General features: G+C 35.9%; 1 protein-coding gene and 1 pseudogene across 5 annotated transcripts; both read right to left on the bottom strand.

Moving 5' to 3' along the window:
• Positions 1 to 12,730: 12,730 nt before the first annotated feature.
• Positions 12,731 to 119,379, bottom strand: ARHGAP12 (Rho GTPase activating protein 12). 5 transcript variants are annotated; one of them, XM_037510481.2, is made up of 20 exons: positions 119,320 to 119,379; positions 100,954 to 100,992; positions 98,814 to 99,560; positions 60,946 to 61,206; positions 55,419 to 55,559; positions 54,208 to 54,288; positions 45,222 to 45,347; positions 42,655 to 42,729; positions 42,305 to 42,319; positions 35,381 to 35,442; positions 29,514 to 29,595; positions 23,359 to 23,460; positions 22,472 to 22,570; positions 21,486 to 21,588; positions 19,686 to 19,802; positions 17,023 to 17,121; positions 15,698 to 15,775; positions 15,465 to 15,599; positions 15,115 to 15,217; positions 12,731 to 14,294 (listed from the first exon to the last, which is right to left on the bottom strand). In XM_037510481.2, exons 3-20 carry the CDS (start codon positions 99,489 to 99,491, stop codon positions 14,120 to 14,122), a joined length of 2,532 nt encoding a protein of 843 aa, XP_037366378.1. In that variant the 5' UTR covers positions 99,492 to 99,560; positions 100,954 to 100,992; positions 119,320 to 119,379; the 3' UTR covers positions 12,731 to 14,119. The 5 variants fall into 5 exon arrangements, with proteins under 5 accessions (XP_037366378.1, XP_054551005.1, XP_037366380.1 ...); XM_054695030.1 differs by lacking the exon at positions 119,320 to 119,379 and adding an exon at positions 118,402 to 118,813; XM_037510483.2 differs by lacking the exon at positions 42,305 to 42,319 and having other exon boundaries at positions 119,320 to 119,378.
• On the bottom strand, positions 72,508 to 76,987 carry LOC119245107 (cytochrome c oxidase subunit 6A1, mitochondrial-like; annotated as a pseudogene).
• Positions 119,380 to 125,750: the final 6,371 nt, after the last annotated feature.

The following is a 125,750-nucleotide window of genomic DNA, read 5'->3' as shown; positions in this document are numbered from 1 at the left end:
CAAGGAAATTAAACATACCCTCACCACACACACATACACACACACACACAATCCCATCTCAGCTGTATTTCCAACAAAGATAATGAACAGAGGAGACAAATCAATCTGACAGGTAATTTACCATTAACAGTTTGATTTCATCAGTCTAGACACAATGCATTATGAACCAAGAAAATTAGACAAGTCAAGAGGATGATAGTATCAGTGTTTAATGTTTATTTTCCATTACCTGGCAGCACAATTATTCTCAATAAAATATAACCATTCTTTAAGAGAAAAACTTTAAGCAGTTCAGCTAATAAAATAGTACTATATAAGTTTCAAGCAGACTCAGCTACTTGGAGAAAGAGACCAGGTACCTTTTATTGATGACTGCTGTGACAACTAGAAAACCACGTAGATTTATCACTCCATTTAGGTGAAATGAAGGGAAAAAAGGCATTCTCTGGACAAATTACTTTTATATTCTCTAAATGAAAGATGTTTTTCTCCTTCCCTTTCAAGTTTCATGCAAAGTGTTGTCATTTTTTAAAAGGAGCTGGCAGTTCCTATGTCAAAGTGACATAGGACAAAGTTGTTAAAAATCTTATGTTAATATGGAATATATCGATAAATGTCTCACATATTCTGATGCCCTAAGCCTAGGTATATCTTCAACCAAAAGTGACTGAGACAGGAGTAGTGATGGCCCACACTGCCTATCTGAGTTTTCAAATACAGGCAATTGTTTGAGAATAGTCTCAGGCACAAATATTTCTGTCATGTAGGGAAATTTTTCCTCCTAATAATAATCTGTCTTGGAAAAAATAGTGCAATACAACTTGGGAAAAATATTAGATTCCTTACACTTCAAAAGTAATTTAAATGTTCCTAATTTTGTCTTTTGTCTCCTTTAATCATCTACCAAGCAAATCAGCTGTGAATCCAAGAAATGCTTCAGTTTTAAGTTAGTGTTTTCCTAAAAGTAAAAAAGATAATAATTATAAAAACCTCAAATGCCAAAAAGGGATAAAATGCAGTTCCTCAGACTTAATACAGTCAATCCCAGCACTTTCCACCACAGAGAAGAATAAATTGAGGTCTGATATAAAAAAAAAAGTAGTAGTAGAAGTAGTAGTTGTAGTAGTAGTAATAATAAAAGCTATAGTAAGTAAAACAGTATGGAATTAAAATTTTTTAAGTGTACAGATCAGTGGAATAGAATTGAGAGCCCAGAAATAAGCCTACGTTTATGGGCAACTAATTTATGACAAAGAAACTAAGGGTATGCAACGAAGAAAGGCTCCAAAACAAATGGTATTGGAAAAAGTGGACAGTCACATGCAAAAGAATGGAACTAGATGACTCTCTCACATCAAACACAAAAATTAACTCAAAATATATTAAACACTTGAATGTTGACCTGAACTCACAAAATACATTGAAGAAGACATAAACAAAGCACTCCAATACATTGGATTCAGAAATGTATTTGGGGGCTCAATTACAACTATGAAGGAAATAAAAGCAAAAAAATAAACAGTTGGGGGCCTCCCTGGTGGCGCAGCGGTTGAGCGCTGGGTTGAGAAGCTGCCCGCAGCCTCTGCAGCGCCGGTTCGATCCCCCGCTGCTCCCCGGACACCGGAGGAGGGTCCCACATGGCGCGCAGACCTCTCCTGCCGCCCGCTGCTCCCCTCAGCAGTGTACTTCGGTCCTTCTGCCTGCTCTGCTCCCCGCTCTGGCTCTGGTGAATCCCCTCACCCTCCCGCGCTTCTGACTGTATCCAGTGCTTGTATAAATAAATAAATAAATCTTTTTTTAAAAAAAATAAATAAATGAACAGCTAGGACTACATCAAACTAAAAAGCTTTTGTACAGCAAAAGAAACTGTCATTGAAAAAGATACTTTACAGAATGGTAGACATATTTACAAGTCATACATCTGACAAAGGGCTAATATCTAAGATCTACAAAGAACACATACACAATTCAACAAAAAGAAAAAAAATATACAACCCAGTGAAAAAATGGGACAAAGATCCAAATAGATACTTCTCCAAACAAGGCATATAGATAGCCAACAAGCATATGGAAAATTCTTGTCATCATTTATCATCAGAGAAATGGAAATCAAACTGCAATGAGATACAACCTCATACCCCACCCTTGAGAAAGATCCATATCAAAAAGACCAGAAGGAAAGCATTGACAAATACGTAAAGAAAAAAGAAATCTCATATATTCTTGATGGGAATGTAAACTGATCCAGCCCTATGGAATACAGTACAGTGATGTCTCAAAATAATAAAAATAGATTTACCATATGATCCAGCAATCCCATTCCTTGGTATCTTTCCAAAGAATGCAAAAACACTAACTTGAATTGACATATACACACCTATGCCTGTTGCAGCACAATTTACAATAGCCAAGTTAGGAAACAACCTAAACTTCCAATGGCAAATGAGTGGATTAAGATGTAGCATATTTACACAGTGGACTATTACTTACTATTAAAAAAAAAAAAGATGAAATCTTGCCATTCGCAACAAGGATAAAATTGGAAGGTATTATGCTATGTGAAGTCAGTCAGAAGAACAAATATCAGATGATTTCTCTTGTGGAATACAGAGAAACAAAACAAAGGAAATGAAAAAAGCAAATCCTAGAAATTTGACTGCAGAATTGAGGCTACCAGAAAGGCAGTGTGGGGATAGGGAGCTGGTACAGTGGAGATGGAAATTTATAGGTGCTTTGGTGTTATTTTTATACACAGCAGAAATGGTGTAAACCTAAGCCCCTAAGTCATATATACAGTTTTATAAACCAACCTTATCTCAATTTAAAGAAAAATGCAACTAAAAAAATAGTTGCAGTCTATTTTTATACTGTGAAGTTTTTATCATGTACTATCTTTAATTATATTAAATATTATTTTCTGAATCAATTAAGTTAATCATGATTTCTCTAATTATGTCATTATGACCAATTATACTGTTTGGTTTTTTTTAAAGACTTATTTATTTATGCATACATAAGCTGGGGTGTAAGCCAGAAGTATGGGGTGGGGACAGGGGGTGAGAGGATTCATCAGAAACAAAATGGGGAGCCGAACAGGTGGATCTACTGAAATACACTGCTGAGGGGAGTAGCAGGTGATACAGGTCTGCTGTGCCATGTGGGTTAGCTCCCTGGCCAGGGATTGAACTCATGCTCAGCAATGGCTGCTGGTAGCTTCATAGTGCTGAGACTTAACCCTTTGTACTAGCAGGGAGGACCGATACTATCTGGTTTTTAAATGTTAAACCAAATCCATATTTCTAAATATATCTAGTTTGGTATAGTATCTCATACTTCTTATTAATAATGATATTCAATTTGATAATATTTTGCTTAGGATTGCACCTAAGTCTATGAAGCAGATTAGATAATAATTTTCCCTTTTTGTAACATTTTTGCTATCAGTTTTGCTGGCCTCAAAAAATAAACTGGAAGTATCCCTTTTTCAACTCTCTGCAAGTTTTTATACCATTGGTGTTACTCCTTAAATATTTAGAAGAATTGACCATTGAGGCCAGCTGGTCTGGAATCTCCTTTGTGGAAAGGTGTTTATTTATGATACCAAATTCTGTAATAGCTATTATTCATATTTTCTTTTCTTTACAATGCTATTTGTTGAAGAATTCAGGCTCCTTAACCTGTATTTTTCTCATTGTCTGGATTTTCTTCATTTCTCATCATGTAACTTCTGTGTCCTCTTTAATTCTTACAAATTGGGATCTAGATTTAGATTCTAATTCAGAGGCAAGATTCAATTCCTTTGACAAGACTATATAAGAGACCTTGTTTTCTTTCACCAGGAGCCATGCACTGTCTAGTTTCTCTTGTTATGACTTTGATGCTTAATACCTGTATTAACTCAGCGAGGGGGTGATGGTGCATAAAGTGGTTACAATGTATCTTTTTCTTTTTCAATTATTAGTTGGAATGCTTTTTTACAGAGACTTTCCCTCAATTGCCATCCGGTTACCTAGTGGTCAAGTACAAAAAAGAAGTCCCTCCTCTTTTTGTTTTTTACCAGTTTTCAAGAAGATATTAATTAGCTGTCATCACACTAAAGTGGTTATCTTTTTAATATCATTATGAGGGCCTCCCCTGGTGGTGCAGTGGTTGAGCGCTGGGTTGCGAAGTTGCCCCAGCCTCAGCAGCGCCAGTTCGATCTCCGGCCACCGGTGAGGGTCCCACATGGTGCGCAGACCTCTCCTGCCGCTTGCTGCTCCCCTCAGCAGTGTATTTTGTCAGTCTACCTGTTCTGTTTCCCGCTCTGGTGAATTCTCTCACCCTCCCGCGCTTCTGACTGTACCCGGTGCTTGTATAAATAAATAAATTTAAAAAAAAAAAGATCTTCTATTTGTCAAAATCGCTATCTTTAAAAAAAAATCATTATGAATCCATCACTATGAATTCATGAAATCATTCATCATGAATATCACTGTCCATTAAAGCATATACTGGACCCTATTCACTGCATGTATTCTCATTATTGAAGCACATACTTTCCTATCTTTGACCAGTGGGACACTCTAAGTTGCCCCGAGAGTCTGTTGACAAAATCCCAGTTGTATCTGACAGCTTCCTTGCTATCCTTTATGACAAGATCTTTCAGGGTCATCTTGTATTTGTCTTGTCCTAGACCTGGAATCAGCTATTTCATTAAAAAGCCTTGGTTTCAAGAGCTTCTGCACAGCAAAAGAGACAATAACAAAAACAAAGAGAAACCGCACCGACTGGGAGAAAATTTTTGCACACAACACTAATGATAAAGGACTGATCACAAAAATATACAAAGAGCTGATGAGACTCAACAAAAACAAAGAAAATAATCCAGTCAAAAAATGGGCAGAAGAGATAAAAAGAAACATCTCTGAAGAAGAAATGCAAATGAAAAAAAAAAAAAAGAAATGCAAATGGCCAACAGGCATATGAAAAAATGTTCAACATCACTTGTCATCAGGGAAGTGCAAATCAAAACTACCATGAGATACCATCTTACACCAGTGAGAATGGCACATATTAAAAAAACTAGCAACAACAAATGTTGGCGAGGGTGTGGAGAAAAAGGAACTCTTCTGCACTGTTGGTGGGAGTGCAAACTGGTCCAACCACTGTGGAGAGCTATGTGGAGATTTCTGGACCTACTAAACATAGAGCTTCCATATGATCCAGCAATTCCACTCATAGGTATTTACCCAGAGGACACAGAAACATCAATTCCAAAGAGCACCTGCACCCCTATGTTTATAGCAGCACTGTTTATAATAGCTAAGCTTTGGAAACAACCCAAATGCCCAAAACTAGATGACTGGATCAAGAAGATGTGGTACATATACACCATGGAATATTACTCAGCATTCAAAAAAGATAAACACATGCAATTTGCAGCAACATGGATGGAGCTGGAAGGGATCATGCTCAGCGAAATAAGCCAGAAAGAAAAAGAAAAATACCGGATGGTCTCACTCATAGCAGGAATCTAGAAAACTTAAATAAGGGACCAGGAAAAAGAATAACTAAAAGAAAATATCAAAATCAACAAAAAACTATGAACCAGAGACACTCTATGGGGTGTGGGGGGCAGGGAAAGGAGGGATTGTGGTCAAAATAAGGGGGTTGTAATTGTATGGGGACTATAAAAATAAAATTTAAATTAAAAAAAAAAGCCTTGGTTTCTCATTAATTCAAAAGGGCACCTGCACCCCTGTGTTTATAGCAGCACTATTTACAATAGCTAAGCTATGGAAACAACACAAATGCCCAAAAATAGATGACTGGGTCAAGATGTGGTACATACACACAGTGGAATATTACTCCACAATCAAAAAAGACAAACTCATGCAATTTGCAGCAAATATGGATGGAGCTGGAAGGAATTATGCTCAGAGAAATAAGCCAGAAAGAAAAAGAAAAATACCAGATGTCTCACTCATAGCAGGGATTTAGAAAACCTAAATAAGGGACCAGGAAAAAGACTAATTATAATGAAGTAAAAATCAAAATAAACAAGCAACTATAAACCAGAGACACACTACAGGGGTGGGGGAAGGAGAGATTAAGGTCAAAATAAGGGGGGTGGGAATTGTATGGGGACAATAACCAAGATGAAAATGCATACATTGTGCAAAAATGAAAAATGATGTAAAAAATAGATAAAATTTAAAAAATTAAAAAAATAAAGCCTTGGTTTCTTCTAATGAGAAATATGTCCAGGACAAATTTTAGAAGTTAGGTATTTTTTAATTTCTTCTTTGATGCCCTCATTTATCAATAATTGTTCAGATGTTGTTCGGTGTTCATACATTAGTTTTTCCTGCTTTGTTTTTGTGGGTTTTTTTCTAGTTTAATACATTTATGGCCAGAGAAGATGCCTGGTATGATTTGAATCTTCATGAATTTACTGATATTTATTTTGTGACTCAGCATTTAGTCAGAACGAATGTTCCATGTGCACTTTGGAAGAAGCTGCTTTTGGGGTGCAGTGTTCTATAAATGCCCACTAAACTCTTGTAGTCTAATTCCCCATTTAAGGCTACTATTGCATTGTTTATTTTCTGTCTGGTTGATCTGTCCGTTGGTGAAATGTGAATATGAAGTTCCCAATTATTATATTGCTGCCAAAATCTAATTTCAGATTTGCCAGCAGTTGTCTTTTGTATTTTGATGCTCCTTTGGTCCATATATGAGAGTTGTGTCTTCTTGAGATATTGACTCCTTAATCATTATATAGTATAAATCTCTCATTATCTTTTTTACCTGTGAATCTATTTTATCTAACTAAATCTTCATTTGTAAGTTATATTCATAGTCATTAAGGACTTTATATTCTCCCTGCTGGCCCTCATTTAATTTCTATATGTAATTAAATATGTAATATTTAATCACCAGTCCTTATGCTAATGTCTCTAAGACATTTGGCTGTCTGAAACTCATTCTGTAATAAATGTTTTAATAATTCTTAAAAGCTGGTAACAATTTGTGATCTTATACTTGAAAGTCAGTTTTGTTGGATAGAAAATCCTTGGCTGACTTTAAGAATCTTAATATATTGCCGGGATTTTCATTTAGAATAAAGTGTAGCTGTTGAAAATTCTAATAAAGACTTCCCTTCACATGCCGTTTGTAAGCAGGTGCTTTTTTCTTTCCAGTGCTGTAATTTCATTAGATTGTCTTGACATTAGTTATTTTAGTCTTTTAGGGGTATTCTCTCAATACATACTTTCAGTTTATTTTCTAACTTCAGGGAAGTATTCTTGAAATGTTTTGAGTCATTTGCTTGCTTTGATTTTCTTCCTTACTAATCCCTAATTTTCTTTTTTCCTGTCTCAAATGTTATTTTTAAATCTCTTACTTTTTGTAAAAATATTTTACTTCTTTCGAGGCATTTTTTATGTACTCTCATGTTTCTACTAATAATTTTGAAATACTTTTTAATTTTCCTGAATTTTGCATCTTCTTAATTCTTGTAATTGATTTATGTTGTTCATGTCATGACTTCTGAAAAACTTTTGAGTTCATTTTGCAATAGGTTAGAGTTTTCTTTTGTGGGCCTGGGTTCTGGCATGGTTCCATTTTCTGTAGAGGTTATTCTGCTCCTTAGTCCTTTTTCTTACAAATTTATAAGTGATATGGTCCAAATACTATTACTTCACACATATTTGTCAAATTAATTTTCCGTAACTTTTGGAATGAGATTGGATTCAAGAAAGCTTTGTTTACAGATGCATTCTTATGTTTTTATATTTTTTTTAAAATGGAAACTTGGATTCCTCCCATGTTACACTTTCATCTAGAAAACTTTTTGGTCTATTGTCCCTATTTGTCCAATTTTCTTTTTTTAAAGATTTATTTATTTATATAAGCTCTGGGTACAGTCAGAAGCGCAGGAGGGTAAGAGAATTCACCAGAGCCAGAGTGGGGAACAGGACAGACCGACAAAACACACTGCTAAGGGGGCAGCGGGCATGGCAGTGGGGTCTGCGCGCCACGTGGGACCCTCCCTGGCAGCCAGGGATCGAAATGGCACTGCAGAGGCTGCAGGCAGCTTCGCAGCCCAGCACTCAACCACTGCGCCACCAGGGGAGGCCCCCTATTTGTCCAATTTTGATTCCACTCTCAGCAACTTCTCTTCAAGGTGAGGTCTTGTTCTGGACAGGATCTCTAGCAAGTTGGTTTTGAGAGTTCCTAGTGAGTAGTGGGTTTCAGCCTCTATGGTCTTGACGGTTACATTGAGGTTCTCCTTTACTTGGGTCTCTCAGGTGTTACCCCATTGCTTTTCTTGCTCCTCTCACAGAGATACCAGTATCATTGCAGACTTGAAGCTAATGGCGCTTTGTCCACATCTGCCCATATTTTGGGGATTGTGAGAATACCTTGTCGCCTCGTTTTGTGGTTGGTGCTATTATGCTAGGATTTTAGTGTGGGAACTGGAAATCGATGCTATTGCCACACCATCTTCCCCAAATCCTATAGTTAACAGATATACGAAGTATGATGTGGGTTATTTGTGTGCCCACTACTGTTAAATCCATGCTTTTTCTGAAACTTGTGTTCCATTTCATGTTTGATTGTTTCATGAGAGGATGATCGTCTGCTACTTTAAACCTAGTCTCATTGATTGAAACAATGCTCCATAAAAGCCTTCAACATTTCTTGTATTTTTTGACAAACTTGCCTTATTTCAACTCAACAAGTATTCAAGAATTATGTCATTTTCAACATAGTCTAGCCATATATGTAACAATAACTATTAGCTCAGTCTCAGTAGACAGGCATTTCCAGAACACTAGTATCTGACTTGAAAGGCACATTAATAAAACTACTGAGATTGTCCACTTGGAGTTCACCTGTTCAATATGGATATATGTCAGAAATATATAACAGCTGCATGTTACCAACTTTGACTGTAAACATGAGAGTAGGGATCTATGTGCTTTGTTCACCATTACATTCCAAGATTTAACTGTACCTGAACATCTAAAACAAAATCACTCAATTTTTTTTAGTAAATCAGATCTTAGTAGATTGTTTATATGAAGCTCTTTCCCCCGCCTCTTATTCACTGGGAGATGTTTCAACACCACCCATCACTTAAAATAACAATTTCATACAGCCTGATGCTGACTTTATGTAACCATTAATGTCAACTGAGAATATTACAGGCATATACAAGAATGATAAGATGGATAAGAAGGTTTGGACATTGTTACTGGCAATGCTCAGGCTATTCTATTTTTGACTTCTGTAATAACCTAATACTTAAGTCACAGACAGGAACATGGTCAGCAAGAGCAGTCAAAAGATGTCAACAGTTGTCAGAAATTTTCCTCAGACCCATTTCCCAAACTTAAGGGGCTGAATTCAGGGAACCTCCCCGTCAGAACTATGCCATCCAAACATAGGGAGATTCCTCCTTATGGAAGGCTGTTTCCTTCTCAACACAGAAGTGTTGGCTTCCCCAAGGCCTTTATTCTTTTTCAAGTTCACCTTCTCCAGGAAATCTGGACACTTTGGGCAAAAGAACTTCCATAAATCCCACTGAAGCTTCCCTGAGTAGTCATTCATCTGACTATCTAAGGCAAACAGCAATACTGAGACAGAGGAGGCGAGTGGAGATGAAGGAAACTGAGAAAAAGGCTGAGAAGGGAACATTTCCTATCTAAATGTTCATCATAATGAGAAGTTGGGACAATTTTGTGACAATTTTATTAGGTGGCAAAGTTTTTTTCACCCCATGATTAAAATCTTGAAGCATTTATGAGTGGTTTGCATTAGAATAACTAAGAAATTATATACTCCATATCTAGAAATTTTAAGATACATATTAATAGAAAGCCTTTACAAACAGAGTTGAAAATATATCAGGAGCATTTTCAACTACAGAATGTGTCAATTATGGATGTAGTTTCCAGCTCTGAAAAGACTTTGGCTTGGGAACCGTAAATAATTACTTAAAACCAGTAATTACCATCTCCTCTATGAGATTTCATCTATTTTAGGCATTAACAATTCTCCGTTTCCATAAAGTAAGACTAAATGTGAGGGTTCCTCTGTGAACCTGCTCTGCTTTGTCAATTGATGAGACTCAGTTTTACCTGAATGTTTAAGGTTCTCATTTCTAATGCCTAAATATGAACAATCTCCTGAAATGTACAGGGGAAAGGAGGCCTTGAATGTTGTACTGAATCGTCACCAGTGATCTCATAGTGGTTCTGATTCCTACTCTGCAAGGGCCCTATTGATGGGAACTTCTACAGCATCATTTATCTTTCTGATGTCACTATAAATTTCATCAACATTACAAGGTTCAATGCTACTTGCAGAACTATGCTACAATGCAACTATCAGAACTAGGGGAAATATTTCGCTACCAGAATTAATAAATAAAAATCTTTATCAAAGATGATTTTTTGGAAAATTCTGTAAGAGGAAGTAAAATAAGGGAGGGGTGGGTTGCTGAGAAAAATAACCAGTCTTTTCTAAATACGTATTGTGGTTTGTTAAACAGTTACCTTGTTCTACAAGTGCTCTTGTTTATAAGAGTACCATGAAAGTACTTTTTTCTTTTTTTTCCTGTGGGAGAAGGGAAGCAATGAAGGAAATGAAAGAGTTCATTTAAGTGCCATATTCACATAAGGCTAATTTGTAAAAGCTCAATCCAGCTGAATACATTTACAGTCACCATTGGTCCACAAAACTTCAGTTGAGAGGACTAATTGAGATTCTCCAGGAGAGCTCCCTTGTCTGTAGTAGTTACAGAATGTCTCATTAGGCATTCAGTGCCTCCCGCTTCTCTAGAATACTAAGTCTAACTGCTTGGCCTGAGTTTACAGTTTGTGAATTTCCAATAGATTCTAATACACCGCTACTGTGAGACTGATTTTGTTTTGGGGCCCCTTGCCTTTTTGGGGAGAGGGAACTTCAAACTAAAATTGCTATTAACAGAATTATTATCAATTATAACAGGAATACTGTTTAAAAAAACAAAAACCAAAATCTGTGCCCGAATTCCAAGACTATAATATACAGGGGAAAGTCCTATTAAACACCTATAGTTGCACTAGAGAAGTGCTTTCCATAAAAGAGGATCATTAGGGCTGATGTCTGGAGTTCAGAGAGATTAGTAAACTCCATAAAATCTCATTTTATATTCATTTGCAATTCACTGTATTGATGTAATCGATGAACATTTGACTTATTTTGATCAGTGAGAGCAGGACACCCATCTACTTTTATTTTATTCTTTACTGAAATATGTTGTAGTTCCTTTTTTTTTTTCCCCTAAAGTTGTCAGATAGATTAGTGTCATGGGCAACTTCATGCTTATTTTAAATATTTAATTAGAAGCCTCTCCCATGAGCTGAAAACAAAAAATCTCTTGGCACAATTATAGAGTAACTTTTCCCCTCTTAATGCTATTTTAATATCTTACAAAGAAGCATGGGATGAAACTAAAATGCTAAAAGATTTCTAGATATCTGCCATTATAACTGTTGATGAGCTTTCATTTGTATGTAAACAATGATACACACATTTACATATATACACATATACACATACACACATATATTCTTGTGTGTGTATGTTCATGTATAACATTTGCCTGAATCTAAAGTTTGACTGTATTATTCCAGTTATGCTTTTCAGGAAAGAAAAAAAACTATAGATGTGCTTCTGTCTAAAAGGTGACTTTTTTCATATATTTCATAATTAACTTTTTCCAAAGTAAAATGTAAAATTTTGTACTGCTGTAAAATTTAAATATTTTTCTTCTAATTGAACATAGTAATATAATCAAATATAATTTTCCTTTTAATTTCCAACTACTTTTTAAATGACATTCTGAAGGAAGGCCTATAAGCAAATGAACTTCCACAGACAATTTATTTTAGCCTTTAATGCATTTTCTACTAAAAATCAAGCTTTCAAGACAGGAAAATATTACTGGTTTTGTTATTACAAAAAAAAACAAGTGAGAATTTTAATTCACAAATGATGAAAACACAAGACATTGATCTCAGCATACATACACAATAATATTACAATAAACTGATTATCTGTAGACTAACAAAACATTTAAGACTTCACAGACACTCATGTGTACTTTGAAATAAGAAATACATGACAAATTTAATCTTTTGACATGTCTATAATTACCAAAAGAAAGAATATCACTGATTTTAGTTGTTATCCTGGCATACATTATAAGCCAGTCCTAAAGCATACTGTATTATTAAGGACATCTTTAGGCAAATATAAACATTCTGTAAGCATTATTTGGGGACTTTTTCTCTCTGCCCAAAACTATCAAGTAGCTTGGTTTGTATCAATTTAACAAGATCACAACAACAAACAATACTTCACCACAAAACTCAGGTGAGAGTTATTCAGATAAATCATACAAAAAATACTTGTTCCCGTGGAAGGCAATCTGTAAATTATAAATAAAATTCTACGAAAAAGAGTCTTGGTTACAATCATTCATTTTCAAATACGTATTAAGAAATTAAAAGTGGGGGCAATGGGGGAGACTGTTGGCATGGCATTAGGAGAAACAGTATGAAATAAGGAAAATATACTTGCCACAGGAAATACTGGATTCAGATGACTTTTTTTAAATGATGTCTAAGAGTATGATGGTAGCAAAAACAAAAAGCAAAACCAACCAAAAAAAATTAAGAACCAAAATGCGCATTTTCAATGGAAAAAAATCTCTAAACCTCTTATAGTTTTCTTTATTAAGATTAGACATTTCATATACAGCAGTTAATCTAGAAAAATACATTAAAAAAAATTTTCAACAGACCATGCTCTCTGTAACAAAATCTTCCAAACCCTGTTTTATTATACAAATCAATCTACATTAGTAACGTAAAAAGAACTCCTCAAATTTAGCAATGTCATTTCCACCTGACATCCATCTAATTTACATATGGGTTTCCACTATTCATACTGCAGTTAGAATTCTGTAATAATTTTTTTCTAATGTATTCTGTACATATTAAATAACCTAAAAGGTTTCTCTTGTAGTGCATTTACCATTTAGCAAGTCTAGTCAGTATTTTTCCAGTACCATTTGTATTACAGTGATTTGCCTGTAAATGTAATTAAAATCTAAAAGTGCACACAGTTAACTTTCTCAAATAACAGCATAATTCTGGAGGAAACCTAATATTCACAGAAAAGAGTACCAATATAAAGATTAGAAATGTAAGGTTAGAATGTACTCTGAGACTATACAACACAATTATATACATAAGCTAAGACATTAAGTCTTTAGCTTATATTTACACATCAAACAATGTTTCCACAGGGTCATACCAAGAACTCAGTATGGCACTAGATATAATTAGGGTTGCTAGCTACAAATCAGTGTAGCACAGACAACCCAAAAATACCCTGAACTGACTTATGCTAAATTAAACTCCAATATATCACAGTGTTTTAAGTAACATTAGTGTGCTGCCCAAACAAGCAACTAAGATATCTGATAAGGATGCTGCACAACACAGAAAAAGACAGCAAGCCTTCATTAGGGGATATTTGAGTTATAATGAATCTTAGCACTTAGACTGCCATTGCATGCAGACACCCTGAAAAAGAAATACACAGGTTTTCAAAATGGATATACTTTCTTTGTTTAAAATGCCCAAGAGAGTTTTCAATTTAACTGACACTAAGTACTGTCTATCAAGTGATGACCATAATGAATCATGAGAAGATGCTCTGCAATTATCCAGTTTGAGAGGAAAAAAAAAAATCACAACTGTAGTCTTCTTACCAAATTATCCAGTGTATATGACTGGTAATAATCACAAGTTTTAATCTTTACTGAAATTCAGAGTATGAAATGTAAGCATTCAGAATAAAATTAATTCAAATCACACATAGTTATATCAACTTGCAACAAAGCAGCAAATATGAGGGCCTAATAGATATCTTGCTTGACTCTCTCACTCCCTTCTGATCCCTCAAAAAAGTGCAAAATCAAAGTCACTGCTTGGTCCAAAAATAAAAAACATCATGAATAAGAATTTCAAATCTGATGGAATCCAGCTTCTATTACACAGGTTGTCTTCAGTAAGAGTCAACGTCCAAAAATGGAACTTAATTCCAGAAGAATTAATTCTACAATCTGATTTTGGTAGACAGTATGAACTGCTATATTACCAGTCTCTTTCTCTGGCTTTAACAGAGTAGGGCCAAAAACAATTGCTATACTCTGATAGGTCATTCGGTTCTTTTCTCCATTTTCTATGACTCTAAAGGGGAAAAAAGAAATCATTAAAAGAGGAAATAAAAATTAGAGAAGGAAATTTCAAATTTTACAAACAAGAACAGTTTTCATTTAAAAAAGAGAAATAATGCTCATTTTCCTAAGGTACATAAAAACTACTTAACCAAATAGAAATCAGTTCCAATGCCCTTTGAAGCTTTCTTTTGGATAAACACAGCTGACAGATATAACTATATATATATATATTCTAACCAATTTAAATGTTTCATATTTTTGCTCAGTGTTTAAACTGAAACATGGACTTAAATATGAATTACAATTCCAGATATCAATGATTACTCCATTAGGTTGATGAGGGAAAATATTACATCATAGAGATTAAACTTTCAACTTATTTTATGTTTTTTTAAAAGCTCTCTCTCACTAGGATCATTTATCCTATCAGAAGAAAAAAAATCAGTTGTTTAAGTAGCAATCTAGTAACTTAGAGCCACGGTGGCTTTCTTTTAAGGTAATTTAATATCCCCCCTTTAGTAACTAATATCATCTTCACATTAATTTTAGCAACAATTTTGAATACCAATTACATGCTATGCATTATATACATATAATATCTACATTAATGTATTCTTCATACCAAACCACTTTACCTATAAGGGACTTAAGGCTTCCAGGAATTGAGTTACCTTTTTCAACTTAAAGACAGCAAGTAGCATAGTTGGCATCTGAATCTTTGATTTACCCTGACCCCATGGAAATTACACCATATAGTAATAGAGAACTATATAGTTCTCTTACTTTTTACTCCCCTATATTACTTCTTTATTGTAGTGAGACACTCTTACCTTTTTAGATGTCTAAAAAGAATCTGCATTGTATCTTGATTTGGCTTTGGCAACTGTTTGATTAAGTCCTTAACAGCAGCCACTCGTTGTCTTGGTTCTTGTTCTGGGAGGGAAGAAAAAGACAGTAACTAGAGATTTTGCATGAAACTGAAAGCTGTGACATATTTTAGAACATGGTATTTAGTAACACACAGTGACATCTGGTGGTCACATTTAAATTTTCTGGAGTAAAACAAATACTCTGGAAAAATGCTTGTTTAAAATAAGATTGAACGGGATGTAATGTAAGCTTACTCTGTACAGAAGATTTTCAATATTTAGGAAAAAACTGAGTGGAATGACATACTTACTAATTGCATTAACAAAATCATTAAAATGATTAAATGTAAAAAGGGGTTCTGGTAATTCTCGAAAAAACATTTTGAGTGCTCCAGTAATGACATGAATATCTTCCCATTTACTATCATTCAAATCCAATTTCTCATCTGAAAAACAACAGGAATAGGAAATTTAAAAAAAATCACGTTAATTCCAATAGTATAGGTGATGACTCTGGCTATAACAAAAAGGAATATGATCTTACCATGATTGACTGCAAATCTCAACTTCTGGATCACTGCAAGGTTGCCACTTACTCTGTATATCCCATCAACATCCAAACCTAAGGTAATAACATAAAAAACAAAAAAAAATTTTTTTGTTTAAAGTATTTGTTTGCTGCTTCTAAAGATGCCTGCATGTTTTAGAATTCTTGTTAACATTATCCTAAAAATCATATGGGCAAACACTCTTTTTCTCTAAATTGCTTTTCATACAGACTAGAGAGGGGTAAAGATTCAATCTGAACTCTTAAATAAATAGCAACAATTCTATTTTGTTTATCCTGTAAACTGTGGAGCACCTCAAGGAAATCATCTCATAAAACTTGAAACACTAACAATTTTAAGATAAACTTCTGCAACTACCTGGGGATCACTCAAAAGGTAAAGGAAGCCAATAGAGAAAATCATTCCAACCATTTTTTCATAACCTTTTGATAATGTAAATTCACATGTTAAAGAACCCCTTTACAAGTGCTTGTCATACTAATCAATCATAATAAATAAACGTAACCTAAGCTAATAGTTTGATAGTTTAATCATTTCTTTTATAAGTAGAACAGAATCACTTGAAACGCACACAAAGCCTAAAAAAATTCAAATATTCATTAAATGATAATGCTGTACACATTTAACAAAGCACATTATCTAATGTGTATTCATTTATCTTCAAATAAAGGCAAGTAGCATGGTGTCTCTTGTCATGTTGACAAGAAAAGTAAAACACAAGAGTACAGTAGATCTCAACTGTAGAAATTAAATTAAAAATTATGCAAATGTTTTAACTGTGAAAGATGTGTTTGCTACTATACAGATATATAAGTTAATGTGATGGCAGTCATATTACTTTATATAAAATTAGTATATCATAAACATGTTAAAATCAATGAAAATAGCATTTTAAGACTTACATTAAAGGAAATGACAAAAAGGATTTGTTTTTATATACTTTATAGTTAAGTATATTTTATTATAATATTTTAATTATAAGATGAAAGAAATATAATCTCGTATGTTCCATACTGTCAAATCATTCCTTAATAAACTCAGTTCACAATCACCACTTTTATTTTAAGCAAACGCTAATTCCAAATGGGCTCAAAGAAGGCAAAATGTCTAATAAACCATAATTACTGAATATTCAGTTGATACCTACAAAAATTTTCATTTCAAACAGGCACAAATATAACTTTTTGCAAACAAGATGCTCTTCTTAACATCTGAGTTTTGCATTTCTTAAAATTATAAAAATCCCAGGGTAAAATGATGTATTGATGTACTTATTAACATTAAAATAAAATTTTCTTACCAAATTCTTCAACATGTTCGATGCATAACTTCACAAATTTTGGCACTGTGCCACTCTCCTTCTGACACAGACTCGCAAGATTGGCTCCGAATACCTGATCTGAAAGATTCATTTCAAGAAATTAACCACCTTGCTAAAATCTAGTTCTCAAAATGTCTAAACCTATTGTAGTACAATAAAAAATATTCAGTGTATTCATATCCAGACACTTACACCTTTTATGATCTACAGTCTGCCTACCTCTTCCAATTTCATTTCCATATACCTTCTTTACTAAATTGCATGAATACTACAATTCATTCTTGCCCAAAAGATTTTATTACTTTCTACTACTAAATCTTAACCCAAATTGAGTTCCTTCCCATCACTTCTGGTCTCAGCTAAAAAGTCAGCTTCTTAGAAAAACATTCTGACCATCCTAAGATAACCCCAATTCGATCACTCTCTATTTTATTACCATGTTAGATTCTTCAAAGTAGTTATAACTATTTTAAATTATCTTGTCCGTCTGTCATTTTTAGACAAGCTTCACGATGGCAGGGACCTTCCACAAGGAGATATACGAAGCACCTAGGTTCGTGTCTAGCACTTAGTAAACACTAAAAAATTTTTTTTCTTTAAGATTTATTTATTTATACAAGAACCGGGGTACAGGTCAAAGACACAGGAGGGTGAGAGAATTCACCAGAGACAGAGTGGGGAGCAGAACACGCAGATGGACTGAAGACACTGCTAAGGAGAGCACTGGGCGAGGCTGGAGAGGTCTACCACGCCATGTGGGTTTCTCCCTGGCCACCGGGAATTTGAACTGGTGCTGCAGAGGCTGCGGACAGCTTCGCTGCACTCAACCCGCTGCGCCACCAGGGAGGCCCACATTAAAAAAAATTTAACTATTAAATCAAGCAAGTACATGGCCATCATGTTATAAACCTGATTATACAAAATATATTTTCAAACCTGTTCTATTATTAATCCTGCAATCCAACAATTTTGAAATGCCTCATTAGTGTTTAAATGCTCAGGTATCCAACCACTATGGAGAGCTGTGTGGAGATTTCTTGACTTACTAAACATAGAGCTTCCATATGATCCAGCAATTCCACTCCTAGGTATTTACCCAAAGGACACAGAAACATCAATTCCAAAGAACACCTGCACCCCTATGTTTATAGCAGCACTATTTACAATAGCTAAGCTTTGGAAACAACCCAAATGCCCAAAACTAGATGACTGGATCAAGAAGATGTGGTACATATACACCATGGAGCATTACTCAGCATTCAAAAAAGATAAACACATGCAATTTGCAGCAACATGGATGGAGCTGGAAGGGATCATACTCAGCGAAATAAGCGAGAAAGAAAAAGAAAAATATCGGATGGTCTCACTTATAGCAGGAATCTAGAAAACTTAAATAAGGGACCAGGAAAAAGAATAACTATAAGAAAGAAAATATCAAAATCAACAAACAACTATGAACCAGAGACACTCTATGGGGGGTGAGGGGGTGGGGAAAGGAGGGATTGGGATCAAAATAAGGGGGTTGTAATTGTATGGGAATATAAAAATAAAATTTAAATTAAAAAAAAGAAAATAAATAAATAAAATATAAAAATTGTAAATTAAAAAAATAAAAAAAAACATGCTCAGGTAAATAAACATATGAAATGATAAACAATATGGCAAAGTAGCAATGGTTAATATTTCTCAATGAAAAAGCCTAGTGAAAAAAATTAGCATCAATTTCTATTCATTTATCAGGCAGGTTTTTTTTCCTTACGGTCCTAAACTCAGTATGTTAAAATCATACATATTATCTGGAAATAAATGTTTATCCATAATTTATAAGATTGCTAATTTGACTCAATTAGTTTAACTTTTTCCTAGCAACTTAAAATATCTTTTAAATAAAACCTATTTGTGTATTTTACACTTTACAGATATTCCAGTAATGAGCTTTGTTAGGAACTTTATAATCAGAGACATAGATGTATGCCATTTATTACATTACCTTTACCCACATCTTATTTATGAGTACATGTCAATATTGTGAGTCATGTGAAAGAAAATTTTATTCTGGAATTAAAGGTGCTTATAAGAACTAAAGGTATATCAAGTATATGTGAATTTACAGTATATTATTAAGGAAAAGATCTTCTTGGGTCATTATAGTACTTACAGGTTAAATAATAAATGTATAAGTAACTGGAGGGGAGAGAACACCTTGTACTAATGTTAAAATTACCTGAACTGAGAACTGAAAGCAAACAAAAATGAGACTGTCCAATATTTTTCTCCTTTATTTCTACCATCTTAGTGATCATTTATTCAAAATTTCTTCCAAGCTATTTATTTTAAAACTAAGAATTGTTATTGTCATGTCTCCTAAAATCTGCCACCCATTACATGTATGTAGTTCCTCTGGTACAGGTTTCTAAAAACTCGTTTGGTTTATATCCACACCATTCAATGCTAAAACAGACTTTATGAACATTGAAAAAAGATTTTAATCATTTATTTTAATCACTGAACCTGGTAACTTTACTAAACAAAGAATGAATGAGAACATTTTTACTGTTTGGAATTTTTCAGATTTTAATTTTAAAATGTCTTTCTTCTGAATATGACCAAAGTTCACAATCATAAATATCACTTCTACCAACCTTTAATGTAACCTTTTTCACGAACAGCTTGCAAAGTGGGTCGTCGAGTAAGAAACTTCTTTAAGTTTTTCTTGGTTTTTTTCTGTTCTGAAGAATCTATGCTAGACATCTTCATGGCTTAAGAAAGAAAATAAGCATTTCATAAAACACTTAGCACTCAAAAAAGATTAATCCCATATGTAAAAACTACATGTAAAATTCAGTTATTCTAACTTTAATATGGTTTAAATATAACATGAAGAATCAAATTAGCACAAACCAAGTTTCAAAGTGATAAACCAACACTGTACCCTTCCTTTGTGCCAACACATTCCTAAATTATTCTAGTTTATACTGACTCACCACTGATTTTAGAAGGTTAAAAGGGGCCAGCAAAAAAATCCATAAAATATAAAAATCTCTATCCTTACTGAACTAGGACTCTAGAAATATGTATATCCACACACATACACATATATATGGGATATATACATCCATCATAACTATTTGTACTTTAGTTATACTTTGTGTAACTGTGTCTCATCATAATTATCTGTACTCTGAGCTAAGAATGGGACCACCTGGAAAATGTTCTGTGTTGCCTTTAGTCCTGGTTTCTTTTTTTTGATTACAGTAATAAAAATTCAAAAAGTAAATTTTTTGAGAATAACTATATATGGGAAAAGTTGAGAGCACAGACAATAAAGTTGTAAAAAAAAAATGAGGTTTTTATGTGTTTACATTGTTATATAGTGACATCAGTAATACTCTTACACGTCATTAAAACGTGGGAGAAGAAAAATAGGGCTGATTTTCTAGCCATTCAGTTAATTTGAGGCCAGCAAACACTCAGTTAAATGTGGATTTGTTAAAATAGATTTAACAAAGTTCAGAGTCACAGCTAATGGCCTATTTAAAATGTGATTCACAAGGGACCCGCATTAGAAAATGCTATTCTTAAAATTGCTGATGCAGTGTCCTGTCCTTTAGGTATATGTGATCTGGAGATAACAATGTGTGCATCTGCACTTGCTAAGCAAGTGGCCTGGTAGCAAGAAAAGAACTAGATGCACACATACACATGGCTTTTGACTTTTAAAGTTTAAAATTCTACCGAGGGCCTCCCCGGTGGCGCAGCGGTTGAGCGCTGGGTTGCGAAGCTGCCCGCGGCCTCTGCGGCGCCGGTTCAATCCCCGGCTGCTCCCCGGCCACCGGAGGAGGATCCTACATGGCGCGCAGACCTCTCCTGCCGCCCGCTGCTCCCCTCAGCAGTGTACTTTGGTCCTTCTGCCTGCTCTGCTCCCTGCTCTGCTCCCTGCTCTGGTTCTGGTGAATTCTCTCACCCTCCTGCACTTCTGACTATACCCAGTGCATGTGTGAACAAAACAAACAAACAAAAAACAAACAAATAAATAAAAAAACATGCCTCTATTAAAAAAATAATAATAAAATAAAATAAAATTCTACCGAGTAATTACATTTTTTACAACAATCAAGTTCAGCTTTGTAGAGGCCTCAACAAAAATGCATAATATTTTTCTCCTGAAGTTTCATAACGTCTTAAAATTCTTACCATGCCATATGGATGCATACAATGAAGTTGAAAAATAATAATGAGTTAACAAGGAAAGAAGTACTCAACACTGAAGTTGCCAATATTAAATAAATATACTGAATCTTATAACTTTCTTGTAACAATAAAGATCTCATTCAGCCTTCACTTATTTATTTATTTAAAATCTGAAAAGCGAAGAGAATAAGCTAGCTCAAACTATTAGCAATGATGGGAAAGAAGAATAGCAACACGGTGAAAGAACTTACAACGAAGTTTTTTAGGATCCTTATGGTCCTTTTCTTTATCATGCTTTTCTATTCCAGGTGAATCTGGTGTCTCCTCTTCAATTGCTTCATCACTTTCTGTGGTCTATTGGTCAGAGATTTCCCAAACACCTATTACTTTTTATATTACTTTAGATGTACTAGCAAAATTCTCAGAATGATCAATGATTGCCTTCTAGATGATTTTGGGAACCAATTAGTATATATAATATGTATAGTTTACATATACTTGATTAATATTAATAAAATATTATTTCCCCCCAGAAAGCACAAATTCTGATATTTAAAAAAATACTGATAACTCACAGGATAATGGGTTTACAGTGATAATAGTTTTATCTTGTCTCATTCTGATCAACAGTATATAAGTAATAGTAACAACAGTTAAAAGGTCAGGGTGTAGTCTATGAAGACAGAACAAGATGAAGCTACATTCTGTAACAATATTAAAACATGAAGCTAACTGGCCAATGGCACATTTATTTGCACAACAAATCTTTTTAAATGGCACTTTGTATTAATCACTATTCAGAGAGTGATGGATGTCTAGAAATCCTAGAACTCATCTACAGCATAAGCAATGTCACCTTTACAAGTTAAAAAACTGGAGTCTGGGAACCGTGTCCACCAAAAAGTACTACTTTCAACTCATTTAGTCATTGAATAAAAATTCTGTACTAGGGGAAGTTTGACTGTTCCTTCCTCTGAACTATTTTTTAGATCAATGCCTCATGTGAAAATTATTTAAAACCCATGGTAGTGAACATCCTATAAATGAGAATGTTAAATCATTTGTTATCTCCTGCAAATTGTTAAATTGACTGTTGTATTTCCCACCTCTGTCAAAATACATATATTAAAAAAATTCTTTCACATCTAAATAGGAAACTACATAGGCTATAAACAAATAGAAAGTCAAAAATAGTAACAACTTTGAAGTTAAAGAATTACCCTAGTCAAATACTTACCTGATTATTGATAGTGCTACTAAGAACTTTAAACCAATCATTAATAACCGTGTCATTGTCAGACTGAATTAGCAATTCCGTCCCTTGCCGAGTTTTCAGCTTTAGGGAAAAAAGGAGAAAAAAACTATTTGTAGTTGGTTGGTCCTTTCAAAATAAATAAATGAACATATTTAGCTCAAGGTTTACAAAACTCATTGTGAAATCATTAAGTAACTACAGTAAGAAGACTAGCAACCAATTTATGCATCATCTCTTCAGTTCAGAGTTTCTTACACTTGACTGAGGCAGTTAGAGGATGCACTTCTATTTTCTAGTTAGTGATTTTTTTTTCCCCCTATGAACATATGGCACTGTTTCCTAAACAACATTCTAAAACATATACCTCAAACATAGTTCCCAAAATAATATCTTTTTTTTAAAGATATTCCTCAAAAACTACATTTAAGAAATTATGTGACATTAACTTGAGTAATAGATGAAAGCTAAACAAAATTCACTCCTTCGAGAGTTCTCAGGGCTTTGCAGTGGTCTGTTAAACAGCAAAAAATACCTGATATAGGGTCATATATTACTGCAGAGGACAATAAGCAAAGTAGAATAGTTTTAATTTATTCTTTAATATTAGATTAAGTAGAAAAAGGAAACCATACATTTTATTATTGCTGAGGGAAAGGGAAGATTTGTAGAACAAAGTTTTCTAATATATAGAGTTCCAAAAATTTATACAAATGAAGTCTAGATCTTTACATCAGTGCTTTTTGCCCCTTATGACACAAACTGACTCAATGACCAATGGTGCCTTAACTAGTCACACTGAAAAACTGTTTCAAAAAAATAATCAAATTATGGTTAAGAACATAATCACACTTAGAAAAGAAATTTGTTACCTCAAATACATTCTTTTTGCTGGATTTCTCCTTTGAAGCCATTTCAATCGTTGCTCCCTTGAGGTCCACTGTGAACTCTGGTTTGGACTGATTGCTCCCAAACTTCATTTTTGAAAAAAAGAAAAATATTTATGTAAGATTCATGTTTCTGCTTGTATTCAAAAAGAGTTAAGACTAATTTTATATTATTAATAAATTAAATAGATGGTTGCCTCAAATCCTTCATGTCTTTCCATGTTACAAAATAGCAACTGCTATATTAGAAAACAGAAAAATGTCTATATGAATATATATAGTTCATAAAAAGGAAGCAAAATGGCTCAACTTCCATCAGAATAAGAAAATACAAAACAAAATCACATTAAAATCTTTTTCACCTAACTGTACAGGAAAAAAATCCAAAAATTTGATCAAAAACTATGTTGGTGAGGTCATAGAGTACTAGGCTCTCATATGCATGTAGGGGATAAAATGGAACAACTTCTGGAGAGGGAAAATTGGTAAATATGATATTTGCAAATTTATAAACACACCTATCCTTTGGTTTAGCAATTCTGTTTTTCTTTTTTAATTTAGCCCAGAGTATACATGGCATTCAATGATGTGTCCAAAGAGGTAAAACAATATTCTTTCATGTGTACAAATATCTGGCAGTTACTTTCCTACCCAATAGGCATTTCTCTAAGCCTGATATTGTGCTTCCTTGAGTTATTCTGTTATCAACTATTTATATTATCAACTAACAATAATTTGTAAGGACAGAAAACTCTAAGTCCCATGTTCTTTTATTCACCAATTATTAGAAATTATGACTAGAGCCAGATGCCATAAAGTCTCAGCAATTTAACAAGGAAATTTTTTATTAAAATAGGAAGATAGTTGACATGGGTGGTCCGAGAATAGATAGTACTTAACTATTACATTTTGTTAACTAGATAAGGAAAAACTAACAAATAGCAGAAAATATGTTAAACACTTTTTCTGTATCCTGTCATCAGCTTAAATTTTTGTTTAGTTTGTTAAGAGTAGAATATACCATTCCCATGTTATAAAAGATTTGCAGATTTTGAAGGGTTTTTGTTTGTTTTTTTAAACATTTATTTTTGTGTATTTATGCATACAAGAATTGGGGTGTAGCCTAGAGGTGCAGGGGTGGGGGGTTGGTGTGAGAGGTCCCTGTCTTCACCAGAGACATGGCATGGAGTGCTAGTAAAAATGCATTTAACATGGTTGGCAAAAATTTGTGTTGTTATTCATTTTAAAAATCTATTACCCCTTCCCATACTATAATCATCCCTCCAATGTATTCATGGCAAAGAAAATAAAATTTTCCTGGCAACAGGCATGCAGCAAGAACACATACATTGATAGTTAAATAAGGATTAGATTTTACATATGCAACTGCAGGTGGACAACTGAAAGAATTTTTCCAAGGTGAAAGCAAAAGTCTGAGTCCTGCAGGCAGAATGACTTGATGGAAAAGGGAAGAGAAAGACAGTGTCATAATGCACAATGCCACAGAATAGAAAAGCACAATGGCACCAGAAGGACAAAAATACAATTCTACAAGCAGACACACACAATGCAAAGCTCAACTTTGAAATTATTTTCAAAGGTCCTAGAATTTATCTCAGAATATTCTGAATTCATTACATAAATTCATTTTTATTTTTAAGATGAATGCTTTATACAACATACATTCCACAACTTGGTTGGCTTAGTCTCTACTCACAACAAAAGACAAGGAACAATGGAAAGGCATCACACCCAGCCCTCTGCCGTCTTACTCAGTTCCCTGTGACCTGCTGGGCAATGTACTCTGGTATCCTTTTCTAAGTCCTCTCTGGAGGACTGGCTGGCTCTTGCCTTCCCCTCTTCTAGGATAGTGATTCTCAATCAGAAACAACTTTGTTCCCAGGTGACATATGGCAATGTCTGGAGACATTTTAAGATGTCATAATTGCAGGTAAAGGTACTACTAACTACCATAGAACACATAGGACAGTCTCTACAACAAAGAATTATCTGGTAAAAAAAAAAGGGGGGGGGGTGGATTATTAGAAAATTCAAAGCACATATAAATGAATTTGAATACTTGTGGGGTGGTTTTACTCAAGGAATATGATGAATGAATCTCAGAGGGAACAAAATGTCTTTGTATTGTAACTGTGCATTTGTTGGTCTTCCCTACTACAATGTGAGCTATGGAGACAGGGACCATGTCATTTACTTCTAAACCCCCAAGCTTAACACACTGCCCAGAACACAGCAGGCTTGTGTGTGTGTTGAACAAATGAGGTGAAACAAGTAAGGAAAAAACAAGTATAAATGATGTTACTGATGTAACAACAATTCAGTGAATAACTAGTATTTTCCAGAAAGCAACTGGACTGTATCTACCATAAAGGAGAAGGAAAGACTCACTGGATTTTTAGATGATAAAGCATCCATGTAAAATTTACCTTACACAGAGGATTTGCAAGTAGCATATGAACATTTTCATTTATTCAACTTTATCCAAGGAACCAAAAATAAATACAAAGCATGAATGATCTCTAAAAACACAGAACTTCAGGGCCTCCCCGGTGGCGCAGCGGTTGAGCGCTGGGTTGCGAAACTGCCCACGACCTCTGTGGCACCAGTTCGATCCCCGGCTGCTCCCCGGCCACCGAAGGAGGGTCCCACATGGCGCGCAGACCTCTCCTGCCGCCCGCTGCTCCCCTCAGCAGTGTACTTCGGTCCTTCTGCCTGTTCTGCTCCCTGCTCTGACTCTGGTGAATTCTCTCACCCTCTTGCACTTCTGACTGTACCCAGTGATTGTATAAATAAATAAATAAAAATAAATAAATCTTTAAAAAAAAAAAAAAAACAACACAGAACTTCAAATAGTATGACTGGTTTTTCTCAGCAATCTATCAGTGAGTATAAGGAGTATATAAACCCAGGAAATGAGTATAAAATCTGAACTATTTCTTTAAGTGGTTCTTATTACAGATTTTTATACTAATTGTAAATCAAATTTTGAAAGAACCATATCTCTATAATGTGGACCATCCAAACTCAACTGAAAGAAAAGCAATTTCTTCTAATATTAAATAAGAAAGTTGGCTTTGCTAAAGAGTGACTTCTAACTAGCATCTTCCTAAATGGCACAGGTAATTTTCATGATAGGTGATTGTCTTTTTGGCTTATATTCTAACCTTAGAATCTCATCTTCAGGTAATGAGTGATTTCAGTGTAAAAACAGGATACATTTTACTTACAATAGACCTAGTTGGTGAATGTGTAGAGAAACAAAGCGAGATTTCTTTAAAATTCTTTGGAATAATCCTAACTATAAAGTTAATTAAGAAGTAATTGCAATATTTCATTAATTTTTATTATTTATGAATGCTTTATATGCCAAAAGATATGCTACATACACTTTTCCCCCCTTACTTTTACTTATTAGTTTTCATTCCCTTAATTTGTGTTACATGTGGGAAGTAAAAAGCAAGGTTGTCCAAGATTTTAAAATCTGCCTTAAAATAAAAATTGAGGATTGAATACCAAGCATCTTATCATATCCTGTGTATGATATGTTTAAGGCTAAAAACAGTGTGACTAAATTATTTAATTATATCAACCTGAAATGATGGTGATAATACATATTGTATTATCAGTATTAATAAAATTTCATTTAAAGGCAAAAATTCAAAAGAATGAATACCTAAAATTAAAAATGCATTAAGAATTCTATGATTTCTTTCAGGAATTTAGAAAACCTAAATAACGGACCAGGAAAAAGACTAATTATAATAAAGTAAAAATCAAAATCAACAAGCAACTACAAAACAGAGACACACTATGAGGGGGGAGGGAGGGAATAGGATCAAAACAAGGGTGATGGGAATTGTATGGGGACTATAACCAAGATGGAAATGCATACATTGTGCAAAAATGAAAAATGATGTAAAAAATATATAAAATTAAAAAATAATAATTCTATGATTTCAAAATTGGCTCGCTCAGTGAATTTTATGTTTCCATTGTTATAACATGGTAATACATAACACAACTTTAGCTAATGAATAGATATACTTCACTCTCAAAAAAAAAAAAAAGAATTACCTTCCTCTGTTTGCAACGGGTTAGTTTTAATTATGAATTCTGAACTGTGTAAAAACTTGGAGAGTGAAAAGTTTAAATAAAATGCAAGAAGTGTATTAATGATTATGTGTCACAGTATTCATATAACATCTTTTAAGTTTTAAAAATGCTTTCATTTTCTTCAAAACACAAACAATTCGCTTACCTAAATTATATATCACTTACCACACAATTCTCTCTACTTGTTTTAGCTGTACATACAACAGCTTCCAATCTTTAAGTATCAATAACTACGAAATAACCATTATCCAGTTTTCTTCAGATACTTTTTTTATCATTTATTAACTTTGTTTCTCCATTCCTTTTCTATAATTTTCTTCAAATTTTTTTAAGGACTTATTTTACTTATTTATGCATACCAGAACTGGGATATAGGCCTGAGAAGTGAGGGGGGCGGGGTGAGAGGATTCACCAGAGACAGAGTGGGGAGCAGAGCAGGTGGATCTACTGATATACACTGTTAAGGGGAGCAGCAGGAGAGACAGGAGAGGTCTGCTGTGCCACATGGGTTAGCTCCCTGGCCTGGGACTGAACTCATGCCACAGTGGCTACGGATAGCTTGATAGTGCTGAGACTTAACCCCTTGCACCAGCAAGAAGGCCCTCTTCATTCAATTTTATTTTTTTTGTTTTTTTTTGTTTTTTTTTTTTTTTTTTTTTGTTTTTTAAATAGAGGCATGTTTTATTTATTTGTTTGTTTGTTTGTTCGTTTATACATGCACTGGGTACAGTCAGAAGCATGGGAGGGTGAGAGAATTCACCAGAGCCAGAGGAGGAAGCAGAGCAGGCAGAAGGACCGAAGTACACTGCTGAGGGGAGCAGAGGGCGGCAGGAGAGGTCTGCACGCCATGTGGGACCCTCCTCCGGTGGCTGGGGAGCAGCCGGGGATCGAACCGTCGCGGCAGAGGCCGCGGGCAGCCTCGCAACCCAGCGCTCAACCTCTGCGCCACCGGGGAAGCCCTCTTCATTCAATTTTAAATAAAAATTGAAGCACAAGTAGGAAGGAAAAATAAAACCATCACAGAAATGCATTAACACAAACAAAAAAATACCACATGCTTTACCTCAGGAGAAAAGGGATAAAGATTGACTTTATGGTAATACAAACCAAAGCCTCAATTTTTACTATGGAAAATATAGGTCAGTTCTACTGTTCTAGTTGAACAGAGAGTAAATCAAAGAATAAGTGAAGCAAACAGAAGAATCCTTCTAAAATGTTCATATTTAGGTTCAATCCAGGCCATTATCATAGTATTGAGGAATAACATGTTCTGTGATGCTCCTCATTCAGAACAATGTTACATGGCTGCATTATAAATATAGAGGACTAAAACATGTTTGAATTTTATAAGTGAACTTCTTTTTCATCAAGCATAAGTCCCACAAGTTTAAAGAAACTAAGTCATTATAAGAAAATATTAAGTTAGACTATAAAACTGGTCTGAAGACATCAGATTAATTTTATTTAAACACTGATATAAAATTCTTTGGGAATATCTGGAAAATGGATTCTGAAGCTAAAATGCTATACAGATCTGCCACTTACTAGAAACAGACTTGAGCAAGTTAAGTGTTTGCTACCTCATTTTATCATCTAAAACAGGAGAAGGGATGATAAACATCAGGTATTCAAGAGTTAGGGAAACAGTATCTGACACATATTAAAAATTCAAAAAGTGTTAGGTATTATGTCACAAATTATCATTTTTAGTGCTTAAGGAGTAATGATAATAAACACACAAAAATACGAAAATACCACAAGTTACAGATAAAACAGAATTTGTTGATTTTTAGTAATTAATGAGGCTTTCCTAATTTTAAGCCTCTTCTTTCTTTTATGACTCAAAATGTACCTTTACTAATCTTCAACCTTCAGCTACTTTTATGTGAATACTAGCCATAGCTATGGCTAGTATTCAAGGACTATGGAAAACTTTGTGAAATGAAGGTACAATACCATCCATAGAATTCAAATGTATAAAGTCTCCAAAGAAAAGAAATACTTACCCAACTTGTGCTACTTCCTTGAGTTTTGGTAAAGAGTAAAGATGAACCCTGTAACACGGCCCAAGAAGACAACCAGTTCTTTCTGAAATTATAAAGACAACCAATTAAAGCTCAACGATCCAATTTTTCTAACCAAACTTTTAAAGTTTAAACTTACTTTTTTTTCTTAAGGACTTTATAACTATTAATTCTTATCCCTTTTTTAAAGATTTATTTATTTATGCATGGCAGAACTCGGTGTAGGCCAGAGGTACGGGGGGTGAGAGGATTCACCAGAGAGAGTGGGGAGCAGAACAGGCAGACTGACTGAAATACACTGCGAAGCAGAGCAGTGGGTGAGACAGGAAAGGTCTACCGCGCCATATGTGGGTTAGCTCCCTGGCCAGGATCGAACTTGGGCAGTAGCAATAACAGTGCTGAGACTTAACCCCTATGCCACCAAGGAGGCCCCAAAAGTTAAAACTTACTTTGTTAGCTTTAATAACCTGACCAATATAATAACTAAATATAACCAATACTTGTTGGTTCTCTCCCTTCCCCTAATAAGGTTGTGCTAGGTAAGTGGTAGATATCAGATAATTACAAGTACACAATGTATTATATTCTGTTTGACCACTGAGATTATTACCACCAACATGAGATTTAAAAATTCTGATTCTAAATAACCATAACATATATATATATATATATATATATATATATATATCAAAACTCTGAATGCAGAAATTTATAAAGTTAAAGGCACCTATTTCTTCTCCTTCAATCCACCTCCAGAGGTAACCAGTGTTAGGTGTTTGCTGTATTATGGGGCTCTAAAAGAAACTGTCCACTCTATATCCCTATCTCCAGATGTACAGGCAAGACCTACGGTCAGTATGCACTTAGCAATGATCCCACAGAGAACTCTAAAATTGGTCAATATTACACCTTGGCCAGAGTGCATTTGACTTATTATTTTCTCTATTAGAAACTTTGTTTTAAATGTTCCTTTCTCACTGATGTTGTAAATTACTTGAAGGAAGAAACAGTGTTTTATTTTTGTACCTACCACAGACCTAGCAAAGTACTTTTCAAATAGCAGGTAGAGATCAGTATTTGCAAATAGGAAAATATATTAATTATCTTTAAAGGAAATTCAACTGCTAAAAGGCTAAAATGAATGTCAAATCTGCCCCTTATAAGAATTTATTAAGGCTTCCTTATCCAAAAGTAGATTTGCTCTCCATTTTACCAATGTAGAATATCAATTAAGAACTACTTAATAATTTACCCAAAGGACACAGAAACATTAATTCCAAAGAGCACCTGCACCCCTATGTTTATAGCAGCACAATTTACAATAGCTACACTTTGGAAACAATCCAAATGCCCAAAAATAGATGACTGGATCAAGAAGATGTGGTACATATACACCATGGAATATTACTCAGCATTCAAAAAAGATAAACACATGCAATTTGCAGCAACATGGATGGCGCTGGAAGGGATCATGCTCAGTGAAATAAGCCAGAAAGAAAAAGAAAAATACCGGATGGTCTCACTCATAGCAGTAATCTAGAAAACTTAAATAAGGGACCAGGAAAATGAATAACTATAAGAAAGTGAAAATCAAAATCAACAAACAACTATGAACCAGAGACACACTTTGGGGGGAGGGCGGGAAAAGGAGGGTTGGGGTCAAAATCAGGGGGTTGCAAGTGTATGGGGAATATAAAAATAAAAAAAAAAGGAAGGAAATTCTAACACATGATGTACCTTCTAACATGAACTTTAGGCATCAGTGTAAGTTAGTCATAAGGCACAAATATTAAAATAGATCCCTCATTTATGAGTTACTTAGAGTTGTCAAATTCATGAAACCAAAAAGTAGGATGATGGTTGCCAGGGGCTGAGGGGAGGAAGGAATGAATTATTGCTTAATGAGTATGGAGTTTCAGTTTTTTGAGAAGAGAAGAGAAAACTCTGGAGATGGATGGTGGCCGTTATGGTTTTACAGAAATGCATATGTAATTACTGCCACTGGGCTGTAAACTCTAAATTGGTTAAAGTAGTAAATTACATGTTACATATCTGTTGCACAATAAAAAACAAGTATGTTTGTCACAAAAAAAAAAAAAAGAACTACTTAAAAGACCTAATTATCTATTTAGACCTATTTATTATTTTATGTCTACTTCAACTTCATGGATTCAGAGATGTGAAATAAAGTTTACTGAGATTCTATTTTTCTTTTTTTGACTTTGCTTATGGTTAGGTGAATGGCTAGTCCTAATGAGAATATCTTCATTGCAGCTTTATTTATAGCAGTTTATCATTTTAAAGTATCCATTTTTGTAATGCTTAATGGTTTGTGCATGAATAAATTGGGTTTGCTATTAAGATCATTATTCTTACTTTACTTTTTATACCTTTGAACATGCTTCTTTGTTTGCTTGGTTTTTTAAATTTTTCTGAATCATTTTTTAGATGTCTCCTATTTAACTGGGTTTTATTTTATGCCTCAGTTTGAGCATGTTTTTTTTCTTTCAATTGCATTTAACATTTATTGATATTGATAAGTAGATATGTTTGGTGTTTGTTCTGCTTGTCAGTTTGTTATTTTTTTTGGTTTTGATCTCAAAGTATTTTTGAAGGACATTTTCATTTGTGAGTTTATTTGATACTCTTAATCTTTTATTTCTTTAGATACTATCTATTATACTTTCCTCTGAAAGAAGCTAAGATTTGTACATTTCTACCTTCAATAAACTTGAGTTTAATTTTCAAAATCGGAAAAATTGCAAACTAAATGTGTATCCTCAGATACACACTGACTATTGAAGAACGAATGTTTGAAAACTAAATTAATGATAGTTGTCTGAATGTCTGAGGCATGTGAGTCATTTGTGTGACTTAGTCACAAGCAGAGAAGTCACTTTTTTCATGGAACCCAATGTTTTTCCCCCAAAAATGACTGACACGCTATGGTTATTTTGATTTGACTGTTTAACAGGTAGACATTATCTCAAAAATAAAAGTGAGTTTGACACTTCACTGAAATGATAGTATTTATTGACAAAATTTAAAGCTTTCAAATGGAAAACAGAATTTTGAAAAACTTGTTTTGTCTGCTACATAATGAGGCAAATAATTTTCTAATAATGGTCTTTCTGATATTACTGGTTTGTGATTCTTTGATATTATAAAATGTATCAACATGTAAAAAGTTAACAAATTCATTGAACCAGTATTTTCCCAAAAACCTACATGATGCTACAAAATTATGCCTGGGTACAGTTATTCAAAATACAACATAAACACATGCATTTTAATGTAACTGAGTATGAAAGTTTATTGACAATTTTTCAGAGCCTTCATTGCAACCTCTGCAATTTGTAGAGGTTGGTATAGCAGAAAAATGTGCACAATTATTTGAAAGGTTATTAAAATAGCCCTCCTTCTTTTCCAACTTTATCTATGTAAGGGAAGATATTCTTCATAAGCTAACCAAAAAAAAAGGTCACAACAGAGATGAGAATCCAGCTTTCTTCCATTAAGCTAAATTTTAAAAATTTATAACATTTTTAAAAGTCACACTTTTCATGAATTGCTTTTATATTAGAAAATATGGGGGGTTCATCATAAAAATATTATTTATATTAACCAGTTAAATACTATTTATATTAACCAGTTAATTTAATTTTAAAAAAAAAATTTTTTAAGATTTATTTGTTTGTTTGTTTATTTATTTATACAAGCACTGGGTAGTCAGAAGCAAAGGAGGGTGAGGGAATTTACCAGAGCCAGAGGGGAGAGCAGAGAAGGCAGACTGATGAAGTACATTGCTAAGGGGAGCAGCAGGCGGCAGGAGAGGTCTGCGCGCCATGTGGGACCCTTGCCCGGCGGCCGGGGATCGAAACAGCGCTGCAGAAGCTGCCGGCAGCTTCGCAACCCAGCGCTCAACCGCTGTGCCACCGGGGAGGCTCATAACCAGTTAATTTTAAAACAATAAATATTCTTAAGCTTTCTGTTTTAATTTCTTACAGTAAATATCTATAAACTGTATATAGACAAAAATTCTTTGGAGTAATCACTAACTTAAGAGTTTAAATATTCTTAGATAAAAATATTTGAAATATACTAATATACAGTGTATTAAAGACTTTTGGACCTGTTCTGCATAATAAAGTTGAGGATGATGAAATGGAGGGCATTTTTAGGAAAACAAATCACCAAAAACATTACAAAAGATGTAGTAAATCCAAGACTAATTACCAAAGCAAAAACAACAACAAAAATAGAAAAAAGCAGCCAAAGAAATATCTGAATCTATACCCAAAAGGGAACAAGAAATAGACCCCATTCACATGTAACATCTACCACCTGTCAAAGGCAGTTTAATTCAAGCAAATCTAAGAATCTGACAAAAACAGTTCAATTAAAGTAAATTTAAAAATCTGACAAAAACAATTCAATAAAATAAAATCAAAGAGACTAAATGTAAATTTTTAACTCAAACAGATTGATCTCATTTTGACTATAAAATCATGTATTTTTAATAATTTTTTAAAATGCAGGAAAATGCAGCTTTTTTAGAGTTAATTTTTTTAATTCATTATGCAATACTACACATTATCCAAAAAAGTCAATAACCCAATAGTAGGAGAGTACAAACTGACAATTCAACAAGAAATACAAACAGCTTTTAATACTCTGACTAAACAGAAATTCAAATAAAAGTACCATTTTCTCCCTAATCTCTATTAGCAATGATCAAAGAATTTGACGACATATTGTATTGGCAATGCTGTAGAAAAATCCACAACTAATTGAGATATGAAATGATTTGATTCCTTAAGAGCACAATTTAGAATATTCTATCAAAATGCCCATTATATATGGCCTAGAAATTCTATTTTGTAAACTTTATTCTACAGGCATATTTACATACTTGCAAAATGAACTATGCAAGATAATAAATATTGTTTGTAAAAGCAAACAAATATAAACACTGAAGCATCTACCAATGGACAGGCTTGCTACAAATGAACATTGATTAAATAAACTATGATCTAGCCACATAATATGTAACTATGTAACAGTTAAAAAAGGGGGACCTCCCGGGTGGTGCAGGGGTTAAAGTCTCAGCGCTATCAAGCTATCTTCAACCACTTCAACATGAGTTCGATCCCTGGCCAGCGAGCTAACCCATATGGTGCGCAGACCTCTCCTATCTTGCCCACTGCTCCCCTTAGCAGTGAATTTCAGTAGATCTACCTATTCTGCTCCCCACTTTGTCTCTGGTGAATCCTCTCACCCCCTGCACCTCTGGCCTACACCCCAGTTCTTGTATGCATAAATATAATTTTTTTAAAAATGACATAGCATCTTTAATACAATAAAACAGAACCACCTCTAAGATAAACTGTTAAAATACTGTGTTTAAAAAAAATTAACTATGTACACAGAAACACACACAAATATATTTTATCTCTAGAGGAAATCATTAGATCTCACTAGACTTTATTGGTTGCCTCTTGGGAAGGAGAAATAATGGCTGGGTGATTACTGATATATGACAAAAAATTTGTGCACCTTTGTTTTTTACTATGTGCATTTACTACTTATTTTTAAAAGTTTTTTTTTAATAAAGTTGATTCTTGCTCAGCCTCCTCTGCCTTACAACCTCTAAGTTTTATACTGCCTTAAGAAATATGCCAAGACACAGAAAAATATTTATGACAATCCTACATATATTTTATTAGAAAATACATTATCTAAAATGGCTATGAATCTTTTAATCTTCTCTACTAGATTATAGTAACAGTTTTTTACTTATTTCAATCACAGATAACACATATCAAAACCTTAAAAATGTATGTACTTACCGAACCTTTTTCCCATTTTCAGTTATTTTTGTTACATTTAATAATCCGTATTTCTCTTGACCCTATGGAATAGAGTAATACTATTTATGCACCATTCATACAGACAATGAGATCCAAGTCCTTACATCTGATTCCATCAAAATGATACGGTACTCTAAAAATCAGCTTAAAAGATTAATGTGTAAGTAATCTGTTTGGTTCTAGACTACTTTAAAATTACAATTTTCTAATACCCTTGTAAAGTTATTTTCAGTAATTTTATAATCAGACATTTCTTCTCAAGTCACGGCAGCTATTCATTAGATACTTTGCTACCCAATTAATTTCCACATAAATGCTGCAAGTTAGCACAAGAAACACCACCACCACCAAAAAAAAAAAAAGAAGAATTGTTTACTTTGATGTTGTTGTATAATAATAATAGTCTCAAAATTATTTAAGAATTATTTAAGAATGTACATTCTACTTTGTCAGAATGTAAAAATAACTAGGCAGAACAAATGCAGTGACTACATTTAATAAATTACTATGTGTAGAAATGGCCTTAATGTGGCATAAAAAATTCAGTATGTGCTTCATTAAAGATATCAGATGGTAAATTTGGCTCTGGACAAACTAGATCTATTAGCCAGCTGATGTCAAAAATAATGACAAATCGGGCCTCCCTGGTGGCACAAGGGGTTAAGACTCAACCTACGAAGCTGACCGCAGCCACTGCAAAACGAGTTCAATCCCCAGCCAGGGAGCTACCCACATGGTGCAGCAGACCTCTCCTGTCTCGCGCACTGCTTCCCTCAGCAGTATATTTCAGTCAGTCTGCCTATTCTGGTCCCCACTCTGTCACTGGTGAATCATCTCACCCTCCACACCTCTGGCCTGTACCCCAGTTCTTGTATGCATAAATAAATAAATCTTTAAAAAAAAATAGTGACACATCTTTACCATCAAACCAACGAAAGCAAAAGCTACCATGCTACAGTTAAATGTTATCTTAAAATTCTTCCAGGTGGAACTAACAACTCATTTTCTGTTTTAGTTTCCTATATTCAAGTGAATTTAATCAAAATGAGTTGATGCCTAGAATAATAATCAACATTAGTAAACCCTTTATCTATGACAGAGCAGTCAATTTTACTTCAATTGAAACACACACAACACAGACACACACAAATTTCCAATTCAGAATTTGCTACTGATTATTTAACTTCTACCTCAACTATTTTCTCAACATACTTTAATTAGAAAAAGTTAACTTTTCCTGTGTCAGAGAAAAATATTGAATATTTTCTTGATGATGTCTAAAAGATAATATCTGAAGGTTCTGCCTGGGCTGATAGAAATTCACATTATAGACAAAGATGAATTTTTTGTGTGTACCCAGAACTCTGGGAATACCCATATGAAGTGTTACCAAAATTTTTCCATAAAGTGTAAGTTAGATCTCCTAAGATATGCACATTTTGATACTTTTCATAAAGGCTCTTGGCTGCCTCTCAACAAAATTATGGACACTTACATGCACAGAATGTTAAATAAGAACATTTCCAGTTAATTTGCAGAAGCACAGGAGAGGAAAATCTTTCAGTGATATAGGAACTAAGTAACAACATTAAGAGGATGGGTACTGACTATGTGAACTAGGGAACACAGAAATTAGAATAGAGGTAGAAATTTTAAAAATGCCAAGTGAGAGCTAAACAGGGTCAAAAAGTAGCGGTAGCAAGGAAATAAATACAGGTAGAGAAAGAAGAAAACAAGAAAATCAAAGGGATAGATAGCAACAGAGACAGAGCCTATGCCTAAGAATGAGAAACACTCTAAACGAAGGTTTATCCTAGTCAGTGGATGGAGTGAAACTAATACCAAACAGTGCATCATTAAAGTAAAGGGTCCTGAACTTTCAGGAAACTCTCACAGTGATTATAAGCCAAGCACTGATGTTCTAAACACTAAGCACACTAACTCGAACATAATAAAACTGCCCACATTCAAAATGTATACATACAAAACAGTTACCATACAAAGTGATAAGTGCTATCAGAAAGCTATATATCTAACTCAACCTGGGAGAAAGAAGAGAGTCAGAGAAAGTTTTAAGGAGACTGACATTTGAGTGGAATCAGAGTGAGGAAGATGGAAAGAATAGACTGTGTAATAGCACAGAAGCTAAAGACGGCACATCGTATTTGAGGACCTTTAAGTTTCCTCAAAGTATTGAATGGGATGGGGTGGTTCAAGAAAATGGCAATGTTGCCATAATTCTAATAATTGCCATAAGAGATATTGAATGCCTAAAGTATTGCAGGGAGAAAGCTAAGAGGGATCACATTTGAAAGAGATTCAGATGACATAATTGGCAAGAACTGGATGGATGGGTAAGAGGGAAGATGTGAGGAAAACTCCTAGGCTTGAACAACTATAAACAGTGGTTATCTTAGCTTTAATGACACCTTTCTAGAGAAGCTTTCCCTGACCACTCTTAATTAGCAGATTCTCTGTCCCTCCCATTATTTACTATTTCCCCCAGTTTGTTTCCTTCATTACACTTAATGCTGCCTCGCCATTGGAAAGTACAATGGCATATTTACTATTCACTGTTTACTCCACTTGGCTGTAAATCAGGACCACATCTGTTGTATTCATCAATGTATTATAATCGGTGCCTATACATCTAGCATGTAGTTGGCATTCAGTACACATTTGCTGAAGTAATTAACCAACAAATTCACAGTGCTACTAGAAGAATATAAGAAAAAAGCAGTGAAGGAGAAAATGAAGATTTAAATTTCAAACACCAAAGTTTCTGAATTCATCATGAAAGCTGAATTATAAAGGTTTGGATATATTGGTGAGAGATTTGGCTGGGGGGGAATTCAGATAGAGTTTTATTTCATACTGATGTACTTACTCTCATTAATATGATTCAAAATTATCTGATGTTTTTGTGTTGTGTTGTATTCATTTAGTAAAATAGGCATTTTCTAATTTTGATTAACAATTACTGTAATACCAAAATCAACAGCCTATCAAAAATCCTTATTGTCAGTTAATCATGTTATAGTCATGTAATATTTCTTCTTTATAGTATAAATAAAACATGCACAATGGTTCTGTGTGGAGAAAGAACCAGTGTGCTGAAAGTTGCAGAACAGGTAAGCCCAGTGACACAAGGCAAACTAGCTGTTGCCAGGAGACAAGGAAAGGGAGGTGAAGAAATGTGAAGTTATTGTTTAATAGATACGGATTTCTTTTTGAGATGATGAAAACACTCTGAAACTAGGTAAATGTGAGTTACACACACTGTAAACATAGTAAATGTTGTATTGGTCAACAGTTAATATTATGTGAAGTTCACCTTAACTGAAATTAAAAGAATTGGAGTTATTAAAAAATTAGATATTCAAATTGTTTTTTACAAAAAGGTTTTAGAATATTAATATGAAATGAAAAAACCTAGCAAATTTGTCTACCAATGTTATTTTTAAAGAAAGTGCTGAGAAAAAGTATTGAAAAGTAACTTTCTCCAAAATGGGTAATACATTTTAATACTATAATTGGAAATACAGGGTCAAAAGCTCAAACTTCCAAATTATGTATTCTAAAACCTTATTCAGTATTCAGTAATTTTATTTATTTATTTATTTATTTTTAGAGGCTTTTTTTGTTTGTTTGTTTTGTTTTGTTTTATACATGCACTGGGTACAGTCAGAAGCGCGGGAGGGTGAGAGAATTCACCAGAGCCAGAGCGGGGAGCAGAGCAGGCAGAAGGACTGAAGTACACTGCTGAGTGGAGAAGCGGGCGGCAGGAGAGGTCTGTGCGCCATGTGGGACCCTTCTCCGGTGGCCGGGGAGCAGCCAGGGATTGAACCGGAGCCGCAGAGGCTGCGGGCAGCTTTGCAACCCAGCGCTCTACCGCTGCGCCACTGGGGAGGCCCAGTATTCAGTAATTTTAAAATGCATGTTCTCACAGGCATACTGGACAGAGTAGGTTCTTAGATGAGTCCACAAAAATCCTATTTAATACATGCGGTAGTTCTATCATAGTAAAATATACTGATTTAAGGCAGATCTTGTCCGAAGACTCTTCACCTGCATCTATGCAGGAGTCTCTTTTGTTCTTAATAAATTTGTCTGTTTCAAATGCAGAGCTTGTCTGCCTGTGTCGATGCAGGTGTCTCTTTTTCTTAATAAATCTGCCCCTTTCAAAATGTAGCTCTTTGTGGCCACCAGTATCTATGCAGGTGACTATTTCCTAATAAACCCACCCATTTAAAATGCCAAAAAAAAAAAAAATTTATATACACCATTTCAAAAAAGGATTTGAAGGGACTATAAAAAATAATGCATTTAGAAATTGAAAGTGAGAAAAAATGTCTAAAATTTACATTGAAAGATGGAATTTTAAATCTAGTTTGATTAGAAGAAATTGAATGAAAACCATGTTATATAAAAAACTACGTATTATTTTATTAACTGTCCAGAATAGGAAATCTTGTAAGATAGAAGCTGGTTGCTTCTTAGGAGTTGGTGTGATGTGGAGGTAGAGAACTGATAGCAAAGATGATTAAAATTAGGCCTCCCTGGTGGTGCAGCGGGTTGAGCACTACGCTATGAAGCTGTTCGCAGCCTCTGCAGTGCGGGTTCGATCCTGGCCAGGCACGAGGATCCCACATGGCACAGCAGACCTCTCCTGTCGTGCCCACTGCTCCCCTCAGCAGTGTATTTCGGTCCTTCTGCCTGTTCTGCTCCCTACTCTTCCTCTGGTGGGTCCTCTCACCCTCCCACGCCTCTGGCCTGTACTCCAGCTCTTGTATAAAAATAAAATCTTTAAAAAAAAAAAAAAGGTAATTAAAATTTACTATGATGACTGCACATGTCTAAATATACTAAAAACCCTTGAACTGTGTATCCTTTAAATGGGTGAATTCTATGGCATGTGAGTTAAACTGCAATAAAGCTTCTATAAAAAATCGAAACAAAAAAGAATAAAGAGATGGACAATTTGCAAAGATTTTAAGATGATATTAGGTATAATTTTCATTTGAAAATTTGTAGCTTTCTTTTTACTATCACCAAGGCTTTATACTAACCAGATTTTGGTTAGTATAAAAAGAATGAGGGGAAAAAATATCTCCTTGTATTAACTGCATACAAGCGGAAAAGACAAGCAAGACTTAGTAGAAACAGAAAATGGAGACAAGAAAGCAAAGAGTAGAGTGAGGGAAGTCAAGAAGGGCAAAAGCCTCCGTGGCAAGAGGTAGGACAGCCTTCAGGTAGGGAGGCATTCAGGGGAAGGGAAGAGGAGCATTCAGGAGGGAAAGGAACTCTGTATGTTCATGTAAAAACAAATGTTCTCAGGTAAAAACAGAGCTCTTCATTTTTTTCACCTGAAGATAAACAAAGAATGAAACAGAAGAAATATTGGTGAGGCAGTTCCTTGTAATGGCCATCAGAGGGTTCTGTGAGTCCAGGATGGTCTAGTTGTGTCAACCTACTCAGAAAATGGTTAAGTGCACAAGGAAATAATATTTTGCAAATAGTCCTTTGTAACTCCATGTGGAACATTTTCAAATTAATCTTCCTAGGTCTACTTAAATATTCCCTTCTACTGAAATGTAAACAACATACAAAAAATATTAATTTATAGAAGTTCTATATTACCTATATTTAAAATAAGTTTAAAAGGGGTTCTGCCTTTTTCTAATAAACTGATAGACAGTAGTAGTATATTAACAGTACATTAGTCATAGAGTAATTCTTGACAAAACCTTTAAAAATATGTTTACATTTATAGCTAATGTTTATGTACTCAGAACTGTGTTAAAAATGCAGAACATAAAAAGTAGAAACATAGTCTCGCCATCTATCCTAGGAATTCAAAACCTTACTAGAGAGGCAAGGAGTACATGAGGTTAATTTGGTATCATTTGATACAATAAGTAACTTGGGAGTTCAGATAAAAAAGAAATGTTATTACCCCGAGGTTAGTCTGGCAAGGTCTCCTAAAGAGTTAAGTCTTAAAAGTCAGTATAGGATTTCACCATAAATGTAGAAAAAGTCAAGGACCATTCTGGGCAAAGAGGTTGCCTACAATGGCAGATGGAAATGTGAACCATAAAGATCTGAGTAGACTGGGGATGAAGAAAGAGAAAAATGGCATCTGGAAAGCTTTGCCTCCTAAAGAAATCAGAAGTATCATAATAAGCAAGTCTACTACAGTCTCATAAAATAATGAAGTAATAATAAAAGTTTGTCTTTTAAGAAGCCTTAAAAATTTCATTTATTCATTTAACAAATACTGAACAGCAACTATACGGCACTACAATAGGTATTGGGGTTACTCCATTCCTGCTCCAATGTCTAGTGGGAAGGACAGACACTCATATAGGGTTAAAGGTTCCTGTAAGAAATAAGAAATGGAAAGAATTACTCTATTTAAAACTGGGTAAAGACAGGACTGAAATGTTTTAGTGGGCGGGGAAATGACACATGTAAGGTCTAACACATCAGGCTCCTTTAAGGAACAGAAAGAAGAGCAGTGTAGCCGAAAAAATCAAGTCAGGAAAGAAGAGGAGAACACAAGAAGTAAAAGGAAAGACTGCAGAAGCAGTCAAGAGTCACAGCGTATGTAGTCTTGCAGTCCTCATTAAAACTTTTAGTCTTCATTTTATAAGGGAAGCCATTAAAAGGAAAGAATATCAGCAAGTTACAAGACAGACTGGAGGGACGATAAATACAGAGAGGTCCAGTAAAATGCCTTTAACATTAAGACAAGAGTCAGACGAGAGCTCGTTCAGAGGTTTTTCAGTTTAGAGGAAACTTAGTTGAATTACATACGTCCAATATTCCTCTGGCATAGATGGGGCAATGTGCTTTACAGCACAGGAATAAAAAGGCATCTATAAGAAGGTGGGTATTTCTTACCTTTGGACTGTTGGTCTGAGGAAAAAAAGGGTAAAGTATATTTTGATAGTATTCATTGGATATTTTACATTTATTTTTTAAAAAATAAACAAATTATAAATTAATCATTTACAAATATAGTATGTAAATCAGTTCATCATGAAGATACCTATTTTGTACAGAGGGACTTTTAAATTCAATAAAGCCTGAGTCTTAATTTAAACCTATTTTAATTTTGAGTATGTCTCTTAAGAAACAATGAAATTTAATAAAAGCCCAAGAATTATTTAAACATTACACTTAGAGAAAATTTATTGAAGCTGATTAAAATAACTGGACTATATAATACTATATGCTGTTATCATACTAACTGTATCTTGGTGCTTTGGTGAAGAGGGAGAAGACTCATTTTCAGGAAAGCAGGGTTTTGAGGCAGTTGGAGATTCCTATAAAAAATAAGTAATGAAAAATGTTACTCTATTTCATGTAATTATATTTCTCCCTCTACTCACAGTGGGAGAGCTTAATAAGGAGGCTAAGAAGAATTTTTTCCTAGTTATTTTCCTTCTATTTTCCGTTTTGAACTAATATTGTAATGATTTTAAAATTACAGATGCCAGAGGGTTTATTAAATATGGCATGTTTTAAACTGATTAGTTAAAAATTTAAATACCTCATACAGAATTATTCAAAAGAAATGATGCATGTTGCCTTAAAATCACAATGCTGCATCAGCTTGATTTAACCATATTGAGAATAGGTAAAAGCCACACACTTGTAAATAAAAATGTAATAACTTGTTTTTGAGATGGTAGGTAGGAGGACCCAGAATTAGGCAAGGAACAGTCACAGAAATTACTTGGCAACTGCTAGAATAAGAAATTTACTTTAATGACTATGTAAGAAATTTAATTGACTTGCTATTAATATTTAAAGTAATTTAGTTAATTATTAAAAATAAGCAATTTTTTTAAAAGAAAGAAGCCCAAATTTAAAGATTAATAACTTGAAATTTTTTTAAAGTTTTCATGTCTAAATCTAAAATAGGAGCAATTCAATAACATGCATTTTTAAAGTGCATTAAAACTGTGTAATTTCTACCATAAATGCTTATGTAAGACTATTATTCATAGAGCAAAAGACTGAAAAAGATTGTTTTAGTACCAACAGCCAAGTTCCGTTCAATTTTTTTCCATTTCCCCAGATGCTTTGAATAGTTTTTTTAAAAAAAAGAGAATTAGAAAAATCATGTTTCAATACCTATTATTAACTTTCTTATATATCCAAATAATTTATTTGAACAATCATCTCCACATCTGTTTATTGGTCTACTTTCCTATAGTTATAGAACTGGATAAGGTACTGTCTATAAAACCAGGAATTGTCAAACAGCACAGTAACCCATTAATTCAACATTCACTGACTTGGGAAAGTTCTCTGATACAATTTGTAACCACAGAAACTTGGTAGCAGTGACTGTTCACAAGGAAAAACCTTGAAGGGGGCAACCTTACAAGTGAAACACCCTAGGCCTACAATGTTAAAAGACAAAATAATAAAATTCTATCAAATATATTTTTACAAAAATAATTACACTTAGTGTCCAAATCTCAAATTTAACCTCATTTAAGTTTCACCCTACAAACTCTTCACTCTAAAAGAATAACTAATATTAAAACAGTCTGGGAAAAATTTTATGAAAATAAATTATGATTTTTCATAGTATTATCAGCCCTACAGAAATAAAAACCTTATCAAATGAAGTGATTATGTATAATGGTTATATTACAAACAATAATTTTTCAATTATACATTTATTTACATCTATTTATAAATGTATGTGCACAGATATGTTAAATTTATCTATAAACAGCAGGTTTTAGTAAAAACTGTACATAGGCACAAACAAATGCCAACACATACACACACATACACACACCTAATCTTCTCCAAGATTACCTGAACATTGAATTAGGACTTATGTCACCCTATCAACATTTATTACATAATATTAACTTTCTTTGACTACATCTCAAGTTACACACACTGTGCCCCTTATCATACATTAGTCAGCTAGACTCCTCTGGTGTACTCCCTCTTACATAACTTCGAAGACTTATTTTAAAAGGGACCACATCAGGTGATAATAGAAACTTACTCAAGAAGGAAATCATCTGTAAATTCATTTTTAAAGGATAAAGTGTGAGGGAAAGACGTTTCTACCAAAAATAAATAAATCTGTCAAGAAAGTCAGATTCTTATACTCTGGAACAATTCACTGAAAAGGAAATGTATTAAGAACTTTATGCAAGTTATTGTAATATAAAATGAAAATGAATCTCAAAAAAAAGTAAAAAAGAGTACATTTTAACTCTCCATCACCAAAACAATCACCCTTAGTTGTTCCAGTGTGAAAAGTTGATTCAACAATGGTTTTTACATTTAGAGAATATTACATGCTGTTTAGGGACTTCCTAGGTAAAATGAATTGTAATCCACTTCTTTGAGCTAAATGAATTTCTCCATTAAAATCTCTAAGCAGTCCTACTTACTCAGATTTATCTCAGTGCTAATATTTTTCAGGCATTCTTCAATATCACTAACTCCAGAATCTTATTTCTTTAATATACCCTAAATATTCAACTGCATGATATCCTCACAATATATAAATTAGAAATTGTGCTACTAGTTTCATTGTGTTCTATCAGTCCATCTTATAAACATAAAATAGGTTTATCAAAATTATATGTCATCTATTAGTTTCAAATGTATAAAGGTATGCCACAGATAAGTCTACTGTGCAACAATCTTCAAAACCAAAATCCATTACAGGACATTCAATAAAATAGTATTCACCAAGATATGAGATTCAGCTGAGTAGAAATTAAGAATAAACAACTTACAAAAATCCTCAACAAAGATTCTCAAAAAGGCCTACCTTGTCATTTGTGTCCAACACAATGGTGCTATGTCTCCATTTTGTTAATACTATTGGTTCTTGTAGCCGCCTGTCCAGGCTCCTACTCTTAATTACGTCTTTCTGCTGCTGGGATGAAGCATTATACTAAAAGAAAACAAAATATACTTCACTAATAATGGAAACAAAAGTGCACTGCTGACTCTAAATGACATGTGATGTTATTAGCAAAGTCATATGGCACTAACATGGATTTTTCTGGTCTTTATTGTTTTATCTTTGACCAACATTGTGGCACAATTGAGATCACAGATTTTGATATAGAAGAGAGTCTAAGTTTCATCAACTCTAAAACAGATATAACAGAAATATCTCAGAGTTGTCATAAGGATTAAACAAAGTATAAAAAGTGACAATGCTGTAACAGTAGGTTATCAATGAATATTAGGTATAATTTATAAAATAATGGCAAACAAATTTATTTTCAAGGTTTCTTCTACTTCTGAAATCCATGAGTTCAATTTTTGGTTTAGGTTTTTTAAAAAATGCTTATACACACAATGGTACTCTCACATTTAAAGGATTTTGTTTGTTTCTCTTTATTTTTGCTTTCTCTTACAGGCCAAACATTACCAATATTTGTCTAAAATGATAAAATATTAGCAGGTCAAATGCGGAGATAGTACTAGTTCTAAAGACAGTACTAGTTCAATACCTGCTGTGTATAAAGGATAGGTAATAACTGCCAAAAGGACATATAAAATTAGAAACTTATTAAATCATGTGTTTGAACGGTCAAGTAGATCACCAAACAAAAGTATTTGAAAATTGTGAGGTTTTTAAGAGTTATAATATTTGATACTGGCAATTTTAATAAATTATAAATTATTACAGTAAAAACAAAAGAAAATTAATCTACTTTTTAAAATTTACACTCATCTCCAGAAAACAAATAACTAATTTCTACTCCCACCCCCCCATCTAAAAAATCCAGTAAATCTTACATTTTAATGATTCATTATAATGTCAATAAAATTCTATTGAGGATTTTTTTTTAAGATTTATTTATTTATTTGTTTGTTTGTTTGTTTGTTTATTTATTTGTATAAGCACTGGGTACAGTCAGAAGCGCGGGAGTGTGAGAGAATTCACCAGAGCCAGAGTGGGTTGCAGAGCAGGCAGACAGACGAAGTACAATGCTGAGGGGAGCAGCGGGCGGCAGGAGAGGTCTGTGCACTATGTGGGACCCTCCTCCGGTGGCCGGGAAGCAGCCGGGGATCGAACCGGCGCTGCAGAGGCTGCAGGCAGCTTCGCAACCCAGTGCTCAACTGCTGCACCACCGGGGAGGCCCCTATTTGGAGGATATTTTTAATATTAAAAAATCTTCTAACATCTTTTTCCACGATATGCCATTTCTTTACTTTCCAAAATGAGGCCACACTCAACCATCAAACTTCCTCCCAAAGCTGTTACTTCATTCCTCACATTAAAATTTGTTAAAGCCAGGCAATCACATATGGCCAGTTGTTTTTAACTCACTGTTGTTTAACAACAACATTCTTAAAATCTGTCACAGAAGTTCGCACAGGGATCATTTTTAGCATGAACACAGATAAAGCTTAAAGGTTACCAATAACGATGATGATGATGATGATAATAATAATACCAGAAATCTCTACATGAAAAGAAACACAACTATTGAACAGGGCTGTATTTTCCTTACAATTCAATCATCATTAGCAGTAACTAAAATGTATAGTTGTATGTAAGCTTGTGTATAAATTTTTATGGATACCTACTCTAGATTTTGAGTTTTAGAACTACTATAGTTGCTTAATAGAAAAATAAACGCAAAACAAAGGAATAGGTAAAATTAAACCAAAACAAACACTAAAAATCTGACTGCAGAAATGAGGATACCAGAGGGGATGGGAGAAAAGGAGACAAGAACAAGGGGACGCAAGGGACTATGGTGGAGGATCAAGTGTGCCTTAGCAGTAGGCGTGGCGTGGTGACATATATCTGAAGAGATGTGAACCTATACCTCTGAATCATAGAGTGTTGTAAAGCAATGTGGCCTCAATTGAAAAAAAAGAAAAAAGAAAAAAACGAAATGTCTTTTCATGTATTTATTTCAAGTACTTCCTCCCCTGTGTAGAGCTTAGTCACTTATTTTGCCTTTTTTTAAAACTGGGTTATCTTTCTTCTAATACAGAAAGAACTAAAAAGTTCCTTATACATTTTTAGATTCTAAACCTCCACAAGCTATGTAAGTGGACTATATCTTTCTCTAGTCTGCGGCTCATTGTCTCTCCTTTGTATATGGCATCTTTTATATTACAAGGTGTTTTATTTAATTTTGATATAGTCACATCTGTCAATTTTTCCTTTTACAGTTTTTCCTTATAGTTGTGTTTTTAAAAACCTACCACTGACTCAAAGGTATTTTGTGATACATCCTTCACAACAGTATTTAAAATCTTGTTTATTACATTTATACCTCTAATCTACCTAGATTAATTATTAAGTATGACCTGAGGTCAAGATCTACATAATTTCATTTTTTTTCATGGACAGAACCAATCATCTTGGCAATGTATCTGTATAGCCCCCACTTATTAAACCATCGATTTGGAATGCTACACCTGAGCTTTCTGTTTCACTGGTCTGTTCCTCTATACCTTTGCCCTTTCTATTTCATCTTAAATACCTGGGCAGGAAACCCATCCTTCATAGCTCCCCACCCCCTCTGGAATATTTTGGTTCTTCATAGATCATTTTCTGCAAATAAAATTTAGCATCAGTTCCAAAAAAAATGGAGGTGCAGTGAATTTATTTTTTATATTAATAAAGTTAAGCCTCCCAATTCAATAACATAAAGGTAATGCACCACTTATCCAATTCTGCTATGACATTTTCCTAAAATCCAATGGACCTTTAATATGTATATTCTTAGTTATAACCCTCTTGTTGCTGTTGCTCCTAATGGAAAGAGGATCTTTATTCCTATCACATTTTCAAACTATCACATTTTTACCAGAGAAATGGGTTGTTTTTATGTTGATCTTATATCTAGATTAATTATTACTTATTTATTTATTGCATAGAAGAACTGGCATGTAGGCCAGAGGTGGGGGGAGGAGGGATTCACCAGCAACAGAGAGCAATATCAAAAACTATATTTTTTTTTGTTTTTAATTCTTATTTCTTTTATTATTTCATTTTTTAATAGAGGCAGTAACAGAAAAGCTATAATCAAGTTCCTAACTCTAATGTGAAGGCTTCTGCAGTATCACCATGAAGTATGATACTACAATTATTTGATAAATAATCTTTAGCATGATGTAATATAGCATTACATTTAGTATGATTTTCTTGTGAAGCATACAGCTAGGTCATGGCTTTTTATCCATTCTCAGAATCTTTTAACAGGCATGTTAGTATTTAAGACTACAATCTTATTGTTTTCTGTTAACCATTTCCCCTTCCTATGGGATGTATGAGCAACTTTTAAACATATTCTATTTTATCTAGTTTCTTGAATCTATTTGTAAGAAGCTCTTTTAGTATTTGTCCTAGGGGTTACCATTTATATACTTAATTTATCACTATCTATATACAACAGGTCATACAATTTCACGGTGACATTGAAAAAGGAAAAAAATATCCCAGTCAACTTTGAACAGGATGTTATACAAGGAGCTGTTTCTGTGATGTCATTTTGCTTTAAATTAAAATTTGCAAGAATCTATCGAAGCTGTTAAGTGAGCACTTACTGTACTAATATGAACACTCTACTACTACAAATGCAGAAATCTTACCAACAATTTCATCTCTTTACTCTTCCCTCTTTTGGAATAGAGTTGTCATCTCCACATATGAGTACTTAAGTCTTCAGCAATGTTTTAATTTTTGTTTTGAATCTCAAACATCATTTTTAAAACTAAGGACAAAAGTTTCCTCAGATATTCACCTTTCTGTTGTACTTCTTCAATCCTGATGTGTCAATTTTTCTTAAGCTATCATTTCTCTTCAGTTTGAAGGACTTCCTCTAGCAATTCTCTGATAACAACATTACTAGTGATAAATCTTAGCGTACTTTCATCTGAAAAATACCTTTATTATATTTACATTCTTGAAGGATGATTTTGTTGGATGTACAATTAAAGGATGACAGTTGGTACTTTTCTCACCATTTGAAAATATTATTATACCACACCCAGCTTCATGGTTTCTGATAAAACACTCACTGCCATTCAAATCATTATTACCCTATAGATAATAGGCTAAAAAATATATTATTGAGCTGCTTTGAAGATTCTGGATGTGGATGGGGGAATCTTTAGTTTTCAGAAATAGCATTACGATATGTCTGGAGGTGAACTTCTTTGGGTCTATCTTGTTTACTCAAATTCTTGAATTTGGTTTTATTTAAAAAAATTACCAAATTTGGACGTTTTCAAATGTTACTTCCTCAAATATTTTTCAGTCTCATTCGCTCCTCTCTTTCTGGAACTTGAATAAAATAACTGCTAGCATTTTTGTATTTTCCCACAGATCTTTCAGTTTCTGGTCATTTTGTCACATGAATGGACTCAGGGCAGAACAATACACCCTCATACACAGTGGGAGTCCACTATGAAGGCATAAAGCAAAAAGCACTAATAAAGGAGTGGGCAAAGAATGGATCCAATGATGCAAGCTACCTTACTAGATGATCTAATCTTTTACTGTTTGATGGCTTTTAAGACTCTCCCTAAATTGAATTTTGGAAAAACCAGCAAAACTTCGGCATCATGTGATTTTATCTATACCAGGTGGTATTCAAAGCGTATTTTCCAGTTAAACATTCACGTCTTCCTTCAGTTTTAGAAATTGTATTTTTAAAATAGAATTTCCCTACTATTTCTCTTCTGGAATTTCTAGTATATGAATTTAAGAAGCTTTCCATCAATCTTCCATGTCTTCTATGTTATAATACTTGTTATCTTCCTATCCTGTCTATAGTCTGTTATCCACAACACTTCATATTTTAATGACTGTATTTTTCATGTCCAATATTTCTAATTATATTGATGTACTTTGTATATTGTTACATGTATATTGTTATATTTCATAATTTCTTGTTCTTTTTAAATGAAATCCTTCATTAAACTCTCTGAACTTCGTCAATGTATTTAAAATCCTTACAAAGTTATTAAGAAAATTAATTTCATTTGGAGAACACCCTCCTGATTTTCTCACGTGTGTAATAGCATTAGAGTTTTACTTGCTTGTTAGGAATTTTGAATAACAAGCTCATTTTGAGTGGGGGATATTTTGTTTTCTCTTCATTCATACTTCTTTATTTTTCCCTCCCAAATCTTCCTTCTATCTAGCATTTTTGTAGTTCCATTCACCTACACCCAATCTAGAACCAGGTATGTGTGTACAAATCTGTGTACAGATTTTATATGAACATATTTCTCCTTTCCAAATTTATAATAAACTCTGTGAGAGTAAAGACCATACTTCATGCATTTGTGTTCATCATACCACCTCAGCAGCAAAGATGTATTCAGGAAATAGTGAAATTAAAGTTTCCACTATCTGTATTGAGGGTTACAAACCTATCTAACAAAACTTATTCTGGACTTTAAGTAATAAATTGTTTGGGACACAGAATTTGACCTGCAATTTTCCTTATAATACAGCAACAACCCATTCAATAGTGGTTCTAGAACATTTTTCATTATTTCCTCATTTCCACTGTACCCAACTCAAATCTCCTCTCCATATCCAACTTAATTGCAAGTTCAAGAAAATTCTGAGACATTCTGATACTTTATCCTAACTGGTAAATGGCAGCAGAAAATGAGATAATATCATGTAACTTATGATTCAGCATTAGTCACAACCAATACCCATTTCCAATCCCACAGAATTATCCCTTAAGGTTCTGTCCCAAGCGCTGCTCTTTTTTTTTTTCACCTACAGCATATCAGAGATATGTAGGTTTCCTAAGAGTAAACCACTAAGTCCCCAATGGAGACTTGACTCCTTTGTCTCCTAAACACAGCTAGAAATAAAGAAATGGAACTACATGAAACTAAAAAGCTTCTGCACAGACAATGAAAATATCAATAAAATGAAAACACATCCTACCAAATGGAAGAATATATTTGCACATCATTTATCAATAACGAATTCAGACAACTCAACAAAGAAACAAATTACCCAGTCAAAAATTAGAAGAGTTAAACAGGCACTTCTCCAAAGATTACATGTAGATGGATGATAGCAATATGATAAAATGTTCAAATTCACTATCCTCAGGGATAGTGAAAATTTTTAATGAAAATTAAAACTATGAGATATGACCTCACTCCTATTAGTCATATTAAAAACAAAAACCAAAAACAACAGATGGTGGAGAGGGTACAGAGAAAAGGAACCTTGTACAATTCTGGTGGGAATGTAGACTATTTCAGTCACTATGGAATAGAATATAGTGGTTTTTCTAAATACTAATAATATATATAACGTATGTCCACCAACCCTATTCCTTAGTATTTATCCAAAGAATGTAAAAAAACTATTCAAAGAGACATATGCACTCCTCTGTTCATTTCAGCACTATTTATAACAGCCATATAATGGAAGTAACCCAAGAGCCCACTGAGATGAGTGAATAAAGAAGATGTGGTATAGTTATGCAATGAAATAGGAATGAAAAAAGGAAAAAAAAAAGATGAAATCGCTTCATTTGTAATAACATGAATGGAACTGGAGGGAATTATGCTAAGTGAAATACATCAAAGAGAAAGAAAAATACCAATGATTTCATGCATGTGTGAAATATACTGAAACAAAACAAAGGAACATACTAAACTAAAACAAACCCAAGAAATAGGACTGCAGAATTGAGGGCACTAGAGGGGAAGTAATGAGTTGGAGAATGAGGAGAAGGAGTTAGGACTGTAAGAGCTCTGGTGATAGGTGTGGTGGGGTAACATACATCTAAAGAGGTGTGAATTTTCCCCTAAATCATATACAGTGTTATAAACAAAATCTGAATATTTTTTTAAAAGGATCAAAAATGCTTCTCTGAGTATCTGAGAAAACTTTTTTCTTTAAACAAGAAAATTCTGGGCCTGTTGTTGATAACCAAATAAATCAAAAGAACTAGTATTTCTTTTATCTCTCACCACTACCCATCTACTTGCCAAGTTTCCACTATAGCAACCTTGTTATTCCTTGAGATCAGAACAATTTTTCTTCCATTTTATTTATTTACATGTGTGTTACATCATTTTTCTTTTTTGTACAATGTTTGCTTTCTTTTCTCAGGTGTGGTCCCCATAGAACTTCCACCACCAGTTCACCCATGCACCATCACCATAGTCCCTTGTGTTCTTCCCTCCCTCATTTTGATCCCTCTCCCTCCTCCTCCCCTGCAGAATGTCTCTGATTTATAGTTGTCTGTTTATTTGTTTCATTTTGCTGTTTTTTATTGTTATTTTTTCCCTAGTGTCTTATTTGGTTCCCCTATATTCCTCCTATAAGTGAAACCATCCAATATTTTTCTTTTTCCTCTGACTTAATTCAATGAGCAAATCCCTTCTAGCTCCATCCATGTTGCTGCGAATGGCATTAGTTCATCTTTTTTGATTGCTGAATAGTATTTCATTGTGTGGGATCACAACATTTTAGAAGCTGGCAAGAGCTTTTCTGCTACTGGTTCAAGACAGATTCAAAAGGGTACTTCTTAGAAATCAACTATAGGCTGTATATCTTTTGTACTAATATTAAGTATTATGATTTTATAAAATAATTAAATGTCAGATAACATTCACAAAGAAACAACTAATAGCACTAATTCACTATCTTAAACTTTAGTAAATTTAGCAACCTCTAGTAACTTTTTTCTATATCCATCTATCTTTATATTAGTAATATCTTTCTTCAAACTATTTTGGGAAAAAGATAAATTTCTTCAAAAACTAAAGTCTGAGCCTCCCTGGTAGTGCAAGGGGCTAAGTACTGCATGATGAAGCAATCTTCAGCCTCTGCAGCACGAGTTCGATTCCTGGCAGGCCAGGAAGCAACCCACATGGCACGGCAGACCTCTCCTGTCTCACCAGCTGCTCCCCTCAGCAGTGTATTTTACTCAGTCTCCCTGTTCTGTTCCTCACTCTGTCTCTGGTGAATCCTCTCACCCCCCACATCTCTGGCCTGTACCCCAGCTCTTGTATGCATAAATAAATCTTTAAAAAAAAATAATAAAGCCACTGGGGAGTCTACAAGATACAAATCACAGTCTGAATTACAAAACATTTATTTATATAAAAGAATAAACTGGAATACTGAGCTGATTTTCTTTCTCCTCATAAAAAATTAATAGGCCAATTTCATGTAGGAAGCTTAACATACTCAAGAAAACTATATATTAGATGATAGTAATTGGCATTAATGGGGATTCTTATTTCGAGGGGTAATGGAAACCTGGTTTTAAGTTAAACCAAAAAAAATTTAAACAGATTTTATCAGTATTAAACAGTACAATGCTTATCTTCAAAGAGCTTAGCTGGGGGCCTCCCTGGTGGCGCAAGGGGTTAAGCACCTCACTATGAAGCAATCCAAAGCCTCTGCAGCATGAGTTCCATCCCCAGCAACCCAGGGAGCAACCCACATGGCGCAGCAGACCTCTCCTGTCTTGCCTGCTGCTCCCCTCAGCAGTGTATTTCAGCCAGTCTGCCTGTTCTGTTCCCCACTCTGTCTCTGGTGAATCTTCTCACCCCTCACATCTCTGGCCTGTACCCTAGGTCTTGCATGCATAAATAAATAAATCTTTAAAAAAAAAAAAAAAAAAAAGCTTAGCTGGACAAAAGAGTCTCAATGAATTCTGAAAAAAAAAAAAAATCTTGCTGCTTTCTAAAGGTGAATGAAAATAAATCAACTCACACCCTTTGTGGATATTACTCTACCTACTCTTTTGAAATAGAAACTCAGTGTTAAGTTTAATTACCTTTGGCAATTCCCATTCTGACCGAGATCCATCTGCACTGTAGTAATATTGTCTACCTTGATCATCAACATGCTTGAGCCACTATAAAAAACAGAACAGATTTTTAAATTTTAAAAAGTAAGTTTAAGCTTTACAGCCATAAAGATTCTTAATGAATTCCATTTTACTTGTTCAAAAATGCTGAAAAAATTACTAAACTCATATATTTTGCATTTAAAGTGTGGTAAGAGTAAGTAAATTCAATATTAAGTCTGAATTTATTTTCTCTTTCTTCCTTCCAATGTCCAGCTAGTAATTCAAGCACCACTTAACAATACATCAAGAAATGTATAACATAAAGATACACAGATTAATATATGCAATGAACAGAGCCATGCCCACTCTGAAAACTGATAAAAAATTAAATGAACATTTTAAGTAAAACTGACAATTTAAGCCAAACTTCCCACAAACCCCTAGAAATTACCTTCTGTGGTCAGCACATATTACTGAATACAATTTAAATAAGAGTACCAACCAAACTTAAACAATAAAATTCAGGGAATATAAGAGGGAAAAGATTATGTGTTGCTAATACAAACACATGATCTTGACTGCAACATGAATAAAACTACTGTTTCCTTAAGTTCCTGTGTTAAGCAACTGAAGCAGAAGCAAGGAGCAAATACCTACCTCCATTTATCCCCAGGCACAACCAGCCAGTAACCACCTCTGATGATACCAGACATACACACATAAAATTTCAATATGCTTTCCCAAACTAGTTAATTCATCATACTGTACTAGATTCATGGTTTGTTTCATTAAAATATAAATTTGGTTGTAAAGGAAAAAGGAGTATAGAAAATGAGATGGAACAGCATAATGACATGTTGAAAAATATATTCCCACGAGACTTTTACCCAAGAAAAATATGCTTGTTGAAAAAGACTAAACCAAGGTACATTCAATAGGTCTACTATTAAAAAGGTCTGCCTTAAATGGGTTTTGACACCACAAAAAATCACCGTAATTGTAAGCAGATTAAAACCATGAATCAGTAGTTATACTGAGTTTTTGTGTTTTACTGGCATTAGAGAATTACAATAAAAAAGTAATTTCCAAAAAAGAGTATTTTCACAAGTGTTTTAAATGCCACTAAAACTTCAGTACACAGCTATTTTATGACAGAATGCTGCCAACAAAACTAAATGAGAAAAAAAAGAATGTACCTTTTCATTAGTATAGTCACTGGTATATAGGGTATGCCCACGTTCATCCAACTCTTCTGACCAACCCCTTGGAGGAGAACCACACTGACTATCTGACTGGCTGTAACAAATGCTGTGGTAGTTTTCTTCTGATGAAAGATGCTATAAATAGTCAGAAACATAAGGATTTTTCTTCCTTGAATATAAATATGCAGCAGCTGAAAATCTAAGATATCAACTTTATTTGGCTAAAATATATTTGAATATTTAATTTTCAAAACAAATTGCTTAGTCTTTTAAATGGTACATTGTAAGTGGTGAGATAATAGTGGGTTTTTTTAATCACATTAATACATCCTAGAAAAATTCACCATACCATAAAATTGAAAACAATTGTTTCCAGATGGAGAGATAAAATGCTACCTTCTATTTAATGCTGTTTTTAAACTGAAATTAGATTAATATGTGACACAGATTTGTATGTGTATACATGTCTAAGTAGAGGAGGCAGGTTCTTGAGAATTCTCACTCACATATCACAAGTACTTAGCCAAATGCCTGGCAAACAGCGGGGTTCAATAAATACATCTTGAACTATTATTTTAAAATGTGTTAGAGAGTGAGGAGTGAGAAAAAACACTGGTTTTGCAACACTATTATATTCTAACTTATTGGCAAGTTTTCCTAACTAACTCAACCAAATGATTATTAAAGGTTGTTGCAAGCTAACTCTCAAAACAAGAAAATATAATATTGAGAAAATTCAAACACAATACAGAGAAAAAAGAAATTGTGGTATGGAAGTAATTTCAGTATGATTTACTTTAAAAAAAATGATAAACTCCAGGTATAAAAGAGAAACAAATTAAAAGACTGAGAAAATGTAACAATTTCAGGTTTTTCAAACCTGAAGTAGTCACATTAACCCTACTTAATGTGACTAAGTAGCAATTTGCTTACTGCACTTAAACTTTATTAATTAAACAAATATTTATATTTGTGCAAATGACCATTCTAGGGTCACTTTAAGGTAAAATAGTTCTGCAATTAAACATTACTAATGGACTATAATTTCTCCCATTGTAATGTGGTCTGAAACGCTAAGATGTACAGGTCATCAACGTTGTAGTAGTAACATAAAGACACAGACATGTAATGTTAGTATGTTCATACAAACTGACACAGACTTTACAGAAGACTTGCAAAAAAATAAGTCAGGTTTTGTACAAGTAATGTTTTTAAAAAGTGGAAATCATTAACTCAAAAATTGAAGTTTATTTAATTGAGGCAACTTAAAATCTACGCTTATGTCGGAAGTGCAGTAAAATGTTTCAAAAACAGAATTAAAGGCAATCTAAGTAGTAAAACTGATTTAAGAAACAATCAAACTTATTGAATCTATTTTTTCATAAATGACTTTCTAGTTGACAAAATGATAACCACAGTCTCCTAATTTTTATACAGTAAGATGTTCTCTTCTGTATCAAAAGTAATTCTAATATCTCAATTAAGTTTTACTGCAATATAAAACCAGGAGTAGCTCTAAGATCTTGAAATTTACTGATTGAAAAAAGCCATTTAATTGATTTTTAAAATGAAGATTATTTTTGGCAAGGATTACCAAATACTAAATGTTCTATATTAAATAATTCCATTCATCAGGGTACCTTGCTCAGTGACTTTGGGTACATATATTTTAGCAGATGCTCTGCTATACAAATGCTCTCTTTATAGGATAATATCTGGTAAATACAAAAAAAAAAATTATCCCGACTGAAACAGTTTAAAATATTACATAAGGCTTTTGTTGTTGTCATAGTTCTTTTTAAACATCAATGAGCAAGAAGTTAAAAAATACGCAGAGGACAAAAACTAAGTAAAATCAAGATTCCAGAAAGAAAAATAGAATTGAAAAAACAGTTTTACCCTTTACAGCATTTGTCAAAACCCAAACTAGAATATTAGATTTAAAGACTACAAAGAGTATTCGGGAAAGAGCTCATCAGGTACATCAAACACAGCAAGTCTAAAAGGATACCACACAATACAGAGCTGAGGCCCCAAAAAATTTTGTTTGGAAGTAATAGATTAACCAGAAACAAATCTTGTCCCTTTATTCCAAGCTGGAGGAACCACAGAAATATTTCCCAACAACTGAGAGAAAGTGGGGGAATTTCCAATCTCATACAATGCATATTACTACAACCTAGGAGGTCTGTAAAAACTAAAACTAAAATATTAATTTTAATATTTAAATAATTCCAGTTTATTCAGGCACCTGACAGAAGCAAAATCAAATCCTATTTTAAGGATCAAACTTTTAACTACAACATTAAAGACTTCATCTATATTAATTAATTAATGTAAAACTGTAATTTTACATTGAACACAAATAATCATGGAGTGGAGGAACTAACATTGTCAAAATAGCCACCCTACCCAAAACGATACACTGGTTCAACATAATCGCTATCAAAGTTTCAATCACATTTTTTAAAGAAATGGAAAGAATATATTGCAATTCATGTGGAACCACAAAAGACCCCAAATAGTCAAAGTAATTCTGACCAAAAAAAGAGAGGGAGAATGGCAACATCATACTCCCAAATTTCAAACTACACTACAAAGATAGAATAATCAAAACAGCATGGTAGTGGGGGGGGGGAAAAAAAAAACAGCTACACAGACCAACGGAATAGAGAGCCCAGAAATAAAACCATACCAATACAGACAGTTAATCTGTAACAAAATAGCCAAGACTATCGTAGCAAGGAAAGCCTCTTCAATAAGTGATGCAGGGAAAATGTCACATTGTTTGTTCCAAATAGTTCAGGGAAAAACACTAGAGGGAAGAGGAATAGAAGGATGGAAAAGGATATTAAGAAAATGTGCCAAAATGTTAAGTGGTAGATCTAGATGGTATAAGGATGTTTACTATGTACTGTTCTACTACTTTTGTAAGTGAAAAAACTCTTTTAAGTAAAAGAATAGAGAAGTGCACCTGAGCAAAAAATAAAACATTTTTTTTTTAATTTTAGGATTGGCTTAATATCAAATAAAGACATAGAAGAAGATAAAACTAGCAAAAAGGAGCTAGGTCAGGAAATTATTAAATATGAGGCATGGAGACAGCTAACATTTGTAAGCATAGAAGAAATTACAAGACATGACACAGTGAGTAGATTAAACAATCATATAATCAATCAATAACAAAGCAGGACAGAAGCTATCTATAGTTAATGGCTAAGGATTCTCCAGAACTGATCAATGGTAGGACTCCTCAAATTCAGAAGTTCTAAAAATGCCCTGGCAGAAAAAAAGAAATACTTCACCTAATCACATTGCTGTGAAATTACAGATACAAGATTTTAAAAGCTGACAATGAGAAGAAACAAACTGCTGTTAAAGAAGGCAAACTGACAGGTAAACTTCCAGCATCAATGATGGAAACCTGAAAACACGAGAATTAAATGTTCAATCAACTAGGAAAAAACAGTTAACTTAGAACTGTATATCCAAAAAGATATTCTTTAAAAATGCAGAAAAAATTAATTTCCAAACAAACAGAAACTAAAGTTATCCAAGATAATTTGCATAGAAATGTGAGAAAAGAATTAGGGCCAGATAATTCTTAGTTGTTGGAGCTACCTTCTGAATCAGACTATTCAACAGTAACTCTGGCCTCTCCCTAACTAGACACTCTCCCAGTTGTAGCACCCAAAAATGTCTCCAGTGTCTAATATCTCAGGAGACAACACAACCCCCAATTAAGAACCATTATTCTAGGATAACCACTTAAGCTTCTGAGTTAAGATGAAAGAGTTAACACTTGTTCTCTCAAACGCCACTAAAAGTAGTGAAATATGCTTTTAAAGACCTGAATCCACAAGAACAGGGAGCGCACAAAAAGAAATAGTCACAAAACTCTGGAGATTAAATAGTAGATAAGCAAAAAAACTAAATCTGCAGATAAGTCAGAAGAATGTAAACTGATTGCAGGGAGGGTACAGTTGGAGAGGGAAAATGAAATCTGATACATTTACTGAATCTTCAAATGACTCAGGAAATGACAGTATTAGGTTCCTAGGAAACTGACAGTATTAGGTATTTCTAGAATTGGGGTTGAAGACTAAAATAAGGATTAAAATGGCTAGAATCCCCTTGTTCGTGCCTGGCTACTAGGTGTGTACCACCTAGGGATTTATTTGTTCCCTCTTTAGAAAAACAGTAAGATTCTGAGTTAGGAGGCAGGCACACTGGGACAGGAATCAAACAGAAAGGCGAGAGACTGAGGGACTAAGGTTGACTTTGAATACAGAGGGGGTTAGGGAAGCCAGCTCCCCAAGAGTCAAAAATCTGTGTATAGTTTATAAATGCCCTACTATATAGGGGTCTAACATCCAAGATTGGTTGAATTTGTGAATTCCAAATCTGCAGACAGAAAATACATTCACCTGTATATAAACTGTGGTCAAATTCATGTTGTTCAAGCGTCAATTGTATACATAAACTGCCAACTATCAAGATCTTACTTTCTAGATAGAAGATTTAAAGGAAAAATCTAGTGGTTCCTAACACTGGAGACTGCCCAGCTAGCAGCTGATCCAAGTCACTATAAAGTGAAACTCAAAATGCTCTGCAATTATAAGAAAAATTATTTCTGATTGAAAATTCTATGTTCAAACTATCAATTAAATGAGAATTGTCTCTATTATTTTTTTAGTTTCTTTAAATTCCTTTAAATTATTCTGTAAAAAAAAAAATTATTCTGTAGTTTAGCCTTTTCCCTAATTCTCCCAAATTATAAGATTTTGCTTTATTATTAAGACATAGAAAAATTTATTTTCAAATCTTTCTATAAAATAAAAATTTTCCTAACAGTTTTCTTATTACCATAACATATGAACAACTCTCACTATTCTCATTCTCAAACAATAAAACTACAAGTCACCACCAAACCAAAGCTATAAATACCCAATTGAAAAACAGAACAAGAAAAGGGGTTATTAACTACAGAAAGCTTTCAGAGTCTGCTAAATACAGGATGTGTTACCTGATATTTCCAGCACTACCTAACTTAGAGTTCTGTTTTTATTCTACAAGCCCGATGCCTTGTATAACAGCAAGATGCCCTATGAAGATGGAAGAGCCCCAATCCTTTAAAGAGCAGGAACTCCATTCTATCAACCCTACCTCAGCTTTCCCTTCATATCTAAATAGTCTCAAGGAATTTTTCCAGATCTTTAGGATGAGTATTTCTCAAAATACAGCTGGTCAATTGACTGCACTACTCTCTAAGACAGGGGTAGGACTAAGGGGAAATAGCATGAACACTTGTTAGACAAAATAATTTTAGTGTAAATTTATTAGACTTATAAGGACTATCCTTTTGTAGCAAAGTAATTATATTTATTTCACATACACACAGACACACATAGACATATGTAAACACATAATATAATATATATAAAATTCATTGCTTTTGTATTTGAACAACAAAAAGAGCAAAATTTGATAACTCATTGCTTCATTTCTGAATTACTCATACCTCTTGATCTCCTGAACTCTGGAAATCTCCTTTGCCTATGCTTGTATCCCGAGTCCGAGGTGGTTTCCAAGTTCTTTCCTGTGTTCCTCTGTTGTAATAAAAATAACGTCCTGAACTATCTTTATGAGTTTCCCATTCTCCATTAATCTGAATCGCTGGACTCCCAGGAAGTGGGGGGAGAGCAGACTGGGATATTTTCAGTTCTTGCAGATTAGCATAGACAGGAGAATCTGGCCGTCCTTGATTTGGAGGTGTTGTTGCCTGTGAAAATTTTTAAATATTCATGTTTATACCAGTATTAACATTTAAATATTAAAATGAAATGAGACAGAAGAGTAATAATATCAAATTTGTAACAATTTATAATGCATACATATATACACAGCTATTCATTTTAAAAACATACAGGTATAGATATTCTTTCTAAAAAAATACAGTAACAATTTTAATATTCATAGTTTTGCTGAAAAAAAATATAAAAAGTTTAAATACAATCCAAAGTGTGTTTAGTACTTTCCTTCACTCTGAAAGAAAATTTGACTATGGGTTCTAGTTCAAAATCTGGCACTAACAAATTATTGGATTAGATGTTGGATTAGAGATTACTCTCTAAAACAGAATTTTTTACTCTCTATAGATAAAGGAACTAGATTAAACAGCAAGATCTCCTTTGGCTCTAAAATTATATAATTTTAGTCTTTTTTAAATATAAAAAGTCTTACACATGAATAACTCAGCATTTATTAGTCTATATTCTTTTAAGTTAAAAATATAAGTGAAACATTAAAGAAAAACAATACTTAAAACTATCTATATACTTAAAACTATCTATATTCTCCTCAGTTATAATTTCTCAGTAGTCATAAATATATCTCCCTAGTTTTTTTATTCATGAATTCCCTACTAGTGGAAAATAGGTATTAGCCGTAACTCTGATCCACATATTTTACCTTAATTTACAACTTTATCTTTTACTTTCAAATGTTTCACTAGATGTCAGTCAAGAGCAGAATACTCTTAGTACCCTTTGCATGAGCACACTACAAACTATTAAATTAGAATTCTAGCTGCTGAAGGTAAAAGCACATATCTGAGAATACCTTTTTATACTGCATATTCATATTCATATTTGCATATATAGCTTTCCTTTTACGGGGTTTCTCAATTTTGGTAGTACTGACATTATGGGACAGACAATCCTTTGGGGAGTAAGGGTGCCATTCCGTGCATGGTAAAATTTTTACTGCCACCTGTCCTCTACCCCATAGATGATAATGGCATTCCCCCACTGGAACAAGTAAAAAGCCTCCAGACATTGCCAAGTGTACCCTGGAGACAGAAGTGCCCTTGACTGAGGATCACTGCTTTACTATCCAAATCTTCAAGTTATATTCAGATATTCAATTGTTTGTGTAATGCACAGAGTTTTATAAAGGGAAATGTGAATGGATACACTAAACCAGTTTTATTGAAATTAAGTACTTTAACATCTAAAAGAGTATTTGCCTATAAAATAATTACAATGACTCTAAATCACAGAATAAGTCTTAATGGAGAAAAACATAAAAACAACACAAAACATGAACATATTAATAAAATGGTTCCCTCTGGTCTTTCTATACATAAAGTACATAATAGTACTTTCTATACAAGTACTGTATTCAATGATGCAAATTAGACAGTGTTACTAAAAATGTCAGCCTTTGAATTCAGACTACCATCAAACAGAATCTATGAAGAAAACTACGAAAACAGATTTTCATGTATTTCTCTTACAGACTAATTTCATACTGTGATAAATTAGGCAAGAAGCACAATGCTTCTATGATTACATGTTAACATAATAAAAGAATTATATATAATATTTCATAGAACCTTATCTAGAAAATATTCAGCAAATACTAAAGAAGCCCTTACTTTGCTCACAATACTAGAACTTAGGGAAGAAAGTTCAAGAAACAGTAATTTTATAAAAGATGTTTTTGGATAAATTCTACTAAATCATTAAACAAGTAACTCTTGTTTAAACAGTTCAAATTTAAATAGTTTTTCCAATTTAAAAAAAAACTGCAATGATTAAAGTCTCTGCCACTAGCAAAATTCTGAAAAAGCAGATAAGAATTAAATGAAAATTATAAACCAATCTCACTTATAAACATAAATGAAAACATCCTAAATAAGAGATAACCAATCAAATTCAGCACTGCATTTAAAAAAAACTCAGGAAAAGCAGAAATGTTAGGAAATCTCAGAGTGTAAGTCTTTACATTAACAGATGAACATGACCATCTCCACACACCCCAGCAATGCATTGGATAAAATTCAACATGGATTCAGGATTCTTTAGCAAGTAAAAAATAAGTAAAGTTTCTTACTTAGCAAGACCTATAAAACATTTTCACAAAAATCAAGACTAATAGCAGGGTGTCAAATACCACTCTTTTTCCAACATTGTACTAGAGGTTCTAGGCAATGTACTGAGATATTAAAAATGAATTCAACTCTAAAACACTGAGAAGGAAAAAAAAAAACTGGTATCTGTCACTGACATAACCAATATATGAAACTCCAAATTCACGAAAATTTCTAAGGAGTTTAGTGAACTGGCCAAAAACAGACTAGATATCATCTAATCAGTTTCCCATTCATGAGCAATGACAAAATGAAAAGCATTAACAGACTAAAACAATCTCATTCACAACTGGAGAAGTGATAAATAATAAATAAGTCTTAAAAGATAGGTAACAGATCAAATGAGGAACACTAATACTTTCCTCAGGTAGAGCTAAAATTAGACTTGAACAGCTAAGTCCTTGATCCTAAGTGGAAAAACTTAACTCTGTAAACATATTAATTGTCCCAAATTAATCTATAAATGCCATAAAATTCAATGCAATGTTCAGCACAAAGAACTTGTTAGATGAATGAACAAACACAAGAACATAAGAATGCAAACACATACGCTGAGTAAAAGCAAAATTCAAGGATTTGGTACTGGTTACACATGACAGAGATTAGGAAACTAGGAAAACATCCACAACTCTACTTTGGGGAAAAGGATAGACAGTTCTGTCACCATTTACAATAAATACTATAAAAAATAAATTGAACAGGGTGTCCCTAGTGGGGCAAGGTGCTAAGCCTCAGGCTGGGAGCTAGCCCACATGGTGCAACAGACCTCTCCTGTCTTTAAAAAAAAAAAAAAAAAAAAAAAGGAAGGATGGGGTTTGGAGAGTTTCCAAGGTGTGACTATTTGAGGGAAAAAGGCACACCTGGAGAGCGCATGGAAGCTATATGCCTTTTCCATGTACTTTGTCCTAAGCATCTCTTCCATTTGTGCTTTTAGTCTCCTTTGGAATGTATCTGATTCAGTGATTCTATTAGTCACTCTAGCAAACTAACCTGACGTGGGTGTCCTGATTTATAGTCAGTTGGTCACAGAACAGACATAATCTGGGTTTTGAACAGGTAGTCTGACGAGGGGTTGTGGAGACCCCTGATCAATAGTTGACAGCTTAAAACACAGATATGCTGGGGCTTATGGCCTGTGTCTGATGGAGAGGGAAGTCTTGGGAGACAATCCTTCAACTGTGGAATTTGATGCTATCTCCAAGTACACAGTGTCAGAATTGAGTTGATTTCTTGCACACCCTGCTGCTGTCCAAGAATTGCTTGTTGGAATGGGGATGTCTACCTACAACCCCTGTTGGAAACTGGCCTACATGGACCCAACAATGAACCATGTAAAATATGGGGAGATAGGAGGCAACAAAAACAAAATTTAGAAGAAAAAAAATCACATACAGTCAAGGAGTTATGCTGACGTGGAGCAGCAGAGAAAGACCTAAAGTGAAGCAAGTTACAGAACAAGGAGAGTTTGTATGTCATGTTAAAAAGCATAGACAATATCCAATAGCATGTAGGAAAATACTGAAGATTTTCCATCAGAAAGTATGTTCTCATTTAAAACAGCTGCATAAGGGGGCCTCCCTGGTAGCACAAGAGGTTAAGACGCAACCTATGAAGCTGTGTACAACCACTGCAGCATGAGTTCGATTCCCTGGCCAGCCAGGGAGGTGATCCACATGGCGCAGCAGACCTCTCCTGTCTCGCCTGCTACTCCCCTCAGCAGTATATTTTAGTTAGTCTGCCTGTTCTGCTCCCCACTCTGTCTCTGGTAAATCCTCTCACCCCCCCATCTCTGGCCTGAACCCCAGTTCTTGTATGCCTAAATAATCTTAAAAAAAAAACAACAGCTGCATTACAGATTTTAGGGGGACAACTAGAAGCAGAGATAAGTCAGAAAGTTGGTACAATATGACAAGGATAGGAATGGAAAAGCAGGGCCAGCTTCAAGCAGGTTAAATTAATTAATAGGCAGATTATATGTTTGTCTATGTGAAGCAGAATTTTTGTGGTTTTTTTAAATCATAAATTAAATAATGTAATGGTAAGAATAGGATAAAAAAAAAGGAGCAAAGTAGAGTTTCACATAGAATGTATGAGGTTGGTATGCCTTTCAAACTCCAGACGGAAGTGCCCATAGACTGTTAGATACACAGATTGGGAATTCAGCAAAGACATCAGGGCTAAAAATACGAATGTAAAAGTTATTATATAGGTGGAACCAAAATCTTGACAGTGTATACAGATGGGAGGAGGAGGAAACCAGAACCATGGAGAATTCTAAGCAGTTAAACTTTATGAATTAAAATGAGAACATGCATATAAAATTAGCACAAGGTCTGGCATGGTGACTTCCAGTGTTTTAGTAGTAATTTTATATAAAAAATATATATCCATGTGTATGAATGTATATGCTTGTGTAGTTTTGTTTTTGTTTTCCAAGACACCAAAGTAAGAGAATTTACTAAAGGAAGCAGAAAGAAAAGTGAGAAGTAGAAGGTCTAACAGGAAATGGTATATTTAAAAGTCAAAGAGAAAGAAATTTTCCCAAAATAGGGAACTTGATGGTATCAACCTAAAGAGTTCAAAATAAGGGCTCTAAAACGCAGTTTCAGCAACTGAGAAGTCGTTAGAAGACCAATTTCCAGATGCTAATACTCCAAAATTACTTTCCTGTCATAAACAACTTAAAAAGTGAGTAAACAGGAAATAAGTATTTTCAGACATTGTACAACAATCATTACAGGACTGTGGTTCCTGAAAGAAGAAACTGAGGGATTCCTATTGCTCTCAGCTTTCCACCTGTAGTTATAGAAACGGGCATAGGGAAGGGAAACCAAAACAGGGTCTTGCAATCTCAAGAGAGCTAATAGGATAGAACAAAAGGTTTACCTTATTAAAGTAATAAAGGGACTCCCACCCAAGTACTAACAGGGTCCAGCCTTACCTAGCTGACAATATCAGGATGTTCAGGGTGGATTTCAGGAAGCTGTATATATATACACAATGGAATACTACTCAGTTATTAAAGAAGATGAAATTTTGTCATTTGTGACAACAATATGGGTGGAACTGGAAGAGATAATGCTAAGTAAAGTCAGAAGGAAAAAGACAAATTCACAAATACCAGATGGTATCATAGAAATCTGACTGCAGAACGGAGACTCCCAGAGGGGAAAGGAAAGAAGGAAGATCAAAGTGGGTAGGGTACCCAATGGAATAAAGTGAGGACTTTTGGTGCCTTGGTGGTGGGTGTGTTGTCAAAATAGACACCAGAATTTATGATCCTATACCTTTAAATCAAATACACTGTTGTTAACCAATGTTATCTCAAAACAAAAAAAAAAAAAAAAAAGCAACAATGGGAGGATCCTGATGTTACCTCAATTTAAAAAATAACGTATTTATTTTATAAAAGGTAACAAAGGGAAGAATTACAAGAAATAAAAATAGTTATGTATACATAAAACACTGCGAGAGGAAAAGGGAATCCTTCATAGTTCGTTAAAACCAAAGTATCAACAAACTTCACTGGTATTCTTCAAAACTAATCAACTAAGAAACAGAGTCAAGTGTCTGCAAGGAAGATACAACAGTAATTCTAAGTAGAGCTACATAGTTAGAAAATGTTTACTGACAATTAATGAAAGTTAAAACTTTAATATTTCACACTCTTACCACTATTTAAATTTTTTGACGGATGTTCATTGAAATGTTACTCATAAATTGTTAGAAGTAATTTCCAGGAGAAATGAATAAACAAGGAGTACTTTCAATATATGGATCAAATAAAAATTAGTTTTCTAATAATTGTAAGACTTCAGTACTACAAGCTTAAACTTAACAACCATATTCATGAAATAAATAAAAATAAATGGATTTTTCATAAATAAAAATATTTAAAAATAAACGGATTTTTCATAAAGAAAAATCTTTAAAAGGAGAACAAAGAAAACGTTAATTTTAATGGGCCATACCTGTTATTAATTAACAACTGAATTGGGACAGTACCTCTGCACATGACCCAGTTTTATATTTAAAAAAAGACATGGCCTGTTCCACTTTATCTATATATAACTACAATAGTCTTCAGACTATCCACAGAAAGGGAAATTTAGGGAACCATATATATTAGAAGGTAACTTTAATCTTAGATTCTACCTAAATTGTTATTTTTAATACCCAAAAAAACTGAGATTTGTCCTCTTTTTACTTTTGACATTAGTGCAAGAAATGCTTCTAAAACATACTTGAAAGAATGGCAAAACACATCAATGAAGAAGCTACACCTTTTGTTTCTTAATTAGCATATGTTACTCAGTAGTAATACTTAAGTATCCACCAGACTACAAATGTAGAATTACACAATTAAATGACCAGTATGTCTCTACAACCCATAATCATATCTTTAATTTAGATTTGCAGGGGAGAGGAGAAGGACATTTACCAATGAGTCGAACTCTTGAAATGGAATTTATTTTTCAAATTCTATGGTAAATTACCTATTTAAGCTCTACTTTGCCATAATTGCTTATAGCTGCAATAATGAGCCATTAACAGTGTAAGAGAGGACAAAAAAGAAAATATACTTTTTTGAATAGTTTTGAATAAACTATTTAATTAAAATAGGGGGGCCTCCCTGGTGGCGCAAGCATTTAAGCACTGCATTATGAAGCAATCCTCAGCCTCTGCAGCACAAGTTTGATCCCTGGCAGGCCAGGGAGCTACCCGCATGGCGCAGCAGACCTCTCCTGACTCACCCGCTGCTCCCCTCAGCAGTGTACTTCGGTCAACATGCCTGTTCTGTTCCCCACTGTCTCTAGTAAATCCTCTCACCCCCCGCATCTCTGGCTTGTACCCCAGCTCTTGTATGTATAAATAAACTTTTTAAAAATAAATAAAATAATTAAAATAGGGCTGAAAATTGTTTTAGGTTCACAACTAAAAATAGCGTATCCATTTTAACTGGAAAAATATACCTTTCCAAAAGACTGTCTTTCAATTCATGTCAAATTTTAGAAAAAATACCTTTGTTTAAAATTTTAAATATAAAATTCTTACAAATTCTAATGTTCATATCGAAAAGCATGGCTGCACTGAGATTTTAAGCTCCATTGAGTATACTAGTATTTTATTTGCTTATTTAACTAATATTTAAGAACTAACTGTGGGCAAGGCAGGAGATGAAAATAAGACTTTCCCTGTCATAAGGGCCCACAGCCTAATAAAGAGGAAAGAGGCACGTTTAAAAAAAAAAAAAAGCTCTAATGGCATGAGCTAAGTGCTATAGAGGTGTGTGCACAGAAGCACTGGGAAAACACAGAAAAAGCAGCACTAAACAGAAGAAGAGAATGAGACATTGTGTTCAGGACAAGGTCCATGGTATGGTTTTAACTGGATCTATAAAGTAGGTGGTAGACAGCTAGGTAAAACAAGAGAAGTGGTAAAAGGTACTCCAATACATTAAAAACCTTACTGTTTAAAAACAGTTCATGAAAAACAAAGAAATGAAAAGCATTTCAATAAGGAAATGTAACTGATAACAAAGTGACTTGTAATTAAGTCTAGAAACGAAAGAATAAACTACTGATGCCTCTCAAGTCTTGACTTACAGTATGATAAATCTCATTTTCCCAGTAACTGCTTTCCCAATCCACAGAATTGGGATTTCTGATTTTTTCAGAATTGTGAAAAGCTTTAATAAATATTATTTACATGGTAAATAAATTATTTTCCTTACTTTTTTTTCCCTAGTAGTTTTCCAATTTCCCTAGTAGTTATTCCAATTCCAGACTACTCAACTTCTACAGGGCTTACAGTCATGTACTAATATTAGTGCCCACCCCCATCTTTCATCTTGTTTTTGTCCTCTTTCCTCTGATCACCTTAGCCAACAAACTGAATAAACCCTTCACACCATCACAGTCCTGTCTCCATTCAGTCTGCCCACCCCCACCCCACTCCCACACACAGCGGAAACAAGCAGTTCCCTTTTAGAAAAGCTATGAAGTCTGACAAATGCTTATTTCTTGGAAGTGATACACAAACATACCGATGAAGTTATTTCTGTACCACCAGCAAACAAAAACAGTTGTCAACTGACAACAGTGGAATTGTGGTGTGCTATAAATTCAAATCACTGGTATAGATATCTGTACCTATATACATGATGGATAGATAAGAGTTGACAGACATCATGATGGAAAAAACCCTAGGTAACAGGAATAAACATACTGGTCTTGAGGATGTATATGGTTAGGAAATTCATCAGAGGTGAAAAAAGATTTGCCATAAAGGAACAAACGACAAATTTCCCCTTCAAGATCAAGTCCACACCTCTTGCATGCCATTTTCTGTCATGCCCTCAACATGAGTCTTTCCTACAGCCTCAATACTCTTCTTTAATCATTATGTATCTTCAAAGTCTAGAAACAAAAGAATAAACTGCTGATCTCTTCTCAAGTTTTGACTTTGACTCTGATAAATCTCATTTTCCCAGTTACTGCTTTCCCAATCCTCAGAATATTTTAAAAATAGAAAGGTAAATGAAGACAGCTACTTGCTAGGAATTTATATTGATAAAACTTCATTACTAATTTATGTCAAAAGTATTCAACCACATATCTTTGTCCTTGGCCAGTTAAGCAAACAAAATTCCTCAATAGACCATTATGCTGAGAGAGCTAGATCTAACTATTTTATGCTGATAAAGCAACATGCAACAGCCTGGTACACTGGGATTCATTATTACAAACCTCCCTCCCTGGAGATTTGAATGGTAACTATAGGATCAGCATTCAGAGGATAACTAAAGAATACTCTGTTACGGAAATTTCTAGAAAGTAAAACATTTATGGCACAACTACAAATGAAAAAAATGCACCTCAGCTTGCTTGTTCAAAGAATATACTACATGCACAAGTCTAAGTTCAGAAGCTGAAGCTTCTGACAACAACAAAAAATAATAAACTTCAGAAAAACACAAAATGAATTCATAATTATATAGTACTTATTTAAATGGTTGATATACCATCCTTTCATTTTCTGACAAATGTCCTTTTTGTTATTTTCAAAAATAAGATTCTGAAAGAAAATACTTCAGAAAACTTTAATTACCTGAGGAAAAGAATGTAAACTATGACTTAAAATGAACACATCCAAACAAATAAGTTTCTAACTTACTACATGTGCCAACTCATTAACAAGTCCGCATGAGAACACTGTGATACAGGTTCTGTGTAATCTATATAAATTCCAAACTGTGGGCCACCCCTGGTGGCTCAGAGGTTGAGCGCTGGGCTGCGATGCTGCCCACAACCTCTGCAGCGCCGGCTCAATCCCCGGCCGCTGGTGAGGGTCCCACATGGCGTGACAGACCTCTACTGCCGCCCACTGCTCCCCTCAGCAGTGTATTTCGTCAGTCTGCCTCTTCTGTTCCCTGCTCTGGCTCTGGTGAATTCTCTCACCCTCCCACGCTTCTGACTGTACCCAGTGCTTGTATACATAAATAAATAAATCTTTAAAAATTAAAAATTAAAAAATTCCAAACTGTGTAATTTAAAGCATCACTCCCTTAAACCTGTAAAGTTTATACATATTTTATATGTAAATAAATAAAAAGTAGATGATTTTCTATCATCTTATCCTAAAACAAGAAATACTTAAGCCCTGAATTACCAGAAGACATTCAAGAGGTATTTAGATATATATATAGCATGTATCTGCATATAGACATAACCAATCATTCACATATACATACACATATGCATGAAAAGATCAAGAGTGAGTAAGCTTTTGTGATTTATTTCATGATATTATGGCTGGTTTTGCTATGGCTTTTCATTAATTTGTATTTTCTGATTTATTATTCAAGGAGCACATTTATTTTGAAGTGAGATTTTTTTAAAAATTTGTGAAAGAGAAAAGATCATGAATTTTAAACCCACATAACATTTCCAGAATTTCTTTTTGGAAGTTCTATAGCTTAAGCTATAATGGCAAGAACACTTATGATTATCTACAGAGGTCAATACCCAAAACTTTTACTCAGAAAACCTAGAGTAGGCAAGAAAGGTCTTTTTCAAGGTCATAGGCATTTTGGGTTCATTCTAAACCAGAAAATAGCCACTGTGCTTAAAATTATAACCCTTAAAATAAGCCACAATGAAACTATGTTTCCCATTAGCGAGTTCTCCAAGTTGGGAAAGATGGGTGAAGTAGAATAGTATTGTTCTATAAAATCAGTGGTCAAAAGTCTAGCACCTCTTTGGGCAGTTGATCCTAAAGTGTCATAAACTCAAGCCAGTCTAAACACTAGGTAATCATTTCCAGCCCTTCTTTCTATCATTACCATCTACAGAATTTTTTTTCATCTTGCAAAACTAGAACTCTGGACATAGAGTTACATAGTAACTATCCCTCCCCTCCCCCTCAAATCCTTGGCAACCAACATTCTACTTTCTCTATGAATTTACTAAATACCTTACATATTTACACATTTGTGTGCATATATTTGTTCAGAGACTTACACCATCAGATCCCACTTCTTAGGTCTTTGAATTTGGACTGAATTATGCTACTGGCTTTCTTGGTTCTCTAGATTGCAGAAGAGAAATCATGGGACTTCCTAGCCTCCATAACTGCAAGAGCCAATTCTTGTAATAAATCTGGTTAGTTTCTCTTGAAACCTCTAATACAGATTCATACCCCCAAAAAAATTGACATTTTACATGTTTTCCACTTCTAAACATATTACAATAAACACTGAAAGAGGGAGAGGGGGAGAGAGGGAGAGGGAGAGGGAGAGAGGGAGAGGAGAGAGAGAGAGAGAGAGAGAGAGAGAGAGAGAGAGAGAAGGGAGGTGGGGAGACAACATGAATTGATTAATGTAAAAGCAACTTAATTTTGTTCCTCTTGTTGACCTCCTTATATAGTCTATTCCCAAGGAGATACATGCATAACATTGTATTATATTTCAAAGTGCAGGACATAATACATTACATTTCTATAAAGAGATATCCTGTTAAGGCCCTCCCAACCCTTCCTCATCAAAACTTACTCTCAGTTCAGAAATTGTTTTTTCATGACCAATCAAGTTATTTATTTAAGTCATCTCCTGCCATAAGCAGAGACAGAAGTGCAGTGGTCATTATCTGATACAAGTAAAGAAGGTGAGCTTATCGTCCTGTACACTTTTCTGGTCCATGGGCAGAGTAATAAACAGTCCAAGCCAGAGCTAAGTTCCCCATTGCTTAAGTTTCTTTATTCATCTTCATAGATGGTCAACAGTAAATTCACAGAAGAGTTGTGGAATAGAGTGTGGTTACCACGTCCCCAGAAAAAAGGGTTGGACCTGATGTAGAGGTGAACTCGGGTCTCTCATGCTCTGCACCTTGTGACTTAGAGAAGACATTCAAGCTCAGTCCCACCCCAGAGAGCATGATGAAGTAAGTGAGGGCCTTCCCTACATGTGATCTGAGCCCTCTTCACCATGAGAGCCACTTGACACAGGCAATCCCAGTTGTGACAAGGACCAACCTAGCAGCATAGAAACCCCGGACCCTGCCACCACCACCACCACTTCTGACCAGGACTGCTCAGTTCAGAAGTTTTAGTAAAGGTTTTAAATACAAAGGGTAAGTTTTCTATACGTCAAATTAATTCCTGATCTTCATATAAAGACTCAATTTCCCTACACTATTCCAAGTCTCTACTTGAGATATGTCAACACTGCTTGGATTATCAATCATTGATATACTTAATTATTGTCAGCAGGTATTTGAACACTCACAAGAAAAGTAAAAAGGTTTTCTTTCAGGCTTCAGAAGTCTCCACATGTAAAAAAGACAAATGAGAAAATCTCTGGTAGAAATCTAAGTTCAGTTAAGATTTACTAAGTTCTTGACTAGCATGTGTTTTGTCTGTTGTTCTTCAGAATGAGGCATAATGAAAGTGGAATAAAGATGCCTGGTTTCTTTAAATAGAAGAAAGTGCCAGCCATAGGAAGGAACAAGTCTGGTTATTGCAGTTTTTAGCCTTTATATTCTATTTTAATGAGTGTCCCTAGATTAAGAACCATTATGTATCAATAACAACATATCAGAGCAACTAACTCATAAGAGTATCCATATGATTTTTATAATTATATATAATTACTAGAGAGCACTGACATTCATTAATCCCCATTTAAGTCTGTAGCTAAGAAATTTAAAAAGATCACATTTTTCCCACTTCACAAATAACAGCTAGCTATTAAGTTATAACTGATTAACAGCTTTTTTCATATTATTTAAATTATAATAACAAAACTCTCAATGAAGAAAATATTACTTTAACTGAAATAACATAATTTTTTATAAAAACAGAAAGTTCTAATTTATTAATGTTTACCGATACCATCAATATAAACTGGATGCTTAATAATGCTTGAGAAATAAAGTGAAGGAAAATCTAACCTACTTAATGGAGAAGTTCAGCAGCTAAGTAATGAAATTTTAAAGCCACACTTTGCTGGTTAGAAAAGTGATGCATTAAGATTCACAAATATTCTTCCTTAAACAATGAAACTGGAAATCTATTACTTAAGACCCCTGCTGAGGTCTTGAATAAAGCTATAATCATAAAAGATAGAGGCTGTGAAGCTTAGAATTGTAACTTTCAAATACCTTGTATATCTATATTTGTAATTCCATAATGAAACTCCTAAGTTTCCTTTAGAAGTCTCTGCATGTAAAAAGACAAACAAATTTTATTTAATACAAAATCTGAACTGTCTTATACTAACTGATGAAATTTTTGAGCAAATAACAGAAATTCAATTTCAGAAGCCTCACATATTATTTGTGTAGCAATGCTTCTGCAATTTTATATTTGAGTGTTTTGTTGCATTTTTACACTATTTAAATAAGGCAAAAACAAAAATTTTTAAAATATGCAGCACTCCCCTTTACTTTTTTAACAGCATAGGGATAATGAAACTACGGTCCACTTCCAACCTGCAATCTATTTTTGTAAGTAAAATTTTACTTAATTACAATTACATTCCCTTATTTCCATATTTTATGCTACAATGGCAGAGTTGAATATTTGTGACAGACATAGAGCTCACAAAACCTAAAATATCTATTCTTTGATTCTTCACAGGGAAAGATTGCCACCCCCTGTGAAACTGCCTTTCTCATTTTAAGCTAGATTTTAAAACTATATAAACAAAAATTAGCATGAATATGGGTTGAACTGCATTCTTCCAAAGTAATTGCTTAAAATAATGACAAAACAGATCTCTTCAACACTAACATTCTCTTCCTTAAACCCTCAGAAAGGATGAACAGAAAATGCAATCTTCAGCTATGTAAAAGTGCCATTTTATGTTAAACAGTAAGTTTCAACTGATTTCCTTAATCCACATGTAAGTTTTTTTTTTTTTTAATTTATTTTTTTTATAGAGGCATGTTTTATTTATTTATTTATTTGTTTGTTTGTTTTGTTTATACAAGCACTGGGTACAGTCAGAAGCGCGGGAGGGTGAGAGAATTCACCAGAGCCAGAGCGGGGAGCAGAGCAGGCAGAAGGACCGAAGTACACTGCTGAGGGGAGCAGCGGGCGGCAGGAGAGGTCTGCGCGCCATGTGGGACCCTCCTCTGGTGGCCGGGGAGCAGCCGGGGATCGAACTGGCGCCGCAGAGGCTGCGGGCAGCTTCGCAACCCAGCGCTCAACCGCTGCGCCACTGGGGAGGCCCCACATGTAAGTTTTAATACCTATTTAAAAGAAAACTTATCTTGCTTAACTGTGGAAGTAGAATGTTATCATACACAGCAGTTATAGTACAGTGAGCTCCATAGAGACAGCACTGGGACAAGTGAGAGTCAGACAGTACAGGGCAACTCTGCGCCTCACTGAGGAAAAATAATTAAACTGAGCAAAGGAGATCCTAAGAAACTGAAGGGCATAAATCAAATGCATTTTTTCTGCAAACCTGCCAGAAGGAGCATAAGAAACAGCACCCAGGGCCTCCCTGGTGGCACAGGGGTTAAAGACACAGCACTATCAAGCAACCCACATGGCACAGCAGACCTCGCCCATCTCGCCCGCTTCTCCCCTCACCAGTGTACTTCAGTAATCTGCCTGTCCTGCTCCCCACTCTCTTAGGTGAATTCTCTTTCTACCCACCCCCCACCTCTGGTCTACACGCCAGTTCTTTTATGCATAAATAAATAAATCTTAAAAAAAAAAAAAGAAAGAAAGCACCCAGATGCTTTATTCAACTTCTCAGTTTTCTAAAAAAATACTTTCAGAAGTGGAAGACCATGTATGTTAAAGAAAAGGAAAAATTTTGACAACATGGTAAAGGCAAACAAGGCCCGTTTTATGAAAGAGAAATGAAAACTTATATCCCCCTAAAGAGGAAACAAAAAAAGAAGTTCAAGGATCTCAATGCACCCAAGCAGCCTCCTTCAGCCATTTTCTTGTTTTGTTGTGAATATGACCCCAAAATCAAAGAGGAACATCCAGGCCTATCCATTGGTGATGCTGCAAAGAAAATGAAAGAGATTGTGGAATACTGCTGCAGATGGAGCAGCCCTTTGAAAAGGCAGCTAAGCTGAAGGAAAAATATGAAAGAATATTGCAACATACCAAGTTAAAGGAAAGTCTGATGTGGCCCAAAACACAGCCATCAAAGTTGAAAAGAGCAATGAAAAGAAGAAAGAAAGAGTATTAGGAGGAAGATGACAAAGATGAAAAATAAGCTGGTCTATATTTGCCCACCCGGGCCTCCCCAGTGGCGCAGCGGTTGAGCACTGGGTTGCAAAGCTGCCCGCAGCCTCTGCAGCGCCGGTTCGATCCCAGGCTGCTCCCCAGCCACTGGAGGAGGGTCCCACATGGCGCACAGACCTCTTCTGCCACCGCTGCTCCCCTCAGCAGTGTACTTCGGTCCTTCTGCCTGCTCTGCTCCCCGCTCTGGCTCTGGTGAATTCTCTCACCCAACCGAACTTCTGACTGTACCCAGTGCTTGTATGTATAAATAAATAAATAAAAATCTTTAAAAAAAAAAAAAAAATGGCCAACTATTTTAAAAAAAAAAAAGTGTATTTATCCACCCACCCCTTATTCCTTTTAAAGAAAAATGTATGTGTAAGATTTGTTTCTAAACCGTACAGTGTCTTGTTTTGTATAGTTACTACACTATGGAATGTGCCCTTAGATAGTTTGGTCCTGGTGGTATTTTCAATAGCCACTAACCTTGCCTGGTACAGGATAGGGATTGTAGACTGGCATGGAAATTTAAGCAGGTTCATGTTGGTACACAACACAAATTAGTTATCTATGTGAGTGGTAATTTTTCCTCTTCAGTTATCTCTGATATAGCTTATATGAAATAACTAACTACTGTTATTTTAACTGAATGCCACTCTAAGTGTAAAAATAAAAATGACAACTGCTTTGCTGATATTCTGAATGTTTCTAAGTAAATACAATTGTTTTTATTTAAAAAGAAAGCTATCTCAAATGACGTTAGCTCTAAAAAAAAGTTAATTTTATTTTAAATACATAACTATTTAGTACTTAGCCCAAAGAGACCGAAAACTTAAATAGCTTTAATAATTGTTTAACTTATTAAACTTACTTTTCTACTCATTTTTCGTTTGACCTCACCTTATATGCACTGCCTTAATCTATTAAGTCACCTGCATCCCAACAAATCACCTAACATGCTCACACATGCCTCTAGTTTATAGACAAACAGACTGACACTAGGCTGGCAGTTTACATATCAGATAAATCCCATTACTAAAATCATTACCACCTACACTTACGAGAATCATACTGGGATATGCTACATAGTTCCTTGATGGTTACAGATCTTCTTTTCTATAAAGCTTATGCCCAATCTCTGCAGAGAAGTCCGGGAATGTCCAGTTAAAGATTTTTTCTTATGGAAGATAATAGGGAAGCAATAGAAATAACCTACTTTTCTACACTAGTATCTAGTATCCATTCATAACTATGATTCCATTACAACAGATGCTCCTTGCGGGCTTCCCTCGTGGTCTAGGGGTTGAGTCTCAGCGCTTTCACAGCTATCACTTCTACAGCCTGAGTTCGATTTCTATGCCAGGAAGCTAACCCACATATGGTATAGCAGACCTCTTCTGTCTCACCCACTGGTCCCCTTAGCTGTGTATTTCAGTAAATCTGCCTGTTCTGCTGCCCATTCTATCTTTGGTAAATCCTTTCACATCCAACCCCGCACCTCTGGCCTACACCCCAGTTCTTCCACATAAAAATAAACATTAAAAAAAAAAGTTATGCTCTTTGTTTATCATTATATCCCCACAACCCTGAACAATACAAGTACACAGCTGGTACTCAATAAATATTTGCTTAGTGAATACAGGATTGAATTAACTATACTGGTAAACCTAAAGTGACGATTTTTGGTTCTTCTATATGGGTTCTTCTCTTCCATTCCAAATAAAAAATGATTAAAGTACTTAATAAACATATACCCCAAAAAAAGTTCTCTTAAAGCCCCTAGTTTATGGTGGGTATTCAAAATTTATTGTTAATTGTAATGTAAACCTCTCTGAAACAGAGAAAAGAAAGTGAAGACTCTTTGGGCCTCCCCTGGTGGCGCAGCAGTTGAGTGCTGCGCTGCGAAGCTGCCCGCAGCCTCTGCAGTGCCAGTTCGATCCCCAGCCGCCTGCGAGGGTCCCATATGGCGCACAGACCTCTTCTGCTGTGCCCACTGCTCCCCTCAGCAGTATATTTCGTCAGTCTGCTAGTTCTGTTCCCCGCTCTGGTGAATTCTCTCTCCCTCACATGCTTCTGACTGTACCCAGTGCTTGTATAAATAAACAAATAAATCTTTAAAAAAAAAAAAAAAGGAAAGAAAGAAAGTGAAGACTCCTTTTTCAAATACCCTGCCTTGCCATGATCTCAGAAAAATTCTTAGCTAGAAAATATAGCATCCCCTATCAAAGTTTGAGTGGTAGAATGCAAAGAAACAGAATAAACATTACTGAAATAAACATGGACCCATAAAAGACCCTAAACAGTCAAAACAATCCTCACAAAGAGGAACAGTTAGGAACAGTTAGACTTCAAACTATACTACAAATCTATAGTAATCAAAACAGCACATCATAGAAATAAAAAACAGACATACATACCTATGGAATAAAATTAAAAGCCTGTAAGTTTCCAGACAGTTAATCTATAGGAAAGGAATAAAGAGTATTTAATGAAGAAAGTATTTTCCACAAATGTTGTCAGGAAAACTGGCTAGCCACAGGCAAAAGAATGAAACTAGACCACTATCTCATACCATATACAAAAATTAACTGAAAATGAGTTAAGTACTTGGATGTCAGGCCTGAAACCATAAAATATATTTAAAAAACACAGGCATAACTCTCCACAACACTGACTACAGTGATGTATTTGGGGACTTAATTATAGCAAGGGAAACAAAAGTAAAAATAAACAAATAGCTACATCAAACTAATAAGCTTCTGGACAGCAAAAGAAACTATCATTAAAACAAAAAGACACCCTATCAAATGGAAGAAAATATCTGCATATCACATATCCAAAAAGGTATTAAGGGCCTCCCTGGTGGCACAAGGGGTTAAGCACCACACTATGAAGCAATCCGCAGCCTCTGCAGCACAAGTTCAATCCCCAGCCAGCCAGGGAGAAATTCACATGGCGAGGCAGACATCTCCTGTCTCGCCCACTGCTCCCCTCAGCAGTCTATTTCAGTCAATCTGCCTGTTCTGCTCCCCAACTCTGTCTCTGGTGAATCCTCTCACCACCACCACCCTGCACACCTCTGCCCTATACCCCAGCTCTTATATGCATAAATAATCTTTAAAAAAAAAAAATGCTCTCCCCTCTGTGAACATGGGAACCAAATAGCTCAGTTCAGATTTCAAATATTGTTTCCCACCATCCCCAGAAGTACATTCTCACCTCTCATACTCATCAAAATAAATGTTCTAGATTTTTATTCTGAAAGTATAGTGGTTATGTTCATGATACTACCAAACTTTATTTTTTTTTAAAGATTTATTTATTTATACAAGAACTGGGGTACAGGCCAGATGCACGGGAGGGTGAGAGGATTCTCCATAGACAGAGCGGGGAACAGAAAAGGCAGATAGACAAAATACACTGCTTAGGGTAGCAGCGGGTAAGACAGGAGAGTTCTGCCGCGCCATGTGGGACCCTCGCTGGCCGGCCGACCAGGATAAAACCAGCGCTGCAGAGGCTGCAGACAGCTTCACAGCACTGCACTCAACCGCCTGTGCCACCAGGGAAGGCCCAATACTACAAAACTTTAAAGCTCAAAATGTTTCTAACTCTCCAACTAGTTTTGTTCTACACTAATAAAAAGTGCCAAAGTGTATTCAGTAGGAAGCAGATTACTTGATTCAATACACAGAGTCATCCTAACTATTGAGTGAGTGGAAGTATGAGGCACTAGATAATTTTAAGCAGAAAAGGGCAATTCTCAAGATTAATTTTCTTGGTTCTTCAGTACCTTGAGCTAATTAAAAATTAAAAAATCAGTCAGAAATTACAAAATAAGTGCCAAGACACACCCACTACATTTTTTAAAATGAACTTCGAATACATTTCTGACTATAGCACTACACCTCTCTGATCTCCCAAGGCAGAGATTTGACATACTCCCACTCAATTAGTTTCTCAAAGAGAATGAAGGCAGAACAACTCCCCCACTGTGAACCACAAAGCTATTGTAGATTGTGCTCATAGGTAATTAGGAGATTTTAACTAGTAATATCTATAGTCTGCACCTGTGGAGAAGCTACTGGACAGAAAGATAAAGAAAGCTAAGTAAATTGATCTCTGGGCTCTGACCAAAACAGCAAGTAAAATTCAGCAAGTAGAATCACAAAAAATAAGACCATGTCTATCTGCATCTATATATTTCGCATTTTTTTTAATTGTACCATTTCTTAATTGAGGTGACACTGGTTTACAACACTATATATGATTTAGGTGCACAGGTTCACACATCTTCAAATATGTTACTAAATCATTCCCACCACTAAAACAACAATCATCCTTCACCATAGTATCTATAAGATCTATAAGATTTTAAATGAATGTCAGAAATACAATAGTAGGGCCTCCTTGGTGGCACAGGGATTAGGTCTCAGCGTTATCACCACTGCAGCCTGAGTTTGATCCCCAGCCAGGGAGCTAACCCACATGGCACGGCAGACCTTTCCAGTCTCGCCCACTGCTCCTCTTAGCAGTATTTTCAGTAGAGCCATCTGTTCTACTCTCCACTCCGTCTCTAGTGAATTCTCTCACCCCAGCACCTCTGGCCTACACCCCAGTTCTTCTATGCATAAATAAATGAATCTTTAAAAATAATAATAATAGTAAAAACTCAAAGAGTACATAGAGGAGGAAAAAAATTGTTTTAAACTTAGAGTAAGAGAGACAAGTTTTTTGATTAGAATTTTTTTATCAAATAAAAAAAAGAAAGGTGAACATCTGCATTTAAAAATATATATACTAGTCAGAGCCTGCCTAACTAAAACTGTTACCTGGAATTTTTCAACATTTTCAGTTTAGGAGAATTAGACAAATAATATCTAATAGTATTTTGTTTCTCCAAAAGTAACCTGCAGCCACTACAAATTATAGTATTATATTAACAAATATAATGCTATAATACTATATAGTATTATATAATACTATATAGTATTAACAAATATAATACTATAAAGGGAACTAGTAATAATAATAAAGATGACTATAAACTTTTGACTCTTTAAAGAAAGGTTCGATAATGTTTCATATGCCAACAGTTACTAATAGTGGAGAGTGAGCTAAAATACCCTAAACTAATACTTTAAAGGCAAAAACCAGATAAGACTTTACATTTTGTTAGCAACTGAAAGTCTTAAATAAATGGTAAATGAAAAACAGACACTGGCTACCCCTGCCTTATTAAGAGAAATTCAATTAGGCAAACATTTCTATTTCCCAGGAAAACTGAGCTTTCATTCCATTAAGAACTATTTACTCCCTTTTACATTAATTACCCTCTAAATACGCCTCAAATTTTAGTTCAGCAAGCTAAACAGATAAAAAGAGAGAAATGCTGCTAATTCATCTTATTTAAAAGTATTTTAAAACGTAGTTCTATCACAAATTAAGGTATCTCTTACATTAAATATTATGCTTAAGGAAGAAGGAATATAGCAGCCCTTCATCCCCTTTTTTTGCTAAGCTTTCTATTCTCTAACTTCAAATCAAAAAGAATTTAAAACAGTCTGACTACAGGAAATCTCCTTCCTCTTTTTCATCCTCACTGGAGACATAAGTCTCACTTTTTGTCATTTCTATTTTTGTATATTCAAGGTTCTGAGATCTTGAACTGAGTATTTTCACACTGTGCTTTCCTTATGGAGATGTGATTTTATGTGCAATAATCTCTGAAAAGTATAAACTATTTCTAAGGCAAGAAATTTCTAATACTTTAATATTACATATATGATCACAATATTGCTTATATATTTGCAACCAAAAATTAAATTTAACTCTATATACTAAGACTACTAACTATATGCTTTCCAGTCTGATACAGATTTTAACAAAAAATACATCTATGTTGCCTCTCTAACTAAAAAGAGTTTAGTCAAGAAGAATTTAACCAAATTTTAAAACGTTATTTCAAAAAATGCTACTGTCATCAACCACTAAACCACTAACACACACACACACACGTATGTATATCCAATACCTACTATCAATTAGATTCAAGGAATACTGCAAGGCCGCAATCAAATGCCCCTTTCACTTCACCAAAAGTGGGCTCTCACCAAAACAGAAATTCTCAAACTTTCTGGTCTCAGAATCCCTTCATACTTGAAAAAATTACTTGGGAAATGGGAGAGCTACATATTCGTGTAGGTTATATCTACTGACATTGTCATATTAGATACAATAAATTTTAAAATTATTTGCTGACTTTATTTAAAAATATTAATAAAACCATTACAAGTTAACAGATATTTATGAAAGACAGTCTCTCCTAAAAAATATCACAAGAAACCTTAATATCACTACTGCTTTCATCAGTAAAGTCTTGAGACTGAGAAGCTATAAATTCATGTGGCAGATAACAAATTTTCAAAATTCTATTTTTCACTTGTAAACTTGAACTTCATCATTTGTAACAAATATCAATTGTTTTCCTTAAGTGATGGGTTCACTTTATTTTTTAGAAAGTGTCTTTCCAATGCCATAGTATGAGCAACCAGTTTTTATTCTTTCAAATAAAATTGGTGTTCCATGAAAAAATTGTTGCACACAAAACTAAATCAACAAGAATGTCAACATTTGATATAATTATTCTATTGTACATTTATGGGGATAAGCACATTCCTCACTTCTTCAACTGATATCAAATTGTTTCTTCAGGGGCCTCCCTGGTGGCGCAGGCAGTTGAGCGCCACACTGTGAAGCTATCCACAGCCTCTGCAGCCGGCCAGCAAGAACCCCACATGGTGAGGCAGACCTCTCCCATCTCTCCCACTGCTCCCCTCAGTAGGGTATTTTGTCACTCTGCCTGTTCTGTTCCCCGTTCTGTCTCTCGTGAATCCTCTCACCCTCCCATGCATCTGGCCTGTACCCCGGTTCTTATATAAATAAATAAATCTCTTTAAAAAATTGTTTCTTCAATGCAAAATAATGTTATCACACTGACAGGTACAATGCAGACTGGTCCAGCCCCAGAAAACAGCATAGAGGTTTCTTAAAACATTAAAAATAAATCTGCTACATATTCCAATAATTCCACTCCTCTGATCCAAGGATACAAAACCACTAATTCAAAATGGATATTTGCACTCCTATGTTCACTGCAATATTATTTACAACAATCAAATTATGGAAACAAATTAAATCTCCAACAAATTAATGGAGAAGGAAAATGTAATACTACCTAGCATTGCAAAAAAAAAAGGGGGGGGGATCTGCATTTGCAACAACATGGATGGAACTGGAAAGAATTATGTTACATGAAATAAGCAAGAAGGAGAAAGACAAATACTAGATGATCTCACTCATATGTGTAATATAGAAAAACAAAATAAAGAAACATACAAAAATAAACCAACACAAACTCTAGAAATATAACTGTAGTACTGGGGCTACCAAAAGGGCAAGTGGAAGGGGTGGAGCAAAGAGGGCAGGTAGCCCAATGGACAATGATGGGACACTGTAGGTGGTAGAGGGTATGATGTAGTAACACACATCTTAAGAGGCATGAACATAGACCCTTAAATAACATAAAATGTTGTAAACAAAAAATGATACATTAAAAAATGCTATTTTAATGAATCCCTTCTAGTTTTTAATTTTTATTTCCTTCATTAAAAACCAGGGGTCTCCCTGGTGGCACAAGGATTAAGTCTCACTACATAGCTGTCCGTAGGCACTGTAGTACAAGTTCGATCCCCAGCCAGGGAGCTGACCCACACAGAACAGCAGATCTCTCCTGTCTCACCTGCTGCTCCCCTCAGCAGTGCATTTCAGTAGATCCACCTGCTCTGCTCCCCATTCTGTCTCTGGTGAATCCCTCTCATCCCCCACACCTCTAGCCTGCACCCCAGCTCTTGGATGCACAAATAAATAAATCTTAAAAAACAGTTGTCATGCATCTACTTTCCAACCACTTTACATCACTGAATTTTCCTCTATGCTTTAAAACAGTAAAACATATAAAGAAGTATCCAACAATAGATTACAGAAAGATAACTCTAGAAGTTTTTTGTAGAAAGGGCACTGTGGCATGAGTTTCTCTGGTTTAGAAGTCTGTATCTACCAAGTTACATTCATGATTTTCCAGAGTCTGATCTTGAGTGTTATTATAACATGCTTCAAAATAATTGTTGTGATAAAATTATTTGAGCAGTCATTCTGAATCTAAACCATCTGTCTGGCATTTACTGAAGTAATTGCTAAAGATATTCTATGCATACAGATGAGATTTTTCTCAAAAAAAAAAAATGCAAAAATGTTTCTACATCTGTTGTTTTTGTTGATATGTCACCTAGATTAGCAAATTCTTTCCTAGGAAGAAAACAGGGTGAAAACAGAAAACATTTTTAATGCACACATTTTTTTAATGACTCTATTAACATTATGTCATCTTTTCAACCATGTTTTCTATTGCTCCTTTACTACAATCATACTACAATTACCTATGTGTGTGCATGTATACATTATACATATATACACCTAAAGAGAAAGAGAAAAATTTCTAGTACATAATACACAATATTAAGATACTCTGACTTTAATCTTTAAAAATAATGTCTAAGGCTTTTTAAAATCTTGTGGGGTTAAGACGCAATCTGAAGCTGGCTGCAGCCACTGCAGCTTGAGTTCGATCCCCGGCCAGGGAGCTACCCACATGGCGCAGCAGACTTCTCCTGACTCACCCACTGCTCCCCTCAGCAGTGTATTTCAGTTGATCTGCCTGTTCTGTTCCCCACTGTCTCTGGTGAATCCTCTCATCCCCCACAACTCTGGCCTGTTGTTGTATGTATAAATAAATAAATAAGAACTACCCCAGTTCTTGTATGTATAAACAAATAAATCTTTAAAAAATCAATATCCATGCATTTAAATCTATCACAGTCCATCTACAGATGAGAAGATATTTATATGCAATTGACCATATGCAATATGCAAGAATTCTAAAACATACATTCATTCCATATTCCAAAAGATATATCCCAGTATATAGCAAATAACTGTGCTATATGAAAATTTATTAATCTTGACTGTCTAAATTTCTCCTTTTCAGGTATTAGCACCATCAGTATTCCTTTATTTGGTTATCTGACCTCCCTAAATAATGTGATTCTGATGGAACTGCCAATCATACTATCTTGCATACCTCAGACTTAATTAAATTAGGGTGAGAGGTTCCCCCAAAACATCATAAATTCTGGGCCTTTCTTTTGGAGTATCTAATTGTGGTGAGAAACACCTGGAGCAGTCAGTGTATTTTGGTCATAGTTCTTCAGATAGAAGATATAATATTTTATGTATGTAAGTATGCATGTACGTATAGTGTGTGTGTGTATGTGAGTGTGTGTGTGTGTGTGTGTGTGTGTGTCTGTAGAGGGAAAGAGGGAGAGGGAGGGGGAGAGAGAGAGAGAGAGAGAGAGAGAGAGAGAAAAGAGACTGGTTTTAAGGAACAGGCTCATGCAACTGAAAGTCTAAAATCTGCAAAGCAGGCTGGCAGGCCAAATATCAAGCAAAGAGTTAAAACTCAAGTTCAAAGGAAGTTTGCTAGCAGAATTCCTTCTTGCTAAAGGGAAATTCTAGTCTCTTGTTTTATTAAGGTCTTCAACCGACTGGAATCAGCTCACCCACAGTATGGAGGGTGATCTGGTTTACTCAAAATCTACCAACTTATGTCAACGCTCACCCAAAAACAACTTCACAGAAAAAAATGGAATAATGTTTGGCCAAATATCTAGGCACCATGGTCCAGACAAGATGACACATAAAATTAACCAGCACCTTGTGCTGACATATCACATAATGCATATTTTTTAAGTCAATATAGTCAAACATTGCTTAATGATAGGAATATGTTGTGAGAAATACATGGTTAGGTGATCATTGTGTGAATGTCAGATAGTGTAATTACACAAATCTAGATGGTGCAAGCTTATTACACACTTAGGTTGTGTGATTTAGACTAATGGGAACAACAACATATAAGCAGTCCATCATTGACCAAAACATGGTTAAGCAATGCATAACTATATTGCCTTCACTATACAAACTACTTACTACATTATTTGTCAAAAGTTTTCTATAGGATATGAGATCTCCCTGGTGGCCTAGAGGTTAAATCTCAGAGCTACCAGCACAACAGCAATCTGTGGTGGCCTGAGTTCAAACTCCTGCCATAAAGCTAACCCACATGACGCAGCAGACCTCTCATCTCACCCGCTCCTCCCCTTAGCAATATATTTCAGTAGATCTGCCTGTTCTGCTCCTCACTCTTTTCTCTGGTGCATCCTCTCACCCTCCACACCTCTGGCCTACACCCCAGTTCTTCTATGTAAATTAAAATCTTACAATAAAAAAAGGTATAACTCTTTAAAAAAAAAAGGTAAGATACAATGTTTAGCTGGAAAGACTACAGTCTGAAGAGAACAGAACATGCACCAATTCTCCATTAAAAGGGACTGCTTTCTTCATATTTTAGAGCACACAGACCTCTCTATTTGAAATCCAGATCTCCAAAACTTCCCATGCTGAGCTAGAATAAGTCTGGGGACTCCATCTTTGCCAACTCTTTCCCTGGTCTTCATAGTAATTGGTGTCAATGATTGACCTGTATGAAATAGCACAATGTGGGAAAACCTAGACACTCAATGTCAGAAAAAGACGATATAGTAAACAACTATTAGTTTTGTCTGTCTGGCACCTCTCCCCCACCTTATTCTGGGAACAGTCTGTCTATGACTTCTTTTGGGGAACTATTTTTCCTCAAACTATGCGGTTTGGGTAAGGCCCAATCATACCCCTGGTATGATATGCATTCGAACTATGCAGTTTGGGTAAGGTCCAATCATACCCCTGGCCATAATTATCAGGCTATCCCAAGCCAATTCAAATTCCTTCTGCAAAATTTCCTGAATTAAAACTAAGGAAAGAAGCAGCACTGTTTACAATAGCTAAGCTTTGGAAACAACCCAAATGCCCAAAAATAGATGACTGGATCAAGAAGATGTGGTACATATATACCATGGAATATTACTCAGCATTCAAAAAAGATAAACACATGCAATTTGCAGCAACATGGATGGCACTGGAAGGGATCATGCTCAGCGAAATAAGCCAAAAAGAAAAAGAAAAATACCGGATGGTCTCACTCATAGCAGGAATCTAGAAAACTTAAATAAGGGACCAGGAAAATGAATATAAGAAAGTGAAAATCAAAATCAACAAAAACACTATGAACCAGAGACACTTTTTTGGGGGTGGGGGGCGGGAGGGGAAGGATTGGGGTCAGAATGGGGCGTTTGCAATTGTATGGGGGAATATAAAAATAAAATTTAATATTAAAAAAAAAAAGGTGTTTCTAGGAACAGTTTTTGTTACTTGAAACAGTCACAATAAATAGAAAATATTATACCCATTAAAAAAAAAAAAAAAAAAAAAAAAAACTAAGGAAAGAAAAACAGGTATCTAACAGAAAATTTAAGGATATGATCCTTGCATTGCCAGCAATTTGTTTACAGACATGTGGAAGAAATCTGTTTGGAAGAATGATAGAATCATGGAGAAAGAATCAGAGATAAAAGATAAAAGGGATTTGAACACAGTGAACACAGTCCTAATCACCCCTAATGGTGAGCTAAATAAACGCCATTTTTGCCAAAACTAGTCATAGTTGGGTTTCGGTTACTTACAACTAATTTCTGGCCTAATACCCAGGGATGAAAGAAAAAAAAAAAAAAAGTCAAATGCTTCAGGAGTCATGAGGTAGAAGGACAGGTAGAGTTCAGAAAGCAAAAAGGAAGCCATCTTGTCTTAGAAAAGGAAAACATAAGGGTCAACAAAGTGGATGAGAGGTGATCATAAGAGTTGTTTTACGTGGACTGTGAGTCAAAAGTGCAAGTATGAATTTATATAGACACTTTCCTATATAAAAATGGATGGTCTACGGCTTTCTCCAGATCTTTAAAAAAGGTCAAAACCAATTAAGAAAGAGGGGTCTGATAAAAAGATCTATGTTAAAATAAAGAAAGCAAAGAAACTGGTCCTAGAAGGAAGCCAGTGATAGATAATAAAATATTTGCTTTCTACTATCCATAGTTTCTGAAAAAAGGCCCCCATAAATATAACCATGATTCTTTTCCTAGAGAATAGAAGGTATGTCAGACAGTCATCCTAAACCATTCAATTTTGACTCCATGTTTGACCCAATGTGATTCCAAGTAGATCTAGCTAGCTCCTCTCCCAAATTTCCATCTACCTAGACTATAAATTCCCTTAAAGAATTTTTATCAATTTTTATTACATAATTACTTTATTCAAAACATTCAATTTACGAATACTTTGGATACCTTGGATTTTTACAAAATTTAATTCATTTCTTGGGAAAAGGATTTATGATTTTCATCAAGCTAAGAGTTTTGTGACTTTCTGAATATGTTGCAGTCAATCAAATAAAGTCAAATTAAAAAACTTATTCTTGGGCCTCCCCTGATGGCGCAGGTGGTTGAGCGCGCTACAAAGCTGTCCATAGCCTCTGCAGCACCGGTTTGATCCCGGCCGGCTGGCGAGGGTCCCACATGGCGTGGCAGACCTCTCCTGTCTCACCCTCTGCTCCTCTCAGCAGTGTATTTCATCAGTCTGCCTGTTCTGTTCCCCACTCTGTCTCTGGTGAATCCTCTCATCCTCCCGTGTATCTGGCCTGTACCCTGGATATTGTATAAAATAAAATAAATCTTTTAAAAAAAAAAAAAAGCTTATTCTTGACTCTTTTAAGTTGTTAGATTTTGAGTAAACCAGATCACCCTCCATACTGTCTACTCTCTACTTTTAGATAACTCTTTTTAACTATGGGGAACTAAGACATCTGATACCCAAGACTGAGAAAAACACATCTGTTAAAGGAACATTAATGAGATCATGAGGGGAACATAGAACATCATGATCAAAGCATATGATTTTTATACAGTTCAAGGTTTGGAACTCTGAACTAACATATCATATTGATTTTCAAAGTTTTATCTTCATATCAACCATTGGCTTGAAATTTGAAATGAGGGGCCCAGTTGAATTTTATGATTTTTTGACTCAAATTTTATAATCTCTATAGTGCATTATAACTTTCAACCACCAACTCCATCTCTCTAAAAACATTCTTCATTAAAGTCCATGTTGAGGGCCTCCCCGGTGGCGCAGTGGTTGAGCGCTGGGTTGCGAAGCTGCCTGCGGCCTCTGCAGCGCTGGTTTGATCCCCGGCTGCTCCCCGGCCACCAGAGGAGGGTCCCACATGGCGCGCAGACCTCTCCTGCCGCCCACTGCTCCCCTTAGCAGTGTACTTCGGTCCTTCTGCCTGCTCTGCTCCCCACTCTGGCTCTGGTGAATTCTCTCACCCTCCCGCGCTTCTGACTGTACTCAGTGCTTGTATGAATAAATAAATAAATAATTTTTTTTTTTTTTTAAAGTCTATGTTGAATCAAGAGTTACAGAACTGCTAGATCATTGGTTTTCAAACAGAAATATGAATCTTTGATGGGACATTAATCTAGGTTTTCTTAAATCCTTTGTTTTTTTTTTGTTTGTTTCTTTTGGTTTTTTATTATTTCAGAGGCATGATACCTCTGAAATTTATTTTTTTTTTAAAGATTTATTTATTTATTTATACAAGCACTAGGTTACAGTCAGAAGTGGGGAGGGTGAGAGAATTTACCAGAGCCAGAAGCAGAACAGGCAGAGTGACGAAATACGCTGCTAAGGGGAGCAGCGGGCAGCAGGAGAGGTCTGCGCGCCATGAGGGACCCTTGCTGGCAGCCGGGGATGGAACCGGCGCTGCAGAGGCTGTGGGCAGCTTCGCAGCCCAGCGCTCAACCGCTGTGCCACCAGGGGAGGCCCTCCTAAATCCTTTGACTATCATTTATTTACTTGTGGCTGAACACTGGTCAGAATTCCATAGCACATCAACTATTACCAGGTACTTACTAAGGACTTGATGTACAGAATAAACAAGATATGGTACTAGCATGCCCTGGAACAAAACAATCATCAATGTGATGAGTACAACAAAGGAAAAGTACAGGGTGCAATGGAAGTTTATGATGAGAAGAATACCATAGAAATAAAGACTAACAAGACAGGGAACAAAGAGTAAATGTACTTTTCCCAATTCCACACACCAAACACAAATAAAAATGATGGATGTAAAATATAAACCAAACGTAAGACTCTGAAAGGTAGAGTCCAACTAGTGACCTCAGAACTCAATGAACAATATGATGGTGTGTTCCCTAGGTTTACTTTTAGCTTCATATATCCCAGACTTGAAAAAGGGAAGTCAGCAACTCAAAACACCAACAGGCACAGACCAAAAAAGGGGGAAATGTAGCAAAACTGAAAACCTATACATGTAACCACTTTGCTCCAGCCAGCTACCACAGAGAAGAAAAAAAAAAAACCATTCTTCCTACCCATATATGACCAGCAGTAGGGAGCAGGGAATCTGTATTTCCTTAATAGCCAGGCTATTAACAATCATCCCAAACCGCACACCAGGGTAGTGTCGGAGAAGGCAGGGAAGGAAACAGAAGAGTTACCAACAAACAGTAAAAAGATCCCACATAAAGGACTAGCAAAGAGTCAGATGTTAGCACAGGTCATGCTGGCCAAGTAATGAGGGAAGTCTCTAGTAACCACAACTACAGCAATCATTAAACGAAGTCTAATTTCTAGCCAGATTAACCTAATACCTCACTCTACAGACCTATTCAGTTCCTACTATTCGGTCAACATGCCTAGCTTTCAACAAAAATATACAAGCCACGGCAAAAGGCAAGAAAAGCAGTCTGCATAGATAAAGCAAGCATCAGATTCAAACTGAGATACGGTGCAGATGTTGGAATTATCAGACAGGGAAATTAAAATAACTATTACTTGATTACCGTTACTCTACATTAAGTTTCAAAAGTAGAAAATGTTATTCCTCCTATTTCTCAAATGTTTATTGTCACCTTTACAATTCCATATAAAGTTTTTTTTTAAAGATTAATTTATTTATGCATACAAGAACTGGGGCACAGGCCAGAGGCGTGGGGGGTGAGAGGATCCACCAGAGACAGAGTGGGGAACAGAACAGGCACACTGACTGAAATACACTGCTGAGGGGAGCAGTGGGCAAGACAGGAGAGGTCTGTTGTGCCATGTGGCTATCTCCCTGGCCGGGGATCAAACTCATGCTTCAGTGGTTGAGGATAGCTTCATAGGTTGTGTCTTAAACCCTTGTGCCACCAGCTTGTCATTTTCGACAAAGAAACATGCTGGGATTCTGATGGGGATTGTCCTCAGTCTATAGATCAATTTGGCCATCCACAGTGTTAGGACTTCTTGTATCTGGTGGTACTGGATTCCCTCAGTTTTGTTTGTTCAAGACAGCCCCATATCATACCCACATAAATAATCCACTGACCAAAAAACAAAACGAAATTCAATGAAGAAAGGGAGGCCCTTTTTCCATATACCATGAGGAACTACAGGGCGTATATATGAAAAAAAAATGAACCTAACACTTTGACAAAATTAACTGAAAATGGATCAAAGACCCAAATATAACAAGTAAAACTATAAAAACTCCAGAATGAAAACAAAGAGAAAATCTAAGTGACCTTGGGTTTGGTAGTGAATTTTTAGACACTAGCATAAGTAAGATTCATTAATAAAGTTTTGGACTTTTTTTTTTTAAAGATTTATTTATGTATTTATACAAGCACTGGGTACAGTCAGAAGCTTGAGAGGGTGAGAGAATTCACCAGAGCCAGAGCAGGGAACAGAATAGGCAGACTGATGAAATACATTGCTGAGGGGAGCAGCGGGCATGGCAGGAGAGGTCTGTCGCGTCATGTGGGACCCTCGCCGGAGGCCGGGGATGAATCAGTGCTGCAGAGGCTGCGGGCAGCTTCGCAGCCCAGCGCTCAACCACTGCGCCACCAGGGGAGGCCCAAGTTTTGGACTTTTTTAAAATTAAAAACTTTTGCTCGATGAAAGCCCTTGTTAAAAGAATGAAAACATAAGCCACTGGCTGTGAAAAAGTACTTATAAAATATGTATCTGGTAAGGGATTTGTATCCAAAACATACAAGGAACTCAGTAAGAAAATAAACCCAATTTTAAAAGGAGCAAACGGGTCTCTCCTGGTAGCACAAGAGGTTAAGTCTCAGCATAATCAAGCTATCAGCATCCACTGCATGGGTTCAATCTCCAACCCAGGAGCTCAGCCACATGGCAGAGCAGACCTCTCCTGTCTCGCCCACTGTTGCCCTCAGCAGCGCATTTCAGTAGATCTGCATGTTCTGCTTCCCATTCTCTCTCTGGTGAATCCTCTCACCCCTCATACCTCTGGCCTGTACCCCAGTTCTTATATGAATAAATAAAAATGAATCTTTAAAATAAATTAAAATGAGCAAATGATCTAGACACTTCACAAAAGAAGACACAAAACTGGTTAAAATAAGCATATAAAATGATATTCAGTATCATTTATATTTGGGGAATGCAAATTAAAATAACAATTGGATACTACATATCTAGGCAAATGGCTAAAATCAAAAAAAAACAACAATATCAAAAAGCCAGTAAAGATGAGGAACAGAAACTTTTATTCATTACTAACTGGAATACAAAATGGTATAGCCACTATGAAAGACAGTCTGACAGTTTCTTACAAAGGTAAATACAATCTCACCTTACCACCCCTCAGAAATCTAGGTTCTTACCCAAGGTACTATCCAACAGTTCTCACATATTTACTCAACTTATCTGAAATGTATGTAAACACAAAAACCTGCACGTGAACAGTTACAGCAGTTTTATTCAGAATTGCCAAAAAATCAAAATAACCAAGATGTCCTTCAACAGATGAATGGATAAACAAATTATGGTACATCCCTACAATGGACAATTCAGCAACAAAAGATATGAGCCAGCAAGTCCTGAAAAGGCATGGATGAATTTAAATTACATATTGTTAACTGAAAGAAGCCAACCTGAAAAGGCTATCAACTCTATTATTCAAATTAAAACACATTCTGTAAAAGACAAAACTACAGAGAAAGTAAATGAATGAGTGGTTGTCAAGGGTTTGAGGAAAGAGGAAAGGTGTATTGGTAAAGGGGACAAGGGTCATGAAACTATTACTGTAACTGTCAAAACACACTAAACTTCACAGCACAAAGAGCAAACATCAACAGAGGCTTTTTTTTTTTTTAATTTATAAATTTAAAGTAGGGCAAAGAACCCCAGAATGGAATGCAGAATATGTAAAGAAAGAAGAAAAAAAAAAAAACTCTGTTACAAATGAAACAATTTCACTAAATCAGCATTAATCCAAGAAACTTTGAAAAACCAATGCAGTCTGTAAAACTAAAAATATAAAGAATTACACATTATTATATTCCAGTTGATACAGTTGTATTCCACTGTGCCCAATCACTCCTATCTTCAAGACCTGAATCTTCGAATCTCTCTCTCTGATCCCTCCTCACATAGCCGCCTCCTATGTGTGTGGTGTTTCTGCCTAGCTCCTATAAGGACATTTGTGATTGCATGTAGGATCCAGGATGATCTCCTCATATCAAAATATCAAAATCCTTTATCTAATCATATCTGCAAAGCCCTCCTTCCCAAAAAAAAGTAACATTTACATGCTCAGGGATGGTAGTGTATTATTCAGCACTCTACAATAGCTAAAACAATTTTGAAAAAGGACAATAGTGGGATGAATCAGTCTACCCAACTGCAAGAATTATTTTATAGCTAGAGTAATCAAAGATGTTGGTCTTAGAGGAAGGACAAATAAATAAATGAAATAGAATCAAGGACACAAAAATAATTTCATGCAAATACGGCCATTTGATTTTTTACAGAGGCATTAAAAGCAATTTATTGAACAAAAGCTACTTTTCAACAAACGATATTATAGTAAGATATCCATAGAAAAAGAAGAAAGGAATCTTTATGTAATCTCACAGCAGATACAAAAGTTAAACTCAAAATGGATAACAGATTTAAATGTAAACTGCAAAGCTATTAACTTTTTTAGAAAAATATGAGGTAGTATTTAGGATTTCACCTACTGTGATCATTAGTTTTGTATATCAGCTTGGCTGGGCCAGAGAGTTGTTGGAACACTATTACTGATGTTTCTGTGAGGTTGTTTTGGGGTGTGATTAAGATCTAAATCAGTGAACTTTTGAGTAAATCAGACCACTCCCCTCAATGTGGGTGCACCTCAACCAATCAACTGAAGAACAGAGTAGAACAAAAGACTGACCTCTCCCCAAAAAGAATAAATTCTGTCAGCAGACAACCTTCATATCTGAATTTCAACACTGTCTTTTCCTTGGGTCTCTGATGTACCATCCCAAACTGCTGATTTTGGACTTACCAAACTCTATAATCACATGAGCTAATTCCTTAAATAAATATTCCTCTCTGAATGAGTGTAAGAACTAACTAAATTACTTCTATTTCTCCAGAGATCCCTGACTAATACGGTTATACAAGTTCTTAGACTTGACACAAAAGCAAGATCCATAAAAGAAAAATTACTAAGCTGGACATCAACAAAATTAAAAATGTCTGTTCTACAAAAGAACCTATTGAGAAAACAAAAAGCTACACCTTGGGAGAAAATATATGCAAACCATATATTTGACAATTGAGTAGTACACAACTCACAACCTAGATTATATAAAAAATTGCCCCAATTCAACAATAGAAAAACAACTAGTCCAATTAGAAAATGGTCAAAAGACATGAAGAGATATTTCAATTAAAAGGATATATTGATGGCAAATAAGCACATAAAAAGATGTTCAACAGCTTTAGTCATTAGGGAAATGCACATTAAAAGTCACAAAATAGCATTACAAACTTATCAGTGGCTAAGATAAAAAATAGTGACACCAAATGTTAAGTATGCTGACAAAATGAATCACATACACTGCTGGTAGAAATCTGAAATAGCACAACCATTGGAAAACAGTTTGGTAGTTTCTTAAAAAACTTAACATTCAACTATCATGCTATTAGCTATTATAGTATGTCCTCACTTAAGGTTGATATTCTTAGAAACTGCGACTTTAAATCAAAAAAAAAGTATAATAAATCCAAGTCCTTAAATAACGTACCCTTCAACATCAGTATGTATTTCTTTCTTCTCACCAACATTATAATGAAAGGGCGTTGGAACAAAACATGTTTCAAGACCTACTGTAAATTCCTGGGTATTTATGGCAAAGAAAAAAAGAGCTATGTAGACACACACACACACACACACACACAAAAACCTGGTGCAGAAATATTTCTATGTGTTTATACACAAACACAGAGAGAGAGAGAGAGAGAGAGAGAGAGAGAGAGGTGTATGCAAGTCAACAAAAGGAATCCTAGGTAATCTTCACCACCAGCGACTGGAAAAATAAACTATGGTACAGTGTACCACAAAATACCAGTCAACAACAAAAAAGTAAATAATGACACACATACAATCTGGATCAAAATATTGATAATTATGCTGAATGAAAAAGTCAATCCCAAAAGGTTATTAGCATATGGTTCCAGTTATTTAACATTTAACATTCTTGAAATGGCATAATTATAGAAATAGAGACCATATTATTGGGGCCAGGGGTTAAGAAGGGAGAGAGGGGTGGAAGTGGGTGGAAGTGGGTGTGGCTATAAAAGGGCAACATAAAATCAACAAAAATGGGCAATATATGGGATACCTGTGGTGATGGAAATGTTCAATATCTTATCTGTACCAATGTCAATATCCTAATGTGACACAGTATAGTGTTTTTAAGATGTTACTACTGGAGGTATTATTTCTTATAAATGCTTATGAATCTATAATCATCTCAAAATGAAAAATGTAATTAAAGAACACTAATCAATGGTAATGTAACTCAGAAAAATGAAAATCCCTAGCAGAGACATTGGGGTTGGGTATGTAGATATTGACTGGGAATGGGCACAAGGTTGGTTACAGAGGTGTACAAATAACTACAGGTTTCATGACCTCCAGCACCTAACAAGGCCCCCAATGAACTTCATATCCTGAGATTCACACTCCTGGTTTGTCTCCTCCACAAAGAACAGGGCTGAATTGTATAATTGACTGGATATAACTGTGTGACTTCCAAGATTCAGAAAACAATGCAGCTTCCACCTTGTTCTCTCTTGGATAATCCTTTCTGGGGGAAAGATAGTCATAATGTTCAAGCAGCAGTGAAGAGATACTGCTAGCACAAAGTGAGGCATCTTAGAAGGAGCTACTTCAACCCAGTCCAGTCTTTATTAAGACTGCCACCTCATGAGAGACCTTAAGCCTTTAGAACCATACAACTTTAGAATAAGCTACTTCTGAATTACTGATTTAAACTGTGAGGTAATAAAGGTTTACTTTTTTTAAAGATTAATTTTTATTTATTTACGCATGTAAGAACTGGGGTGCAGGCCAGAGGTGCGGGGGCAGGGGGTAGGAAGATGCACCAGAGACAGAGTGGGGTGCAGAACAGGCAGATCTACTGAAATAGACCAGAATGGGAGCAGCAGGTGAGACAGGAGAGGTCTGCTATGCCCTTGGGTTAACTCCCTGGCCTGGCCAGGGATCAAACTCAAGCTGAAGTGCCTGGTGATAGATAGCTTGATAGTGCTTAGACTTTAACCCCTGCGTCATCAGGGAGGCCCAAAGGTTTACTATTTTAAACCACTAAGTTTGGTAAGCATATAGTAATTACAATAATTAAGCCACTAAGTTTGGTAAGCATATAGTAATTACATATAGTAATCCACTTAACCCTCAAAAACCAGGATCCCCTTTTAAGATGAGGAAACTGAGACACACAAAAATTCAGTAATTTGCCCCAATTATCATACAGTTGGTAAGTGATAGGGAACTACATTCAAATCTAAAGTCAACACTTTTAACTATACTTTTAACTCCCCATGCTGAAGTAGTTTCCATCCCCTAGTTTTTATTTTTGCTGTGAAATAGAAGGCAAGGTTAACTGATAAAAGAGCAAGGGAAAAGCAACTGAATCAGATAACTGAAGAAAATGGGAAAGGTTTGAAACAGTTGCCATGAGAAGTTAGGAAGAGGACTGGCTAGAGAAACCTTATAGAATTTTCAGTATTAAGGAGCCAAGAGAGATATGAAGCCATGACCCTCATCGCAATGAATTTAAGATGACCATAATGAAGAGAACATAGGACTGCTGGTATCCCTAAATACAAAATGCGATTTGAAGAGTGAAATCTACCAGTTATGGTGATGGATGGATGGAAGAAAACATGTGTATTTCCAAAGTCCCAACAGTTCAGTATACAGAATAATTCCAAGGGCCTCTCTGGTGGCATAGGGGTTAAGTCTCAGCGATATCACATTAAAGGCCCAAGTTCGATCCTGGCCAGGGAGCTAACACACGTATGGCACACAGACCTCTCCTGTCTCACCTGCTGCTCCCTTTAGCAGTGTATTTCAGTAGATCTTCCTATACTGCTCCCCACTCTCTCTCCCCCCACCACTGGCCTACGCCCCAGTTCTTCTATGCAAAAATAATTTTTTTTTTTAAATTTCAAGAAAACTATGTATATTCTATGTTACAGTATCACATAAACACTGGGGAAAAGAAACCCTGCTAAAGTCAGAAAAATAAACTACTTCATGTCTGTCTTAATCTCAAGTCACAGAAGTGTTTCTAGAGATCGTTCCCTTTTTCCTATTTCAATTCAAAACATCACAAGAAAAATGACAAACTCCAGAAAAAAAAAATACTATTTCTATTACAATAAGATCACACCTAAGAGCAGCCTCACAATTATTCACTGACTCAACTTGATGAATAAATCTTAAAACAAAGCTTTAGACAAAAAAAATTATATCTATCCTTTTAAAATTGACTTTTCCAAATTTCAAGTTTCAGTTTCACACATGTACTTTTAAAATCACTTTACTTACAAAATGGGATAAATTAATCTCAATAAAATTAGGTATTGAAAAAAAGAAATCAAATCACAGACTCATTAAATTTTTTTTGACACATTAAATTTTTTCCGAGCTAACATTCAATGCAAGCAAGTATGGACACTTAAGCACTTAAGACACAAACATGCATGAAAGGAGGTAAACGTTTTGCATGCTAGATATACATATATATGTATACATTATTTTTTAATATTCAAGGTTAATAAATAAGTTTCAAAAAACAATAGTTAGCAATTAAAATTCTAATGACATCTTTCCTCATATCTCCATTATTATCTGAAGATACAAGTCAAAATGAATACATGTAAAAACAAACTGAGTAAAAAGAAAAAATTACCAATGAGTAAATTAAGTAAATCCTTTCTACTTTATGCATCATCAACAGAGAGGAAAAAAAACAATCCACGCTTAAAGTTGTCCTAAAGTGGTACAAGAGAATTTTGGAAACCATAATGTGAACCTTTATGAACACAAGTAATTTCATAGTCTCCATCTCTTTAAATCAGGATAGAACACATGTATTCTGAATACAAAAAAAATCTTAACTTTTATAGAGATTTTCATTAAAATAAAATCGATAATTAATATTTTTATTAAGTTGGTACAAGTGTTTCATCATTCCATTTTTCAATCTTACCCTTATCTGTTCAGTAGAGCTGCTGCTAAGTTCATCTCCAGATTCCGAATCCTGGTGTATTCTTTCTGAACTTTCACCTGCTGAATCACAAGATTGTTCCTGGGAGAAGCTAGTTTTCTCTATGTCTAAGAACTCAGGACCAGGAAAGTGACCAAATAAGCGTGTCCTATTCTGGCTTGCAACTTTAGGCGAATGTGAATCACTATTAAACTTTCCATTATTATGGGTCAGGTCCAGACTCAGGTTGAGAGTCTGACCTGGAATATAATTGGGTCCAAAATTCTGATTGGCATCACGAATAAGACCTGTTCCTTGAAGAGATGACGATGGCTTTCCAAAACTTGAAAGCTCAGGCAATTTGTTCACATTTTCTGTTGATCTCTGAAGATGTAGACTCTGCATCATTTTCATAGAATTACTTGACAGTCCAAATGCCTGCTTAACAGGTGGCATTAGAGCTTTGCGGGTGACCTCTTTAACATACTGGGCTGGCACATAAAACGCTTTGGAATTCTCATCTGGTTTGACTTGCCACCAGTCATCATTGGTCTTTTTCACCAAGATATAGCGTTCCCCTTGTTTTATCACAATTTTTCTGTCTTTTGCTTCATATTCATAATCATATTCCACTTCAATATACACTTGTCCTGGAAGAATCTTCCCACTTCTGTCAGCCATTTTTATTCAATAATATTCACCTCTCAAAAAGGATGGTATGCCACATTATGGCTTATTGGACTGATACAGCTATTTTTATTTAAATGAAGGAAGAGAATGAAAAAAAAGTTAACATAGTCTGGACTTTTTAGTATTTATTCACAAACACATTTAATACGAACCATTCAAAATCCCAAACCCTGGAATGTAAACATGTGTCTAATATCATACAGATTGTCCTACATTAAAAACACTCTCATTTTAACCATAATCTACATCTTTTCAGTCATTTATGACCAAAACAAAACCAATGACTATAACTCCAACAGACACAATGCTATCAAAAATAAGAGGTGACATGAACTTTCCTTTTTTCCACGACTATCTCAAGATTCTTTCACTTTCTTAGAAAAGTTCACTAATAATAACCAACATGTAGTAGGCACTTACCAAGGTCTGGGCATTCAGCTAGGTTCACTGTATCCCATATTTATGATCCCTTTCAAGTTAGAGCTGAATTTCAATGTCCTTGAATTTCAATAATTTTTTTTTTTTTAAATGATCAAGGGCATCAATGAACTCTTCTTAAAGGTATACAGGTTATACAAGTTTAGCTTTAGTACCTCATAGAACATTGCATTCAAGCCTCAAAATAATCATAACATCCAAATACTGCTACAACATAAGTACGAAAGTGGTTACTGGGAGATGAATTAAGTTGCCTGAAAAAGTGTGTTAAGTTCTAACCCCAGGACCTGTGAATGTGACCTTGTTTGGGAACAGAGTATTTGCATATGTAGTCAATTTGAGGTGAGATCATACTTGATTAGGGTGGGCCAGAAAGCCAATGAATGGTGTCTTTATAAAGACGGGAGATTTGATGATAAAGTGAGGGAAAAAAAACAGAGGAAGAGAGCACATTAAGACAGAGGCAGAAATGGAAATGTGAGTATGGCAGCTGCAAGTCAGGGAATACCAAGGACCGCCAGCACCCACAAGAAACTAGGAAGAGGCAAGGAAGGATTCTCCCCTAGATTTTCAGAAAGAGCAACAACACTGCTAATAATCTTTATTTTGGACATCTGCAGAGCTGTGTGAGAATAAATTTCTGCAAGTCACCCCAGTTTGTAGCACTGTTACAACAGCCCTAAGTGTTAAGCCCTAAGTCATAACACTCAGCTCAAGGATCTGAAGGCAATCTAAGCAATTCAACATACTGAGCTGTACGAGAAATGTTTACCCAAGTTCCCATGACAACCTGCCAATTTTCCTCAGCACCCAAGTGCTGGACATAAAATTACTGTACCCTATAGTTGTAGTAATAATCCCCCAAGCACTAGATTCTTCTCTGTACAGATAAAAAGCCTTCAATAAACCCAGGTGATAAATAAGTGATACAACTTCCAGAATTTACTTTCTAGATAAATTACTTGAATAATAAATTTAATACAGTAATGTGTTTCAAAAAAAATTAAAATCTTACCTTAGAAGGAGACATATACATCCAGCATTACACTTAAACCTATAAAAAAAAAAGTGCATTAAATTTAACTAGGACCACTTATAGGCTAAGAATATAATACTGCTTTCAGTTTTAAAAGCATAACTTTTTATAATACCTATGAGGAACACAGTACAATTTTATTTCTCACAATTGTGTTCTCACATGTTGTATCCAAACATGTACAAACACAAGGTATGCTCTACCACTATCCTCTCCCATTTCACTTCCACACTGTCTCACCTTCATTTCTCCTGCTTATTTTTATTTTTTTAAAACTTCTAATAATGTGAGAAACAACTTTCGCAAAGTTGCTAAAATGACAAGACTTTTTCAAATTTATGGTATTAAGTAGGTAAAGACAATGAAAATCAGTGTTAAAGTTGTTGGGAGGGGGCTCCCTGATGGCATAAAGGGTTGAGCACAGACAGCACTGTGAAGCTATCCGCAGGCTTTGCAGCACAAGTTCAATGCATGGCCGGCCAGGGAACCACCCAAAAGGTGCAGCAGACCTCTCCTGTCTCACCTGCTGCTCCCCTCAGCAGTATATTTCAGTCAGTCTGCCTGTTCTATTTCCCACTCTGTCTCTGGTGAATCCTCTCACCCACTGCATCTCTGGCCTGTATCCCAGTTCTTGTATGCATAAATAAATTAATCTTAAAAAAGTTGTTGGGAGGAGCCTCTCTGGTGGCACAAGGGGTTAAGTGTCAGCACTATCAAGATATCAGCAGCCACTGTGGTATGAGTTCAATCCCAGGCCAGGGAGCTGCAACCCATACGCTGCAGCAGACCTCTCCTGTCTCGCCCACTGTTCCCCTCAGCAGTGTATTTCAGTAGATCCACCTGCTCTGCTCCCCACTCTGTCTCTAGTGAATCCTCTCACCCCCCACACCTCTTGCCTACACCCCCGTTCTTGTATGCATAAATAAATCTTTAAAAAAATAAAGTTGTTGGGAGTCCTAACATATTATCTACTAACTATAAACAGGAAAATACACCTTTACAATGGAGAGATCTGAGAGTTATAAGCTTAATCATAACCAACAATGGGAGACCATGATGATACATGCCTCTTAATGTGATGCAGCAAGATGTACACAATTGCACATATGCTGTATTCTTATCAAAACACATTGATGCTTTATGATTAAGCTAATTAAATCCAGAATGTAAGGCATACTATTGAACAGCAGACTTGAACTATTAAAAAATTTTCGTAACAATGAAAGCAGAAAGGAGATTCTTCTAGATTAAACAAGATTTTGGCACAATAAGCCAAATCCCTAGGTGTTCTAATAGATACTTCAAACTTATCTATGAAAAATCTACTTCCTATCTTATCTCTGCCCTACCCCAGTCCTGCGAAATCTTCATGATCTTTCCCTTCACAGTAAATAGAAATTCTACCCTCCTAAGTATCCACCCTTTACATTCATGTAGCACCTCTGTGATAAAACACAATGCATCATTGTGCTTTAATAATTTTACCTACATAAGTCTTTTGCTGTAACTTTTCAAAATTCCATACTGAAATATTTATCTCCTCAGGTGATTTTTTTTTTTCTTGCCAAGAAGTAATAAAATAGCCCTTAGAAATACCTCTGAAGATACAGAACAAGTAAGGGAACATGTAGACAGTTACAGCAGGTCAGGAATGGAGAAAAGTACTAAGAATAACAAGTAAACTATATGATTTCATACTACTAGGAGAGGTACTATGGGGTGGGGAGTAACAATAGGTTAAAGGCCAGTCCACGTTAAGTCTCTCACTCCCAGACTTTATGACAACACTCCCCAGTGACTACAAAGATAAATATGGGGGAGGAGCTAAGGAGAAAGATAAAGAAGTCAGTTTCACTATGCTCAACATCCAAGCTAAAGTTTTAGTTAAAGTCAATGAGAACTGGTCAGACAAGGAAGATCCACATCTTTCTGGACAAGTTAGATGCCATAACGTCTATACAGAAAAGGCAGATGACATGAGCAAGAGTGGGTACAATGCAAAGAGAACAGTGGTTGAGATAAATTTCTAATTAATATGGGGCGGGAATGGGGAATAAACCTGGGAAGCCCCTAAGACTATTAAAACTACAAACTTCTAGAAAGACAGGGAGCAGGAATTATGGGTTATATTCCCAAAGCCTGGGAAAAGTTACAATAAAATCAAAAAGAAAAGCTTTTATTACCAACTATGGATTCAAAGAAAACTCAAATAGTTATAGGGTATCTCTAAAAACTTAAACCTAAGTGAAAATTATCTGCAAATGTGTGCATACTTTAAGCTACCTATTTTTAGTTTAAACCATAAACTGTATTAAAACAAAGATATAGTTTTAATTTTCACTTGTTTGAAGCACAACACTGCTCTAACTGAAATATATTCTATATTCATCACCACACTTCTCCGTCATTCATCTCACAACCATCAAGTACTCCAATCACTAGAATATATAAAGTTTTGCATAGTCACAGTTAAGTACGAACCACTGTTTCTCTGCAGTTTCAAAAATACCCAGGAAGGCTTTTCATGCCTCTTGCCAGTCCTCTTCATCATGTTCAACAAGACAGACATACACATAGACACACAAACACATCAACTACTTACACATCTTTTACTTTTCTTACATCATGTCAAATTCAGAAATTTCTATTATGATATTTTAAAATCTAATAGCCTCCTCCTTTCTGTCTGCCAATTTTTCTTCCCTACCACAAATTACACAGCTCAGCGAATGTTATCTTCCTCCCCCAGGACATCTGTTTTAATCAACTACATCTCTCAGCATGATGCCCTTATTAGGTCTATCTAAAAAAGTAAATACGTAAACAAAATCTTGAGAACTAAAGTAAATGTATTATAATCAATGAACTTTTTCTTTAAGTTCAATACATATTTATACAATGTATTTAGCAATTCTAATAGCAGGAACAATGTTATTATAGCCTCAAACATATGTTAACCAACTTAAAGATATCATAATTTAAACACTGATTCTAGACATGAAGTCCTCCAAGTAGTTTTAAAAGTACTTATTTAAAACTAACAATCTCTAAACAGCCTTCTTCTAAAGAAATCAATTAAATCCAGTGTGCACAGTGAAAAGAACAATTCGAGCATTAAGAGATTATTTCCCCAAATAATTTTGTAACATTTACCCTTGTTAAGAAATCAGAAACTACTATAGGGCATTAAAAGTTTTATTTCTAATATATGGCCCCTGTTTTCTGAGAATAAAAAGGCATACAATATAAGAAAAACTAAAATAGGAAAACTGAGTGATTAATACTATAAACTATTCTGGCCACAAATAGCAAAAAAAGAAAGAAATAGCATATAGGATACAGGAAATAATCGGATAACTGGAAAGCACTGGGAACACAGTCAAGTGTAAACTAGTAAAGGAAATTCAAAACCAAGATTTAAATGTGAAACAAAAATGAGGAAACAACAAAGGATGTATTTGGGGAAGCAAGCTTACTTTAACAAAAATGACATTTGCTTAGGGTGCTTTAGAAAAATTTCTACCATGAAGTCTTAGAACTGGAGTGGAATTAATTAATGACATTTTCCTGTATTATTACAATGGTGAAAATATTCCAATTTAAAAAGAAAAATGATCCTGCTGATAACAATGAGTTTTTAGATATACCATGAAATGAACAATCCATGAAAAAAAATTAAATAGGATTCTACTAAAATTAAAAATTTCTGGGCCTCCCCGGTGGCGCAGCGGTTGAGCGCTGGGTTGCGAAGCTGCCCGCGGCCTCTGCGGCGCCGGTTCGATCCCCGGCTGCTTCCCAGCCACCGGAGGAGGGTCCCGCATGGCGCACAGACCTCTCCTGCCGCCCGCTGCTCCCCTCAGCAGTGTACTTCGGTCCTTCTGCCTGTTCTGCTCCCCGCTCTGGCTCTGGTGAATTCTCTCACCCTCCCGCGCTTCTGACTGTACCCAGTGCATGTATAAACAAAACAAACAAAGAAAGAAAGAAAGAAAGAAAACATGCCTCTATAAAAAAAAATAAAAAAATTAAAAAATAAAATTAAATTAAATTAAATTAAAAATTTCTTCTCTGTGAAAGACACCACTATTAGAGAATGAAAATAGAGGGTAGGGGAATAGAAGAGAATGAAAACACAAACCACAGACAAGAAGAAATTATTTGCAAAACGCATACCTGATTAAGGACTTGTATCCAAAATATATAAAGAACTCTTAAGACTCAACGAAAAGAACCAAACTTTCTAAATGGTAAAAGGAGCTTTACGACACATCATGAAAGAAAATGTACAGATGGCAAATAAGCATATGAAAATTTGCTCAACATCAAGATATTAGGGAACTGCAAAATGAAACAGGGAGGAATATCACAGAGCAGTGAATAGAGGCCTTTGCCCCTGCCCCTACGTACATGCAGGCACCCTGGACTACAATTCCCAGCATGCCATACTGAATGGGGGCAGCTGGGCAGGTGGATAAACAAATTGAGGTAGAAGGAGGAATGGGGAGACACATGGAGAAGAGACATGTGGAAGAGACACTTGGAAAAGAAATGTGGGTGAGAGACATGTGGAGAGGCTGCTCCTGATCCTTTTTCGTGACAATGGCAGCCGTTTCCTTAACCTTATGGTGGATTATATGGTACATTTTGAATTTCGGATCTCTCTCTCTGTACCAGCTCTCTGGGATCTACCCAACCCATTTCTTGTGGTTCCCTGCCAGAAACTTAGACTTGTGGCCAAGTTTTTGGACCTCAGCCACCCCACTTTGGTCTGAGCCTGGGCTGGGCTTGTTCCACAAGGGGACAAGTAATTTTCGGAGTTTGACTGGCAATCTTTCATTTGAAATCCTTTCTCTCTCATGTGTGCTGTAAGCAAACCAGGTAAAGATCTTTCACATTGAGAGCCTGCTTTCTTTGCCTTTGTGCATGTAGATTTAAAAACCCTTTCAGAACCCTAAAGTTTGGGTTCCAGTATCCTTCAGTGATGTGGTTTGAATTTCACTGCACACCCATTAAAGTGGATAAAATCAAAGAAAAATGACAATATCAAACATTACTGAGGATGGAGAGCAAGAAAAATTCTCATCCACTGCTGATACAAATCTGAAATCTTACAAGCTATTCTGCAAAGCAGTTTAGCAGTTTCTTACATAGCTACATGTGGTTTTACCATATAGCCTAGCAATCACACTCTAGGTATTTACCCAAATTAGCTGAAAATTTATGTACACAAGAAGTTCTGCATGCAAACATTTACAGCAGCTTTCTTTATAGCTGCCAAAAATCAAGAAGTAATCAAAATGCCTTTCAATAGGAGAAAGGATAAACAAACTGTGATACTCACATACAATGCACTATTATTGAGAGATAAAAAGAAATACAGTATTAAGCTATGAAAAGACACAAACAAATCTTAGATATATTTTGCTAAGTGAAAGAAGTAGTCTGAAAAATGTCACAAACATTGAATGACTTCAATGATACGACATTCTGGAAAAGTCAAAACTATATCACAGTAATTGCCAAGGGAAGGAGGGGAGAGAGAGTTTTACAGGTGAAACACAGGGATTCTTTTAGATCAGTAATACATTTTGCATGGTACTGTAATGGTGGATATAAGGCATTATGCACTTGTCAAAATCCATTAATCCTTACAACACAGAGCATAAGCTTCAGTGAGTGCAAATTTTAAAAAATCATTTAGGGAAATCCTAGGATAGAAAGCACTGTTACAAATACATGAACAATCTCACTGATTGGAGGTATTGGGAAGATGCTGCCTATCTTATTTTGGAAATAAGTGGGATCTATAAGAACATAGATAATGGAACTGCACATGTGTACTATGTTCCAGTACATAAAAGTTCCCTGTGGAGGTAAATTGTAATATTCCTATACATGTATCCTGGAATTGAATAAGTAAATGGAAATGTGGATGGTAGAAGTTTGGCTTCTCAATGTTGGGGGTGGGATTTATATACATATGCAAAGAGTAAAGGCTAGAATGACCCATGTGCTAATAAGTTAGACAAGAAAACATCAATATGAACTCATTTTTTTAATTTTTTTTGAAGTTTTTTTTTTACTTACGCATACAAGAACTGGGTGTAGGCCAGAGGTACAGGGTTGGGGGGAAAAGGAGGGGTTGAGAGGATTCACCAGAGACAGAGTGGGGAGCAGAACAGGCAGATCTAATGAAATACATGGCTGAGGGAAGCAGCCTGCAAGACAGGAGAGGTCTGCTGCACCATGTGGGTTAGCAACCTGGCTGGGATCAAACTCCAGCTGCAGTGGTGGATAGTTTCATAGTGCTGAGACTTAACCCATTGTACCACCAGGGAGGCCCTAAATTCATTTTTATCTTACCTCAGACATAGCCGATTACATAAAGAAAGATTACAGATAAGTCAGTATACTTACTGTACACATGTGTACACACACACACACACACGCACACAATTTACTCGCTGTCAGTAAAAACACCCTAGAGCAACAAGCACACTGAGCACCCAGATTTGGTGTCTAATCCATCCTCCAAAAAGAACTAAGGCTCTTTCAAGAAAGAGCTGCTTCTAGGAAATAAAATAACTCTGGAGCATCTTATAGTGCCACAGTGAACCTCTCTCCTCCCCCATTTGGATTTTTTTAAGTACTTGAGTTAAATTATTATTATTACGAGACAATAGTCTTTGTAATACCACTTTGTAATAGTCAAATGTAATACCACCCATGCATGATATTCAAATTAGCATAGCTTACATTTTATGTCCCACGGTTAAATAAATCCAGTTGTCTTTCATTATTTATTTATTTGTTTATTTTTGGTGGGGCCCTCACCGGTGGCCAGGGATCAAACTGGCGCTGCAGAGGCCGCAGGCAGCCTCGCAACCAAGCGCTCAACCGCTGCACCACCTGGGGAGGCCCTCTTTCATTACTTAAATGTGAACACTACGCTTACAGACCTGTTATTCTCATCAAAGCACTTATTACAATTATTTAAAGGGCCTCCCTGGTGGCCTAGGGATTAAGTCTCAATGCTATCACTGCTATGGCCTGAGTTTGATCCCAGGCCAAGGAGCTAATCCACATATTGCACAGCAGACCTCTCCTGTCTTACCCTCTGATCTCCTTAGCAGTGTATTTCAGTAAATCCGCCTGTTCTGCTCCCCACTCTGCCTCTGATGAATCCTCTCATCTCCCTCACCCACCCCAAACCCCATACATCTGGCCTACATTCCAGTTCTTCAACACAAAATTTTTTAAAAAATAGTAACAAAAATTTTTAATTATTTAAAAACTACTAAGATTCTCTATTTTCACTGGTCCATTCTAAATCACTTATATATGGAGATGTACTACTGTCCCAGTTGATATGTACAGCAGCAGAAAGTGTGAGGCCTATTGTATTAAAAAAAAAATTCTCAAATTCAGTCAACAGCCCTAATCAAGTCCTTTCAGAGCAAAAAACACTAAAAATTGAATTGGATTTAATTCCCGCTGATCCACTTGTACACACTAAGAGTTTTAATGCAATAATGTAGGTACCAAGAAGATAACCCCTAAGGTTAAAAAACAAATCATAATTAGTAAAAAGTCTAAGTAGCTAAAAGAATTGTTTCTTGAGTGAACAGGATAACTTCCTTTTCCTCCAGATTCTATTTAACTAAAAAGCTACCTGTACTGACAATATCTCCAGGTTAACCTTTAAAGTCATCCTATGATGATTGTTCTACTTCTACACTTTTCAGCTTTCTCTTTACTATCTTTTAAATGTACATCAAGAGATTCTATGCTTCTTCTGTACTCTGAACACCTAAATCCTATATTTTAATTTAATAAGAATCCTGTAATCAAAAAACAAAAAACAAAAACCAGGAAGTGACATTTTTTAACATTTTTTACAGCGCATATGAGTCTGATCTTTTTTCTGTGGCATCCTACCCTGTCTGATCCCTTGTAGTAACAATGCCTGGATTTTCTTTGGAAATGCACCCATGCCTGTGATCTTAGTCCATGTACAACTTGGCATGCATTAATAAGATCATAACCTTGGTCTTTAAAAAGTTTAATAGGACTTGTAATCTTTTAATAATGTATTTTAGAAGAAAAACTTCATTCACCTTATAACTACATTGGCTACCCAAGGCTTTAAAGCACCATCCCCCATCCCCAACAAATTCATATATTCCTCCAAAGCTATACACATTAACCTCTTAATCTTCAAAATCACTTAATTCAATCACTTTCAAACATTTTCCAAATTTCATGCCCTAAGAAAAGATACAAACCACAAATCATGGGCAAATATATCTACAAGTGTAGCTATTATCAAAGTCTCATCATTTCAAAGTTCTAGTGAGATACTAGTAACTTACTTTAAAAAAGAAAAAAAAACTTTATAATGCTTAAATTATGCTAATCTACTTCAAACTGACATTGTGATAAAAGTTATTCTAGACATGACTTTCCTAGACATTTTTCCAAAGATATGCAAAAGGCCAATAAGCACACGAAAAGGTATTTAACATTGCTAAACATATGGGAAATGTAAATCAAAACCACAATGAGATACAACTTTACACCCATTTGGATGGCTACTGTAAACAACCAACAATAACAGCCCAGAAATAACAACTACCGGAATTCTTGTTCATTGATGGTAGAAAAATAAAATGCTGCAGCCACAGGGGAAAATAGTGTGGTGGTTTTTCAAAATATTAAAAATAAAATTACCATAAGATCCAGCAATTCTACTTCTGGGTATACATCCAAAAGAATTAAAATCAGGGACTCAAACAGATAATATGTATCCCATGTTCACATAGCATTACTCACAATAGTCAAAAGGTGAAAGCAAACCAAATGTGTATAGAGATGGATGACTAGCTAACCAAAATGTGGTATATGGATAAAATGAAATGTTATATTGTATATATTGCCACAATAAGCAGTCACTAGAAAATACAGTTTAAGTCAACCTGTATTTGTCTACCTAAAAACCATAAGTCGCTAAAATCCTAACATCACATTTATAGATCCTCTTTCAAAGTAATTATTAAAAGGCAAGAAAACAGTCAAATTTTTAAAAAACTGAAAACTAGTATTTATGTAGCACCCAGACAAATGAACGACTTACTAATCTAACCAAACCCTCAGAGCTTTGGGTTCTCTACTAGAAAAAAAAGGAAAGCACTCCATGATTTTTCATTTTTATCTATAAATTTAAACTATTTTACCAAGCATTAATATTCCAAAAATATAAATTAAAACCAAAATAAGAATCACTACACACCAAATAAAAGTTTTTATTTTGCTTTTTTTCTTTAAGATTTATTTATGTATGCATGCAAGAATTGGGGTGCAGGCCAGAGGTGTAGGGAGTGAAAGGATTCACCAGAAAAAGAGTGGGGAGCAGAACAGGCAGACTGACTGAAATACACTGCTGAATGGAGCAGAGGGCGAGACAGGAGAGGTTTGCTGCACCATGTGAGTTAGCTCCCTGGCCGGGGATCAAACTCATGCTGTAGTGGCTGCCGATAGCTTCATAGTGCTGTCACTTATCCTTTTGCACCATCAGGAAGGCCTAATAAAGCTATTTTTAAAAGACAAAAACAATACAAAGCGCTGACAAAGATATCAACAACTGGAACACTCATATGGTGCACTGGGAATGCTAAGTGGTACAACTTCAGTAGTTTACTATAAACATATATTTTCTGTGGACTATATACTGGATCATGAATCTATCTCAGTACACTTAAAAGGACTAAAATCAGACAAAATGTTTTCTACATAACTACTTTATTAAATTTTAAATAAAGAAGACGATATCTTCAGAACTCCAAGTGTGTTGTTTAAATCTGAACAGCATACTTCCACATCTCAGAGGTCAAACAAGAAATCCAATGAGAAAATTGAACTAAATGAAAGTGAAGACAAGACATTCCAAAATTTGCAAACTGAAGTAATGTTTAGAGGAAATGTACAGTGAAACAGTCTAGGTAAAAGACATGGTAGCTGGTAAGAATGAGTTGCCTCAAATCCTTTTTGAATAGGTGGACTAAATTATGGACTGGCAAGTCCTGCCCAAATAATTTGGCCCATCACACTGGCCATGAGGTGCCATGACAAAAAAAAAGCACTAGATCTTGACTAATGATAATTTCACAACTTTCTGGAGAAAGAAGGCTGAGAACCTGCATGCACAGTTAGAATATAACCCATCTGCACATGTCTGTGTGGGGGTTGCTGCTCTCCTCCTCTGCTTCATGGACTTACCCTTTAAATATCTCCCCCTAACTCCCTTTGAGGAACCAAGCTAACTTCTCCTTTCTGGCACTGGTTTGTCATATATGAGTCTCTAGTAAAACCTTGCCTGATTCAATTACACCTAGAGCTTTCAGTGAATTTTTTCCCAAGAGGGTAAAGGACCCCCCCTTTTGGGCCATGGCCTATAACAATAGCACTGAATGCCCATATTAGAAAGAAAAAAAGGATGATGCAAAATTGTGCGCTAGCAAACTATATAAAGAGGAACAAATTAAACCCAAAGTAGAAAAAAAGAACATGATATAGATCAGAGCAGAAATCAATAAAAGAGAAAACAGAAAAATGACAGAGGAAATCGATACCAGAAGCTACTCATTAAGATGAGTAATAATGATAACCCTTTAGCCAAAATTATCAGGAACAAAATCAACAAAACACAAATTACCAATGTCAGGAATGAGACATAACTACAGATCCCATAGATATCAAAAAAAAGGTAAAATACTATTACAGAGCCTCAGTGGTGACCTGGGGTTTGGGGCTCAGCACTAACACCACAAAGATCCACTGAGACATCCTGAATCAATCCCCAGCCAGGGAGCTAGCCCATATGGCACAGCAGACAGCTCTTGTCTCATCAACTGCTCCCCTTTGTGGTGTATTTCAGTTCTACTCCCCATTCTGTCTCAGGTGAAGCTCTCATCCCCTGCATCTCTGGCCTATACCCCAGTTCTTCTATGCAAATTTGCTTAAGAAAAAACAGGTAACCTCAACAATTCAATGTCTGAAAAATAAATTGAATCTGTCTTTTTTTTTTTTTTTTTTTTTTAAAGAGGCATGTTTTTATTTATTTATTTATTTGTTTGTTTTGTTTTGTTTATACATGCACTGGGTACAGTCAGAAGCGTGGGAGGGTGAGAGAATTCACCAGAGCCAGAGCGGGGAGCAGAGCAGGCAGAAGGACCGAAGTACACTGCTGAGGGGAGCAGCGGGCGGCAGGAGAGGTCTGCGCGCCATGTGGGACCCTCCTCCGGTGGCCGGGGAGCAGCCGGGGATCGAACCGGCGCTGCAGAGGCCGCGGGCAGCTTCGTAACCCAGCGCTCAACCGCTGCGCCACCGGGGAGGCCCTGAATCTGTCTTTAAAATCATTCCAACAAGAAAACACCTGGTCCAAATAGTTTCCCTGGTGAATTTTACCAAAAATGTAAGAAACAATACAAATTCTACACAAATCACTTTAAGTATACTGAAACAGTGGGAAAAATCCTCACTCATTCTAGCAGCATTATACTCATAGCAAAACCAAAGCTATTATAAGGGAAAAAAAATAGCTAAAGATCAATATACTTCATGAACACACTCATCTCCAACAAAGAATTTATATCTAGAATATATAAAGAACTATAAAAGTCAGTAAGACAAATAACCCAAAAAAAAATATGGACAACAGATATTATACACACTTATCCAAAGATCTACAAATGGTAAACAAGACATTGAAAAAAATGCCAACATCATTAGTCATTAGTGAAATGCAAATTAAGGCCATAATAAATGACACAATACATCTACTAAAATGGCTTAAACTTTAAAAACTTCCAACTACAACTCTCACACACTGCTTGGGCAGATACAAATTGATATACAACCACTTGGGGAAAGTTTGGCAAGTTCTTAAAAACTTCAAAATATTTAGAGGTCTCCCTGGTGGCGCAAGGGGTTAAGTCTCAGCACTATGAAGCTATCTGCAGGCACTGCAGCAGAATGAGTTTGAGCCCTGGCCAGGGAGGTGACCCACATGGCGCAGCAGACCTCTCCTGTCTCACCCACTGCTTCCCTCAGCAGTGCATTTCAGTAGATCCACCTGTTCTGCTCCCCACTCTGTCTCCAGTGAATTCTCTCACACACACACCCCCACCCCACACCTCTGACCTGCACCCCAGATCTTGTATGCATAAATAAATCTTTAAAAAAACCCAAAATTTAAATGTATTTCTCCCCTATGACCCAAAGATTCTATTTCTTAGATGTTTACCTAAAGGAAATGAAAAACTATGTCCACACAAGACCTGTACATGAACTATATAGCAACTTTATTTATAAGAGCCACGAATTGGAAACCACTCAAATATTCATCAGTGGGTGAATGACTAAATTAATTGTGGTATATCTGTACAATGGGCTATCACACAGCAATACAAATGAATGAACTACTGATACAGGAAACTGGATCTCCAAAATTTTGCTGACAAAATTTTGACAAAAATGACTACATAGTATATGAACCCATCTGTATAAAATTCTAGAAAATACAAATTAATCCATAGTGACAACGCAGATTAATAGTCACCAGGGAACAAGGACAATGATTTACAAAGAAGCTCAAGGAATTTGGGGTGCTAGAGATATGTTCATTAACTTGATACACATCAAAACTCATTATATTGTTCACTTAAAACATGCAGTTTATTACACAGCAGTTATACCTCCATAAAGCTGTTAAACAAAACCATAAAACTGCATTTTAAAACCACCAGATATCACTACTCCCCCTATTTAAATGGACACACACAAATACACACAAGCACGTACACACACACACACACATTTTGTATATTAAGAATACATCAACTGAAATTCTCATTCATTGCTGGTGGGAATACAAAATGGTACAGCCACTTTGTAAGACATTCTAGAAGTTTCTGATGAAATTAAACATACATTTACCATATAATCTGGCAAGTTTTGCTATTTACCCAAAGAAATGAGAACGTAAGTCCATGAAAATACCTTACATGTACATTTGTAATAATTTTAATTTGTAATAGCCAGAAACTGGAAACAACAAAAGGCCTATCAACCAGTGAACACTAAACAAATTGTGGTACATCATCTGTAAACCTGGAAACAACACAAACCTCAAAAGGTCCTTATGAGAATGGGGGAAAATGTGGGAAAGTACTTAGTGAACTATAAAGGTAGGTAGCATCACATTAGTCATTGCTTACTTGGAAACAAAGTTGTGATTTTAAAAAAGGAAGCAAAGTTGCAATAAAAAAAAAATACCCCAAATCATACAAAATGTAGCTTTATTTCTGGACTTTTCACTTATAATAATGCTTTTAAGATTCACCCACATTGTTATATGTATCTATAGTTCACTTCTTTTTATTACTGAGTGTTAGTACATTTTAAAATTTTAAAATATGTACACTACACCTCATAAAACTGATGTTTTAAATTAACACAAAGCAAAATACAGGTAATTTTCAGCAAGCTTTTCAGTATCTCACTGTAACTTCAAAATGTATCCTAAATTCTCCTTTGGTAAAGGAAAATAGCACAGAAACAGGATCAGAGGCCAGAAATTCAAAGCTAGGATTTGCCAATTATCAGTTCTCAGACCCTGAGCACTTTAGATTATCTGTAAAACAAAGAAAACAATACAAACCTTAAAACATCCTTGAAAGAAGGAAACAGAAAAAATGTGATGATACAGAGTATCCAAACTAATCATAACTCACTCAAAGAAGCAAAATTGTGAAAGAGAAAAATGATCACAAATAAACTGGTCAAACAGATATCAGTCCCTCAAAAGTTCCTGTCTTTGCCTCTTGCTAGCAATCTGACCTAAGACAAGTCAATCCGTGAGTCTTAGTTTTTTCCATTTGTTAAATGGAGTTTATTAATAGTACATACCACATCCTGGGAAATTAAATGAGTAAATATGTGTAAAGCACTTGCTATAATGCGTAGCACCTGCTAAGTGCTTTCTATATTTTAGCTCTTCTTATAAAAATAATATTATTGTCCTGCCAGGCTTAGTACTAGGCCTCCATCCTGCATGATCCACCCAAGCTCCAGTAGCTTAGGTCTTATTAAAGATCTAGATAACTGATTCTGAAATTCAGTGAACAATGGAATTACTTGAAGTTACTTTAAAAATACTTACTTTACTCTCAGCACTATCACGGCCGTGGCCTGAGTTTGATCCCCGGCGAGGGAGGTAAGCCACATATGGCCTGAGTGTGATCCCTGGTGAGGGAGGTAACCCACATATGGTACAACAGACCTCTCCTGTCTCACCTGCTGCTCCCCTCAGCAGTGTATTTCAGTAGTGGCCTGTTCTGCTCCCCACTCTGTCTCTGGTGAATCCTCTCATACCTTCCAACCCCCTGCACCTCTGGCCTACACCCCAGTTCTTTTTTTAAATCTTTTTTTAAAAAAAATATTTTAGGTGAGTTATAGATTTACAGAATTATTGCAACAATAGTACAAAAAGTTCCCAGATAACTTTGTACAGTTTCCCCTACTACTAACATCTTAGAATAGGATGGTACATCTTAGAGCAGGCTGGTACATTTGTCATAGTCAGTGAAAATACTGATACATAATAATATTCATACCTTATTCAGATTTCCTTAGTTTTTCCCTAATGAACTTTTTCTGTTCTGAGATCCCATCCAGAATATCACATATACATGTTCTTGTCATATCCTACAGCTTTAAAAACACAAGTTAATGAAACTCCAGATAACCTAATGAATAAGCATGAGCTGGGTGCCCAAAACATACATTTCTAACAATTTCCCAAAGTTGCTGATGGGATTAAATGAAAATACACTTACAAAAAAAGCACTGGTCTAGATTCCAGACTCCAGAACTGTACTGTTCAACTACCAGCCACTAGCCAAAAACAGCTATTAAGCATGGCTATTAAGCCATGAAACATGGCTGATCTAAATGGAGCTGTGCTGTAAGTGTAAAGACTTAATCTGAAAAAAAAATAAAATATCTCATTAAAAATTTAATATTGATTATATGATAAAATAAATTACTTCTTTCACTTGAGTTTTTTTTCCATTTTTTTTATCATGAGTACTAAAAACTAAAATTACACGTGACTGCCATTATATTTCTATAGGACAGCAGTAGTCTGCAGTCTGGGCAGAAGAGCAGCGTTGGTATCACCTGGAGGCTTGCTGGATATTCAGGTGATTGCTATACACATTAAAACTTAAGACAGTAGATAATCAACAAGGGAGGAGAGCTTAGAGATGTCAGCATTCGGCAGTTCAGTTCAAATAAGCTAATCAACTGAAACTGCAGGATATTTACTAAGTCATTAAAGTCAATAAAAGTAACAGGAAAAGGGGCCTCCCCGGTGACACAAGGGGTTAAGTGTCAGCACTATGAAGCTATCACCAGCCACTACAGCAGGAGTTCGACCCCAGCCAGGGAGCTACCCACATGGCGCAGCAGACCTCTCCTGTTTCGCCCGCTGCTCCCCTCAGCAGTGTATTTCAGTCAGTCAGTCTGTTCTGTTCCCCACTCTGTTTCTGGTGAATCCCCTAATCCCCAGCACCTCTGGCCTGTACCCCAGTTCTCATATGCATAAATAAATCTTTAAAAAAAAGAAAGTAGCAGGAAAATGGCTGAACCACAGCAAAGCCTTCTACAAGTGAGGGTGTAGCACAATTAGACCAGTTAACAACTAAAGAAAAGAAAAACTAAAAAGACAGGGCCTCCCCAGTGGCACAGTGGTTGAGTGCTGGGTTGCGAAGCTGCCCGCAGCCTCTGCAGCGCCGGTTCGATCCCCGGCTGCTCCCCGGCCACTGGAGGAGGGTCCCACATGGCGCGCAGACCTCTCCTGCCGCCCGCTGCTCCCCTCAGCAGTGTACTTCGGTCCTTCTGCCTGCTCTGCTCCCCGCTCTGGCTCTGGTGAATTCTCTCCCCCTCCCGCGCTTCTGGCTGTACCCAGTGCTAGAAAGAGAGAAAGAGAGAAAAACTAAAAAGACAGTAACCCAGTGAGTTCCTCAAAAGAGGATGACATGAACAGCATGAAGAACAAGGATGCTATGTGACACCACTATACCTTTTCGCATCTGATTCATTCTTAAAAATAGTTCATATTTGCAATCATAAAAAAAATCATTCAATATAAAAGAGAAATTTTACTTTCACTTTTCTCTTCCACTATTTATTATAAAACAGCCCATTTTAGGTACAGTCACTTTAACCTTTTTCCTAACACCAAATTTCTCAAATAATTATTAAATACATTTAATAAGTTTACACACCACCAAACTCACTTTTATTTTCATCAATTTAGAAACTGTATTGCCTTTATTATTCTCAGAAAGGTCAACTGCATAACTTAAGTACTTAAATTCCTAAAGCCCACTTTCTCTAGACCTACTCAAAAAAAAAAAAAAAGGACTAAGACACTTTCTTTTTAATAAAGAAAGGCCAAATGATTAACTACAAATGTGCTGTTTTTCTACAGCATTTACATATTTTCACTACAGTTCACAACAACTGGTATAGTAAGTTATAAAAAAATCTAAAGAAACAATATTGACTATATATTAACCTATATAGATGGCATTATATTGAGTCCATTAGCAGGTTCTCCAACTTTTATGGTTGATAATGTACAAACAGAAATCTATCAACAAGTACTGAGGCATACACTTCTCTCTCTCTCTCTCTCTCTCTCTCTCTCTCTCTCTCTCACACACACACACACACACACACACACACACAACACAAAATAATGTTACGTTACACTATCCACAGCAGAACTACATGTGTAAACAGGGTCACACGAAAGTGCCCAGCTTGTATGGCTTTTCAGGTTGCATGGCTCCGGGTCAAGTCTTCAGAGCCTGTGCTTAGGCACTGCTCTGGGCTTCAAAATCCCTGCCCTAAAATGTTTCCAATGTATTATTTTTTTATTTTAAAGAGATAAAAACACTGGCACAGTGACACCAGCAGTCAAACTGTCTATTCAAACCAGAAAAGATACAGCGAGATGACCCATTTTGTAATGCAGCCTCCTACAGATCAGGTAAGGAACACTGGATGTGAAGAACTAAATGCATCTCTAGGCCATCGTTTCCCAACTTTTAAATATGAAAGAGGCGTGGCTAAGGGCAAAAAACTTCTTAACAACCTTTCATGGTAACATTCAGAGTCTTTCAAGGTCTCACCTTTTGAAGTGAACAGCAGAACCAAAATCAGAACTCTAGTGATTCCTCATTCAATGTCCCTTCCTCTCCTCTACATTACCTCCCCTTAGAATACGTGCATAAATGGTCAATAAAGTCCATTTCCATGTGTCCCAATTAAGCATACTAATCGTGCAGTGTTAACAGACTTCACCTGTAACAAACACGTCACTTCCATTAGAACTTTCACAAAGGTATCCTTTGAACATCTTGATTTCTTCGCCTTTACAAATGTTTTTGAAATTGCTGCTGCAGCCAAAAAGAAAACATCACATGCCTCTAAAAGTGAAGGCCGTGCCTTTTTCTCCACTGATGCCCCTGTGGCCATTTCTTCTCAGAGGGTCTGCGGTGATTTACGACTCAACATAGAAAAGGACAGGCATTCTAAGAAAACATTCAACAATCCCGAGATGGAAGGGGGGGGGCGACACGCCAGGGACGAGGGTTTTTAATTCAAGAACTTTGAGGAAATTCCTCCCAGAAAAGCAAGAAAGTAGCAAATTGCATGCAGCAGGGGCGGGGCAGCTCTAAGACCTCAGAGAAGTGCCCACTTTTAAACTGGACAGTTCTCCAGGGGAGGCCTCAGGTGGGCTCCCTGGATGGGCGGAGGTTTCTGCACCCCACAGCAGCAGAGGAGTGGGGCACACGGAAGGCGGGAGGTAAGGAAGGAGGGAGACACCAACCTGCTTTACACACACACTCACACACACACACACACACACACACACATCCCAACACCCTCCTTCCTGGGGGCGGGGCGGGCACTGCCCTCACACAGGAAGTCAGAAAGCCCGGGGGACTGAGAAACCACGACTTGGAGTCATTTAAACCCTCCGGCCCCCGTGGGCGCAGGGCTAGCAGCCGCCCCACTCCCGGGGTGCACCTCCGCGCTCCAAGCCGGAGCCCGGGGCCGCGCTCCCGGCCTCACCTCGCCGCACACCTCTGCACCCCCGGCACACGCCTCCCCCCAACTCCGCCGCCCTCGGCGGGCACAGCCCCGGCCCCGGAGCGCCTTTGTGCGGTGCCTGCACGGCGTGCCCTCGGTCCGCGCAGCCCGCGCCCGCCACCTTACCGAGGGCCCGGGCCTCGAGGGGACCGGCTCCCTGCCCAGCGGGCGCCGCGGCGCGGGACGCAGAGGCGAGTGTGGAGGGCGCTCCACGGCGACGGCCGCAGCGCCGTCCCCGCAGGCTGGTCTCCGGGGAGGTGAAGTGCCAGGGCACGTCGGAGCGCGCCGGCGCGGGGGCGGGGCGGGGCGGCCGGGCCGGGCGGCTCACGTGACCGACGGGGCGGGCCGGGCGGCTCACGTGACTGCCCGGGAGGGCGCCGAGGCGGCTCCCGGGGAGGGGGCGGGGAGGGGCGCGGGGCCCGGCTACCTCGGGGGCTGCTGACCTGGGGTGTGTAAACAGGCTGGGAAAATGAAGTGGGGTACGTCCCAACACGCTGGTGGCGCGAACCAGCGAAGGGCGAAGGCCGAGCGGTCAGATCACTGGGGTGGCGGGACTGGGGTACAGGGAGACGGGGCGGGTGGTGGGCGCCCCCGCTCCCTTCCTGGGCCCTCGGGCCTGCTGGGAGCCGCTGCCGGCTGTAGACAGCCCTTTGCTGGGCCGGAAATTGCGCTGCGAGACTCAGAAAGTGCCACGCGCGACGAGATGGAACTCTGGACGTGTTCAGTGCATTATCGGGTCCGTGAGGAACTGTCCTTCGCCGGGGTCACCAGGGCAAGAGAGTGGACAAGCAAGCTCTGTACACGCAGGACTGGACACTCTGGGGACCCGGGACCCGCAGCCCGCGGGCAGGCAGCACGAATTCGTTCAGCACTCAGGCACCCATAGAGCCTGCTGCGTGCAAGCCCCGTGGGTGCCATGGTGTCATTGTCCAAAGTCATCCCAGTTTGCCCTCGTTTATAGCATGTCAGCGTAGAAGCCAGGAGGCAGAGGCATTACACGTTTTTCATGGTGACCCTATGGCAGGAGTTTTGCTGGGCTGGAAATCTGGAAAGAGACCGAGTTTCTTCTGTTGTTACTTCACGCTTCTCGAGCCCAGCCATCAAAGGAGGGTTTTGACTAAACTCAGAAGGTTCTTGTTTCCACGACATAGCTCTAAAATGAAATGGCTGTGAGAAAAATTACTGGTGTTAGAACTTCAGAAATCACCCACTCCGCATCCAGCTGTTGAGTGTGGCTATTATGGTGCGGCGATGGAATTTTAATGACACTAGAAGATGAAAACAAAATCCAGGATGTGATTCAGGAGCCGCTCTTTGAAACTGGCTCACTTCTGTGCTTCACCTCACACTTAAAGAAACACCATTGTCATTATCACAAACTTAGCTCCCAATTGTTATTTAAAGGTTACAAAGAACTCACTGGGATACTGGCAAGGTATTGCCACCTTTTCGTAAATCAAACATAATAAGGAAAGGCTATAGTTTTAAGATATTCTTTTAGAAAAGAAAGATAACTTAAAATAAGCCTGAAATCATACTGTATCACTGTACTTGCTCCCACCCTTTTCTTGCACGTGGTGTTTCCTGTTTCCCTCAGTCTCTAATGTTCTTTTCTATACCCTTGCTCGCCATACAGAGTATTTCTGCTGTATGCTTATGAAAATGTTTTCCATTGACTCTCTTGCGATCTCTTCCTTGAACCAATGCAGGGACATACTGCAAAAAGGAAGCTGCCCTGATGGGAATGTGCTGATGACCATATCTTCCCCACTCCCCAAACCTGAATTGGGCACTCTTGGTTTCAGCAAGAGATAGAGCAAAGCAGTTTGCATATACTTGCTGATCTGCCTGTAACTCCACTTCCTGTTTCACAACCTAATCTCAGATGATACCACAATGCCCACAGTATGCTGATCACTACCAACAGCAGATGGAGTCAGATAAAAAGAGCTCTCTCCCAAGTGTGTTGTTTTAAAAGGACCTGATGGAAAGCTATGAAATCATATGCAACATTGCCTCTAGTTAGTTTTTAAATAACACTGGTAGCATATGTCTGGCGCCTGTGCTCAGGATATCTCAACAAATAATTTTCAGGATATTGACATTTAACTGATTTCTTATGAAGTAACATAGAGTTCAAAACTGTAGTATTTAAATGTGTGCTCCACAAAGGCAGATATTTGAGTTTATTATATATGTATGTATGTATATTCCAAGTACCTGAAAACATCTGGCATGTGGTGAATGCATAATAAATTTATTTTTAATGTATTTTTAGTGAAAATGAACTGTAAATTGATGAATAAATTTGTGCTGCTTTCTTCCTAATTCTTTAACAGGTAACCCACTTTTTATTATGTATTTCTAGAGAAAAAGGTATAAAAGTATATCTGGTATCAAAATTACAAATGCCTATATACTCTGACCCTTCAACTTTGCTTCTTGGGATTTATCCCACAGATGTACTTCTGCACATGAGACCTGATAAAGGTATTTCTTTTTTTTTTTAAGATTTATTTATTTATGCAAACAAGCTAGGGTGCAGGCAGAGGTGAAAGGATTCACCAGAGACAGGGTGGGGAGCAAAACAGCGGATCTACTGAAATACACTACTGAGGGGAACAACAGGTGAGATAGGAGAGGTCTACTGTGCCATGTGGGTCACCTCCCTGGCTGGGGATTGAACTTGTGCTGCAGTGGCTGTGGATAGCTTCATAGTGCTGACACTCAACCCCTTGTACCACCAGGGAGGCCTAATAATGAAGTTATTTCTTATAGATGTGTTGAGAACAGCAAATGACAGGGAACAGTCTAAATATCCATCAGGGCCTCCTTGGTGGCGCAGGGGTTAAGACAGTGCTATCAAGCTGTTGCCAGTCTCTGCAGCCACCCATTTCAATGCCCTGACTGGCCAGGGAGATATCTTAAGAGATCACAAGAGATTCAATGGAAAACAGTTTCACAAGCATACAGCAGAAATACTCTGTATGGTAAACAAGGATATAGAAAAAAACATTAGAAACTGAGGGAAACTGGAAACACCACCTGCAAGAAAAGGGTGGGAGCAAGTGCAGTGATACAGTATGATTTCAGGCTTATTTTAAGTTATCTTTCTTTTCTAAAACCCACATGGCACAGCAGACCTCTCTTGTCTCGCCCCACTGCTCCCCTCGGCAGTGTATTTCAGTAGATATGCCTGTTCTGCTCCCTACTTTCTCTAGTGAGTCCTCTCACACCCGCGCTTACACGCCCAGTTCTTGTATGCATAAATCAATCTTAAAAAAAGGGGGGCCTCCTTGGTGGCGCAAGGGGTTAAGCACTGCACTATGAAGCAATCCACAGCCTCTGCGGAACGAGTTCGATCCCTGGCCAGCCAGGGAGTTTCCCACATGGCAAGGCAGACCATTCCTGTCTCACCCGCTGCTCCCCTCAGCAGTGTACTTTGGTCAGTCTGCCTGTTCTGTTCTCCACTCTGTCTCTGGTGAATCCTCTCACCCGCCACACCTCTGGCCTGTACCCTAGCTTGTATGCATAAATAAATAAATCTTGAAAAAAAAAGTTCAGAGCTATTTTCGTTAAGTTCAGAACAAGCAGTATCTCTTCTTCACTGTAGTAATTTAAGATCCAGGTATAAAACTTAGTTTGAACCTTAGTATACATCTTATCTAATATATATGTATGTATATATAATTTAATTTTTTTTTTTTTGCAGTAGAGGCTTACTTGAATAAGTTTTAATGGCTTGGGTTCTGTCCTAATAAAATTATGGGAATAAGACAAGATGCCCATTGTCACCACTTCTGTTTAACTTAGTAATAGAGGCTTTGGTCAGAGTTATTAGACAAACAAAGGAAATAAAAGGACTCCAAGTCAGAAAAGAAGAACTGAAACTACCACTGTTCACTGGTTTAGGATATATAGAAAAATCCTAGACTTCACTAAAAAAGTTATTAGAAACAATATATGACTATAGCAAAGTGGCAGCTTACAAAATGAATGTACAAAAATCCATAGCCTTTTTTTTTAAGATTTTTAAAATTTTATTTATGCATACAAAAACTGGGGTGCAAGCCAGAGGTGCAGGAGGGTGAGAGGATTCACCAGAGACAGAGTGGGGAACAGAACAGACTGACTGACTGAAATACACTGCTGAAGGGAGTAGCAGGCAAGACAGGAGAGGTCTGCTGTACCATGTGGGTTAGCTCCTTGGCCCGGGATAAAACTCATGCTGCAGTGGCTGCTGGAGAGCTTCATAGCGCTGACTTTAACCCCTGCACCACCTGGGAGGCTCATTCATAGCCTTTTTATACACAACGAACAAGAAGCAAAGAAAACTTAAAAATAACTCCATTTATAAATGCTTCCAAAAGAGTTAAGTACCTCGGAATCAACCTAACAGCAGAAATAAAAGACCATGCAATGGGAATTATCCATTTATTAAAGGACTTAATGACATAAGGAGATGGAAGTATATCCCATGCTGATAGATGGGGAATATCAATACAATCAAAATGACCGTCCTGCCTAAAATGATATACAAGTTCAACATAATCCCCATCAAACTGCCAGCAACATTTTTCAAACTGAAAAAAAAAATTGATACTTATATGGAACCACAAAAAGTCTCAAATTGCAAAAGGAATCCTGAGAAAAAAGGAGAAAAATGGAGGCATTACATTACCTGACTTCAAACTTTAATGTAAAGCAATAGTATTAAAAAACAATATGATAGGGGCCTCCCCGGTGGCGCAGCGGTTGAGCGCTGGGTTGCGAAGCTGCCCGCGGCCTCTGAGGCGCCAGTTCGATCCCCGGCTGCTCCCCGGACACCGGAGGAGGGTCCCACATGGCGCACAGACCTCTCCTGCCGCCCCCTGCTCCCCTCAGCAGTGTACTTCGCTCCTTCTGCCTGCTCTGCTCCCTGCTCTGGTGAATTCTCTCACCCTCCCGCGCTTCTGACTGTACCCAGTGCATGTATAAACAAAACAAACAAACAAATAAATAAATAAATAAAACATGCCTCTATAAAAAAAAAATTAAAAAAAAAACAACAATATGATATTAGCACAAAAATAGATACATGTATCACTGGAACAGAATTGAAACCCCAGAAATAAATCCCAACACTTTATCTATGAAAAGGCAAGCATGACCGTAAAATGGGGAAAAGATAGTCTCTTTAATACATGGTGTTGAGAAAATTGCAAAGTCACACGTTAAAGAATTAAGTTAGATCACTTGCTGACCCCAAACACAGAAATAAACCCCAAAGGGATTACAAATTTAGATATAAGACCTGCAACAGTAAAATCCATGGAAGAAAACATTGATGATACATCCATGATATCAGCAATATTTTTGGTGACTCAACCCCTATGGCAAAGGAATTAAAAACAAATAGTTGGGATTACCTCAAGTTTAACACCACATTGAATGAGAGAAAATATTTATACACAATATAAATGATAGAGGATTAATATCTACAATATATAAAAAACTCATACAATTCAACAATTAAAAAAATAACTTTATTAATAAGTGGACAGCAGATCTGAACAGATAATTCACCAAAGAGTATATCCAGAAGGCCAAAAGACATGAAAAAATATTTATCACTTGCAATAAGAGAAATGCAAGTTAAAAATACAATGAGGGGCCCCCCTTGGTGGCACAGCGGTTGAGCCCCCATTCCCTGGCCGCCGGCGAGGGTCCCACCAAAAAAAAAAAGTACAATGAGATACCATCTCACATCCCTAAGAATGGCACATATTAAAAACTCCACCAACAACAAGTGTTGGAGAGGATATTTTGGGAGCATAAAATAGCATAACTATATGGAAAGTAGTCTGAATTTACCTTAAACTGAATTTACCTTAAACTAAAAGTACTATACAACCCAGTAATCCCTCTCGGGCATATATCCACAGAATACGAAACCATCAACAAAAAAGCAGTATGTTTCACAATGTTCATTCACAACAGCATTATTTACATTGGCTAGGACAGGGAAGCAGCCTAAATGAACAACAATAAATGATTTGATTAAGAAAATGTGATATATACATGTCATGGAGTATTATACCACCATAAGAAAGGATGAAATGCAGCCATTTTCAACAAAATGGAGGGAGTTGAGAGAATTATGTGCTGTAAAGGAAAAACAATATAAACAAATAGTGGTTATTTGCAAGGGTAGCACTGCCAAGCTCCTTCTCTGGGAACTACTTTCTATAAACTATGTATTTATGGTATCATTACTACTTTTATTATGTATTTGTGTGATTTTAGGTTTTCTAAATTATTTGGTATGATTTGGTACATTTTTTTTATCATTTTATTTATTTATGCATACAAGAACTGGGTTACAGGCCAGAGGTGAGGGGGTGAGAGGATTCACCAGAGACAGACTGGGGAACAGAACAGGTGGATTGACCAAAATACACTGCTGAGGGGAGCAGCGGGCGAGTCAGGAGAGGTCTGCTGCGCGATGTGGGGCACCTCCCTGGTAGGGGATTGAACTAGTGCTGCAAATAGCTTCACAGTACTGTGTCTCAACCCCT

This window comes from Talpa occidentalis, unplaced genomic scaffold (genome assembly GCF_014898055.3).
Source record: "Talpa occidentalis isolate TD23 unplaced genomic scaffold, MPIMG_talOcc4v2.1 talOcc4.14, whole genome shotgun sequence".
Taxonomy (NCBI): Eukaryota; Metazoa; Chordata; class Mammalia; order Eulipotyphla; family Talpidae; genus Talpa; species Talpa occidentalis.
This window is presented reverse-complemented; position numbering and strand designations above follow the sequence as displayed.

Bases quoted from the DNA above. Each gene is read 5' to 3' on its own strand.
- ARHGAP12 (XM_037510481.2), bottom strand. From the start codon at position 99,491: ATGGCTGACAGAAGTGGGAAGATTCTTCCAGGACAAGTGTATATTGAA. The intron at 29,596-35,380 runs GTAAGTACATAC...TTATAATTTCAG, and splicing joins GAAAATGGGAAAAAGGTTCG to AAAGAACTGGTTGTCTTCTT. The intron at 15,600-15,697 runs GTAAGATCATAT...GTTGTTTTTCAG, and splicing joins GAGATTTGCAGTCAATCATG to ATGAGAAATTGGATTTGAAT.